Source organism: Callithrix jacchus, chromosome 2 (assembly GCF_049354715.1).
Source record: "Callithrix jacchus isolate 240 chromosome 2, calJac240_pri, whole genome shotgun sequence".
NCBI classification, from domain to species: domain Eukaryota; kingdom Metazoa; phylum Chordata; class Mammalia; order Primates; family Cebidae; genus Callithrix; species Callithrix jacchus.
Genome location: NC_133503.1, coordinates 204,963,212 through 205,103,722, shown reverse-complemented (window position 1 = coordinate 205,103,722; position 140,511 = coordinate 204,963,212). Strand labels below are relative to the sequence as shown.

General features: G+C 59.4%; 2 protein-coding genes and 1 long non-coding RNA gene across 9 annotated transcripts; 2 read left to right on the top strand and 1 right to left on the bottom strand.

Annotated features, from left to right (window-relative positions):
- The first annotated feature begins 35,032 nt into the window (after positions 1-35,032).
- On the top strand, positions 35,033-60,204 carry NKD2 (NKD inhibitor of Wnt signaling pathway 2). 4 transcript variants are annotated; one of them, XM_054252355.2, is made up of 11 exons: positions 35,033-35,294; positions 35,385-35,420; positions 35,681-35,760; positions 48,938-49,374; positions 51,315-51,375; positions 52,444-52,571; positions 53,320-53,415; positions 53,862-54,009; positions 54,955-55,039; positions 55,814-55,941; positions 59,325-60,204. In XM_054252355.2, the coding sequence occupies exons 6-11, from the start codon at positions 52,482-52,484 to the stop codon at positions 59,903-59,905; spliced, it is 1,128 nt and encodes a 375-aa protein (XP_054108330.1). In that variant the 5' UTR covers positions 35,033-35,294; positions 35,385-35,420; positions 35,681-35,760; positions 48,938-49,374; positions 51,315-51,375; positions 52,444-52,481; the 3' UTR covers positions 59,906-60,204. The 4 variants fall into 4 exon arrangements, with proteins under 4 accessions (XP_054108330.1, XP_035147715.1, XP_078222085.1 ...); XM_035291824.3 differs by lacking the exon at positions 48,938-49,374; XM_078365959.1 differs by lacking the exon at positions 48,938-49,374 and having other exon boundaries at positions 54,940-55,039.
- A 6,365-nt stretch (positions 60,205-66,569) lies between these two features.
- SLC12A7 (solute carrier family 12 member 7) lies at positions 66,570-126,907 on the bottom strand. Of its 4 annotated transcripts, none has more exons than XM_078365957.1 (25): positions 126,790-126,907; positions 106,253-106,347; positions 105,645-105,767; positions 101,450-101,596; positions 100,870-100,924; positions 99,636-99,766; positions 98,153-98,394; positions 96,029-96,240; positions 95,187-95,354; positions 93,281-93,379; positions 92,610-92,667; positions 91,696-91,870; positions 89,392-89,510; positions 88,914-89,012; positions 88,202-88,321; positions 87,435-87,539; positions 86,679-86,847; positions 81,916-82,111; positions 81,377-81,546; positions 81,147-81,278; positions 78,995-79,102; positions 76,160-76,338; positions 75,752-75,766; positions 69,429-69,562; positions 66,570-68,561 (listed from the first exon to the last, which is right to left on the bottom strand). In XM_078365957.1, exons 2-25 carry the CDS (start codon positions 106,265-106,267, stop codon positions 68,470-68,472), a joined length of 3,063 nt encoding a protein of 1,020 aa, XP_078222083.1. In that variant the 5' UTR covers positions 106,268-106,347; positions 126,790-126,907; the 3' UTR covers positions 66,570-68,469. The 4 variants fall into 4 exon arrangements, with proteins under 4 accessions (XP_078222083.1, XP_035147710.1, XP_035147713.1 ...); XM_035291819.3 differs by lacking the exon at positions 126,790-126,907 and adding an exon at positions 126,532-126,699; XM_035291822.3 differs by lacking the exon at positions 75,752-75,766.
- A 5,627-nt stretch (positions 126,908-132,534) lies between these two features.
- On the top strand, positions 132,535-136,936 carry LOC144581636 (uncharacterized). Its single transcript, XR_013532716.1, has 2 exons — positions 132,535-133,924; positions 134,807-136,936. It is a non-coding gene; the product is annotated as an uncharacterized LOC144581636 (long non-coding RNA).
- Positions 136,937-140,511: the final 3,575 nt, after the last annotated feature.

Genomic DNA, 140,511 nt, shown 5'->3' with positions numbered 1-140,511 from the left:
CCACTGTGCCAGGGCCTGGGTGAAGGTTGGGAGAGAGGCAGATTCAGGAATGAGAAGCTACATCCACCCTCGGGAGACATGTCTTCCATCATATGAAGTCACATTTGTGGGAGCTGTAGGGTCTGGCATGGCCGCCGGGTGGCAGGACGGTGGGGTCAGATGCTGGGCTAGGCACAGAGCAGAGACCCTTTCCCAGTGAAGGGACCCAGGTGCAGGCCACGGACAAGGCCAGTCATGGGGGCCACCTGGGTCTGCTGGGACCCACAGCGTCTTCACGTTCCACAGCTGGGCCACCTGGGTCTGCTGGAACCCACAGCGTCTTCACGTTCCACAGCTGGGCCACCTGGGTCTGCTGGGACCCACAGCATCTTCACGTTCCACAGCTGAGCCACCTGGGTCTGCTGGGACCCACAGCGTCTTCACGTTCCACAGCTGCTCCTGGAAACGCAATATCTTTTTGTGCGTTTGCTTTTGATTTTCTTGTTTTTTTGTGCATTTATGAAAGAACTGTCAAGGCATTCCTTCACTACGACAAGCACAACAAAACCGTTTCTCTCCCACCGTGCTCCCGTGAGTGGCGTCTGCTGAGAAAGCACGTGTTTCCACCGCCGTAGCGTCAGATCTTTGCTCTTCTCACGGCCCCGCGACGTCTCCCCTGCCTTTTAACACAGGAGTGCGTTTAAAATGCTCTAGTTTACTTGGTATGTTTTCTTTTCCTCTTGATTTTGGTGGAAATAGTGTCTTATTCCTGCAATTGATACTTCATAAACATTACGGTCACAGGGAAGTGCCAGCTCGTTGAGAGCTGAGAAGTCGTGAAGGAGACAGAGAGTGGGGAAGGAGGACAGTGCCAGGACATGATTTAAAAGATAGTAGGGCTGGAAATGTCTCAGCTAAAGGGTTCCATTGTGCCTTATTTATTTATCTTCCGCTGTCTTGGCTGGTGCATCTGCTAAATGCTTTCCTGGAGAACGATGCCCTCTTCTTCCAGAGCAGGCCATGGAAGCCTCGGCAGCCGTAACTGGTTTTCTGCAGCGCCTGTGGCCCCAGGTCTGCGGGTGGCAGGTGCGGATTTTTTCTCCGGGCCACATCAGAGTGCCAGGGAAGTGGAGGGACCAGCTACCCTGAGGAGGTCTCTTCTGCACTTCCCTGAAGAGGGTGGCTGGCGGGTTAATCTGCGGGTGGCCTGCAGGGGCCATGGACACCTCAGTGACCCCAGGAAGCTCTTCAGGGGCTCCGCCTTCCCTGCTCTGAGCTCAGTCCTGCCCTCCCTCATAGCCCTTCTCCCAGGAGTGGGCTCTGGGAGCTACCAAGAAGCCCCTTCCCCCAGCACTTCTCCAGTCATTCAGCTGGTGCCCGAGCCCCCTCCCACAGTGACCCTCTTTCGGGTGGCCGCCTCGTGACAGCCTCACTCCCACCCCCTTTCCATCCATCAAGCTGTGGAGCCTCTTCCTGTCCTCAGCCTGCCTTTTCAACACTGGTTCTGCTCAGCTCTGGGATTAGCTTTGTCCTCAGGCTGGCTTCCTAGAGAGAGCAAAGTGGCTGCCAGTGGCAGCCGCAGCAGCACACTCCCTCACTGCACACTCTGGGGACAGAGGAAGGGGATTACCCACCTGGTGTCCCTGAGGCAGTTTCCTGGAAGCCACAGAAGCTCCCTCCCTGAGTCTCATTGGCCAAAAGCAGATGTGGGTCTTACGGTGAATGGTGTTCCCACGATTGGCTAAAAGTGTAGAGAAAGAGAGATAAGGAGAGAGAGGGGCAGGGGGAGAGGGAGAGGCGGACTGGGGGAGAGGGAGAAGGAAGGAGGGAGAAGCAGAGAGAGGAAGAGGGGAAGAGAGAGACAGGGAGGGAGGGGGATGGGAGAGAGCGAGAGAGAGAGAGAGAGAGAGAGAGAGAGAGAGAGAGAGGAGGAGGGGGTAGAGGGGAAGAAGGAGGGGGAAGAGGAAAGGAGGAGGAAGAGAGGGAGAGAGGGACGGAGGGGGACAGAGAGAATGAACCTTGGCCAACACTTCACATGAAACAAGAATGAGTTTAAAATGGGTCTCAACCCTAAGTGGCAATGCTGAGAAAGTGAAGCCATGGGTGGGCAGGGCAGGCCCTCAGGGCCCCCAACAACGTCCAGACACAGCTACCCCACAGCCAGTGACACCCAACGTGAGTGACTCCACAGGCCACCAACAGCCCCGAGCACGACTGTCCTCCGTGCTGCCCGCAACAGCTCCAAGCGGGAAGCCGCCCACGCCATCCGCAGCAGAGAGAGAAAGAAACTGGAGCCACCACACCGGCTGCACCTGCGCCAGGACGGCCGTGTGGCCGGGGCGGGGCAGGCACAGCCCTGTCTTCTGGGTGAGGTCAGAGACAGCAGAAGCAGCTCCGCCATAGTGGAAGGAACCGAGGGGGTGTCTGGTGGGGCCCACAGTGCCTCCGGGGGTGTCTGCACCACCCTCTGTCTGGATCTGGGAGTGGGTGGGAGACAGATACACAAATGTCAAGGACTGTGTGTCTGTGACACACCCAAATTCACATGTGAAACCAGCATGGGACAACTCTGGAAGGCCCCAGAGAGCCCAGCTCAGATCGTTCCCTGGAGTCACAGCCACTGCGAAATAAAAACAACGCGGGAGCATCGTCAACTGCCAATTCTCAGATCTGATACTGGAGCCACAGTGAAGCGAGCCACACAGAAGCAAGTGAAAGGCTGTTCCACTCGGGTACCCCCGCCCTCCAACACCCCGAGACCTCCACCACACAGACCCAACCCAACACCCCGAGACCCTCACCACAGAGACCCAACCCCCAACACCCCGAGACCCTCACCACACAGACCCAACCCAACACCCCGAGACCCTCACCACACAGACCCAACCCAACACCCCGAGACCCTCACCACACAGACCCAACCCCCAACACCCCGAGACCCTCACCACACAGACCCAATCCCCAACACCCTGAGACCCTCACCACACAGACCCAACCCCCAACACCCCGAGACCCTCACCACACAGACCCAACCCAACACCCCGAAACCCTCACCACACAGACCCAACCCAACACCCCGAGACCCTCACCACACAGACCCAATCCAACACCCCGAGACCCTCACCACACAGACCCAACCCAACACCCCGAGACCCTCACCACACAGACCCAACCCCCAACACCCCGAGACCCTCACCACACAGACCCAGTCCCCCAGTACCCAGAGACCCTCACCACACAGACCCAACCCCCAACACCCCGAGACCCTCACCACACAGACCCAACCCCCAACACCCCGAGACCATCACCACACAGACCCAACCCCCAACACCCTCACCACACAGACCCAACCCCCAACACTTGGAAACCCTCATCACACAGAGCCAACCCTCCAACACCCAGTGACTCACTACCAGAGAGCCTCCTTGGGAGTGGGGAAGAACCTGGGGGGGAGGCTCCTGCAAAGCTGTGTGAGAAAACATGGCTCCTGGCCCTGGAGCTGTTTCTGTTGCTGTGTGTCTGTCTCCGTCTCTGTTTCTGTGTCTTTTTCTGTCTGTGTGTATCTCTTTCTCCTTTCTGTCTCTGTGTCTATGTGTCTCTCTCTCCAGCCCCCTCCAGATACCCCGCAGTCCCAGCATGTGGCTCGCACACACCCTTTCTTGAGGAGTGAAGATGGGGACTGCAATCCCAATAGCTGCAGAGCCAGGCGTAAGAGAAGGAGAGGGGAGAGCGGGCGTGAACTTGGTGGGAGGAGGGTCCAGGAGCTGCAGAGATGGACATAAGGGCAGCAGGGGTGGGGAGAGCGGGCGTGAACTTGGTGGGAGGAGGGTCCAGGAGCTGCAGAGATGGACATAAGGGCCGCAGGGGCGGGGAGAGCGGGCGTGAACTTGGTGGGAGGAGGGTCCAGGAGCTCCGTACTCCGAGGAGCTGGGAGCAGCACTGTGGCCGCTGAGTCCAGAGCCCTCTTGTGCACATCCTCATGCACATTTTCCAACATCACCTTTGTTCCCACCCAAAAACAATGTGATCAGCCTGGTGTGGTCAGCAGGGATGCCCACGTCCTGAGCGTGAGGCGTGAGGTTCTGTGGTGCCCTGGTTGCCACTCACCTGAGTGGATGTGGGGACAAGATCTTGGGGGCGCGGGCAGCCCAGGGTGACCACCAGGTCTTTCTACGTGAAGAGAGATGGGAGGGAAGGATGGGAGTAGTAGTCCAGGGCCACCACTGAGGCAAGGATGGAGGACAGGCCACAAGCCTGGCACCTAGGGAGCTAGAACAGACGAGGAGCAGACTCTGCCCCAGGGACTCCAGGAGCCAGCCCTGTCCAGATCCGGACCCTGGCCTCCAGGACTGTGAGAGAACATGGGTGTGCTGTCTTCAGCTGCTCAGTCTATGGCGACTGGTCACAGGGCCTGGCTGTGAGTCCTCAGTGCAGCCACCCCTCCGAGGAAGCTGCTGTGGGAGCAGGGCCTGCAGGGCATGGAGGGGCGTGGACCTGTCCTGTCCCTGCTGCAGCTGCACTGGCTCTGTTGCCAGCCCCTCGGCCTGAGCTGTGGGGGAGAATTCCCGTTCTCACAATTGCTGGGGGCTGGCTCTTGCTTTTGGAACTTAGGGTGAGGCTGTGTACTTTCGCTGCAGAGGTGAGAGTTCCTGGGGAGGGGTGCACGAAGGCTCTCCATTCTTATGGCCTGAAGGTGCCTTTTGCTTCCCTGTTGCCAGCAAGGAGCAATATGGTGACCTTGTTATGCACACAAATATGTGTGCAGGTATGTCCATCTGTGTAGGCATGTGTGTGCTTGAGTGCATGTGTGGTTGAGTGTGTGTGCATGCATGTGTGCGCATTTGGGCACATGCATGGGTGTGCACGTTTGCACGTGCATGTGCTGAGTGTGTGTGCATGTCAGTGGGTGTGCATGCATGTCCATGTGTGAAGGCATGTAGGTGCTTGTGCATGTGTACATGAGTGCATGCATGTGTCCGTGTATGAGCATGTGTGCATGTGTAAGCGTGCATTTGTATGCGTGTATGTTTGCACATGCATATGTGAACGGCCACAGCCCTACTGGGTCATGGGGTGTCCCCTATCGCCGTGCTAAAGCACAGGATCCGAGAAGTAAAGAGGACACAGAAGGACTGGAAAAGAGTAGCTGGGCTCAGGGGATCACACCACCTATCAGCAGAGACAGGTGAGACCCCCAGCGTCCAGTAGCATCTGTATTTATTGGGTACAAGACACGGGGAAGGGTAGGGAATGAGGTCATCTCAAGGACAGTGAAAGGGTCAAGACAATTACACGCACAATAAACGAAGAGTCCACCCCCATTAGGTCACCTAGGCCAGGAGGTGGGCTGCACGCAGTGAAGAGTGCAGTGTGCTATCTCGTCTAGGGGCAGGCTACTTCTAAGGAATTCTATAGGAAGATGCCCTTGAATCAGCAAACTAGCAGAGCTGACCAGGTCTACAGCCAGCTGCTGGCAGCCTCCAGTGATTTCTGTAAGAGGATGCTCTGAGCAGCAGAGCAGCTAAAGAGCTAACAAGTTATATAGTCGCCAAGGCGCAATTATACTGGAGGGATTTTAAGCCCTCGGAGGCTCTGGGATTGCCAGTCTGTACCGTTTCTGCTCTACACATTCCTCTATGAACTTTTATGTAATTACATATGTGTGTGTGTATATATATATATATACATACATGCATATATAACATTTCCAACGTATATGTAAAATATATGTGGAAATAACTATATACATATATGGAAATAACTGAGTAGGAAGATAACTCACGCACTAATTGTTCCAACTATAAACTAATACATAATTATATATAAAGAATTATATAAAGGAAGGAACTGAGCAGTAACACTATAAACTAGGATATTCTTCAGGTACTAATTGTGTGGGGGATCTGCTTAGCTCTCCTTCCTCGGTGCCCAGATGGCAGTTACTCACACGTGTGAGTGCATGGCTGCATATGTGTGAGTGCATGCATGTCTGTGTGTGCATGTGTGTGACTGCATGTAGGTCTGTGTGCACGTGTAAGAGCGTGAGTGCATTCGTGTAGGTGAGGATGTGTGTGTGCATGTATGAACATAGGTGTGTGCAGAGCCTGTGTGCATAGGTATATGTGCATGTGTCTGCACAGGAGTGTGTGCATGTGCGCATGTGCAACTGCATAGGTGTGCGTGTGTCCATGTGTAAACCTGTGTACATGTGTGATGTGTGAGCGTGTGCACATGTGCATGTGAACCTGTGTATAGGTGTAAGTGGGTCTGTGCACATGAGTGCATCAGCATGAGTGCACGTGTGTAGGTGTTAGTGTGCGTGTGTGCAGTGTGAGAATGTGTGAGTATATATATGCATGTGTGTGAGGGTGCACAGTCACCCCAACTTTCCCTCTGGGCCCTGTGGCTGCCCGAGCTGTCTGGTGGAATGAGCCGCAGAGGGACTTGTCTCCTGAGGAGTGGGGCTGGGGGCCCAAAAGTGGGAGGGGTGGGGAGACTCAACAGACAGAAGGCCTGACATGGGGTCTTGTCCATTAGGTTGGGGACCTCCTGCGGGCCCATGTGGCAGGAGATGGGTGTTGGGGACCCGAAGAAAAGCTGTGTGAGGCAGAGGCGTCCTGGGGCTGCCCCCGTGGCTGGGACCATGGGGTGGGCCATGGCAGTGAGGAGGGGTCCTGAGGAGGCTGCTGTGGCCAAGGGGCTGGTGTGGGGTTCCCACAGTGCTTGGGAGAAGGTTCTTGCTGCTGCCCCAAGTCCAGAACCCCCTGCTGTGCTTTCTGGAATCACAGTTGGTGCCGAGTCATGCCCGTCAAAAGCGGAGCTGGATTCAGCAGTCCTCGGCCTCATCTCACCTGTGCCTCCTTTTCCAAACAGTGCAAATAGGAGGCAACCACCTGAGCCCGGCAGCTGTGTTTACAAAACCTGCTGAGTGGTACCCACAGTCCAGCCACGCAGAGCTCACCCCCGGGATGTCGCCAGCACCAGGCAGCAGGAAGACACTCGGCAGGCTGCTCTCTCCTCTTCTGCTGCTCGCTGTGTCCAGAACAGACTAGGTCTCTGAGAGTCTTCCTGAGACATCCACTCCTTCTGTAAGAGGGTGGTCAGTGAGAGTCAGAAGTGTGGCCTCGGCAGGAGATCTGGAGTGTGCGTGGAATTCCTGCAGGATTAGATGCAGGTGCCATGTGTGTCCCATTTTCCCCTTGGGGGGCCTTGTCCCTTCTCACAAAGTCAGTGGAAGGACAGCTCCAAGGCAGGCGCCAAGCTTGCTCTCCATCCCACAAGGGGCCCCCAAATGCGGGCTGAGGCTTGCCTCTGCCAGCTGGTAGTTTCTCCCTTTCTGGCCCCGGGGCCACCTTGCTGTGGGTTCCTGAGATGAATGATCACCCCTCTTCTCGCTCCATCTTCCAAGGTTTTCAGATCGATGTCTAACGTTCACTGGGATGCATCCCAGCAAGTTTCCAAAAATGCCTGCCAACTGCCTTCCTTCTTCACCCAGCCAGGCGTGTGCTCAAAGCACTCTTTCTGCAGGAACCAAGGCTCTAGCTCCATTAACCACTGCCAGCAAGTCCCACCCCACTCTCCCCCCTTGCAGATATCCCTGTTCATTCTCAGGGGAGCACCCAGCCCCTCCAGGATGGGTATGTGTGAGTGTGCATGTCACTGTGTGTGCATGCCTGTGTGTGCATGTGAGGTGTGTGTGTTCATGTGTGTCTGCATGTATTTATGCATGATTGAGTATATATATTCGTTTGCATGTGTGCATGACTGCATGTGTGTACATCTGTGAGCATGCCTACACCTGTGTGCATGTGTTCATGTTTGTGTGCATGTAAGTGCATGCGTGTGCACGTGAGTGTGCACATGTTCGTGTATGAATGCACATCTGAGTGTGCATTATGTATGTGCATGTGTGTGGGGTGCCTGTGTATGATGTCCATGTGAACGTGTGCATCTGTGAGACACTGTGACTGTGCATGTGTGTCCCCACGGGTGAGCTGCCTGGCGCAGCTGTGTCCTGCAGGAGCCAGTGGTCAGCAGGGGCTCCATGTCTTCCTCCGACTTCTGCTGAAGGCATTTGGAGGAGATTGGAAGATAACTGTCTAGGCTCTAAGGAGAAGCCTCCCTTCACGGTGGCAAAATCAGGCTGTGTGTCTCCTCCTGTCTTGCCCCCACCGCGGATGCTGGATGTGAGAGCAGGGCGTTCAGGCCCGCAGTGGGCTCCATCCAGGGTTGAGCCATGTCCCCTGAAGCCAGGAGGAGCCATTCAAGTGCAGTTTCCTGAGGACAAAGACCACCCCAGAGAAGTTTCCTTCTTTTGTCCTGCCAATTTTCTAGAGAAAGCTGCCTTTCCTCTGGAGGCTAGCATGAGCCATCAGGGAGACTGAAATCCAGCCCCTTCCTTTCTGTCTTTAATTTCCCTTCAAAGCTGAGCAGCAGAAAAACACGACTTTTCATCTGGGGTCCTGTCGGCACCCTCCCCTCCCCTCCCCTCACTGTGCTCTGAGGGAGCCCCACACGCACTGGAGAAAAGGCAGGAGGAAAAGGTTCAGGAAGAAAAGAGAATGTTCTCTTCTTCACAGTGGTTGAGTCAGAGCCAGAGAGAAGCTCTGTTTTTCCTTTTCTTTGCTGAAAGGGGGAAAAAAAACTTTTCCAGCACGCCTTGCCTAGAAAAGAAAGATGTTTTGCACCAGCTGATTTTTAAACCACCTGGAAAAGCGAAGGACCTGCTCCGGGAATCTGTCTCCAGCAGCCCCACCCCGCCCCCCTTTCACTATCCTGGCAATGTGGGGGCCGCTTCTGACCGTAGCTCCCAGCCCCACTGCACCCTGCGCTTCCCACAGCAGCTCTCCAGTGTCTGATGGGCCCAGAAAAGAGAAACTGGCAGAGATGTTTAGATCCAGATGAGCGCCTGGAGTGCCCTGACGTCCCACGGTCAGGTTTCAGTATGGATGCTGGAAACCGAGTGTTTACTCTATTCATTCCTGTAAAGAAAACTGAATGATGGAACAGCACGTGCCGTCGAGCTTCGGTTTCCACGGCGCAATCTTTGAGGAAAATGAAACATCTCCAGAAACATCCTCACCAGGCTCTTTCCCTCATTTCCACTTTTCCTCAGTGAAAGGTGAACCGTCTTTCCCTTCCTGGGACAGGAGAAACCCAGCCAGTTACCTCGATCCACAGCAACCCTCCCGAGCACCAGTGGGGTAGGCCCGGCCGCCAGCCCAGTGGCAGAGGGATCCTTTCCCCAGATCAGCTCACGGGGGGTTTCTCAGAGTGAGCACAACGCGCACTGTGACATCCGCCTTCCCTTCAACTTTTAACTTTTCACGAGTTTGTCCCCAGCTGTTAAAAAGGTCTATTGTAAAAACTAAAAGTTCACAACTAAAGCAAAACTCTCATCCTAACGGAAGTAACTTGTTAACACGTTACTGTGCATCTTGAGGCATCTGTGGCGCAGGCAAAGTTAGAAACGTTCTTTTATATACGTGGAATCGTGCCAGAAATATGTCCTGAGATTGGTTGATTTCATTTAACAGCCTTGGACATCCTTCCACTGGAGTCTGCTCGGATCCTGGCCTTTTTGAAGACTGAATAGTATTCTACTGCTTAGATGAGATACATTATTCCCAACCTTCCCATCGACACGTGGGGTGTTTCTAGTGTTTTAATCTATCTGGAAGAAAGGCTGCAATGAAGGCATGCACACACACACACACACACACACACGAGAGTTCCACACATGCACACACACGAGCAGTGCAACAGTTCCACACGTGCACACACGAAAGCCGCACACACTCGCAGCAAACGTGAATCCCACGTGAGGATGGTGCACACACACGCACACGCACCAGCCTGGCGTCCCTAACAAGGATAACCCCGGGGAAGCTGTGCTCCTCAGCCTGACCCTGGTGGCCTGTTCCCGCCCCAGTGCTCCACTCCAGAACACGCGCACCCACTGAGAGACGCGCTCCCTCCCCCCACACACCCACCAAGACGCGCTCCCTCCGCCACTCAACCGCTGAGAGACGCGCTCCCTCCCGCCGGACACTCACCCGGAGAGACGCGCTCCCTCCCGCCGGACACTCACCCCGAGAGACGCGCTCCCTCCCGCCGGACACTCACCCCGAGAGACGCGCTCCCTCCCGCCGGACACTCACCCCGAGAGACGCGCTCCCTCCCGCCGGACACTCACCCGGAGAGACGCGCTCCCTCCCGCCGGACACTCACCCCGAGAGACGCGCTCCCTCCCGCCGGACACTCACCCCGAGAGACGCGCTCCCTCCCGCCGGACACTCACCCCGAGAGACGCGCTCCCTCCCGCCGGACACTCACCCGGAGAGACGCGCTCCCTCCCGCCGGACACTCACCCCGAGAGACGCGCTCCCTCCCGCCGGACACTCACCCCGAGAGACGCGCTCCCTCCCGCCGGACACTCACCCCGAGAGACGCGCTCCCTCCCGCCGGACACTCACCCGGAGAGACGCGCTCCCTCCCGCCGGACACTCACCCCGAGAGACGCGCTCCCTCCGGCCGGACACTCACCCCGAGAGACGCGCTCCCTCCCGCCGGACACTCACCCGGAGAGACGCGCTCCCTCCCGCCGGACACTCACCCCGAGAGACGCGCTCCCTCCGGCCGGACACTCACCCCGAGAGACGCGCTCCCTCCCGCCGGACACTCACCCGGAGAGACGCGCTCCCTCCCGCCGGACACTCACCCCGAGAGACGCGCTCCCTCCGGCCGGACACTCACCCCGAGAGACGCGCTCCCTCCCGCCGGACACTCACCCCGAGAGACGCGCTCCCTCCCGCCGGACACTCACCCCGAGAGACGCGCTCCCTCCCGCCGGACACTCACCCCGAGAGACGCGCTCCCTCCCGCCGGACACTCACCCCGAGAGACGCGCTCCCTCCCGCCGGACACTCACCCCGAGAGACGCGCTCCCTCCCGCCGGACACTCACCCCGAGAGACGCGCTCCCTCCCGCCGGACACTCACCCGGAGAGACGCGCTCCCTCCCGCCGGACACTCACCCCGAGAGACGCGCTCCCTCCGGCCGGACACTCACCCCGAGAGACGCGCTCCCTCCGGCCGGACACTCACCCCGAGAGACGCGCTCCCTCCGGCCGGACACTCACCCCGAGAGACGCGCTCCCTCCGGCCGGACACTCACCCCGAGAGACGCGCTCCCTCCGGCCGGACACTCACCCCGAGAGACGCGCTCCCTCCGGCCGGACACTCACCCCGAGAGACGCGCTCCCTCCCGCCGGACACTCACCCCGAGAGACGCGCTCCCTCCCGCCGGACACTCACCCGGAGAGACGCGCTCCCTCCCGCCGGACACTCACCCCGAGAGACGCGCTCCCTCCCGCCGGACACTCACCCCGAGAGACGCGCTCCCTCCCGCCGGACACTCACCCCGAGAGACGCGCTCCCTCCCGCCGGACACTCACCCGGAGAGACGCGCTCCCTCCCGCCGGACACTCACCCCGAGAGACGCGCTCCCTCCGGCCGGACACTCACCCCGAGAGACGCGCTCCCTCCGGCCAGCAGCCCCTTCCTTCTACTTCACAGGTTCGTCCAGCACCAGGCACAGTGGCGTCGTTTTTTGCAGAGAGTGAGGGGAAGCAGCAGGTTCCCGTGGGGCCGTCGCCGGGACCAGGGCTGCGCGGAGGACGCTGCTTCCCGGAAGGCAGAGGGAGCGCGCCCCCCACGTGGTGCCCGAGGCCCCGGGTGTGAACTGCGGGCTCCCTGTGCGAGGCGGGCTGGCGCTGGGAGCGAAGCTGCCCCGACCCCGGGACGGGTGCCCTTAACCGCCCTGAGACGGGCGCTCTGTGGTGTTTAACAGGCGGCCGGGCTGAGGAGCCCCAGCTCTCGGGAGAGGCGCCCGGAGGGACCCCGAGGACCCCGAGGGCCGCAGCGGCCACAGCAGCTCTGCGTTCACTGTGAGTGGCTGGCGGGACCGCGGCTTCCGTGAACTCCCCTGTGAGCGCCATTGTAACTCCCGACGCCTGCACAACGCGAGCTCCTTCTTCGGAAGGAGGGCGGCGAGGAGGCTGCGGTCAGGCTGTTTGGCCCCGGGGAAATCGCGGTGCAGCCCCTTCGCTGGCCCCGGACTGTGCCCGCAGCCTGCCCCGCAGCCCCCCGTTATCTCTGTCTGCCGTATTTGCAGATCCTTCCGGGGAGGCGTTGCCCGGCGGTTCCCGGAGCCTGTGCCTGGGGCGCGAGCTGCAGGAGACTCCCCCGCACGCAGTGGACGGGACAGAACCGCACCGGGGTTGGGGGGGGTCTTCCCGGGGCGAGGGGGTCACTGCCCGGAGCTGCCCTCCCGGTTCCGAGAACGAGGCCCCCACACGCCCTCCCGTGATGGCGAACCAGCCCCCGCACGCGTGAAAAGGGAGCGGCGTGCCGGCACCGCAGGACACGTGGGGACCTCGTTCTTAGCTGAGCTAAAAAGGAAACGCAGCTGATTCAGGCCACAAGAGATTCTCCCAAACCAAAATGACCCCAGAACAACAAAGACTCCGGGTCCAGGGAAGCCCGTGAGGCGCGTGTGAACAGGAAACGCTGGGAACTGATAGTGCTTTTGTGTAAAATGAGGTTAGTAGTGAGATGCGTTACATGAAAAAACAACGAACACTGTGTATTTATAAAAGACGGAACCCAACGTGGAACAAAAGAACCAACCTGCTCATACCACAAAACATAGCTTTGAAAATATATAAAACAAGTTAATCAACAAATCCACAGAGACTTCAGCTGCCTCTCCCCCAAACCAATAATCAATAAATAAAAAATAAATATTGACATAAATTATTTAAATGCATCATTACCAATATAAAAGTAATAGATACACAGAAAGCCACATACCCACTGGTACGGCTCAGCTGTGTGTCCCCACCCAAATCTCATCTCAAATTGTAACCCCACATGCCAAGGGAGGAACCTGGCAGGAAGTAACTGCATCCTGAGGCAGTTTCCCCCATGCCGTCCTCATGATAGCGAGTTCTTCTAAGCTCTGATGGTTTAAAGGTGTGACACATCCCTTTTCCCGCTTTCTCTCGTTTGCTGCCATGTAAGACGTGCCTTTCTTCCCCTTCACCTCATGATTGTGTTTCCTGAGGCCTCCCCAGCCATGCGGAACTGTGAGTCAATCAAACTTCTCAGTCTCCGGTAGTATCCATAGCAGTGTGAAAATGGACTAATGCTCCCGGCAGATTGAAAGTATGCAATCTTTTGAACATTCACATTATTTGAAGAGCACCAAAAATATAGACATTACATTCTCAGACCACTATTTCAAAATGTTTTAATTAACTAGAAAAACAAAAACTACCCACATGCATAATACCACTGTGTTGAATTAAAGAGGAAATACAAACTAATATGTAGATATAATTTAGAAATTAATGGCAGCGAAAGGACAATACATAGTAACCTGTGAATGAAGTCAAAACAGTACTGAAAGGACTACATATAGACATAATTGTATTCAGTAGACACAAAGAATGTTGAAAATATATGATCTAAGCATTGTACCTTAAAGGCTAGAAAAAGAATGACAAAGTTAACACAAAAAATTAAGAAGAAAACATTTCAAAAAGCAAAAATTAATTAACTGTGCCTGATCAATAAAACAGAAAACCAGTTTCTGGTGTATTAAAAATATGAATAAAATAGGCTGGGCACAGTGGCTCACGCCTGTAATCCCAGAAGGCCGAGGCAGATGGATCACCTGAGGTCTGAAGTTCGAAACCAGCCTGGCCACCAAGGTGAAACCCCATCTCTACTAAAAATACAAAAATTAGCTGGGTTGGTGTTGGGCATCTGTAATCCCAGCTACTCAGGAGGCTGAGGCAGGAGAATCACTTGAAACTGGGAGGCCAAGGTTGCACTTAGCTGAGATTGCACCACTGCACTCCAGCCTGGATGATAAGAGCAAAACTCCATCTCAAAAAAATTGTATCTAAATGAATAAAATGGGAAGGAGTTATCTGTTCAAATATAATTTTCAATTAAAATATTCTGTACATCTGTGCTTCCAGACAAAATGGAGTAAAGAGACCAGATTTACCCTCCCAACAGAAACAACTAAAATGCCAGACAAAAGAAATGAAACACTGGTTTTCAAGACAGTTTGCGGAAGGCACCAAAGGAGAGGGATAACTGAGAGACAGAAAAGGAACAAGACGAGCCTGTGTTCACCCTCAGCATTCTTTCTACAAGTTTCCAAGTGCCACAGTGAGGCATGGTTACCCAAGAGGATCCAGCAGGCTCCTGAGTGAAGGAGGCAAATGTGGGCGTCTGGGCGGGCTCAGGATGCCAATGGTTACAGAAGACCACGGGAGACAATAGGGCGTTACAGAGAGAAGGGTTGGGAGATAAGCACATAAAGAAAAAAGACTGAAAAAGTTAATCCAGCATAAAAGAAGTGTGGAAAAACTGGAAGCAGACTAGTATATGTGTGAAGTATAATCCCTAAGGGAGGGAAGGATATGTTTTAAATTTGAAAAAATAGTGGCTGAAATACTTCTAAATTTGATGAAAACTATAAACTCATAGATTTGTGATCATCAACTAATTCCAAGTGCAATAAACAGGAAGAAAGCTATACCAAGGTACATCATAATCAGACGCTTAAAACCAGTGCTAAAGAGAAAATCTTAATAGCAGTTGGAGGAACAAGTCACGTGATGTGCCTATGAGTTGGATGACAGCAATGCAGGCAGGAAGACAATGCAGCAACATTTTTGAAGTGCCAACATTGAAAAGCAATCAAGCTGACATTCTTTACTCCATGCAATTGTCTTTTGAAAACAAAAATAAAAAAGATTTATTCAGACAAAAGCTGAAATAATTCATCACAGCAGATGTGCACTACAAGGAATGTCCTTCAGATGGAAACCTGGATTTTCACAAAGGAATCAAATGCATCAGAAATGGTAAGTGTGTGGCTTTTTCTCATTGTATAAATAGAGACTTTTTCTCGTTATATAAATCTTTATAAAAAGATAATGAGCTGTTTCAAACAAAAATGGTAGCAGTGTACTTGAGATGTGTAACGTGTGTATACAGCACCGCCAAGGTCAGGAAAGGGGATATGGAAGTGTAACGTTGTAAGGCCCGTAGGCTACACACAAATTGATATGATATCACTTGAAGGTGGACCACGGTAAGTTAAAGATGTATGCTGCAACCTCTAAGGCAAACACAAAAATAACAAAATTATAGCTAATAAGCCAACAAAAGAGAAAAATAAATAATAAACAATATTCGATTAATAAAAGAAGTAGAAATATGAAAAAATGAATGAAAAACAGAACAAATAGAAAAAAAAAGAGTGAGATGGAAGATTTAAACCCACATATCAATAATTACATCAAATGTAAATAATGTAAACACCCTAATTAAGAGGTAGAGGCTGTCAAGTTGGATAAAAAAGCAGAGCCAAATGTATGCCGCCCACAAGAGACCTACTTTAATTAAAAGGGCACAGATAGATTAAAGGTCAAGGAATGGGGAAAAAAAAAGAAACCCTGCTAGTCCAATCATGATAGGGCTGGAGTAGCAATGTTAATTTCAGATAAAGTACATGTCGAAGTGAAGAGTATTACCAAGGGTAAAAAAGTGACATTTCACACAGATAAAGAGTCGATTTATGAAGATGAAACAGAAATCCTAATTATTTATGCACCTAATTACAAAGCTTCAGAATATATAAAACAAAACTGATAGAACTGCAAGGAGACATTTTAAAAATCACAATTACATGCAGCGTAAGTAAGTGAATAACCTTTTCTTTTCATCTGGAGTAAAACATGGGGAAAATAGAATCTAAAGGGTATAAATTGTTCGTACAGCTTTTGCAACATATGATTAAGTCACATGGTCATCAGATTAAACCTAAAACTATTGAGGAATCTGTGCAGATAGTGCGCGAGCTTTGTCCGTGGGTTCCAGAGGGTGGATTCTTGGATGAAGCTGCTTGGAAGGTTATAGGTGAAAAAATTGATCAGTTTTCTCCTCCAGACCCCGCTCTTTTCTTTCTCCTTTTTTTCCGCACGCGCTCTCTTCCAGGTTTGGGACCCTCTCGCTGGACGAGATTCCCGGGCTCGCATTCAGTTCACAACAATTACGGGAAGATATTTCAACACCACTCTCAATAATTGAAAAAACAGCAGGCAGACAAACCAGCAAGAAAGAACATTGGACAACATGGAGCAGCATGACCTGACTGATGCCCGCAGAACCCTCCACCCAACCACAGAAGAATCGTGTTCTTCTTACAAGGATAGACTGTATTCTGGCTAAAAAACAAGCCCAGATAAAAAGTCTGCAAGTCAGGCAGGTTTCTGTGCTGTGCCTTCTGCATGCCCACCGCCGCAGCCCTGCCCTGGAGAAGCAGCTGTCCTGACAGTCTAGGCCCTGGAAAGGCCCTTCAGGGGACCCCGTGTCTCCAGGGAGGAGGTGTGGTGCTTGGAGCCACCAGTCCTGAGGACCTCCCACTGCCACACTGAGGGCTGGAGACCCCATTCCAGCACCCCCAGGGGGACATGAACATAGGGGACGGCAGTGGTGTTTTACCATCATCTGCTGTCTTCACGAAGACAGCTCATGTCCTGACCACCTGTGTAAGCTCCCTCAGGGAGGACGTTTCAGGCAGAGGGACTGTCTGTCAGAAATGGTTCCCACCAAACTCCCTCCACTGCGAGGATGTTTTCCACTCACAAACTACCAGAGCACCCCCTACCTGTGCCAACTAAATCTCACGCATCCAGGTTCTTTCTCAGTGCAGAATCACATGGGGAGGCCCATTCATGACACAGGAAAACCTTGTCTTCTAAACGGAATTTAGGAAGAGGCTTCTCTTCACAGCATCCCTTTAGACCAAAGCATCCCCCAGGCATTCAGTGCACTCAACTGATAATAATTGTATTGACCCATGACCTTTTCAATATTCCATATGGATTCTGCAAGGGAAAATCATTCTTTGGATTTCATCTGTGAATCTAAGGGTGATTTATTTTGAACGGTCTCCTGACACTTTTCATTTACTCATTCACTCACTCACTTCATAATTGCCAGAGGACGCTACTGGACCTCCTCTAACACCAGCTATAGAACTCCAGGAAGGGACAGTGCCTTGGACTCCAGGGACTGAGGTGGGTGGGGGGACAAGGCCTGACCAACCTTATGTGGACCCTAGCAGGGGACCTATGAGACCCCCAGGTGTGAGTCTCACAACCTGTGGCCAAGCCCGGGGAGAAAGAGAGAGTGACTTGATCATTGAAAGCCTGGTAGCAGGCCCCTGTGGCCAGCTGGTAGCAGGAAGCCCTTCCACACCCCTGTGGCCAGCTGGTAGCAGGAAGCCCCTCCACACCCCTGGCCAGCTCTGCTCACAGGCACAGCCTGACCTGGGCAGCTGGGATGAGGACACCACCAAGACATTGGCTGGCCCCAGGACCCAGACCTGTGGGTACTGTGGGGTGGAGGGAGGGAGAAGGGCATCACCCCAAGCCCAAGACAGCAGACCCCACAGTGAGTCCCACCTGCCCAAGGACTGGGATCCAGGAGATCATTCCCATGGTTACAGAATATGGAGAGGCCCTGGACCTTCATTACTCCTCCAAGAACCATTCAGTAGAGCCCAGTCCTCAGGGACACGGTGCCCATTCTCAGGGTTCAGGATCTCTGTGGCTGCAGACCCCATAGACACCTCCTTTGTGTCTTTCCCTCGGCTTGCTGAGGATGGAAGGATTTCCACAGCACACAGGCAAGTGCCCCCACTTCCTCCCACAGCTGCCCATAGGGTTTGCGCTTAAATTTCACCTGATGCGATCTCTCTCCTCTGCCTGACCATTTTCAGGTTTACAAGGAGTGGCCATCCCTGGAGCTCAGCTATGCTGGGGAAGCTGGGCCTCCAGTCTCATGGAGCAGGTGCAGACAGGCTTGTACCCGAGGAGGTCGGCTGTGGCGTCCTGTTCTCACCACTGCCCACAAGCGGCAGGGCCAGGCCTGGGGTCCCAGCACACCTGTCCCACCAGCCATGGTGAGCTCAGGGAGGTGGGTGAGATGGATGGAGCTGGCCTGGGAGGCTTCTGCTTCCTCCCTGAATGCCACCCCCACCCCCAGAAGGGGTAGGGACCAGTGCGCGGATGTGGAGGTCCTGGGTGCTGGAGCAGAGGAGCCTGATGACGGGGACACGCACACCCATCAACCCCTCTGATGATCAGAAAGAAACCAGTGCAGTCCCTTCCCTGGCTCTCAGCCCCTCCATGACTTCTCACTGTGCAGAATTCTACCTATGCGTCCTCTCCATCCTGGCCCGGCATTAGCCCTGAAGATCAGGGTGCCCGGCCCGGACACTTCCTGCTCCCCACAATGATCTTATGGTACTGAGCCAAGAGGACACCCCGGCAGGGGGGGCTCTGGAACCAGGTGGCTTTCGCCCAGCCCATCTGCACCACCTGTCTCTGGCCCGAGGGGAGGGGGAGTGCCCAGGACCTCTGTACATGGGCAGGTGAGGGCTGAAATGTGTGGACTACAAGCCAAGCCCGTCTTTCCCAGGAGAGCAGAGAGAGTGGCACTGTGCCCACCTGGGTGGTGGCCCTTCTGCACAAGCCGTATCAGAAGAGGCATGGCTCCACCCCCAGCCTCTGCGATTAAGATCCCAGGTGTACTACGCTGTGCTGCATCAGGCTCCCCTCAGGGGCTCGGGACCCTCCGGTCTGTCCAGCAAGTGTTTTGTTCTTAATAAAATGCGGTGGTTTTTAACCCCTTACATCCAGAGCTCGTCTGCTCGGGTGAGGTCCCACAGAACATTCTCTGTCTCCCGACTCCTCCGTGAGACTGAAGGAACGGCTGCCATGGAGAGAAAGTAGCTCTGAGGCTGAGTCCTGTGAGCAACTGAGGCCATGAGGCCTGTTGTTGGGAAACAAGAAGGAATAACTGGCAAGTAGAATCCCAGGGAGGGACTTGTCTTCAGTGAAGTTCCTCGAAGTTCTAAGCATTACAATGAAAGAGGCAATTTCTGCTGGACAAAAACTGTTCAGCGCCAAGTGTCCATGGGCTTGCAGGGGAGAAGTCCAGGATGGAAGCCCTGGAGGCAGCAAAGTGCAGCTCTTTCGTCCATCACTGCTGCAGCCAGGAGCCACCTGCAGTTACGGGGACGAGCAGGTGGCCAGGCCACCAGGCAAGGGAGAAAGGGCTTGTGTAGAAGAGGAGCTGATTTTTTTCAGGACGTTCCCACTTGGGCCCCACCTACGGACACTTGAAAACCCAGGAGAGAGAACAGGATGGTTCCATCCCACAGAGCAGCACAGTTAATTCAGCACGTGCTGCGTGTCCTGAGGAAGACGGGGTCCCTGTTCTCTGGAACGGTGTGACCTGCCTAGCAACTCTGCGTGACCAGGGGTGGGAGGGAGTGGGGAGGGTTTCTGCCGTTCCCAGGCTCTGAGGACCGACTGTTGATGGCAGGGCCTGGACCCCATCAGGTTTTTGCCCTGAGGACCCCTGGATCCTCTATCCCAGGATCTCATGGAGGAGAATCCTGGGTTTGGCATCTGTTCAGATGAAGAAAATGACCCCAGATCACGAGGCCCAGCTGAGCATCCGTGAGCGGCTGGGTGGGCACAGAGCCACCGCCTGGTCCTCGCCCAGGTTGTCCTGAGGAGACCATTTCCAGGGTGAGTGCAGAGTGCATAGCCCACCCTCTGCTCTTAGAGAAACAACGGGAGGAGAAGGCCACAGTCCAACCTCCACCCCTACTTCCTGAGTGTCAGCCAGCACGATGGACTCTGCGGTCATTTCCAGAAGAGCTTGTGCAAGCAGGAAGCAGCTGGACAGCGGTGGCCTCAGAAAACCAATCTCCACTCTTTGGACTTGGTGGATAGAGAGTGTCGGAGTTGAGCCAACCCGGCCTCTCGCCTGCCTCTCTCAAGTTGCCCAGTGTGGGGGAGATTGGGGGTCTTGAAGGACGGGTGACACTGGTTCAGCAGGGCCAGCGGGTCGTCCCCTCATGGGGCTTGGTCCCAAAGGCTGAACTGTGTCTGCGAATTGCACAGAGATCCTTACACAGCAAGAACCTTTTATAAATGGGAGGTGCCTGCAGATCCCAGGGGAGGAGGGGAGAGGAGAGGAAAGGAGGGAAGAGAGAGAGACGGGAGAGAGATCAGGGGAGAGAGGAGGAGGGGAGGGGAGGGGAGCGCTGAGGGGAGAGAGGAGGGGAGAGGAGCAGGGAGCGCATGCCAGGGCTGACGCCCATTCTCACCCAGGAGCAAGGAAGGACCAGCTCCCAGGGTGGCCTTCTGTTAGGGTTTATCCTGCTCCGTAAAAGGCCACGGAAGTAGGACCTGTTCAAAAGCTAAGAATTTGAAGACAGCAACAGCAGAGCATGAAACCAAGCCAGGGCCCAGGAAGTGGGTGTTACATGCAGAGGGCAATGGAGCCCTTGAAAATGCAGCAGGCATCTACCCTGTGACAGGCCTGGCGTGTGCTGTATGCATGTGTGTGAATACGGGTGTGTGTGTTTGGAGGGAGGTGTGTGGAGGATTGTCATCAGGTACAAGCCTCTTCTACCTCAGTGGACCCTGGGCTCACCCAGACCCTTGGGGAAACATGGTGAGGGCCCCCCACATAGGGCTCTTCAGGCCCCATCCACCTCCCAGCGGCCGGAGGCCCACACTGTCCATGGCCACATCCCATGCAGTGCTCAGAATCCATGCAGGGTCCTGCCCATCGGGTTGGCCTGAGGCTCCAGGAAACAGACACGACTGCCTATGGGCAGGTGGCCTTCAGGTCAACAGCCATGAGGAGGCCTCAAGAGAAGGCTGCCCAGCACCCCTCTCATCTGGGACAACTGGTCTGGCCCAACCGGGAAACAGCCTGAACTTGAGGCTGCCTCTGGCCAGTGGCTCTGTGGGTACCAGAGGCCAGGGGGCCCCACCATCCCCTCTCCTGGGAGGGACGAGTTGGGCCAGCCAGCCTCACTGTGGCCGCCTGGCAGGGCTGCAGGCCTGCCCCTTCCACTTCCCCGAAGCCTTCTGGAGGGAAACCCCAGAAAAAAAGAAAGGTGGGGGGAGGGAAGGGAAGGGAAGGGAAGGGAAGGGGAGGGGAGGGGAGGGGAGGGGAGGGGACGGGAGGGGAGGGGAGGGTAGGGGAGGGGAGGGGGGAGGGGAGGGGAGAGGGGGAGGGGAGGGGAGGGGAGGGGGGGAGGGGAGGGGAGGGGGGGAGGGGAGGGGAGGGGGGAGGGGAGGGGGGAGGGAAGGGGAGGGAAGGGGAGGGGGGAGGGGAGGGGAGGGGAGGGGAGGGAAGGGAGAAAGGAAAGGAAGAAAAAGAAAGCCTACACCATGCCCACCGGCCCGGGGGAAGCCTACACCACACCCACTGGCCCGGGGGACTTCAAAGCTTGAAGCTAGTATAGCCATGATCCCCTTTCGCAGCCCAAGAGTTGGAGGCTGGTTTCTAAGGAGACAGTCGGCGCCTGGGTGGGTGGCAGGTGGGCTACCTGCAGGAGGAAAGCTCAGTGGGCTTGGACCTGCCTGCAGGGCATTGCTGGGAAGGCCACACAGACTCTCAGGGCCTGCATCTCCATTCAGGGGCAACTGCATCCACCCTCATTGCCCCCCACTCCAACTGGCCGTCCTTACCTCCCTGCAGCCCGCAGGCCTGCTCTAAGCCAGCTCTGCTGCGGGTGCGAAGGGCCACCTGTCCTGGCCCGGCTTCCACGTGTGAACACCTTGTGCTCTGGACAGCCAGGACCTGCTGCCACCTGCTTGCTGGGGCAGTGAGCACCCTCAGGCATACCTGCTCATCACCCACAGGTGCCCAGCCCTAGACTTACCCCACACCACGAGCACACAGTGCCTTCTGGAGGCCACAGATCATTTCTATCAGCAAGGGAGCCAGAGGGAATGCACCAAACCTAGACCCCACCCCACCCCATCCTGCTGAGGTCGGAAGCTCCAGGGGAGCAGAGGCAGCTGAGGACACAAGCCATGGCTGGTCCCTGGCAACCCTGTAGCACTGTCTGGGGGCCCAGCAGTGGGTGGGGTGCTTGGGACACCACTGGGCAGGCATCATCCACACCTACATGGTGGTGTAGCCCATTCCAGTGGCAAAGATCCCCTGATTACACTGTTAAATAAGAATGTACTTTTTATTTATTTTTTATTATGTAGAGATTTTTATTATTATGTTAAGCTTCTGTAAATCAAAAAACAGAGCCAGGCAGGGTGGTTCACACCTGTGATCCCAGCACATTGGGAAGCCAAGGTGGGCAGATCATCTGAGGTCAGGAGACCAGCCTGGCCAACATGGCGAAACCCTGTCTCTACTCAACACACAAAAATTAGCTGAGCATGGTGGCATGAGCCTGTAGTCCCAGCTGCTCAGGAGGCTGAGAGAGAATTGCTTGAATTCAGGAGGCAGAGGTTGCAGCGAACCAAGACTGCACCACCGCACTCCAGCCTGTGCGACAGGGTGAGACTCTCTCTCAAAAAAAAAATCAAAAAACAAATAAATGTAATGGCAAACTGGGTGAATGCTTGCAGCAAAATGACAGAGAAAACATATCCCTCACAGAGGAAAAGCTCTTACCGACCGAGAAAAACGCCACCATCATAAAGAGAAATCATAGACACCAACCTTGCCCGCGGCCGAAGAAAAACGCTGAAATCATCACGAGACTTCATTTTTCAGTCTCCTGCAGTCTGGAAAGGCAACGAGCTTCTCCCTGTGTGGCTGCTGGTGGGCACATGAGCTGGCAGCAGCTTTCTGAGCGGCTGCCCCTCTAAGGACAAAAGCAGCTCCATCCCTCTGCCAGGGAAGCTCAGGGATCAGTTAGAAACGTGAACAGGAAGTTACCTGCAATGTCAGACTACAAACAATGCGGCTGTTTGGTGGGAGGAAGTGGTGAAACCCACGCCCTGCATTTGTACCCCGGAGTACCCGGCAAAAGTGTAAATGGCACTTTTAAAGAATATTTAAACATTGAGAAATAAAAATACAGTCCCAAGACCTCCAACTGACTAAACAAACCCCTCCTTGGCCAAGGGGACTCCAGAGAAACCTTAAACACGGGGTTCCCAGCCATGATGGGGAGGGATGGCAGACAGGCCTCATGATGCCCCTCCCTCCCCAAACGCTGCCATTTTCTCTCCTCAGCGTAAACAGAAAACAGCCCTTCTGAGAGATTTGCCAGATGCCCACCCCTCATGCAGTTTTGACAAAACAACCAGCCAGCATTCCTCCCTGATGAGAGACCCCAGCCGCGGGCTGGCTCTGGCTGGTTTAGAGGCTGCATGCGGGGGTCTCTGCACCCTTCATTCCACCTTTTGCCATACCAACGCGCTGAAAAGTTAAGTCACCACCCCAAAGTGAACCCGGGACACATGCGGCACACGTGAGCTCACCATGCATGCGTGCCCCTCCCTCACCCTCGCTGAGTTCTCACAGCGCCTCCTGCCGCTGTGGGCCACCCTTCCCACCCTCAAAGTGCCTGCTCCTGGCTTAGGGCAGAGGCCACGCCTCCCAGCCCGTGGATGGCTGCTTGCAGCCTGCAACCCTGTGAAGGAACAAACCTCTCCCTGCCATGTGTATGAATCCCACGAATCTCCAGTTGACAACATGTAAGGAAATGAGCAAGTCATGACTTTCAGTAAAATAGGAAACAAAACTGCAGATAATTAGGTGATTATCTTGGGAGAGGGGAATCTGCAGCTGGGGGGAGGGAATTTTTATTTTCCTCTTCATATTTTTCCACATTTTCTAATTGTTCTTACAGTGATCATACAGTACTTTCATAACAAGGAAAAATAATAAACATTTTATTTTACAAAACTACAGTCTGGAAAGAGTAATTTAATAAATGTGTTTCAGTGAATTTTCCATAGCAGTGAGCATGGACGAGGCGTCCACACAGCAGGTCTTTAGAACACCAGGCACTGCTGCTGGTATCAGGCGTGGCTTTGGCTCCTCTCCCAGTGGAGGTCTGAGGTGGCCCTGGGCCATCTGCCTTCACCTGGTCTGGGGCAACAGGGGCAGCGGTGGGAAAGGCATCAGACCCGGGAAGGGGCACAGTCCATGGGCCCCACTGAATCAAGGCAGTGCCCTCCACTGCATCGGGCCTGGTGGAGATGGTCACACTGGGCCAGCTCTGCCCGAGCAAACGCACCCTAGTGTTGCTTCCAAGGCATCCTCCAGGTCCTCACCTCACCCCCTGCCCCAGTGACTTATGTTCTTCTTATCAGAGAAACATTCAACATGGCCATATTTTCTTTTCTTTTTCTTTTTTTTTGAGACGGAGTTTCGCTCTTGTTACCCAGGCTGGAGTGCAATGGCGCGATCTCGGCTCACTGCAACCTCCGCCTCCTGGGTTCAGGCCATTCTCCTGCCTCAGGCTCCTGAGTAGCTGGGATTACAGGCACGCACCACCGTGCCCAGCTAATTTTTTGTGTTTTGAGTAGAGAAGGGGTTTCACCATGTTGACCAGGATGGTCTCGATCTCTTGACCTCGTGATCCACCCGCCTCGGCCTCCCACAGTGCTGGGATTACAGGCGTGAGCCACTGCGCCCGGCCCATATTTTCAATAATAGCTTGAGTCAGTCTCACTTGATTGTGATAGCTCAGAAGATGGGTGATCAGAGAGAGAGAAGAGGAAGTGGGGAGGGGGGAGGGAGAGAGGCGAGGGGGGAGGGAGCGAGGGGAGGGGGCTGTGGGAGGGTGTTTCCTGGCACGATTCCTGCTGGTTCAGACCCAGTCCAAGTTCCCTGAACCCATGTTCTGGAATGTCTGGTGCTGCCACACGATGAGGAGGCAGCTCCCAGCCACACGGGCCAGGACACGAGTGCACTCTCCTCATGGCCGAGCCGAGTTCCCAGCAGACACAGGACTTGTTCACAGAAGCAGCTTCTCAGGCAAACCACATGGCACCCCAACCCTGCGAAAGGGCCTCCTTCCAGCTCGCCCACGGAGCCCCAGCTGTGGCCGCACTGGTGTGGGGTGGCTTCACCCCGTGAGGGTGCCGCTCCGGGGGCCACTGGGAGGTCTACAATGCAGAGATCCAAACCTTCACCCAATACCGTTTCATTTTAGCAGCCCCCGCAGTGGGGGCCTGGCCCTCGCCTCCTCACGGCATCCGTGGGAAGTGTCTTCAGTTGCTCCAGCCCTTCACCCACCCCTGTACCTGCCCTACGTCTGTGGCTTGGCAGGGAGTTTGCTGCTTACATTTTGTGACCCTTGGAAGCCAACCGTGCCTTCTAAACACACAGCGGAATCTGACACAATGATGCGGTGGGAATGCTTTTTCCCCTGGTGACAAACTTTCCAAGTACCTTCTAGCAGCTGTCCCAACTCAGAGACAGACCTGCAGGCCCAGGGGCCAGGACAGAGCCCTTCCCCAGCAGCCTTAAACTCGGATGCACCATCCCTGAGTTTGCTGTGTGTGTAGGATGATGACCGGTGTGTGGGCAGAGCCAGGACCATACTGCCCAGGGAGGCATCAACGCTTTATGGCATCCAGAGTTGGCAAGGCCCAACAGGCTGCTCCCTTGGTGGGACAACCACCTCGTGCTACAAATCCTCTGACCAATCACTAAGCCTTGAAGCGAGGAGGCTCTCTGGAGCATAAGCCCATTCTCCCAGATGCTGACTTGGCTGGCCGAGGACCCAGTCCTGCCTCAGCCTAGGCAGCCTCTTCCTTGGAATCCAAGCACATTGCTGCCACCTGTGCAGATGGTGGCAGAGACCTCAGACTTCCACCTGAGGGAGAGAGTTGCAGGAATGCCTGGCCCCACTGCCCAGGGTGGGGAGCTGGATGTCCAGGGCGGGGAGGTCTGGCTCTCATATCCTGCAGAAAAGACTGTGTCCACCTGGGGCCCTGTGTGGGCAGTGGGGTCAGGGACACCTCACTGCAATTCATTGTTCTGGCAGTGGGGTGGGAAGAGCCTCTTTTTGTAACTCCCAAAACTGCCAGTGGAGAGGGGATCCTGGACATAGCCAGCCAGGCCCTCTGAGGTGAGACAAGAAACTATAATACACCAGGCTTGGCCCAGCAGGCCCTGCACGGACACCCAAGCAGGCCCCATTACCAAGAGAAGCCCAGAGAGAGGGGGACCCTCCAGCACCCAGCTATACCAGCTCCACTCCACAGCTCACCCAGGACGGACATGGGGACTTCACATCATGGCGTCCAGTTTTAACTGAACTAAATCCCCAGAACCTGGACCCATGACTTTATAAGGCTTTTGCTGAGGAGCCCTGGGCTGCAAGGAACATTAACGGGGTAGGTGGGCCCAGGCAAGGAGGCGGATGGACCCTCCAGCCTCTTGCGGTCTGGGTCTGCGCTGGGAAATGGCCAGCAGGATTCTTCTCAGAGGCAAGGTAGAGGTTTTTTAGGTCGTGGCTTGGAGGGAGGACTATGCAATCGCCCTCAGAGACCTGGGGATGGAGGGACTGGACCCTTCCAGCCACCTGTGCTGAGCCCATCTGCTGCCTTGCAAGGGGCTCCTAAGGGGCAAGGGGTGGAAGTCTCCTGGGCCACGCCCTGAACAGACACCACCCTTTCTGCTTCTTTGCAAACATGACTCTCAGGATCAAAGAGCTGGTGGCCTGGTCCCTGCAGGAGGGAAGGGAGGGCCAGCTTCCTTCCCTGAGAGCTGTGGGAAGATGTCCCCCAGCCCGGGCCTTGGGAGGAATTCCCTGGTCCTCATGGTGAGTGCCGTGCCTGGCCCCCTCATCTCTGGGGAAGAGGTGATAAACGCTGCTGAATTTCCCTGACTCAGGCACAGTCACTTACACATCCTTGTCACAACCTGGGCGCAAACGCTGCACCATGAGTCCTCAGCACGAGTGGGTGCTGTCTGTCTGTAGGAGATGGAGGCACAGCCGCCGCCGGGGGCCTGCAGCCTGTGGACCATCAAGATAGAACTCCCAATCTGCCCTCCACTGCCTACCATGTGGTCCCTCAATGTCCCCAGGCCTCCTCCCGCCAAGTACCCTCAGGCTTCTGTGCCCACCGCAACCTCATCATAGTAACATTCATGATGTGGTGAAGACTTAAGAAAGATGTTAAACGAGGGGATCCTTCCTCAAAGGAGAAAGCCCCTTTTGTGGGCTGAGAACTGAAGACTGAGGACTGGCTTGTTCCCTGAGTCCACGCCCACTGCTGCAAGGGAGATCTGCAGCGCTCCCAACCCCACCTGCCTGGGATCTGCGCCTGGGCACCGGGCAGGGGAAGAAGTGGGTCCTTGTTGCTGGGACCCCAGGGAGTCGGGCCACAGAAAGGGACTCCCCCACCACAAGAGCTGCACAACCTGTGAAAAGGGCCAAGGCCCCGACTTGGAGGTAATGACAAAAGAAAAGAAAAAAAAAAAACATTAAAAAAAAGTGGAGGCCGAGGTCTCCATCTTAAAGATAAGTGGCTTTAGGCCAGGCGCAGTAGCTCACGCCTGTAATCCCAGCACTTTGGGAGGCTGAGGTGGGCGGATCACTTGAGGTCAGGAGTTCAAGACCAGCCTGGCCAACATGGTGAAATCCCGTCTCTACTAAAAAAAAAAAAGTTGCCGGGTGTGGTGTTGCACACCTGTAATCCAAGCTATTCTAGTGGCTGAGGCAGGATAATTGCTTAAATCCAGGAGGCAGAGGTTGCAGTGAGCAAAGATCGCACCACTGCACTCCAGCTTGGGTGACAGAGCTCTCCAGCCTGGGCAACAGAGGGAGACTCCATCTCAAAAAAAAAAAAAAAAGTGAGATGAGCGTCTTTGTGAGCCCAAGGCTGGGGACTGTCTTGGGTGGCTATGAGGCAACAGGACCAGCTTACCTGCTGTCCCTGGAAACTTGGGACTCAGACAGGTAACCGTAGTCTCAGCACTGCCCCAGGAACTGGGGACCCTAGGTGGGGAGTGGACAGGGGCACTTTCCTTCCTTCTCGGGTCTGATGGGCACACATGAACTGCCTTCTGCATGCACGCAGGGTGGGAGGCAGGGCACTCAGGGGTGGCGGCAGGTGTCCCAGCAGGAGGGAGGACACACCCTGGTGAGAACCATCAGGAGAAAGTCTGGCATTTCATGACCAGGCTGGAGAAGGGGAGGCCCTGGGGCCAGGCCCAGCAGCTGGTGGGGACATCCCTCAGGGAGCATTCACGGCACACACACTGACAACAGCCACAAAGGCATCCTTCTAGAAGCAGCTCAGAACCGCTCAGGGAAGATGGCAGTGCGGCGGAGAAGCAGGACCCAAGGCTGACCACGCCGAGCTGAGGGGAGGACGAGGCGGAGCCCCTTCACCTGGAAGTGAGAGCAGCAACTCACTGCTGATTCACTCTCATTTCCAACCAGGAGAGGCTTTCCTCCAAGCCAGAGCTGATAAGATACAAAGACTAAGACAAAAACTCCCCAGGTTGGCCTAAGATAAATATCACTAAATTACAGCGAGTGTTTAGGTGGAGAGGACATCAGTGATCATAATTGACTCCCACACACGTTTCTCCAAAGTTGGGCTTCCTTCACTACTCATTCAGATTCCAGGGTGATTTTAAAAATCACAGCCAGGCGCAGTGGCTCATGCCTGTAATCCCAGCACTTTGGGAGGCGGAGACAAGAGGATCACTTTAGGTCAGGAGTTCGAGACCGGCCTAGCCAACACGGTGAAACCCGTCTCTACTGGAAATACAAAAATTAGCCTGGCGTGGTGGTGCACACCTGTAATTCCAGCTACTTGGGAGGCTGAGGCAGGAGAATCACTTGAACTCGGGAAGCAGAGGCTGCAGTGAGTCAAGATCACATCCCTGCACTCCGGCCTGGGTGACAGTAAGACTTCGTCTCAAAACAACAAACATCGCACACATGGGACTCCAGGAAGGCGGCCTCTCACATCACTGCCATCTGCCCGGCTACATGTGACGGCTGTGTTTCACATTTGCAAGGGTGTGTATGCCCAGGTGAGCTTCGACCTTGGGAGCCAGGAGCTCAGGAACTGCGCCTTCCACCTGCCCCCTCGGCCCAGCTGGCAAGGCTCTTTTACAGACCTTACTTTACTTTGTGATAAAAACCAGAAAAACCCAAAAAACAAATGCATACAAAACAGGGTGGGTGTTTTTCATTCTGGGTCTCCAATCACAAATCTGCATGAAAGATTTGCACAGATATTTACCTGAAACTGAAAGAGGTGTTTCCTCAGCCATAAATCGTGGCCAGTGTGGGTCTCTCTGAAGCAACTTCCCGTGAGAAGCGCATGGTTATAAAATTTAAAAGTCGATGCAGATGATTCATCTTTTGGACCCAGTCAGAATGATGGCTGAGGATAAATCTTCTAAGTATCCAGTGGTCTGGCAACCTTCCAGGTGTGCCAGCAAACAGGTGTGCCTGCTTCACATCCACCTCCCTTTTAATAGTTTTAACGGCCGATGTACCAGAGGTGATATCACAATGAACCTGTGATTCAGAATTAGTGTCGTGGCAACTCGGTGGGGAGTGCGGGGAGCAGTGAAATGCCAGGCACTTGTGTGTGGCCGCCACACGAACTTCTTGTTCATGCCTTAGAAGGAAGTCCGTAAGTGCTAAAGCCTTTGAGTCTGCAGGGAAACCCGGTGCCCATGGGAGGCGCAGCCAACGCTTCAGGGGTCAGCACTGCCGGGCGGAGGCAGCACAGCCAAGGAGAGGTGGACACGAACCAGGCAGTCAGTGTACAGGTGACACCAAATGGACCCTGTGCACTTAAAAACGCAGTGATCCATCCGCAAAGTTAAGAGCAGGCACAGACGCACGCGAAGGGGAGCACACATCCAGACGTGGGCGCCATCCTCCTTCGTGGGGCCGATCCTTTGGGGCCAACGCAGCATGGGCAGGGATGGGAAATGGCCCCATCAAGTGCCGTGAGACTGCGCCACGGTAGCATTCTGTCCCACGTCAGGCACGCAGAGACCAGCTGAGTGAATGTCAGTCTTGCCGGCCACCTCGGGTCCTGAGGCTCACAGCTTTTCTTGCAAGATGCGGACAAAGCCAGGCAGCAAAGATGTGTGCGGGCTCCACACATGTGCCCATTTTAACTCCAGCTGCAGCCTCCGGCAAGACGGTGTCTTCCAAAGAGCCTCCCATGCCAGGGCACAAGGGGGCCATGTGGGTAACCCCTCATATAGGCACCGAGGAATGAGAGCTAAGCAGAACCCTGGCACAGTTAGGGCTTGAGGAATATCTCACTTTATAGTGTTACTACTTAGCAATTTCCTTTTATATAATCCTTTATACAATCATATATTAGTTTATAGAAACAGGGCTTGAAGAATCCCTTTATATAATCCTCCATATATAATCATGTAATAGTTGATAGTATAAGTGCCAAAAGAATATTCCCTACATATATACCTGTAATTATATCTTGGTTCATAATCGGAGGAATGTCTAGCGCGGACACAGTACAGAGCATGAATTAAGGAATAAGCAGCTTATCAGAGGAATGCCTAGAGCAGACGCAGTGCAGAGCATGAATTAAGGGAAAACAGTTATATCAGGACAAGAACCCATGGCCCAGGCGGCAGCCTTCAGTATTGTAAAGATACCCACTGTATGGCAGGCTTGGGGCGAGAGCCACTCCTCCTGATAAGGAGTTGTAGGACCTTGCTCGGTTCTTGCGGAAGACCTCCCTCAGACCGGCAGTCCACCTTGGTGACTGTGAACTCTATCAGCTCTTGCTACTGTGCTGCTTGAAAAGCATCTTCCCATAGAACCCACTGGAAGCTGCCAGCAGGTGGCGGTAACCCTGACAGCTCTGTCACTGCCGTTTGACTTAAAGCATCTTCCCATAAATCTTCTTAGAAGTAGTTTGCCCATAGATAGAAGTATTGCAAACTGCACCCTCCTCACTGCGCACGACCTCCCTTCAAACCTCGGTGACCTAATGGGGGTGGACCCCTTATTGCACACGGCCCTTGCCTTCGTGGGACTGGGCCCCTTGCTGCGCACCGTCCGCCTCCTGGCCTAGGTGACCTAACGGGGGTGGACCCCATGTTTTATTGCTCACGACCCTATCACTATCCTTAAAGATGATTTCACTCCCTGCCCTGCCCCCTAACCTATATACAATAAAGACTCAGGCTTCTGGACATTCGGGCCTCGCCTGACTCCGCTCAAAGGTGGTGTGGCCCCCCGAGCCCAGCTGCATTTTCCTTTTACTTCTCTGTCCTGTCTCTTTATTTCTCGGATCCTGCGCCTCCCCACGGCCTAAGGCTCACCCCACGACCCTGTGGGACCTTCAGCCCTACAGGCCGCGCCAGGCCTTCCAGACATGCTGCACCTGACATCACGCTAAGACACCCAGCAACAGAGGACGCCCCTCACTCCATGGACACCCCTCACTCTACAGACACCCCTCACACAGGGACGCCCCTCACACAGAGGGGCAGCCATAGCCACAGTGATGCCCACAAAACGGACGAGCCTGGCTCTCAGGACGGTGGCATCGCGGTGGGAGCAGGTGAGGCCGGTGAGACTCCAGAGTCCGTCCCACCGCGAGCGCGCGCGCCTGTTCCGAGCCCGGGGTCCCGGGATGCTCCCGGTGGGAACCCGGCGGCGCCCACGGAGGACGAGGAGGAAGGGCCGCAGAGCCCGCGCTGGACACCCCTCTCCTGAGCTGCGGGCCGGGGCAGGGCGGACTCTGGGCGGTTCCCGCAGGTCCTGCGGCTCCGCCTCCGCCCTTTGAACGTGCTGGGAGCCGATTGTATCAGCGGCGAAACTGTCCTCAGGGCTCCGCGGCCCAGAAAGGCGGGGCGGGGACGGCAGTGGCCCCGGGCGGCCACCTGCACGCTCTGATCCGAGCCCCCAGACTGGGGTCAGGCTGCTCCGAGAGCAGTCCCGGGGTCCTCTGTCCCTTGCCCACGCAGCCGTGGGCTGTCCCCGCGTACACCGGCCTGCCCTGGGCAGCCGCGGCTCACGCCAGAGGGTCCCAGCCGTCTCGGGCGGACGCAGAAAGAGGCGAGGCGGGACGGCCGTGGAACCTGGGGGCCGGGTGAGGTCCCTGCAGGGCTCCTCGGCAGAGCCCCCACGCCCTGGAGGACGCAGGCAGGTGTCTGCCCCACAGACGCCCCAGGAGAGGACACGCAAGCTGGCGTCCTGGGAGGACGGCATCCAGCTTGGGGAAAGTAGATGGGTGCTCACGGCAGCCATCACGAGGCAGCACCGGGAAGGCGTGGTGGGTCCCCAGCGGGCAAAGGCGTGGGCACGCCAGAAAGGAAGGCCACGGGGAGCAGAGGGAAGCCCTTCTTCGTGGAATGGCGGAGGCGACCAGGCTGCCCTGTGATGCAGACATCTTAAGGGGCTCGGGGATTGTGAACTGGCCTGGGGGTGGGGTCTCAGGGCCTGGAGCTGGTGACCCCGGCTTTGGAGCGACCCCAGGTGGGCTGTGCCCCCCACCCCCAGGACAGATGGTACGGGGGGAGGGTGGGAAGAGTACACTGGGCATTAGGGGCATAGGGGCCACTTAGGGTTGTCGTTTAGCTAACAGTGGGGTCCAGATTCAGCTCTGCAGTGCCCCCCCAGCCCCCACTGTGGGGTCCACCAAGGCGGGAACACCCTGAGGACACTCGGGAGGTGAGGGTCAGGTGTGTCCTGCTGGGTGGGAGCTCCGGACCATCTGGGAGGGAATGGGTGAGTCGACTGCTCTTAATCCCCAGCTCCTGCCCAGAAGAGCCCTGGGGATCCCGTCCCTCCACCTCAGAGGACTCAGAGGACTCTCAAGACACTGAGCCCATGTAGAAGGAGGGCACACAGCCCTGATCTGCCAGCAAGGGGGTTGAGGGTCAAGCCATGGGCCTCGTGTGCTGGCAGCGTCCTGGTCGGACGCATGGAGACACTGTACTTTAATGGGTGAATTGTATCTCAATAAAGGTGTTAAAGAATAAATGTAAAATCTTTGCCTGGTAACCCAAGTTCACTGGAATGCACAGGAGTTTCTGCTGTTTGGACTCTGCCTGTGCCTGGCTCCAGCTGACAAGGCGGGTGCGAGGGCACAGCGGTCAGTGCAGGCCCAGCCTCACGGGCTCCTCCAGCCTGGGTGCTCTGTGGCGTGTGGTGCTGGTGCCATGGGTGCCCCCACTCCATCTGCCCTCTCAGGACACTTTTGCCCCAGTCCCCTTGACAGCTGCATTTAACAAGGACTGGAGCTCAGCCAGCAGAGGAGTGAGACACAGTGGCCCTTCCCCACCTGGCTGGGGCACCTCAGCCAACCTCCCACAGTGGGACCTCCCCAGGGTCTTGGGAGGAGGGCCCATGTGTGTGTGAGGCAAGGCTCCCAGCCACACAGGGGTCACGAGCCCACCAGCAGATCTTCACCCAGGGAGGCTCACCAGTCCTCAAGTCGGGGCGGAACCTAGAGGGGTGGAAACAGCTGCAATCCTCAGGACTGGCCTAACATGTAATAACAACACGATTATTCTCACACACTCAACAGGACCCTGAGACGGCAGGAGATGATGATGTTACTTCATAAGTTGGGAGTTAAAGACCACATGGGGTAGTGCGAGGGAGAGAGGGGAGAGAGGAGGGGCTGGAAGAGTCTAGGAGGGAGGTCCTGAAGCTGGACGCCCAGATGCCACACCCAAGGGCACTCCCAGCCCATCCCAGGCAGCGCCTGGCCAGATACAGCCTTCTTCCAAGAGCCAGAGCTGTATGCCTGCAGGAAGCGGCCCCTCCACTGGGGCTCTCAGCGGATGTTGGGAATGGGTCTCAGACAGGACCACTCCCAGCAGGGTCTGTGCACCCTTGTTCACGGGCTCACCTGCAGCTCAGGTCCCACGGACAGCTGACACGGGGCTCTGCCAGGGTTGGGGCAGGCTTCTGGTTCAGCCACCTGAGCAGCCTAGGCCTCTGTAAAATGGAGTGATGGTGGCATCTGCCCCAACGATGGTCTGAGAATGGGAGGCAGTGATTGGGGTGAAAGGGCTTGGCCAGACGTCAGCTCCAGCCGTGCAGGTCAGCACCCGCCGGCTGCGGGGCTGCACCGCTCAGTTGAGAGACAGGGTTCCAGCCAGGGGAGTGAGAACAGAGATACCGGGTGGGACCTGGGCCCACTCAGCGTACACCTGGCAGGGCGGGATCTGGGCAGGTGAGAGGTCCCCCACCACCAGCCTCGGAGCTCCACCTCCAGGTTCAGGACCTGCTCTGGCATTAGGTGGGGTCACTCACTGAGGTTGGAGACTTGTTGCGGGGGGCGCGGGGGCGGGGGGGAGGGCGGGCAGGGATGCTGAGCTTGCTCTTGAAAGGCTGGGGAGAGACAATGTATCAATGCAACAGGGCTTGGCAGTGAGGAGGTTCAGGGGTAGGGAGGACAGAAAAGTCGCAGAAACAGGAGAAAGCTGGGGTTCCAGGAGGAGGGGAGGGAAGACGGTTCCTCTGAAGGTCAATAGGGAAGAGAGCCCTGGGCGCCTAGCCAGGGTAGGAGGCAGGGAGGGGGGCCAGGGCAGGGCCCTGGCGGAGGGGTCTCCAGAGCCACCTGGAGGAGCTTGAGATGAGGCCAGGGCAGGAGCTCAGGCCACTGAGTTGGACACGTGGAGAAGGCAGTGCAGGTGGCCTGGCCAGAGGCTCCTGGGAGGCTCCCACACCCGCGAGGCACAGGTTGGCGGAGACCCCGCCCAAACCAAGGGCGAAGCAACGGGGTGCAGGGCCGCTCCAGCTGCCGAGGATCAATGATCGTCCTTCATCCACGTGGGGCGCCACGAGAGGGCGGGGATCCGGTCCTGCAAGTGGACCCCGCCCTGGGCTGCCCACACCCCCACCCCTCCCCCGCAGCCGAGGGAGGCGGTCCTCCCCTTTAAAGGGAGGGGCCCTCAGGCTCCTCTGGAACTGGGGATCCCTGACCCAGGACGGCCTGGGGAGGGTCGGAGCTGACTCCCGCCAGGCTCCGCTGCAGCCCCTGACGGCCTCACGGGTGACTGGGCCGGGTCCTCGCCGCTCTGGGGACTCTGGGCCGGGGGCCGGGGGCGGGGCCGCTGCGCTGCGGGAAGCGGCCGCCGGGGGCGCTGCGGGAGCCGCGGTTAAAGCCCCGGAGCCGGCGCGCGCGCTCAGAGAGAGCCGAGCCGCCGCCGCCGTCCCCGCGCCCCGCGCCCCGCGCCCCGCGCCCCGCGCCCCCAGACTCCGCCCCGCGGCTGCACCTGGCGCGCCCCGGCCCCCCAGGGCGCAGAGCCATATTCGCCCACCTCCTCCCGAACCCCAGCTTGCTCGCGGTGCATGCGGCCCCCTTGGGCGCCCGGCCCCGGCTCCGGAACTCAGCGCTGCACCTGAGCGCGGGCCCGGCGGGGCGATGGGGAAGCTGCAGTCCAAGCACGGTGAGCCGCGGGCCGGGGCCGGGGGTCGGGGCGGGGGGCGGACGGGCGCGGGGCCGCCTCTCACTGTCGCTTCCTCTCCTCGCGCCGCAGCCGCCGCCGCCCGCAAGCGGAGGGAGAGCCCGGAAGGTGAGCGGGCGGACGGGGGGCGGGGGCCGCGACCCGGGCCGGGACCCTCGGAGCCCGGAGTCCGCGCGCGTCCTGCCCTGGAGCCCGCGGTGGGGGCACGGGGCCGCGGGTCTCCAGGAGCTCGCGGGACCCCCACGCCTACCCCTGCGCGCTCCCCGGGCGATGGGGACCCTGCGAAGGCGCAGCGCCCGCGGGGCTCACGGCGCGTCTCCTTCCCTCCTGCGTGCGGGTTTCCCGTGCGTCCGCCCCCCGGCCCGCAGGGGACAGCTTCGTGGCGTCCGCGTGTGCGAGCGACCGCAAAGGCGCGGAGGAAGCGGAGCGACGCGTGCGGGACAAGCAGGTAGGCGGCGGGGCGGCGGCTGGGGTCGCGCTGCGCACCTGCCCGGGGCAGGGAGTGCTGTCGGAGCTGTTCCTCGAGTCACACGGGGACAGACGGGGCGTGGGCCGCCATGGCTGCCCAAGTGACTTAGGGGCCAGGAGAGTTTGTCCCTCCCCGGCCTCCCGGACGTCTGGGAGTCCCATGGGGCGAGGCCTTCCGGGTGTCCCGTGCTGAGTGGTGGGTGGGGGAATAGGAATTCCTGGTCCTAGGCTGGGGCAGGGTGGAGACTCCATGTTTCGGGCTGGAGGAGCTGGGGAAGGGGAAGGGGCTGGACCTAGACATACGGAGGTCCTGGGGAGCGCGACGGCAGCATCCCAGCAGGAGGAGCTGGGGGAGGGGTGGGAGCTGCAGGCCTGGGGCATCACTGGCCATCGCCTCCGTGCTCGCTCAGCAAACATGGGAGTCACAGGCGGGGTGCCTCCCATCTCTGGGAGGGGTGACCACAAGCCTGCCAGAGGCTCACGAGACAGGGACATCTGCACAGCTAGCGCCCCCTAGACTGCAAGGCTGGCTTAGGACCCAGGTGGCCCTGAGGGTGGGTGAGGAAAGCTCTGTGTCTAAGAGCCAAGAACTGTCCAGGCCTGGGGCCCTGGAGGGACCTGGGGTAAGTGTTTGCTGAGGTGAGAAAGCTGACCTGAGATGTCATCGATGTCATTGTGAATTGGATCTGTGTCGACAGCCCCACCAGGTGGCCAGGCCCCCACCTGCCCCCTGCTTCCTCTCCACTGTCCCCAGAGGTCCCCAGACACAGAGCATGCTGGGTACGCAGTCAGCTTCCTTTCTGGAAGGTCATTGTTCTATCAGTTGTTCAAAAAAAGCTCTCCGTGTTCAGAGATATTTTTCTCCAGCTCTGTCTTGAGAAGGGGCTTAGGTTTGCCTGGAAATTAACATGCGATAGAGTTAGGATTGGTGCTTCCTGAGAGTGACCGTCTAACACCGGTGACAGTGCGATGCACACTCTCAGGTACAGAGACTTGGCTGGTCCTGTGAGCCTTTGTCTGGGATTGGGAGACCAGGGTGAGGCCAACCAGGGAGCTGCCCTGCCCATGGGTGATGAGGTCTGTGAAGCTCTCTAGAGCAGTCTGTGGGGAATCCGGAGTCCCTGGGGTTGCGCGTGGTGAGGACGAGTGTGAAGCTCTCGAGAGCAGCCTGTGGGGGATCCAGAGTCCCTGGGGTCGCTCATGGTGAGGAGGAGTCGTGCCATGGCCGCTGCACACTTGTGTGGCTGTTTTAAAAAGTGTTAGTGACTGTGGGGAGGATGGCTCCAGTCCTGAGCACAGGCTGCCCGCGCACCCTCACCCTCACCCTCACCGCCTGGTCTGCGGGACCAGCTTTAATTTTCTCCGTGCTCCCTGAGGCTGGCAGAAAACGATTCTGAAGACGAGAGTCACTGTTAATTGGAATGTTGCTGTGGACGGAGCGCGGACTTCCGCTAAGCAGCCCCGAGGAGGGTGCACCGAGGCTAACTCCAGAGGCAGCCTTGAAGCGAACACTCCGCCCAGACCCGCCTGGGCATCAAGGAGGCTATGGCCCTGGAGGGCTCTTGCCCACGTCTGCAGAAGGCAGCGGGTACAGCTCTGATTGGCCCATCTATGGCGGGTCCAAGCTTCCAGGATGCACTCGCAGGTCCCACCCCCATGCCACAACTGATCTGAGTGTGCCAACATGGTGCCTGTCTCCCAGAAGGAGGCAGCCTCACAGGGAGTTGGGATGGCTGCAGCCGTAAGACCTGATGGCTCGGGCCAGGGTCCAGGCCTTCACCTGCCCTGGCTTCCGGCAAACTCCCTGCTCAGCCCCATCATGTGGCTTGGTGTCTTCTGACTAGAGCCAGCCACAGTGCCTCAGACGTTCAGAGCCTGCAGCTGGCCTTCCCGCAGAGGCAGGGGTGGGGCTGCCCTCTCCCAGTCGCTGGGCACCCAGGAGCCACCGCTCACCTGTCCTCTGTGGGGCCAGAGGGCTGGATGTGCCAGTGGGATGCCCAGGTATCAGTCAATGGGAGCTGCTTCTTGTAGAAGATCCTGGGAAATTATGGCTTCATGGGCAGTGCACACCGTCGCATCAACACAGAAGCGGGGTGGGGGCAAGATACACATTTGCAGGAGGGACTCGGGCTGGTGCACGTGCACGTGCGACGAGAGACAGGGCAGCGTGGACCACACTCTGCTCAGTGCTCCACCACGTGCCACGCAGAAAGAGAGGTTGTCGGTGCCCCAGTCCAGCCAGCTCTACATTTGGGGGTACAAGCCACCCCAAGATGTCCAGGAGAACTGCAGCCTCCACAGGGAGCAGGGGCGCCTGGGGACGCCTCGGACACAGACCCCAAGTGCAGAAGGAAGGACATTGCCAGAAGAAAGACGACACATGGCTGCGCCTTGCCCTCCTCACCGGCTGGGCCACCTGGGGCCGCCTGTGCTGCCCTGTCCTCCTTCCTTCCGACTTGTGGCCGAGGTCCTTGGAGGATTTCATCTTGTTTTGGCTGAAGAGCTTACGTCTTTCCATTTCTTGAAAAACCCAGGCTGATTTGCAATCCTCAGAAACCAGTCATCAGCCCTGCAGCTTCGGGCCCCCCTGCGCCTGCTTTAGGCAGGTGGGGGTCCATCAGACGCATGTGGGACTCCGGAGAGAGGCGCGGGAACTGCAGCTGGTGAGCGCTGAGGCGGTTGTGCCGGAAGGGGCAGGGCTGTCTCGAGTGCTGTCCGCAAGTGCGTGTCTGTGCACTGGGCCCTGCCTCGCGCCTCCTGTGTAAGCAGCCAGGTGCTAGTGACACCAGAAGCGAAGCTTCGTCTGCCTCATATGAGCGCCGGGCTCTTCTTTCCCCCGGGGCGGCCACCGCCTGCTCAGAACCGGCTGGAGCAGGCAGCAAGTCCATGGCCACCTCAGGTCCAGGCCCCGACAAGGTGGGGGGAACATGCATCTTGCCACTGTCCTCCTGCCTAGGCTGGGGTTGGGGATTTGGCTGTTTCTGTTAGTCAGCCAGCCAGGAGTCTGGGCCACGGGCTCCTGCCCTCTACCCCTGCTTCGAGGCCAAGGGACACCCACCTGGTTGGCCCTGACCGAGGCAGTGAAGGAAGTCCTGGTCAAAGACCACAGTTGGGAGCCACGACGTGGCCATTTTACATGTGGCCCCCTTGCCAGCACCAGGTTTCTGTCATCCCATCGTAAGCAGAGGCAGCTTGTGGGGTGGCTCGACAGCCTCTGGACCCAGTGCTGCCACTCACAGCATGGCCATGGGCCTCGTGCCTGGGCTTCTCCTTCTCCCGGAGGCACGTGGGCCGCCTGCTTCCCCTTGTCCTTCGAGGAAAGACAAAAGGGACAGAAGGACCTGGGATGGTAGCTGCCACAGGACTGCTCCATTCTCCACAAGCCGGGCAGCAAGGGCCATCTGGAGAGCAGCCCCCATGCGGCCGGGCCCTTACTGTGCCTTCCTGGGCTTTTGCTGCATGTGCCGGGGTGCTCCAAGCCAGAGGGGTGTGTCAGACAGTGAGTTCGTGCCAAGATGCCGCGGGCCCACCCCGTCCTGGGTCAGAGCTGTTAGCGAGTTCTCACGGCATGAGCAGGCAGGGTTGGCAGGGCCTGCATCCTCCCGGTGTGGCTTGGTGTGCTGGGAGCAGAGGTCACTGGGTGGAAGTGGGGTCACGCTCTCCTTGTAGAGAAGAAGCCTCTGGCCTCCCAGCTGCTGTTCTTCAGTTGGCAAAGGCACACTTTATGGAAGCAGCCATGCTCGGGGCCAGGCACACCTGGATTTGGAGGTGCCCAGCCTACCCCAGGATCCAGAAAGCTACCCACCGAGTCACTGCATCCCTGGAGTTCTAAAGGCTGAGCCCCGTAGCCTTCCTGCTGGGCTCTCAGACAGATGCCTGCATCAGAAAGTCCCTGGGTTATGATGAGAGGCCTGTGACACCCCAGGGCATTGTTGGGGAAGCCTCAGGAGGCCCACAGCAGCCCCTGCTCAGGTGAGGTCAGCTTTTTGGGGCGGCCCTGCCCGCTCATGCCGCTACAGGCACTTCAGGGTGGGCTGCTCCCAGCAGGACTGCGGTTCAGCCTGTCCATGTGTGGAACCCAAGGGGCCTGTGTTTCGTCCTGGGGCACGCGTGCCCGGAGGGTTCCTGTGGCTCTGTCCTCTCATGGGTCTTACCAGCCGTGGCCCCTCTCCTGTTAGGCTTGCCTTCCTGAACATGGGAAGGGGTCCCAAGCCCAGGATCCCTAATCGGTTCTGAGGGCTGGAAAGCTTTCAGTCCCTGCCACCCTCTGAGCCCTTGTCTGTCACGGATCATGACTGTCAGTTGTCCCTGCAGGTATGGGAGGAGCCCTTCCCACGCAGCTGTTGGGTTAACGCTGGAACCATGGGAGCAGATGCGTGGTGTGTGGGAGGGGTCGCCCAGGTAGCAGGATCCCCCACACGCTGGACACTCCCCAGTGTGCAGTAGCCTGCTGGGGCAGAGCTGGTGGAGCTGGTGGTGCTGGCCTGGGTCAGCACCACGGCTCTGGCCACCGCCTCGAGGCCGAGAAGCCTGGATCTGCTGGGACCCTGGTCCACTCTCACGGTGAGCTGCACCCTTGGAGCTTTTTCATGTTGGCAAATACTTGGCAGGGCACCATCTGGCAGCCTTTCACACCAGAGTTAAACAAATTGGGTCTATTCGACCCTGTCCTTTGCAGAGCTGGGTTCACTGGAGGTGATGGCCAGCCCTCAGCAGCCGGAGGGGGAGGGTTTGTTTTCCTTTTGTTCTGCAGAATCTGCCAAGGAAATTGTAAATAGTTTTGCGCTCTGAAATCAGAGAAGCTAAAAAGCACGAAGTACTGTAACTGAAAAATTCAAAGTGGAGATTATTGTGATGCTAAGTGTCTTGGTGGATTTGGACGAGAGCCTGGCCAGGGGCTGATGGGAATGGGGCACCCGCCTTCTGTCTTCGGTGAGGTTCCAGAGCACTCATGTTGGTGGCTGGCAGGAACCTCCAGGGCTCCCACCTGCCCTTAAGACCATGGTTCTGCGTGGACGTACCCAGGATGAGGCCTCGAGTCTGCTAAGGGGGAGGTGACAAGAGCTACAGCTGCTTTTGGATAATAGAGTCCACCCCATCCTCATTCCCTCAGAGGATAACGGAACCCACCCCATCCTCATTCCCACACAGGATAACAGAGCCCACCTCATCCTCATTCCCTCAGAGGATAACGGAGCCCACCCCATCCTCATTCCCACAAAGGATAACGGAGTCGACCCCTTCCTGTTTCCCACACAGGATAAGGGAGCTGATCCCATCCTAGTTCTCACAACGACCTACCGGGACGTGGTGCAAAACTGCCGCCCTTGGTGGCCTCCCTGCTATCCCGGGGACCCGGGTGGCCTGGCACTCTGGTGGGCGTCTGGGCCTCAGCATTGCTCACGTCTCTCTGCCCGTCATCGCCGCCTACTCTCTGGGCTATTGGGTGAGCCCAGCTCAGCTGTCCCGAGGCCCCGCCAGGCTGATGGCCAGGTCCATGTGTTCCACACCCTTCAGGGCAGCCACTCATGCCTGAGACCAGCCAATCCCAGGCCGGGCTGGAGGGGCCGTTTCAATGGCTCCGATTTCACTCCTGAGGGCTATGGTGTGGAAAGGACACTGCCCGTTCGGCTTCCGGCCGTGGAAGTCCGGGCTGCCTTGGCCTTGTGCTGGTGGACGGAGCAGGATGTACCCTCCCTTGTCACAGACTTGTCCTGGGCACTGCCTCAAGAGGAGGAAACAAACACAGCAGGGCTGAGTCCTGGAGCCAGGACCCAACCCAGAAGCCCCTCAGAGCCTGCACCCGTCCCAGGGCCTGAGCTGCTCTCAGGCTGCTGGGAGAGCTAGACAGGGGACATTGGAAGGAAGGCCTGCAGGGCCCGGGGTGCTGGGGTGCGGGAGAGGCCAGGTCGGGATACAGGGCCCGGGGCGCTGGGGTGCGGGAGGGGCTGGGCAGGGGTTGGGGCTGCTGCTCAGCGTGGGTGTCAGGGCAGTGTGTGGTGAGGACACATGGAGGAAGCGTGGCCGTCCAGAGGCTTCCAGGTGTTGAGGTCAGTGCAAAGTCCCTGAGGCAGGAGTAGGCTGGAGGACGGGATGGTATCAGGCAGGGCCTTCAGGAGATGTGAGGGAGGAGGAAGAATGGCAGCCCCTACCCATCTCCCTCTGCCCAAAAGAAACCATGGTCACAGCCCGCAGGTGTGTGCCAGCCTCTGTATTGTGGGAGGCCAGACCTGGTGTCTGTGGAGCCCTACACCTGCAGACCTGCCAGACGGCCTTCGGGTGATGCTTTGGGGTGGAGGACCCCCGCCCACCCTGGAGACCCGTGGTCCTCAGGCTCGGAGCCCTATCCTCCCGGCTGTGGAGCAGCGTGGCCCTTCCTGTCCTCCCACTCATTTGCTGAAAGCGATTTTGTTTTCTGTGAAACAAAGCTGACATGAGCCTGTGAATGCGCTATCGGGCATTTCCTGAGCTTTCCCAGGCCCGAGACGTGTTTTAGGCAGCAGCTGGCTCACATGTGTTGGGAGAGACTGGTCACAGTCTCGGCGACTCTGGGGCTTGTGCTCAGATGGTGATGCCTGGCCCCCTGGTCCCAGGGTGGCAGGGGGAGGCGGCAAATTGGCAGCTGCCCCACAGGCTGAGCAGCGCCCAGAAGAAAGGCCCAAGGCTGGAGCACAGAGGCAGCCCGGATGCCTCTGGTTGGTAGTCAGGGCCCTGCCGGGCTTTGCTTGGAGGCATCATGTCAGTTTCACCACCTCCTGGGAGGGGAGCCCCGTCCATGCCAACCACCTGGCTGTGCCCAGGGGAAGCCGTCCGGGAGGCCCGTTCTTGGGGTCTGTGTGCCTGTCGTGGGGAGAGCGTGGTGCAGGCTGGGCCCACGGGAGGAATGCCCTTGGCCTTTGAAGGGGCATGGGGCACCATCCCTGCTTTGGGCCGTCTGGGGTAGCAGCAGGTGGCAACGTCTCACCTCTGTTCACAGCGCAGTCTGGGAGCCTCAGAGCACTGTGGGTGAGTCCTGGGTCAAAGGGCACAGTGACCAGGCCAGAGCCCACCTTCCCGCTGTCCCCATGGCAGGCAGTGATTGCCTCCAGCTCTAGTGACCGGGGAGGTGTCCCTGGCTGCCTTCACCTCCCCTGCCAATCATGCCTCCCATCCCCGCTCCCTGTGCTGGCTCCTCTTCTTTCGAGTTTGGAGTGACCCCAAGATACTGCAAGTGTGGCTTTTCGTGCAGCTCACAGCTCGTCCTGTGCACCCTGCAGCCTGCAGGCCTTGGGCCCAGCGCCCTTCCTGAAACAAGATCGTGTGTCTTGTAACAAAGGCGTCTGTGGTCTCCTCTGAACGCTTATCTCTCATGCATGGGGTCTCACCGCACTCCTCCGAGAGTGGGCTGCGGCTCGTGGCTGTGGCTCCCTCTGCAGCCTCATTCCATAGCAAAGCCACAGGTGGGCAGTGGGCCCTCCTTCCCTCTCACAGCCACAGGTGGGCAGTGGGCCCTCCTTCCCTCTCACAGCCACAGGTGGGCGGTGAGCCCTCTTTCCCTCTCACAGCCACAGGTGGGCAGTGGGCCCTCCTTCCCTCTCACAGCCACAGGTGGGCAGTGGGCCCTCCTTCCCTCTCACAGCCACAGGTGGGCGGTGAGCCCTCTTTCCCTCTCACAGAGCCCCTCGCCAGCCATGGCACGGCCCTCATGGAGGTGATGATGAGATTGTCGTGTGTGGGACATGCGGCTTAGGTGCTTAAGAGGAAGAAAGGGCCTTTATTACCTTTTTGAGTAGCTCAGTCCTCGGAGTCTGGGGCTGGGATCAAATATGAGCCCCTCAGCGAGCATTTCCCACTCTTCTGTCTCTCTCTGGCATTTCCCACTCTTCTGTCTCTCTCCTCTGGCATTTCCCACTCTTCTGTCTCTCTCTGGCATTTCCCACTCTTCTGTCTCTCTCTGGCATTTCCCACTCTTCTGTCTCGTCTCTCTCTGGCATTTCCCACTCTTCTGTCTCTCTCTGGCATTTCCCACTCTTCTGTCTCGTCTCTCTCTGGCATTTCCCACTCTTCTGTCTCTCTCTGGCATTTCCCACTCTTCTGTCTCTGGGAAGGACATCGACGCTGCACATTCACATACGGTGTCTTCCAAATTAGAAAAAAGGAAACCCTAAAACAGCAGGGTTCTTTCCAGCTTTGGAACTAATTCCTTTGAAATAGGAAACATGAGGCTTTCATGTGAAAGGAAACAAAAATGTCTGCTGGGTTTTTCCTGGGGAAGAATTGGGATGGAAGGGAAGCGGATCTGGCCCTGCCCTCAAGGCCCGGTGGAATTCAGCCTCCGCGTGGGGCAGTCGGGGGTGCAGCAGTTCGGGAGTTCAGGCCTGAGTCGCAGCTTGGTTCTGTGTGCTCTGTGGCCCGGTAGTGGCCCGAGGGTGGAAGGTCTGTCACCCTGGGCTTTCCATTTTCTGTGACATGAGGGACCGTTGGCTCTGAAGACACAAACAGTGGCAGGTGGGATTAGGAGAGCTGAGTCCAGCGTTTAGTGTCAGAATTTCAGGATGCTGAGAACCGAAACCAGGGAATAAAGCTTCGGCAGAGTTTATAATCACGCCTCTCTTCTGGGCAAAAGCACACGCATGTATGTGTGCACATGTATGGTATGTTCATGTGTGTATGTGTACGTGTGGTGTGTTCACATATGTGCATACACAGGTGTATTCACACGTGCACACAGGTTACACACACGCACATAGGTCTATATTTAATACCTGAGCTGAAAACATTTCAAGGCATCCACTCTCCACCCCCAGCCCCGGTCACCCTGCTCAGCCTCAGCCACACCTGGCTGAGGGGGAGACTCTGGGACGGCTGTGGCTTCCTATTCTTGAGCTAGGTGTGGGCTCAGTGGCACTCACGGCTTCTGCCTCCTGTCCCCGTCGGTGAATGTGGGTAAAGTGTCCCCGAGTCTCTCTCTCCACACGTGGCTGGGAGAGGGAAGCCCGGCCGTCTGGTCTGAAAGCTAGGTCTTGTCACGTTCTTTTCTGCGTGGTTTTACATTGGGGTTAATTTCATGGACAGGGCAGCCCTGGGCCTGTTCATATCACTCATTTGTTCACTTTCACTTGTAAGGATGCCCCACGGGCTGATGCTGGGCCTGGTGCCCCTTGACCCCTCGGCGTGGTCCACTGTCCCCTCAGGCTGAGCATCCACCCTACTGGCAGTGCTGGGCCCTGCAGGGACCCTTCCTTAGCTCACGGCATTTATTGGGTAAGGGGACAGATGCCAACACAGAAGCCTGGTGGGCCAGGGGCGGGGGGAGTGAGGCGTCTCCACGTATTTTCTATCTAAATGATGGAGACGATGAAAAGCTGCTGTGAGAGGCCGATGAGGAGGGAGATGGAAACATTTCTATTTTCTGGTCCCACAGGAAGTTAAGTCACAGCAGGACTCTGGCTTATGACGACATCTGAGTATTTTAGGAAACCTTTTGACCCCAAAGGTACTGCTTTTCTAGATATAAATTTCATACGTGGTTATCAAAAGCTTTCTCAAAACAGTCCTAACCCGGAAGAACCGATGGGCAAAATCTGCAGACGCCGCCCAGATCTCGAGGCTGCGTCTGAATGTCCCTGGGGCTGCAGTGGGAAGCCCGGCCCCACCGCCCTCCCCGCAGGGCCTTGGCCTCCTGGTCCTTAAATCTTTCACAGAACAGCGAGTACAGCCTGCAGGAACCGGCCTGCGGTGCTGCCGTAACCTCTGTGGGTCCCAGCTGCACATGCGTCGGAATTATTAAGCCCGTAAAACCACATTGTCACATCTGAAACTGTTTAGCCGTTGAAACCAAGACTTCCACTTCAAAGCCGGGGGCGTTTCCAGACAGGCGGCTGGTGGGTCACCTTGAAGTCCAATTCCATCCTGTGGCGGCCGCAGAAGTGGGCCCCCAGCACCTCCTTGTAAAAAAACACAGTCCCCACCGGCGGTAGGCTCCTGTCCCACAGTGACATTCTGGAGAGGCCTCTTTGCATTTGAGCTCCCAGCAGGGAGGAAGTGAGTGGAGCGGTGGGGGGTGTTCTTTGCGTTTAATTAAAGAGCATTGGAAAGGACGGCCCACCCCTCTCAGGCCCTAGGCCCTCTCCCTGCTGCTCCGGCCCCTCCCCCAGGGCTGCCTGCAGCCTGCTGTGACCCAGCCGGCCTCCTCCATTTCCTGCCAGCCTCAGCTTCCACCTGGTCTCATAAGGTGCCCCCACTACCACCAGCCTAAACAGCAAGGCCCTGTCCCTCAGCCCCGGAGCCTGCACCCTTGACCTTGCTGGCCCCTCTCCACCTATCACCAGTGACACTCCCCCTGCTCTTCTACCCCCTGTGGGGTGTCCCAGCCCTTGGGGTTCCTTGGGATCCTGGCATCACCGTCTGCCTTTTCCCCAGAGGCCCCGTTCTGACCTGTGTGCCATGTCCCGAGGCTCCCCTCCGTGAGCCCCCCGCTGGGCACCCACTTCAGCCTACCACGCCCCATGTCCTCGCAGCCCCCGAGGCAGGAGGTCACTGCTGGTCTGCATGTGGCCTTGGTCCTGACACTCCAGGTGCCTCCCGACTCCCCTGAGGCGGCCATGGGTGCCTCAAGAGCCTGACAAGCACCCACCTTGCTCCTCACAACAGCCCTGTAATTCTGGCAGGATTAGCCCCGAGGAGCAGCGTGGCCAGGGGGTGGCAGCAATGACCCGGACATGGGCCAGGTTGTCACCCCACCCTTCCTCTCAGCTCCTGGAGGCCCCGGGTACAGCTCCAGAGCCACTGCTTGACCCACCAAGGGCGGGGAGATGCACTGAGGCCATTTTCCCGATGGCCAGAACTTCCAGCCAGGGGCTATGCCTGACAGGGGGTCCTGACCGCAGTGGGGGGCGGCTGGGGTGTGGGGTGCAGCCGGGGAGGGGCTGTGGACCCCAGGGCGTCAGGTGCTGCTGGTGGCAATGGAGGCTGTAGGAGAGAGGCCTGTCCTGTGTTGGGCGGCACAGGAGCTGCGCCTTCTGGACAACGCCCCAGACGTGGGGCTCCACACCCACTGCAGAGGGACCTGGGCGCCCCAAGTTTGGGAAAATGCTGCCCAACATACCCATGCGGTTCTCCAAAGCCCTTTCTAGGGCTCCCCAAAAGGAGCCTGCTCCCTGCCCCATCCCATCTCTGTCCCTCACATCTCTCTTCCCCTCTGTCTCTCTCCTCCTCACTCCCTCTCCTCTGCCTGGGCTCCTGCCACCTGCACCCTCCCGACTCCTGCGGAGATGTTGGGCTCTGGCGGAGGCTCCCAGCCCGGCCTCCTGGACCTGCCATGCTGTTGCCTGTTTATCAGGGCTGGTATTTCCAGAACCCTACATCAGGGCTTAGGTCGTGACCCGGCGGCCATGTCTTCTCTGTGGGTCACCAAGTGCTTCCCACTGGGGGCTCCACTAGGGTGGGGGCCAACAGCTGCCCTCTCGAGGCCCAGGAGGGGACAGTGCCTCCCTGCGTTTGCGAGACATTGGGAAAGGTGCCTGGAAACGTGTGCTCACCTTCCCACCGGGAACAGGACATCAGCTGCTCCAGGAGGCTCCCAGAGGCGCCTGCACTGGCCCTTCTGGGTTGAGGGCCAGCAGATGACACCTGTGATTGGGCTGCTTGGTGCCCTGCAGGAGTTCCAGCAGACGGGGTGGCTCTGGGGGGCAGTGGTGCTCCAGCTGCTGGGCACTGCCAAGTGCTGGCACAAGTGGGAACACGCTCCTTTTGACTTTCCCGACGAAGTCAGGAGTTGAGGTTTTGCAAGAGTGTCTCTGTGCCTGGCCGCCTGTGGAGGCCGTTGTTTACATCTCACTCTCTGGGCTGGGGCTGGGAGGGGAGCTGGGGGCTGGAGGACAAGAGCTCAGCCCTGTGCCTGTGGCAGGAGGCAGGTGTCCTCACCATCCTGGTGAGACATGGACAGTGGCCTTGGCTCATGGATCGGGTGGCCTCCCCAAGCACCCCTGCACGTGTGAGGTACTGCCACGGGGCTGTGGGACCTGAAGCAGAGGTGGCGTGTTGATGCCGTGTGACAGACGCCTGCTGCTGGCTCTGGTCCTGGAGGCCTCTGTGGGGCTGGGGTCAGACCCTCCTCCAGAATCTGAGGTGAGGCTGAGGGAGGGAGGGGGGCGGAGCTGCTCAGGCAGATGCAGCTGCTTCCCTTATGGATGAGGCCCCTTGGGGCAGGCCCGTGTTGCAGCTGTGTCTTCCCAGGGCCCGGGAGAGTGCCCAGCATTGCAGAAGGATGCTGTGGGCAGCAGGGCACAGCCGTGGCAGGAGGGGACAGTGGGCACAGGGAAGCCTGGAGGCCAGCTGTGGGGTCCCTGTGACATGGAGGGGTCTGGGGGGTGCAGGGCAGTGGGATAAGCTAGAGGAGGTGCCTAGGCACCCCAGGCCGGAAGCACAGCCAGAACAGGAAGGGAGGATGGGGGCACAGGCTGGGGGGGATCACAGGAGGGGCTCACTGGGGGCAGGGCCAGAGGGACTGATGGGGAGGGTGGGTCCACGGGAGGGCGAGGCCAGGTGGGGACTGCATGTCAGGGAGGGGAAGCTGAGGCTGGTGGGTGCCGGGGCGCATCAGGCCAGGCCTGTGGGGCCCTGTGTGCGGCCTGGGCCTCTCAGGAAGTCTTCCCAGTGGGGAGGGGCTGCACATCTGGCCAGCAGCCCGGGGGCAGGTTTTATAAGTTGCAATTAAAGCTCTTGGCCTTCTAGTTAACCCAGCAGCGTAGATTAAAGGGCAGTTTGACGTGACCAGGATGGCTCTGGCTGGAATCACCGCCCACAGAGGCCAGGGTGGCTCTGGCTACAGATGCTCGATTTTTTCCCGTTTGAGCTTCTCTGCGTCTCAGAGGTAGTTGTGACTTGGCCCTTAGAAAAATCGATGTACGTTGTAGGGCTGAGGTGCACGTGGATATGTCTTTTGTTAATGGGCTTTTCCCCTGCGTTGGGAACTCAGGCATGAGCAGGTTGGCGCAGCCCCGGCTGGTTGGCACACGTGGCTAAGTGCTGTGCTTTTGCTTGGTTAGTCCAGTTTAGGTTGTTCATTGTAGCTTGGTGGGTTGGAGTGCGGGAAGCATTTCCAGAAAGCAGCCGTGGGTCTGTGCAGGTTCCGTCTTGAACAGCCGCGCCCCTTCTCCTGCCACCCGTGTGTTTAGACTCCTGTCTGTGACCGGTGACATCCCCACAAGCGCGCTCAGAAGCTTTTACAAACACGCCGGGACCGCGCTTGCGTTTCCACTGTGGTGACTTCCCGCCTGGACTGCATGACGAGCTTGGTTTCGCACTTCACATTTTCAGCAAGTCATGGGGAGCACTTAAAAATCCCTTAAAAGACACCCCACCCCCCCACCGCGCTGCCGGCTGCCTGTCCTCGGGGGCCGCCACACCTTCGGCTCCTCTGGGTTCTGGCCCGTTCCGGGAAGCTGCTGCTGCTGCCTGCCATCTGGGTAGCGACGTGGCCTCCATGAGACTTCGGTGAGAGCTCTTTAGCAAGGGGTGCTGTGCGTGCCGGGCCCCAGGCCCCCCGGAACATCACTGCAGCTTGTGAGGAAGCTCGGGGCACCCCGCACGGTGCAGGAAGCCCTGACGGGAGGTGAACTGGGTGCCCCGGTCGATGGGGGGAATGCGGTGGGGGGGACCAAGAACCCTGGGGGGCCTTCACCACGCAGGTTCCCTGCACCCTCCCCAGATCCCAGAGGTCTGGGCTGGGGCTTCAAGGGTGGACGCGGAGGCCTTGGGCCACCTGCCTTGGCATTTAGAGTCACTTTCCCTCCCTCCCAGCCCCCTCAGCCTGGGCGTCCGTGGCCTCGGCTGCCCTTATGACACCATTTTAGTCAGCAGCCAGCTCCTTGCACCTGGACAAGCCCCCCTGAGGGCCTTGAGCTTCCAGCACCCGGTCCGTCCCTTGAGGACGCTGTGTCCATGGGCGCGCACCTCTGGGGCTCTGGGCAGGGCTCACTGCTCCACAGAAGCCTGGGACTGCAGCCTCAGCAATTATTCTGATTTTGAAAATAATAATACTAATAACCCCAAGCCCGGTTTTCAGAGAGGATTTGGTCTCCTCCACCTGGACAGAGCGGGCCCCTCCCAGTGGTGCCTCCCGGCTGCGTGGACTCTCAAGGGCCTCGAAAGGCCGTAGCGGTCAGTCCCGGAATGTCAGGACCGCAGCCTCCAGGAGAGAGGCCTACTTTCTATCATCAGCTGTTTTGTTTCTTATTAAAATGAGGGCAAGTCCTCCTGCCTCCCACTGGGTGCCGCCCACCCTGCCTTGGTGCCTCCTCGGCGGCCGGCAGGAGACCTCAGCTCCAGGGGGGCCCTCGGCTCAGCCACCAGGAGGGCGGGGTCCTGGGTCTGACTCAACGATACTCAGACTTGGCGACAGCACCTCAGAACCCACGTGTGGATGGAGTCTGGCCCGGTCCCTCTCCCTGCCTGAGGCCTGGGGTGGCAGCTCGCCAGCCTGGAACCTTCCACCATACCCTGCTCTGACCGTGGCCAATGATCACGGTCAGGAGGTGCTTGGGGGGGTCCAGGTGCCCTCGAGGGAGACCCTGCTCAGCCTCCTGCCCAGGCCAGGCTCCAGGGACCCCAGGGGTCTGGCAGCCCCGTGGGAGGTCAGAAGAGATGAAGGGCACATGACTCCCCCGTCAGGAGCAAAGGATGAAGCCATGGGGACCGTGAGGGCAGTCCCAGCTGGGCAGCCCTGAGGTCCTGCGTCCACTCACAGAGACCAACTCAGCCCCAAAGTCATCTCCAGGTTCAGGCCCCAGGACTCAGCTCTGCGCTGTGTCTCCTCGAGGGCTCTCCACAGCTTTGCAGGTACCAGGAGTCAGAAACAGAGACACAGTTGCCCATCCCTCCGGCCCGCCCGCCTGAGAGCTGTCTGCTCTCAGGAGATGCCCCGGGGCCGGGGGTGCTGGGGTGAGGGCTCCGCATCTCCCCCACTGCAAAGGGCCTCTGCCGTGACCACGGCCTGTCTCCTTTCTCCGTGTCATATGGCTATAGATTATTCGTGAGGACCCACGTGAGCACCCCCTCAGCTAACGCCACTGGAATGTTTGAAGGTTTTCCCCATCTTCGTAACTGGCAGCCCTAGGAGGGGCCCTGGGGTCCTGGGCAGCCACGGGGCAGTGGCTGGAGTCTTCTCATCAGGCTCCGGTGGACAGTGCTGGGAGCAGGCGCTGGAGCAAAGGGGCAAGCATGTCTCCTCTTGCATTTAGCGTGATCCAGCGTGGGGCCCCGGCCAGGGCGATCCCCGGGACTGACTTTGAACAGATAGTTCAGGCAGCTTCGTCTTCCACCTGAAAAGGCTTTCGGGACCCGACAACATGGGAATGTCTGTGTGTTTTGCTTCCTAAAAATCTGAGGCTGAGTGGGGCATGAAGGGTTGGTGTTTCTGGACCCAGAGATTGAGATGCCCCAGGAGGCCTAAGGCTAGTGTCCAGCTCTAATCTAGCCGCCCAGAGCTCCTGCCCATCTCCCCAACCTGCCTACTGAGTTGTGCAGCCACTGACTGCCCTGTTCTTCCTGCAGGAGCTGCCCAACAGGGACCCTAAGGAGGGGCCTTTCCGGGAGGAGCAGTGTCCGCTAGAGGGTAAGTGCAGCCTCCGCAGCCCTCCCTCCCCAAACCTTGAAGATTTCGCTGCGTACCAAGGCAATGCCAGCAAACCGCCCTTCAAACACCCTTGGGTGCAGAGTCAGAGACACTTCCCAGGCTTAGTTCTTAACAAGCACCTAGCAGCTCGGCTCAGGGGTCCTCGCTGGACTGGCAGCTGGGATCTGGCAGTGGAGATGCAAAAGGCCCCGCCTGTGGCCAGAGCCCTAAGGGTGAGCTCTGTGGGCCTGTTTGTGGATGGGACGGCTCTGTATAAAGGTGACCTGTGCATTCTCAAGTCAGCCCTGGGTCAGAGGGTATGTGAGACGCTGGCCTGGCCTGAGTCGCTGCCATGCCTGTGTGCCTCGGTAGTGGCAGTCCTGCCAGTGGCGTGTGGCCGGTTGGCACTTAGCTTACCCGTGGGTCTGTGGGAGGCTGCTGGGAGGCCGGGCAGCAGAGCCGCCTTCAGACAGCTCCTGAGACCGAGAGAGGCACCCACACCCCCTTGGTGGGAAGGCAGGCCCAGAGTATCATCCCAGCTCAGGCTCAGAGGTGCACCTGTCTGCGGGTGCTGAGCTGGGACAGGCCCATGCTCCTATCCTGGGGACATGGGTGGCAAGCACCAGAGAACGATGGAGTCACTGCTCCCCAGAAATGAGAGTGCTGTTCATCCGTCCTGCCCAGAAGCTGGGGGGAGGGGCTCCCTGTTGACACACTCAGTGCAAGGTGGCCTGCACGGCCTGGGGGCTCGGTGCCGGGGTTCTGGAGTGGAGGTCGTGGGGACTGTGTCTATGGGGAGGAAGGGAGGCCCCAGCCAACTTCCCCCATCCCTGAGGTAGTCATCAGGGTCTGGAGCCACTGCAGCCTGGGGAGAAGAGAGCACACCTGGCTGTGACTGGCTGGGGTGGGACCTCCCTCCCCTCTGCAGGGGTCCCAAGATCGGGCTCTCAGCTCAGGCGTGTCTGGATGGGATCACAGTGCAGTGAGGCGAGGGCAGCAACAGCCCCCAGCAGGCAACATCCTTCATGTCCCCTCTACCAGCCCCATCACCATCTCTTGTCCCCCTAGTGACACTGCCCTCTGAGAAAGCTGAGGGCCGAGAGCTCATGGGACAACTCCTCAGCACGGATGACGGGGAGAGGGCAGCAAACCGAGAGGGCCCTGGAGGACCAGGCGGGCAGCGCCTCAACATTGACGTAGGTCTCTCTCCCACCTTACCTGTGGGGACACATCCCTGGGGTTGGGGGCACAGGGACAGATGTGTGCTGCCCTAAAATGGGCATCTGTGGACACTGCGTGGTTCACTCAGTTTTTCCCACGGTTTACCCAGTTTAAGGCAAAACTCCAAGATGCAGCCAAGTCAGCAGGAGCCAGCGGGTGCAGGAGTGGGCGGGCGTGGGAGCCGGAGGGGGCAGGATGTTGCTGTGAATTTGTCCAAAACCCACTGATCTAGCATTCGATAACGAGCAGCATTCCCAGTCTTGGTGCCCTTAGCACCACAGGAGTATTACGGACAGCCCGACTTCCCGCCTGCTGGAGGCAGAGCACAGGGGCTTCCGTGTCCCTGGGAGGGCTCAGGGAGGAATGGGGTCTCTGTGTTCAGTCAAGATTTCTGGAATTGACAACACTTGACAGTCAGTGTGTCCTCTCCTCCCTCTGGGTAATGTGGGGCGCTTGCATGAGCTGAGACAGGTGTCACTGTGGGGAAACCGAGTCACGGGGCATGAAGCTGGGTCCCCCTGAGGAAGGCTGGAGCTGGGCAAGAAAGGCTCTGCTGGTTCCAAGGCTTTGGCTCCAGCCACGCTGCGCTCTACTCCTCCTTTCCGGCTGGCACGAGGGACCCCTGGGAAAGGCCCCAGAAGACGCTGCCCCCTATGGAGTCGGGGGTCACTGGTGTGTTGGCCTGGCTAGGAGGTGAGGTCCCAGCCCCCTGTGCCCCTGCAGGCACTCCAGTGCGACGTCTCGATGGAGGAGGACGACCGCCAGGAGTGGACGTTCACACTGTACGACTTTGACAACAGTGGAAAGGTCACCAGGGAGGTAGTGAGCTTGTGTTTGCTTCAGGTCTGCCGGCAGAGCCATTCGGGCCGACTAGTAGACAGCCGGTGGCGGGGGGACGGACGGACCGTGCTGGCCTCGAGGCATCTTGGGACAGGAGGGGACCGCTGGGTGAGAGGTCCTCAGGCCAGCTGGGCTGGCATCTCCCCAGGGCCTGGGGCTCATGCATTGCCGGGCTGAGCCTGCACCATTACAGGGGAGCTGTAGCTCCCCTGCTGCAGGGCTGCCCTCAGGGCACTGGAGGCACTCGCAGGGCACCCGGCCACGACCAAGGCTGCTCAGAGAAGATGCCTGTGTCGGTCCCTGAGGTGTGTTGGCAGCTGCGAGGATGGTGCAGGAAGGGGCAGGGCTGGGTGTGTCTTCTGGCAGGGAGGCGGGTGGCATCCCCTGCAGTCTGCTCTGTCACTGACATCAATGCCCGGCCCCAGGACATGTCCAGCCTCATGCACACCATCTATGAGGTCGTGGGTGCCTCGGTCAACCACTCCTCGGGCAGCAGCAAGACCCTCCGTGTGAAGCTGACTGTCAGCCCAGAGCCCACCAGCAAGAAGAAGGAGGGTCCTCCCGCTGGCCAGGGTGAGCAAGGCCTGGGGACACACAGAAGGACCTTCTCCACACTGGCAGGGGCCTAAACTGTGTGCTGGGGACAGGGAGGAACAAGTGAGTGGATGGAGGAGTGAGCAGGGGAATGAATGAGTGGACAAATGAGTGGGTGCGTGAATTGAGTGGGTGACTGAGTGACGAGTGAATGGATGGGAGAGTGAATGGGTGAGTGAAGAATGAATGAGTGAATGGGTGGGAGAGTGGGTGGGTGGGTGAGTGAGGAGTGAGTGAATGTGTGAGTGAAGAATGAATGAGTGAATGGGTGGGAGAGTGGGTGGGTGGGTGAGTGACAAGTAAGTGAATGTGTGAGTGAAGAATGAATGAGTGAATGGATGGGAGAGTGGGTGGGTGGGTGAGTGACGACTGAGTGAATGTGTGAGTGAAGAATGAATGAGTGAATGGGTGGGAGAGTGGGTGGGTGGGTGAGTGAGGAGTGAGTGAATGTGAGTGAAGAATGAATGAGTGAATGGATGGGAGAGTGGGTGGGTGAGTGAAGAATGAATGAGTGAATGGATGGGAGAGTGGGTGGGTGGGTGAGTGAAGAATGAATGAGTGAATGGATGGGATAGTGAGTGGGTGGGTGGGTGAGTGAGGAGTGAGTGAATGTGTGAGTGAAGAATGAATGAGTGAATGGATGGGAGAGTGGGTGGGTGGGTGAGTGAGGAGTGAGTGAATGTGTGAGTGAAGAATGAATGAGTGAATGGATGGGAGAGTGAGTGGGTGGGTGAGTGAGGAGTGAGTGAATGTGTGAGTGAAGAATGAATGAGTGAATGGATGGGAGAGTGGGTGGGTGGGTGAGTGAGGAGTGAGTGGGTGAGTGAATAAGCAGATGAGTGTGTTAATGTATGAATGAATGAGAGAATGAGTGAGTGCACGAATGAAGGAGGGACTGAGTGACAGCAGGACCCCCTCTTTCAGACCGGATGCCCACCCACAGCAGGACAGAGGGCGAGCTGGTAGAGGAGCCAAGGGCGGCCGACAGGAGGTTGTCTGCACACGTCAGGTGAGGCTGGGGCACCAGGGTGGGGCTGTGCCTTAGGCGGGAGCACCTTGGCCACACCGCTGCTTCCCACACACCACAGGCCAGGCACCGTCCTCTAGGTCACACCTGCTGGGGGCACCTGGGCTGGTAGCTCTGTGGGGCATGGTCCCTTCCAGCATCATCCAGCACCCTGGCTGAGCTGGGCCTCCGAGTCTGTCGAAGTAGATGGCTTTGAGGGGCAGCAGCCATGGCAGCCTCGACACCCTCAGTCTGGACTTGCCATGGCTCCCTGTGGTGCCACTCAACAGCTTTGGGTGCAACAGGGCTAGGGGTGGCTTGGGCGGTGGCTGAAGGTAGTTGAGGCAGTGGCTGAGGGGGGCTGGGGTGGTGCCTGAGGGGGGCTGGGGTGGTGGCTGATGGTGGCTGGGGCAGTGGCTGATGGTGGCTGGGGCAGTGGCTGAGTGTGGCTGGGGCAGTGGCTGCCACAGTGGCTACAATGGTCCCAGTGTGGTCAACAGGGGCCACTACAGCATGAGCGGCTCCCTAGAGTGCCTGCGGCTCTGGGGCGTGGGACCTGGAACAGAGATTGCAGGGTTCTGGGGGGCGGTGTGACCTTCTCTGGATGGCACGTGGCTGTGTCTGTGCTGAGTCATCCACTCTTCTCCCTGCTTCTCGAGGAGGCGGGTGCTGGTCAGGTGCACCCCAAACCCCTGCCGCCTGCTGCAGGCACCCCGTCATCAGGGGTGCACCGCCCAGCCTGTGCAGGAATCAAGCCCTGCTCTGTTCTCGACACAGGAGGCCCAGCACTGACCCCCAGCCCTGCTCAGAGCAGGGGCCCTACTGCGTGGACGAGAACACAGAGCGCAGGAACCACTACCTGGACCTCGCTGGGATCGAGAACTACACTTCCAGATTCAGTCCTGGTAGGTCCCGGAGGCCACCCTGGATGCGAAGCCCTGGATGTGGGTGCCCTTGAAGGTCCTGGATTCCTGCAGCCCTGAGTTGGGGGGCCACCCCACCTGGCACCTAGGTCCTTCCACAGCTACCTGCTGGTACTGCCCAAAAGCCAGGCGGGTGCCCCTTCTAGGTGTGTGTGTGGCAGGGGGTACTTGGTTCAAAGTGAGATGGAAAACATCGCGTTTGCATTCAGGAAAATCCTGCCTTGGGGTGAGAAGTCGGTATTTTAGGGTAGAGTCACCGGCTCACTCAATAGAGGAGGTTGTCTAGTAGTGTGGATGGCAGGCAGTGTGGACAGCAGGCAGGCAGTGTGGACAACAGGCAGTGTAGACAGCAGGCAGGCAGTGTGGACAGCAGGCAGTGTAGACAGCAGGCAGGCAGTGTGGACAGCAGGCAGTATAGACAGCAGGCAGGCAGTGTAGACAGCAGGCAGGCAGTGTGGACAACAGGCAGTGAAGACAGCAGGCAGGCAGTGTGGACAGCAGGCAGTGTAGACAGCAGGCAGGCAGTGTAGACAGCAGGCAGGCAGTGTGGACAACAGGCAGTGTAGACAGCAGGCAGGCAGTGTAGACAACAGGCAGTATAGACAGCAGGCAGGCAGTGTGGACAGCAGGCAGTGTAGACAGCAGGCAGGCAGTGTAGACAGCAGGCAGGCAGTGTGGACAACAGGCAGTGTAGACAGCAGGCAGGCAGTGTAGACAACAGGCAGTATAGACAGCAGGCAGGCAGTGTAGACAGCAGGCAGGCAGTGTGGACAGCAGGCAGTGTAGACAGCAGGCAGGCAGTATAGACAGCAGGCAGGCAGTGTGGACAACAGGCAGTATAGACAGCAGGCAGTGTAGACAGCAGGCAGGCAGTGTGGACAGCAGGCAGTGTAGACAGCAGGCAGGCAGTATAGACAGCAGGCAGGCAGTGTGGACAACAGGCAGTATAGACAGCAGGCAGGCAGTGTAGATAGGAGGCAGGCAGTGTGGACAACAGGCAGTGTAGACAGCAGGCAGTGTAGACAGCAGGCAGGCAGTGTGGACAGCAGGCAGTGTAGACAGCAGGCAGGCAGTGTAGACAGCAGGCAGGCAGTGTGGACAACAGGCAGTGTAGACAGCAGGCAGGCAGTGTGGACAGCAGGCAGTGTAGACAGCAGGCAGGCAGTGTGGACAGCAGGCAGGCAGTGTGGACAGCAGGCAGGCAGTGTGGACAACAGGCAGTATAGACAGCAGGCAGGCAGTGTAGACAGCAGGCAGGCAGTATAGACAGCAGGCAGGCAGTGTAGACAGCAGGCAGGCAGTATAGACAGCAGGCAGGCAGTGTGGACAGCAGGCAGGCAGTGTGGACAACAGGCAGGCAGTGTAGACAGCAGGCAGGCAGTGTGGACAGCAGGCAGGCAGTGTGGACAGCAGGCAGGCAGTGTGGACAACAGGCAGTATAGACCGCAGGCAGGCAGTGTAGATAGGAGGCAGGCAGTGTGGACAACAGGCAGTGTAGAGAGCAGGCAGGCAGTGTAGACAGCAGGTAGGCAGTGTGGACAACAGGCAGTGTAGATAGGAGGCAGGCAGTGTGGACAGCAGGCAGTGTGGACAGCAGGCAGGCAGTGTGGACAACAGGCAGTGTAGATAGGAGGCAGGCAGTGTGGACAGCAGGCAGTGTGGACAGCAGGCAGTGTAGACAGCAGGCAGGCAGTGTAGACAGCAGGCAGGCAGTATAGACAGCAGGCAGGCAGTGTGGACAACAGGCAGTATAGACAGCAGGCAGGCAGTGTAGACAACAGGCAGGCAGTGTAGACAGCAGGCAGGCAGTGTGGACAACAGGCAGTGTAGACAGCAGGCAGGCAGTGTGGACAGCAGGCAGGCAGTGTGGACAACAGGCAGTGTAGACAGCAGGCAGGCAGTGTAGACAACAGGCAGTATAGACAGCAGGCAGGCAGTGTAGACAGCAGGCAGGCAGTGTGGACAGCAGGCAGTGTAGACAGCAGGCAGGCAGTGTAGACGGCAGGCAGGCAGTGTGGATGGCAGGCAGGCAGTGTAGACAGCAGGCAAGCAGTGTGGATGGCAGGCAGGCAGTATGGACAACAGGTGGTGTGGACAGCAGGCAGTGTAGACAACAGGCGGTATGGACAGCAGGCAGGCAGTGTGGACAGCAGGCAGTGTGGACAGTGTGGATGACGGGCGGTGTGGACGGCAGGCAGGCAGTGTGGACAGCAGAAGGTGTGGACAGTGTGGATGGCAGGCAGGCAGTGTGGACACAGGCAGTGTAGACAACAGGCGGTGTAGATGGCAGGCAGGCAGTGTGGACAGTGTGGATGACAGGCAGTGTGGACGGCAGGCAGTGTGGAGGAAAGCAGACTGTGGACGGCAGGCAGTGTGGAGGAAAGCAGACTGTGGACGGCAGGCAGTGTAGACAGTAGCAGCCTGCCCAGCATGTGCTCATTCGCAACCAGCAGCACCCCTGTGTGGCCTGCAGGAAGATTCCTGGATCAAAGCCCAGGCCACTCCCTAAGGGTTGGGGCCAAGTCCTTCTCATAACACCCATTCTAGGTGTCCACAGGGGCAGGAGGGGTGGCGCTGGATCTTGGGGTACCCAGGCCACTCCCTAAGGGTTGGGGCCAAGTCCCTCTCATAACAGCCATTCTAGGTGTCCACAGGGGCAGGAGGGGTGGCGCTGGATCTTGGGGTACCCAGGCCACTCCCCAAGGGCTGGGGCCAAGTTCCTCTCATAATCCACACTTTAGGGATCCACATGGCAGGAGGGGTGTGTCCCTCTCGTAACTCCTGCCTTAGGAGTCCACGGGGCAGGAGGGGTGGCGCTGGATTGGGGTCAGGTCCCTCTCATAACCCCTGCTCTAGGAGTCCATATGGCAGGAGGGGTGGGGCTGGATCGGGGTCACAGGGGCTCAGTGTGCCGTGTGCAGACCCCGGCCTCCTTGGCCACGCTCTGCACAGGAGCTGCACACAGGGCTTACACGGCGCTTATGAAGGTGTCAGCCCCGGGTCCTTGTGGAATCTGTTTTGTGATGAGGGGATGTGAATCCTGAGGTGCCCTCCCTGATGGGGTCTCAGCTGTGTGAGGAGAGAAGCTTTGCTCCCAGGACATGCAGTGGGGGCAGGGTGGAGGAGTTGGCCTTCACAGGGAGCTGCGGAGCCAGACAGCAGGTCACCCCCAGGGGCCGGCCCTTCCTCTCAGGACCTGTGACCATCTGACTACAAACTGGCTCACAGGCTGGCCTCAGATGGGACTCGCTGGCGCAGCTCTTCCAGCGGGCCCTGGGCAGTCGGCCATTTCGGAGGAGATGGGAACCCAGCTGCGTGCCCTGGCCTATACTCCCAGTGCCTCACCCTCTGACCTGTGTCCACAGGGTCCCCTCCTGTGCAGGCCAAGCAGGAGCCCCAGGCCAGGGCCTCACACCTCCAGGGCCGGTGCCGCTCCCAGGAGCCGGACACACACACCGTGTACCATCGCAGGTCACAGGTGCTGGTGGAACACACTGTGCCAGCCTCGGAGCCTGCTGCCAGGGCCCTGGACGTGCAGCCCCGCCTGAAGGGGCCAGAGAAGCAGTTCCTCAAGTCCCCCAAGGGCTCCGGGAAGCCAGCCGGGATGCCAGGCAGCAGCAAGTCTGGGAAAGCCTTCAGCTACTACCTGCCGGCTGTCCTGCCCCCACAGGCCCCTCAGGACGGCCACCACCTCCCACAGCCTCCCCCGCAGCCCCCACCACAGGTCTATGGCCACAAGCGGTCCCGGCAAAAGGGCAGGGAGAGCCACTCGCCACTCAAGGCCCCACACGCCCAGCCCGCCGCGGTGGAGCACGAGGTGGTGCGGGACCTGCCGCCCACGCCAGCGGGAGAGGGCTTCGTGGTGCCAGTGATCCAGCGGCACGAGCACCACCACCACCACGAGCACCACCACCACCACCACCACCACCACTTCCACCCGTCGTAGCACCGCCGCTGGCACACCTCCCAGCGCAGCATGGCCCACACGCCCGCAGGCGGGAAGCAGAGCAGGTGCCCGCTGTGTGCCCGTGGGGAGCCTGGTACCCCCCCACCTCCAACAGCGAACAGCAGCCGACTGCAGGTGCCTGCGTGGTGGAGGTGGCACAGCTTGGTCACGCGGCCCAGGTGCCCTCTGCTCTCTTGCCCTCAGTGCCACGTGGCGGCGCACATGTCTGAGGCTGCTGTTTCCCAGCTTTAAAGCTTGTCTGTGTAACCCATAAAACCTGTACGTGAGCGTGGAAGACACACTTGTATCCGCTTTCCTTTATGATTCCAAAGTGAGGCCCTGGAGGGCACGGGGCGTGCCCAGATGCGGGGGTGGGTGTTCCTCCCAGGGCTTGGTGCTGTGGGCGCTGTAGGTGCTGTAGGCCGTCCCAGTGCGAGGCCGGGAGCCATTGGGAAAGCCAAGGCTTTGCGTGGCTCATGTGTCATGAAGTCAGAGGGGCCAGGGTCAGGGGAAGCAGCTCGTGCTTAGTAGGCAGGGTCCACAGCTCCCGTGGGAGGCCAAGCAGGCGCAGCAAAGGCAAGAAGAAGAGTCGGGGCTGGGGCGGGGGAGCCCAGAGCAGGGAGGAGGGGCGCCTAGGGTGGCACACGGGGGCAGAGGCAGCCCTGGTCCCAGAGCCACGGCAGCTCAGGTGGACACTGGTGGCAGGACGCAGGGCAGGGAGGGGCGGACGCTCAGCGGAACATTCACGGTCCCGACACTCATGGGGCAGCTTCCGTGACACGTCAGCTTTGGAGAAAGGTGTGTCCCCCCTGCACGGGTCAGGAGAGGGCCGCAGGCCAGCAGGACGTGCCAGCGACGTTCCTGAGTCTCGAAGCCTGTGGGGACCCACATAGTCACCCCAACGGGAACCGTGCGGTGCATTCTGGGACCCGGGGGCCTGCCCGGCAGTTCTGCGTTTGCCTCCCTTGTGTTGTTTTTAAGGATAAAGCAAACTGATGTCCAATGGTGACAGGTGTTTTTCAGGTCTAATAGGAACATCTGCGTTTTGTGCCATGCCACACCCTGTATTAAAGTAAGCTTTTCAAAGAGACGTGGTCAGTGCTCGTCGGTCAGTCCCCTCTGCCAGCCTGTGGCCAAGGGCGCGGACAGCAGGCTGCCTGCCTGGGGCTGCAGGAAGAAGCGCGCCCGTCCGGCTTAGAGGGTGGTAAAGGTACATGGGCACACGCACACGCTCTGTAACGGCCGGTAGTCTTTTTTGTTTTTTCCATGTTACCGCTCTAAGAAAAATCCCAAAATAAACCAAACCCAAAATGTGGTTCACGATAACAGGAACACAAGGCCCCTCTGCCTTGGCTGCGTGACCCCAGCTTTATGGAGAGAAGGTGGGCTCTTTGTGAAGAGGAATCTGTGGAGAAGCCACGTGGCGTTTGCTTGTTTTCTGCTTCTCTGCTCCTGGGTGTTTAGAAACCCCTCGGGCCTTCCCAGTGGCGTCTCTCCTGTGACCACTGGAGAACGCTGTGTTCCCAGGGCTCCTGAGGCCGGGGCGCTCACAGCACTCCAGGCTCCTCCTGGAGGCACCGCCTCACGTTGAGGTGACTGCATTTGACTCCCACGACACCTGCTCTGGAGGCGACACACTAGGAAGGTTCATCTGGGGATTCAGTGATGTCACTCCCCGCCTCACGTTGAGGGGACTTCGTTTGTTTAGTCCCAGAGGACCTGTCAGACCCCAAGTGACGTTGCCAACAGGAGACCCCTGCACACCCTCTGGGCCAGGCTCAGCCAACCGCCTGGGGAGGAGGGAGCACTGTGGGCTTGGGCCTCCACCCGCTTTGCCTCCAGGCCTTGGCGTTAAAAACTAAAACTGTAAGTGCAGGTGAGAGTCCAGCAAACACGAGGCAGGGATGGAGTTCCAGTGCTGAATGAGCCCCGGAAACAGGCGCTGCCACCGCTGCCCACCCCCAGCCAGGGCCTGCCTCGCACAGAGGGGCCCTTGGTGCCCCGGGGTGACACACAAGCCTGAACGAGGACCCCTGCAAGCCTCATGTGGAGATGTGAGCCGCAGTGCTGGGTGGGGCCCATGGGAGGGGCTTAAGCCATGGGGGGTGGACCCCTGGAGAATGGCTTCGAGCCCTCACTGTGGTGACGGGCGAGCTCTCATTCTCAGTTTGCGGGAGATCTGGTTATTTAAAGCAAGGGCCTCTAACCCCCAGGCTGTGGCTGGTCCCAGTCTGTGGCCTGTTGGGAACCCGGCCCACAGCACAAGGTGAGCAGCAGGTGAGGGAGCGTGACCGCCTGAGCCCTGCTGTTATGTCCTTACAGGGGCTGGTACCCTGCTGTTCACTGCACGTGTGAGGGTCTAGGCTGCACAGTCATGAGAATCTAATGCCTGATGATCTGAGGTGGACCCACTTCATCCTGAAACCACCCCCCACCCACTGTCCATGGAAAACTTGTCTTCCAGGAAACCAGTACCTGGTGCCAAAAAGGTTGTGGGGCTGCTGCTTTAAAGCAGCTGGCACCGTCCCGTCTCCCCCTGCTCTGACCATGTGACATGCCTGCCTCTCCTTCACCTTCTGCCTTGAGTGGAAGCTTCCTGAGGCCTCACCAGAAGCTGAGCAGATGCAGGCACTGTGCTTGTACAGCCTGCAGAAGGGAGAGCCCAATAACCCTCTTTTCTTTACAAACACCCCAGTGCCAGGTATTCCTTTACAGCAACACAAAACAGACTAACGCAAGAGTCTCCCCCTGCCAAAAAAAACCCCCACAAAAACCCCATGCATGAAACACCCACAAAACAGACTAACGCAAGAGTCTCCCCCTGCCAAAAAACCCCCCACAAAAACCCCATGCATGAAACACCCACAGGTAAAGGCTGCTGTCTCATCAGTTACGCTGCAGCAGCCTGGCCTGGGGCCAGGGAGAACTGTGTGTGTGAAGCTGTTGGGCACCATCTCCAGAGGCCCTGGCACCTGGCGGATGGGAAGGGACACAGCACAGGTTGGTGTCAGGTGCTGCTCTGGCGCTCAGGCCACACCTGTCAGGGGGATGTGGGTACCAACAGAAGCAAGGCCATGCAGCGCTGCAGGTGAGACGGAGGCAGAAGCTCCTCGGAGGACCCCGGCAGAGGCACAAGCCTACTCCTGGGGCAGCTCTGCCTGCCGTTTGGTCCGGTCTTCCTGCCATGCTGGTGCCAGGAAGCTTCGCCGCACGAGACTGGGTGGTGAGGGGCATGCAAGGACAGAGGCCTGTGTCACAGAAACCAAAGGCCTTGTGCTTCCTGAGTGTGGACTGACTGCCAGATGACTTGGAGCTTGACCAGCCTGTATCTGAATGAATGGGTGAGTGATTTGGTGTAAATTAGTGAGTGAATGGGTGGGTTAGTGTGTGAACAAACAGGTGAATGAGTGAGTGAACGGCTGAATAAATGAATGGATCAGTGAATGAGTGACAGCAATGAGTGAGGGGCTGAGTGGGTGAGTAGGTGAATGAATGAATGAATGGGTGACTGAGTGGGTGGGTTGTGAATGAATGGGTGCTTAGGAGCGAATGGACAAGCGGGTGAATGAACGGGCGAGTCCAGGAACAGTAGTCAGGGGAGTGGTGTGCAAATGAGTGTGCAAACGAGTGCATGAGTGGGTTGGTGAATGGGTGAATTAGTAAGTTAGTGTGCAAGAGTGAACGAGCGCATCAGTGGGTGTATGAGGCGAGTGTGCAAACGAGTGCATGAGTGGGTTGGTGAATGGGTGAATGAGTTAGTGTGCAAGAGTGAACGAGCGCATCAGTGGGTGTATGAGGCGAGTGTGCAAACGAGTGCATGAGTGGGTTGGTGAATGGGTGAATAAGTTAGTGTGCAAGAGTGAACGAGCGCATCAGTGGGTGTATGAGGCGAGTGTGCAAACGAGTGCATGAGTGGGTTGAATGGGTGAATGAGTAAATTAGTGTGCAAGAGTGAACGAGTGCATCAGTGGGTGTATGAGGTGAGTGTGCAAAGTGCATGAGTGGGTTGGTGAATGGGTGAATGAGTAAATTAGTGTGCAAGAGTGAACGAGCGCATCAGTGGGTGTGAGGCGACTGTGCAAACGAGTGCATGAGTGGGTTGAATGGGTGAATGAGTAAATTAGTGTGCAAGAGTGAACGAGTGCATCAGTGGGTGTATGAGGCGAGTGTGCAAAGTGCATGAGTGGGTTGGTGAATGGGTGAATGAGTAAATTAGTGTGCAAGAGTGAACGAGCGCATCAGTGGGTGTACGAGGCGAGTGTGCAAACGAGTGCATGAGTGGGTTGAATGGGTGAATGAGTAAATTAGTGTGCAAGAGTGAACGAGCGCATGTGGGTGTATGAGGCAAGTGTGCAAACGAGTGCATGAGTGGGTTGGTGAATGGGTGAATGAGTTAGTGTGCAAGAGTGAACGAGCACACCAGTGGGTGTGAGGCGAGTGTGCAAACAAGTGCATGAGTGGGTTGAATGGGTGAATGAGATTAGTGTGCAAATGAGTGTGAACGAGTGCATGTGTGTGAATGAGGTGTGCAAATGAGAACGAGTGCGTGAACGGGTGTGTGAATGCATGAATGGGTGAATCGAGATGAGAGTGAATCAGCATGGGAATTCATGGGTGAACGAGTGGGTTAGTGTGAATGAATGGGCGAGTCCGAGAACAGGAGGATGAAAAGGGTAGGGAATTAGTGTGCAAATGAGGTGAATGAGTGTGGGTAAGCGAATGAGGTAAGAGTGCAACACGTGAGTTAGTGTGTGAATGAAGGAATGTTAGTGTGTGAATGAAGGAATGTTAGTGTGTGAAGGAATGTTAGTGTGTGAATGAATGTTAGTGTGAATGAATGTTAGTGTGTGAATGTTAGTGTGTGAATGAAGGAATGTTAGTGTGTGAATGAATGAATGTTAGTGTGTGAATGAATGTTAGTGTGTGAATGAATGTTAGTGTGCGAAGGAATGTTAGTGTGTGAATGAATGTTAGTGTGTGAAAGAAGGAATGTTAGTGTGTGAATGAAGGAATGTTAGTGTGTGAATGAGTTAGTGTGTGAATGAATTTTCATGTGTGAATGAAGGAATGTTAGTGTGTGAATAAATGTTAGTGTGTGAATGAATGAATGTTCATGTGTGAATGAATGTTAGTGTGTGAATGAAGGAATGAGTGGGTGACGGCTCCATCCAAGTTCTTGCTCCTTGGGAAGCACCCACTGAGGCTAGGAGGAAGCCGGTTTTTTGAGGTCCGAGGGAAGGGGACACCCAGGGGTCTCTGGCTGGGCCCTGGTCCCAGATGTGTGGGTGTCAGCGGGTCCCCAAACCTCCCTGCTGGAACTGGTGAGCACGTGGCCCTCCCACAGGACACCAGCCCCCCCCCGCCACACAGCTGGCCACGGATGCCTGCCTGCAGCCAGTACTCACCCATCAGGTCCGAGGATCACTCTCCTGTGGCCCGAGAGCCAGTGCAGGCCCCGACGCCCTCCTGTGCGGTGTCCCTTCCCTACTGCCATGCGCCAGGCTCACTGCAGACGACGCCCAGCAGCGTCACATACAACTTCATCGTGCACATGCCGTGTTGCATGTAAGCTTTGCTACAGCCATTTCAGAATGTTTTCACCCCGGAAAGAAACTCGTGCCCCTCAGGCCATCTCCCTCCACTCCGCCTGGCAAACCCTGGCACCCACCAGTGTACTCCCAGCCTCTGGGCCTGGCCTGTTCTGGCATTTCGCCTAAGTGGCATCCCACAGCGTGAGACCCCTTGTGTCCGGATTCCTCCCTTGAGTGTGAGGCTTCCAAGCCTGGCTTCTGGCTCTACCCACACCCCACAGCAGGCATGGCCACGTGGACTCGTCAGATTCTCAGACTGCGCCCACTCTGGCGACCGTGAACCTTGTGCACCCGTTCCCGAGGCCATGCCACACACTGGGAGCGGACCTGCTGGGGAAGGGGCGGCTCTGTGTCTCGCACTTTCGGGAACCACAGGCTCTTCCCACGCAGCTGCAACCCCACAGGAGGGCTCTGATTTCACATCGTCACCGCGATCCCCCACTGTTCGGGCTGTGGCCATCACAGGTGTGAGGTGGCATCTCATCGCGTGTCAGAGCATGTCAGCTCCGCTCATGGCGGACTCTGGTGCATCCACCGTGATTATAGATAGAATGGTCCCGCACGGTGGCTCACGCCCGTAATCACAGCACTTTGGAAGGCTGAGGTGGGCAAATGACTTGAGGCCACAGGTTCAAGACCAGCCTGGCCAACACGGTGAAACCCCACCTCTACTAAACTACAAAAATAAGCCAGGCGTGGTGGTGCATACCTGCGATCCCAGCTACTCAGGAGGCTGAGGCAGGAGAATTGCTTGAACCTGGAAGGCAGAAGCTGCAGCGAGCTGAGGTGGCACCACTGCACTCCAGCCTGGGCAACAGTGAGACTGTCGCAAACACAAATTACAGATTGGGGCGCTTCAACACACAACACTAGGAAGTTTGAGGGAAGGTCAGTTCCGTGCTGGTGACGTGATTTGGAAGCCCTCTTGTCCAATTCACAGGGTCACTCTTCAGCCACCTGAGCTGGCTATGGCGGGTCAGCCCTGACGCTCCTGCTAGAGAAGGGACAGCCAGTACATTTTCTCCAGTCGTCTAATTTTTATGCTGAACGAGACTCAAGATTCTTCAACAGACTCAGATTTCATAGGATTTTACTTTTCTACTAACAAAATCGTACAAAGGAACCTACAAAAGGAACATGGAATCAACTTTCAACGGCCGCAGTTACCAGTTACACGAGCTGACAAGGGAAAGGATGCCTGGCATTGCTGCGCACAGGGCAGAGCAGAGTGGAGCCCTCATGAGGCGTTTTGTGTGGAGGACTGAGTGGCCCTCAGAAGCGTCCCGCACGCACGGTTTTCCAGCCACCAACCAACGTTCAGAGGGCTGCTGCACCTCCAGCCTGCTCTCCGTCAGGTGCACGGACGCAGGACCTGCCGGCCCCACCCAGATGCAGAGGGCAGTTCTGCTGCTTAACTCAGGGCTGAGCCAAGACAGGCAGAGGCTGTGGGAATGCTGGGCCCTGCAGTGATGTCTCTACGGCAACGCCAGCCCCAGAGCAGAGCCTCAGAAACGCCTGGAAGCACACGTGCAGCCTCTGCCCTGCTCTGAACTTTGGCGATGGGGCCGATTCCCTCGGGAGACCGTGCAAGCCAGACACAGCCCAGGGCCTGGCCACCTGGGGCCTCTAGTACAGAAGCAGCCTCTTGATGGAAGGCCTCGTTACCATGGACTCCCTGGGTGTTTAAATAAATAAATAAGCCACACGGAAGGGGAGGCCCCAGTCAGTGCCACTGCCACAGCCTGCAGATGCAACCACAGCCTATAAAGCAGAAACTCAGCAGAAGTGAAGAGTGTGCTGGGACCTGGAAGGAATCTCTTTTCAGTGCCTCTGCTGCCTCCACGAAAGGCACAAGCCACAGCAGGGGATGCCTTGGAGTCAGCCGGACAGACCTGACGCCAGGCACCCCTGCTGCCCAAGGACCTCCCACGCAGAGGCCGTGTCCCCCTCTCTGGAGCGCCGGGATGGGGATGCCACGTGTGAGCCAGCTCAGAGGCTGAACCGTGCACTGTGCTCGTGGGGTGGAGTCCTGGCTGTCGTGGGCTGGGCGGGGAACTTGGCGTTCACTCCGCGTACACACCTGCGGCCCTGGGTTTCAGTGCATTCGCCTGCAGGAGGCGCTGACGGCAGCAGTGCCGTGAGCTGGGCCCTATCAGTGCTCATGAATGAAGTGGCTGGTTTTCTGAAGGCGGATGGAGACTCGGATGGCAGCAGACACAGCCTGGCGTGGCAGACACGGCTGGGGGCTCCTTCCTGGAGCGTAAGCCCCGAGGGACACACCGTATTCACCACACCCCCAACAGGTGGTCCAGCGCATTCCAGAAAAACCGAGTTCCCTTTGCAGACGGCCCCGGCCACGCCAGCTGGTCAAGTGTGGACCTGCCAAGCCCAGAGGCTCCCACACGAGGGTGATGCAGGCGTGGACAGCGTCCTCCAGCTTTGCTGTCTTGAGGTGCAGAAATACAAAAACAGCCAAGGAACAGAGGGACTCAGGCGACCAAGGCCCTGCAGGGAGCTGTGGCCAGGGCTGACGGTTTACCTTTATCACCAGGGACAGCTTCAGCTCCGGTGCTCTTCCAAGAATGCTCTGGATAGGGGAGAAATGCAACCTAACCACTGGGTAAGTCCAGCCAAGGAAAAGGACTTCCAGAAACCAAGAGCGGGCTCGCTGGCCTCTCATGACCTGCAAGAAGATCCAGCCACGTCCAGGTCACTCCTGCAGTGGCGTCCGCACTCGGACTCAAGGAAACCCTCCAGTAATGCCCTCGCTGGCCCAGCCTGGGGTTTAAGGCTGCTGAACAGGAGAGCCCTAGGTGGCGGGCCTAGAAACCTCAGAAGGAAGCCCCACGGCAGGCCAGGCGGCATCACTGGGGACAGGTGTGTCTGCCGTCTGTTTCCCTGGGCCGAGCCTGGGCGCAGGCTGCCCACGCCATCCTCCGTGCCCGCCCCAGCGTGCCGCGATGCTGCTGAGCCTTAGGAGTAGATGGTGATCACCTCCCGGCCGCCGCCCCTGACCAAGAGGACTCTGTTCAGCCCTTCGGTCAAGACCTCAAGAAACTCCATGTCTGCGGTCAGCAGAGTCAAGGCCACAGCTGATCTCACCTGGGCGTGTAGAGGTGGAACTGTGATGGGAGTGAGGTTTTACCCTCTTCTGGGTTAGCTGAGATTTGATTTGAGAATGCCAGAGCCAAGGTGAGAAATGGGTGGGGAGAAGAGAGGAAGGGGCAGGGCAGGGGAGAGAGGGGCCTGTGCTCGGGAAAGAGAGGGAGCTCCGTGGCCACAGGGAGGACCAGCAGAGACAGCGATGGAGCCACAGTGCAGACCCCTCCTGACAGGGATCCCCAGCCAGGTGACTGGGTCCTAGCTGGCCTACAGGTGACCTGGGCCACGGCTTCTGACCAGGATACATGGAGGACACGCCCTCACTGGCCCTGCACTCTGGGTGCCGCCCTAGCCGGGATGTGCCACATGTCGCCCTGTCTGTGCCAATACACCCAGATACACCATGGAGTCCGTCTTCCCAATAAAGCCCAAATTCCCAAAGCTTTGGCCAACCGAGGCCTTAAAGCCGAGAGCTGGGCTCCCTGCCTCCCATCGCCTTCGGGGCAGGGTGGGGCTGAGCCCAGGGAAGGTCCCAGGATGCACAGTCGCTGTGGGGGTGCATGACAGGGTGGGGGCCTCCCAGCCCCAGGGCAGCCCTGAACATCCGGTGACGGTGGGGTGGGGGCTGGCACTGCAGGCAGGCCCTCCCTCCCCACACCAATGCCACCACTGGCCCCAGAGCCCCTCTGCATCCCGGTCGCAGCTCCCAGGGCCTGGGGCTGAAGGAAAGGCATGAAGCCAGCCTCACTCACAGCACCAAAATCCCAGGCCTTGTCCAGAAGCTGCCGGGGACACCCGCATGCCCACATGCACACCATAGGAAAGGATACAGTTCTCATCCCCCTGCCGGTTTTTTGGGGGGCCCGGCATGTTGAGAAGGACCAGCTGCGCGTCCTGGGACTTGCTGAGGACAACGCCGTTGAGCTTCACGGCCGTGTGCATCCGCCTGACGTTGGACTGGTCCCTGGGGCGAGGGGGGTGGCACAGTCAGCAGGAGGTGGGCACGCCCCACGCTCCGGACACGAGTCTGGGCCGAGCCCTGATGAGCCTGCATTCACATGCCTTGGAAAGGGCCATGTGAGTCAGGGTCAGGCGGACTCTCCAACCCTGAAGGACAGAGGCAGCGGCTCTGCGAGAGGCGCTGACAGCAGCCGGGTGGGTGCTCAGCAGTGGGAAGCTTTGGCCTCCGGGCCCCTAGAGCTCAGCACACGAGGGCTGCCAAGCTTCAAAGGGCCACAGTCACACGACACAAACTGCAAGCGCTTCCTCAACTAGATCTACGTCTGCGAAGCTGGCGGAATGGAGGGGAAGCTACCTGGGTGTCCCGAGCGCCTGGTGCCTTTCAAAGGGACACACTTCTCTTGACATCCATGGCGTTCCCCCTGAGCCCCACGTTAGACACTGCCAAGCACAAACCCGTCAGGCTGAGCACATATGGTCTCCTCTCGGAGGGTCACACAGCTGGGTCCAAAGGGCCGGAAGCTCAGGGAGGAAAGGCCCACAGCTGCCCCCAGCCTGTGCAGCCATTGCTGCTGAAGCTCCCAGGCCTGTGACAGGCAAGGGCTGCTGAGAACTCAGCTGGAGGCACAGGTGCTCACAACGACCACTATTGTGGGCCTCTCCCGCAGCCCACCTTGCCCCTGCCTGGCCGAGGGCCAAAGGAAAAGCACTTCCACCGCGTGGCCGTCCAGACCCCGCCTTCCGTCCTCACTTCTACCTCATGGCCGTCCAGACCCTGCCTTCCAGCCTCACTGACAATGGGGCCCTGCTCGGGAACTGCCATGGCAGTCCACATCTCAAAGCGTCCCTGGTGGCCTGGGCCCGGCCACAGCCCCCCAGGAGGGTCCCCAGCCAAGGAGGTTTGGGGACACTGCAGACTCCCGCTGTGTAGGTATCAGGCCCTGTGGGACAGGGCTCATCTCCCTCCTCTACCCCACGGTCCCTCTGAGGCAGGCCCCTAAATGGCAGAAGTGGCATTCCAGGAAGCTGCCTTGGGAAATCTGGCAGAGACCAGCCCTGGGAGCACTTGTGTTTCTGGTGGAAAAACCCGGACCCCGCCACGGTCTTAACTGTGGCCCCCCGGGGAGGTCAGCAGTGCCCCGGACACAGAGGGTGGGGCACACAGACAGAGGCCACCCATGCAAGGTCAGAGAGGCCCCGAGACGCCATCCGTCCAGGCTCACACCCTTTGATCCACATGACTCTTAAGCCAAATAAATCTGATCATAACCACCAATTTTCAGAAGGAACACAGGGAGGCCTTTCATCTTCTCTCCAGCTTGATTTAATTACAGATGGGGTCTCTGTCCACCGCACAGTCAAGGGGCTCTTGATACAGGGACTTGAAACGTTGGACTCAACTTCTGGGTAGACCACAATTACCAGTGTGTTTGTGGACAAAGAGCAACTCCAGGAAGTGAGGCCAGGCCAGGAGCAGGCGGTGGGTGGGGGCTGGGGGGTGGGTGGAGTGAGCGGCATGACCATGGCAGGGAGTGCTGGGGGGACAAGGGGGCCTTGTCCCCACTGCTGGGAGTGGTGTGCCAGGCACCATAGCAAGGACGACCAGTGGAGACACAGGCACAGATATGCCTGTATATGCCGATGTGTATATGCACACATGCAGACACACCGACACGTACACACACAGGCACGCAGTCACACTAATACACAAACGTGTGCAGACATGTGCACAGATGTGCCTGTACATGCTGATGTGTATACGCACACATGCAGACACACCGACACGTACACACAGGCACACGGTCACACTAATACACAAACGTGTGCAGACATGTGCACAGATATGCCTGTACATGCTGATGTGTATATGCACACATGCAGACACACCGACACGTACACACAGGCACACGGTCACACTAATACACAAACGTGTGCAGACATGTGCACAGATATGCCTGTATATGCCGATGTGTATACGCACACATGCAGACATGTGCACAGATATGCCTGTATATGCCGATGTGTATACGCACACATGCAGACATGTGCACAGATATGCCTGTATATGCCGATGTGTATACGCACACATGCAGACATGTGCACAGATATGCCTGTATATGCCGATGTGTATATGCACACATGCAGACACACCGACACGTACACACACAGGCACGCGGTCACACTAATACACAAACGTGTGCAGACATGTGCACAGATATGCCTGTATATGCCGATGTGTATACGCACACATGCAGACATGTGCACAGATATGCCTGTATATGCCGATGTGTATACGCACACATGCAGACATGTGCACAGATATGCCTGTATATGCCGATGTGTATACGCACACATGCAGACATGTGCACAGATATGCCTGTATATGCCGATGTGTATATGCACACATGCAGACACACCGACACGTACACACACAGGCACGCAGTCACACTAATACACAAACGTGTGCAGACATGTGCACAGATGTGCCTGTATATGCCGATGTGTATACGCACACATGCAGACACACCGACACGTACACACACAGGCACACAGTCACACTAATACACAAACGTGTGCAGACATGTGCACAGATATGCCTGTATATGCCGATGTGTATACGCACACATGCAGACACACCGACACATACACACAGGCACACGGTCACACTAATACACAAACGTGTGCAGACATGTGCACAGATGTGCCTGTATATGCCGATGTGTATACGCACACATGCAGACACACCAACACATACACACAGGCACGCGGTCACACTAATACACAAACGTGTGCAGACATGTGCACAGATGTGCCTGTACATGCTGATGTGTATACACACATGCAGACACACCGACACGTACACACACAGGCACACGGTCACACTAATACACAAACGTGTGCAGACATGTGCACAGATGTGCCTGTACATGCTGATGTGTATACACACATGCAGACACACCGACACGTACACACACAGGCACACGGTCACACTAATACACAAACGTGTGCAGACGTGCACAGATGTGCCTGTACATGCTGATGTGTATACGCACACATGCAGACACACCGACACGTACACACACAGGCACACAGTCACACTAATACACAAACGTGTGCAGACATGTGCACAGATGTGCCTGTACATGCTGATGTGTATACGCACACATGCAGACACACCAACACGTACACACACAGGCACGCGGTCACACTAATACACAAACGTGCAGACATGTGCACAGATGTGCCTGTACATGCTGATGTGTATACGCACACATGCAGACACACCGACACGTACACACAGGCACACGGTCACACTAATACACAAACGTGTGCAGACATGTGCACAGATGTGCCTGTACATGCTGATGTGTATACGCACACATGCAGACATGTGCACAGATATGCCTGTATATGCTGATGTGTATACGCACACATGCAGACACACTGACACGTACACACAGGCACACGGTCACACTAATACACAAACGTGTGCAGACATGTGCACAGATGTGCCTGTATATGCCGATGTGTATATGCACACATGCAGACACACCGACACGTACACACAGGCACACGGTCACACTAATACACAAACGTGTGCAGACATGTGCACAGATGTGCCTGTACATGCTGTGTATACGCACACATGCAGACACACCGACACGTACACACAGGCACACGGTCACACTAATACACAAACGTGTGCAGACATGTGCACAGATGTGCCTGTACATGCTGTGTATACGCACACATGCAGACACACCGACACGTACACACACAGGCACACGGTCACACTAATACACAAACGTGTGCAGACATGTGCACAGATATGCCTGTACATGCTGATGTGTATACGCACACATGCAGACACACCAACACGTACACACACAGGCACGCGGTCACACTAATACACAAACGTGTGCAGACATGTGCACAGATGTGCCTGTACATGCTGATGTGTATACGCACACATGCAGACACACCGACACGTACACACAGGCACACGGTCACACTAATACACAAACGTGTGCAGACATGTGCACAGATATGCCTGTATATGCCGATGTGTATACGCACACATGCAGACACACTGACACGTACACACACAGGCACACGGTCACACTAATACACAAACGTGTGCAGACATGTGCACAGATGTGCCTGTACATGCTGATGTGTATACACACACATGCAGACACACCGACACGTACACACACAGGCACACGGTCACACTAATACACAAACGTGTGCAGACGTGTGCACAGATGTGCCTGTATATGCCGATGTGTATACACACACATGCAGACACACCGACACGTACACACAGGCACACGGTCACACTAATACACAAACGTGTGCAGACATGTGCACAGATATGCCTGTATATGCCGATGTGTATACGCACACATGCAGACACACCGACACGTACACACACAGGCACACAGTCACACTAATACACAAACGTGTGCAGACATGTGCACAGATGTGCCTGTACATGCTGATGTGTATACGCACACATGCAGACACACCGACACGTACACACAGGCACGCGGTCACACTAATACACAAATGTGTGCAGACGTACAGTCACACTAATGTGCACACAAGTGTGTACAGACACTGTCAGACATGAATACGTGCACATGTGCAGACATGTACGCCCACGTACAGACAGGTATGCTGACATACGCCCACGTGCACAGACAGGTCTGTGTCCACCAGCAGGTGCGCTGACAGGTACATATGAGTGAACACACAGACATCCCTAAGTGTGCGCACAGGGACGCCACGGTAAGCCCTGCACGCCTCACGCCCGCACTGCCCAGGATAAGGTCAGGGCCTGACCTCCAAACATTCTGGGGCTTCTCCCAGCCAGGAGAGTCGGTCCTGTCCCAAACACAAAACCCACGTTGACACAAAGCCCACGCGTCATCCGTTCTGGCCCACCTTCTCCTGACCCTACAGGCTGGTGGGGACGGGGACTTGCCCCTGCCCCAGGCCTAGGTGGACACACAGGGCCATTGCAGCTGCTCTAGTGTGCTCACATGTGTGGGAGTGGGGTCAAACCCTGCTCCTGGGTCTAGGTCGACCTGAAGCTTTAATGAACATGCTATTCTGAAGGCACGTTTAGATTTACAGAACAGAGCAGCAAGCACAGGGGCTCCCTGCCTGCCTCCCACACAGGTGCACGGTTTCTGGTGTCTGATTAATTCAGGTTTCAGGGTTAAAGAGAAAAAGGAGGTGTGGCCACTCAGCTGGTGCGTTCCTCACTCAGGCCCCAGGCCCCTGCCCATGATGAAAACATGACCCAGGCAGCTACCGTGGGGGCAGGTAGGGGACAGAGCTGAGGACTCCTAGAGACCAAGCCTGGGGTCCGTCCAGGGTACTCCCTCCCACCTGCCCCAGAGCTCAGACACAGGTAGCTCCCACCCCAGGGCCTGACCACACAGAGAACTGCTCCACACCCTTCACCTGGAGACAGAAGGGTGACTCCCCAGGGTGGACGGCGTTAACGGGAAGCCATTCTGGGTGGGGACGCAACTCAGCCAGTACCCGACCCAGAAGGACGTGGACGCACTTGCTGACGGGTCCTGCCAGCACACGCCTCCCCTCCACGCAGGAGCGGCTTGGCCACCTCCCAGGTCTCAGTTCCTGGGCCTTACTGAGGAAGAGGCTTTAGGTGTGTGTCAGAGCCACTGTGAACAGAGGCAAGCAAAGGCAACAGGAAACAGACGTGGGAGCCGAGGCAGCACTGGGTAAGCTCTAGCTGCACACGGATGCATGTCAGTGAATGACGCCATGCAGGCATGCAGGGAAACTGAGGCCTGGAACACCCACACAGAGGCACCTGGGTCACGCACTCACGGACACATGCACGCCGCACCACACGGGCATGCAGGGAAACCGGGAGGCCTGGAACACCCACACAGACACACCTGGGCCACGCACACATGGACACACACGGGCCACACCACACGGGCATGCAGGGAAACTGGGAGGCCTGGCGCGCGCGTGTGCACACACACACACACACACACACACACAATGGGCCACACACACACTGGCATGCAGAGCCACTGGGAGGCCTGGAACACACACACGGGCCACACCACGAAGGCCATGCCACGCAGGCCACGCCACACAGGCATGCAGGGCCACCGGGAGGCGACCTGGTTGCAGTGAGTGGACTTACAGGTTTCCCCATTCTCTATGCAGGAGAGAAAAACAAAAGTGTGTTACTGACCTCAGGAGCGAGCACGGGGCCGTTCCAGGCATCACAGCTGCCCAAGAGAATGCCGCCTCGGCCCACCCCACAGGGCCCAGGAACCCCAGGCCTTCCTGAGAAGCAGGCTTTAGGCTCTGCCTTTGAGCCCAGGTGAGAGGTGTGTCTGGTGTTCTCACCCTGGGACTCTGCTGCCTCTGCAGAACCAGACCCACGCCCCTGAGGACCTCAGCCAGCCCTGGCAGGCAGCTCTGTTCTCTAACAGGCCCGCTGGCCTTTGGGGTTTCGGTGAAGCTCTTCAGTGGTCAGGGAAGAGACTCCATCCTCACTACCAGATCTGCCACCCCACCCTGCCCAGCCACAGGCACGGACACTCACGGCTTCATGCTGAAGAGGTCTTTGAACCCGGACAGGCTGGCATCTTTGTTCCTGTGCTTCTCGGCGATCAGCTTCTCCCTGGTCCAGGTCATCTGCACCTTGTCTGGAGTGGGCGGCGCCTGGGTCCTGGCCGCCGCTGTGGTGTGGGACGCGGTGTTCCTGTCATGGATCAGCTGGGCCTGGCAGACCCGGGACTCGGTGAGACCAGCTGGTCTCAAAACTCCCCTGGGCGAGAACGACCCGGGACGCCAGGCCAGAGGCAAGGCCGGCTCATACCACAGAACCAAAAGGGCCATGCGCGCCTGACCCTGGATGAGTCTGTCCTCCCACAAGGTCCCGAGCCCCACCCCCAAGGCTGCCTCCCTCCTCCAGGCCTCCAGACCAAACGTTCACTTCCTCTCCCCATCTCCGCCCATCACCTTCCCACTCTGGCCCTGAACTGGAGAAAGAGGCCCCACGGCCTGCGCTGACGTGAGGGGACACGTGCCGGGAGAGTCTCCTTGCTTGACGGGGCCCTGTGCATGCTGTGTTCGCCAGAGACCACCCACTCACCCACATGGCCAGCACACAGGTGTCCCTGCCTCACGGAGGCTCAGGGCAGGAGGGGGCCGTGCTGGGATCCCCTGGGAAGCAGGCTGTGTCTGATCAGCCAGGGGACACTCGGCTGACAGGGGGTCTGTGGGGTACTGCAGGGGCACCATTGGGGCCAATGACAGGGCTCGTCCCCTGTGGGTCACTTCTGACAACCTGAGGAAAATGTTACCACTGCTGGTTCAAGACCCTCCCTCCCCGTCACCGCCAGGTCAAACGAACAGCGCACCCCGGCTGGTCAGACCCTCCCGCAGCTTCCTCCCTCCCCGCAGCCTCCTCCCTCCCCGCAGCCTTCACGCCCTCTGTGCTGCTGTGCCCAGCCTGAAGGGTAGGGCCATTGGGAGCTCTGATTGTGGCTGGAGCCCTACCTGAGCTGGACACAGCCCAGGGAGCCGCTCGTCCCAGGGGCATCAGGAGTCTGGGAGCCCCGGGATGATTTTAAAAAGCCAAAGGCCCACGGTGATTTCACCAGACCAGGTTCATCCTCCCCCAGATGAAAATGTTTAAAGTGGGCGTCGGCCCTTCCCAAAAGGGAGGAGACTAACAGGGATGGGGGAGGGCCTGGGGCTGCCTCCCTCTCGGGACACGGACAGCGGCCCCCAGGCCGATACTCACTGTGGCTGGCCCTGCAGCCACCTCACAGCCTGGCCTGGCCTAAATTTCCTGTGGCCGTGAATGAAAAACCAGAGCCAAGGGGCCATCTGCTCTCCGAAGAGCCAGCGCTGCCCACTGCCCTGAGGGCCACGGTGTGAGGCACTGAGGGTTCCCGCCCGGCACCTGCACAGCAGGCCTCTGCAGAGCGGTGACACCTCCAGCCCCGCCCTGGCCCTGGCTGAACCCTTGCTAATTCAGGGCGACCCTGCTGACCCTCAGGGACTCGGCCTGGACAGAAACAGAGGACATGGGTCCTCCCAGACACTCCTGTGGAAGGAATCTGTCTGCAGACAAGCTGGGCATCGCCCTGGGTGCTGCGTCTGTGTCTGCCATAACCGGCCCGGGGTCTGAGAACAGGCAGGGCTGGGGCTCCATGAGCCTCTCTCTGTTGGGGGCGGGCAGTGGTCGCCACTTAGTGACTTTGAGTGATTCCAGCTGTCAGTGCACCAGCCCCACACACAGACCTGTGTACCGCGGGTTCTGGGTGAGGCTGAGGCCCCAGGGCAGGTGAATGCTCTGTCCCTGCTGCCGCCACTGTCACTGTAGTCTCAGAAAACCGTCACCTGCACCTGGTCTGCAGTCACAGACCTGTGTGTGCCGCCAGCCTGGTGGGACCCACGAGAGCCCATGAGGTCGTGATCTCACAGAGCTGAGAGTCCTGCCACAGGCCCCCGTACCTTCCTCAGCCACGAGGTGACCACAAAAAGGCCTGCCCTCACGTCTCACGGTGGCTGAGGGGCCCAGGCCCATGTGACTCAGGTGGATACACCTGCACGTCGTCAGCAACGGACAGTTACCACGGGGCCAAAGCTGCTGCAGCTGGGCGATGGCTATGTGGGTCTGCGTGGGGGGCCGGAGTCACCTCCCCCCAGCTCACTTCCCTCCCTCCCTGCGTTCATTCTCCGCTCCCACTGGGTTCTGGGCGGCACAGAATTTGCTGCGGGGCTCAGGGGTTTCAGGCGGAGGCAAAGCAGCCGTGGTAAGAAACCTTGGCTCAGGAGCTGCCGACCCCGTCAAGGGGCACAGCCTCGGGGAGAAGCCTGGGGACTGCCCGGCCCCCTCCCGTCTCCCGCCTGCATTGCTGCAGGCTTGGAAAAGCTACGTTTTTATTTTTTATTTTTTTTTAACTATAAGGTGTGTGGGGGTGTATTTTTTAGACAAGGGTGGCAGAACATAAAACAAGTGATATAATTTGTTGGAAGGCGTCAACGCGGCCCTGCTCTGCCCTGCCCTGCCTGGTATTGGAGATGGACAGGTGCCTGCAGTCCCTGGTAGAAGAGCTTCCTGGTACCTGCAAAGACTGTCACCTCTGTGTTCAATCCCTTCCTGCACGTGAGCGTGCGTCTGCCAGGCCGCCATTCCTCTAACCGGGCACCCGCGCGACCAGGCTCCCACGAGCTCTGCCTCTGATGCCACTGCTGTCTTCCTGCACAGCCTGTGCCACCCGCACTCGGGCTGGGGCTGAGACCATGACGCAGCGTGCTCTCCGGAGGACCCTCCCGACTGCAGCCTGGGAAGGCCTCGCCTTGGCCACGGCGGCCACGGTGCCCACGCCTCGCCTCGGCCACGGCGGCCACGGCGCCCACGCACCTCTCGCTCCTGCTCGTTCTTGGACAGCTGCATCTGCTTCAGCATCTGCGACCTCTGCTCCATCATCAGCGTCCTCTCGTAGGTGAAGGCAGAAATGTCATTTTCAACCTACAAAGTTCCCGAATAGGCAGTAAGCCTGGCGTGCACAGAATCACGGGTCGCCTCCACCACCACCCGGCTTCCAGAGGCTGAGCCGCGCTGAGCAGCGGGAGAGGCCAGGCGTCCAGGGCCCTGCAGGCCCCCGCCCCGTGGCTGGGAAGGTGTGAGCTCACGATGGGCGGTGACACTGCACAGATGCTCCGCTCACATCCCCCCCAGGACCCTCCAGCCGGGCACAGGGCAGGCTCGAGGACAAGACCACAGCCACAAACCAACCCGGCACGTGACTCTGGGTAAAGGACTGCCCTGTGGACCGCAGCGTCCACACTCACAGATGTTACTATCTGTGCTCAGGAGGGCTCGTCAGCACAGGAAACCCGCCCAGGACACACGGAAAAGCCACGGCACAACCTCAGCGCCTGCCATGCGGGACCCCTGGGTCTCACCCACTGCACCCAGCTCATGGAAATTTGGAGCCACTGTGCCCGTTAAGCACAAGCGTTTAAAACGGCACAGCAGATCCAGTGCAGCGGCTCATGCCTGTCATCTCAACACTTTGGGAGGCCAAGGAGGGCGGACCACTTGAGGTCAGAAGTTCGAGACCAGCCTGGCCATCATGGCGAAACCCCGTCTCTACTAAAAATACAAAAAGAACAAAGAAAAAAAAATTAGCCCATGTGGTGATGTACACCTGTAGTCTCTCAGCTACTCGGGAGGCTGAGGCAGGAGAATTGCCTGAACCCAGTAGGTGGTGGTTGCAGTGAGCTGAGATGACACCACTGCACTTCAGCCTGCGGGACAGAGTGAGACTCGGTCTCAAAAATTTAAAAATACCAGAATGACAGACTGAACGGCAGCGGCCCATGGGCCCCTCTCCAGCCAGGTGACACTTGTCCCTGGTGGCAGGGCCATGGAGAGGGGGAGCCCCAGCCCTGCCAGGAGACATGGCCAGGAGCGTGGGGGCACTGGGAGCTCCAGGTACCCTGGCACCACGGGGGAGCTGGGGGTGCTGGAGCCACAGGCTCACTTTGCCCGCTTCCTCTGGCCCCTGTGGCCGCCCGCCTGTCCTCCGGGCAGGGCTGTTCTCCCAGGCAGCATTTTGTTACTATTTCACTAGCAGTGTTGTGACTCGGAGATAACGTTAATCATACAACTATTAGAACCACTAATAACTCTACAGACTTGAAACCATAAAGCCTCGTGCAAACAAGAGAAGCTCCAGCCATCGTCCCCGAAGACATGGCCATGTGGAAACGAAGCCCAGTGTAGAAAACTGGGCAGAAAAAGACCCAGAGCAATGCATGCCCGCGCCCCTCGGCCTAGGAAAAGTCCCACAGGGCAAGAGGAAGAGCAGCCGCACAGGAAGACCGCGCTCCACGGGAGCTGACGCAGAAACACAGAAGCAGCTGCACCGGCCTCACTCACAGCCAGACAGAACCAGGTTCCAGAGCCCCAGGCTTGGGGGCTGGGAGCAAGCGCTCCGACCGTCAACCCGTCCTCCCCAGGTGTGAAGGATGGACAAGTCTCTGTCCAGGCCCTGCCTGCAGCTGACCGAAGGCCTGTCTGTCCTACGCGATGGCCGCACCCTGGCCTCACTCTGCCCTTTACCCCCAGTCCCAACTGCCGACGTGTGCTTTCCAGCTGTGGGACCATGAGCCTATCTGGGGAGAGCACCCAAGACGGGAGGTGCTCAGAGGTGCACTGCACCATGGTGAACGCCACCGAGACATGAGGTCGGGAATAGAACCCGGTCCTGGATGGACCCAGGCCAAGGAGGACACGGGACCACGGGGACATGGAGAGGTGGACGCCAGTTCCAGGGCAGCACCCACACCCAGGCCACTCGAGATGTCAACAAGGGACGTGCAGGGCTCTGTGCTTCCTGCAACGTCCTCGCGTTCCCAGGACCAAGCCTCCTCCACCACCCCACAAGGCCTGGCAGCCCCCGCCACAGTCGCCACCACTCTCTCCCCACCTCCTCCTCCACCTCCCAAGACCTACAGCCCTCCCCACCTCCCCCTCCATCTCCTGCCCTCAAGCCCTCAGGCCTCACCATCTCCACCACCTCCACCTCAGCGCTGATGCGCAGGTGGTACAGGAACATCTGCAGGTCCTTCTTCATCTGGATGCTGTTATCGTCCACCTGGGCCACCGTGAAGATACGCATCCGGCACTTCCTCCACACCTGGAGACGGAGTGGGCATGGCTACGGGGCCTGGGAGGAGCCCCTGCCTGCCCTGGCCCACGGCGCATCCCCATCCCTGTGCCCGCAGCATGCCCCACCTTATGCTGGCACAGCAGGAAGGGGAGCAGCATGAGCATGCCGCCGTCATGCACAATCCACCACACATCGATGTGGCCGCCGCTGAAGCGCTCCTGGTTTTGCGGGAATGCATCGATGTTCTTGGCCACCAGCAAAGCCTGGTGCGCGGCGGTGGTGTCTCGGACGGTGTCTGCAGAGAGAGGCACCCACCAGCAGGTCATCGGAGGCTGGGAGGAGGGAGAGGCCTGGGGGAACCATACGGCCTTCCCCTTGACTTTCCCAGCTGGTTCAGACATGAGACTTCTCAAGGTGAGGTGGGCGGGGTCCCCGCAGGGCTCCACCCTCCCTCCATCAGCTCCTCTGAAGTCCAGGCATAGACCCACAGCGGAGCTCGGCTGCTGGTCACCGCCCAGGACACCCCCGCCCCAGCGGGGCTCCAGGAGAATGGGAGGGAGGGCCTGGACGCTTTCAGATGGCCGCTGCCAGGGCTAAGAGCACACACACTCAGGCCCATCAGGACCTGACAGCACACAGGCCTGGGGCTGCTAGCCACACCTACCCACGAAGTTCTTCCAGGAGAAGGGGTTGTCCTCCTGCTTCCAGGACGCAGGCCAGGCCATGAGCACCGTGTTGTGCTTGAGGCCGCCCAGGCCGGCCGATTGGATGAGGTGGGACATGCCATCCCGCAGGCTGAACGAGACCACCAGCTGGCAGAAGCCCTTGGTCTTCTCCGCACTCATCAGGGACCGGATGTTCTGTGGGACACAGGACAGGTCAGTACCACAGCCTCCAAGCAGCAGCAACAGGGTGCGCAGACCCACACCCACCATGCACGGTGGGGAGGGCACCCCCACCATGGGCCCAGCAGGAGGGAAGGCTCCATGCTGTGCCACAGTGCTCCGGACTGCTGCACCCATGTGCGTGTATCCACACACCAGAGAGAAAGAGCAGGTGTGCCTGATGCCACGTGCAGGTGATGTGGAGACTGCTCTGGGCACATAGCACCAGGCAGTTCTTTGGGGGATCCACAGCGTCCCAGCCACACCTGCCACTTTATTTGGATGCTCTGGGCCAGGTTTATATACCTGGTGAGTCAGAAACACCCAAGAATGGATCAAATTAGCAACTCTTCAAAGGGAGACCGTGGGGTTCAGGATGAAGCGTCGTACGAGCAACATGGGGCCGGGGTCACTGGCGTGTACAGTGTCCTCCCAGGGGCATCTGACGAGGCCACAGCATGGAGCGGCTGGACTCCATGGGGCCTGCGAGGACTAAAGCCAAGCGCATGTGGACACGGGCCTCCCACCCCCGACCTTCGGGTGACCTCAGGCCCTGGAACCACAGCCCACCTGGTGGGTCTCAGCCTTGCGGGGTAGTGGAGGCCCCTTCCCGCCTGATTCTCCCTCTCGGAGCAAACGTGCCTCTCCGCGGAGGTCCTCTGCTGCGTTTTGGGGTAAGTGGTTCCTCACTTGCACACATCTACAGACAGGGCACTTCTGTCCATGACGGACCAGACCCCCACATTGCACTGCCTTCTGGTTTGGAGGCTTAGAGGATGATTTGAGATTTACGTGAGACTTGGGACTCACTCGGAGTGGGTCTGTGCCGGGTTGAGACTTCAGGGGACGCTGGGCTGGGGGGAACATGCTGTACCCAAGCAGCAGGTAGGAATTTCTCAGCCCAGAGCACAATCGCAGTGGGGCGCATGGTGGCCCCTGAAAAAAGGACACCCACATTCCGGCCCTGGGAACCTCAGAATGCGACCTTATTTGGGAAAACTCTTTGTGGATTTATTTTAGAGACCTGCAATGAAGCCATGACCTTGAGAGAGCATCCTGGGTCAGAGTGGGCCTGACGCCAACCACAGGCGGCCTTACAGGACAAAGCAGGAAGAGCCTCAGACGGAGGACAGGAGGCTGCATGGAGGCAGGCAGGGGCAGAGTGACTGACGTCCAGGGCCACCTGGGGCCCCAGGAGCTGGAGAGCGGACGCTCTTTGCTGTGAGCTATGTGGTCTGCATCCCGTCACAGCAGCCCCAGACCACTCAGGGAACGGAGCCACCACCCTGCCTCTTTTGCCAAGATTCTAGCAGCCCCTATGTCAGCCTGGCTGGTGTCCTCACCCTATACCCCAGCTCACCCTGGGGCTCCACCAGCCCTTCACACAAAAGAAAACAACACCCAATGTTCTCCCACAGCCCTGCTCCTCCTCGGGCACCCCGCCCTCACCCCGCTCTCTGGACACCTCCGCCTTCTGCCCAGCCACCCAGGGCCAGATTGGACAGGTGCAGAACTGGCAGATATGCTACTTTTGAGACTTTTGCTCAGGTCAGAAAAGGCGTGAACATGCTACCCCAAAGGGGCACCAGCCAGCGAGCAGAGGCAGGGGCAGAGACCCCAGAGAGGTGGGGGCCCCAGAGAGGCAGAGACCCCAGACAGGTGGGGAGCCCCAGAGAGGTGGGGGGCCCCAGAGAGGCAGAGACCCCAGAGAGGTGGGGGGCCCCAGAGAGGCAGAGACCCCAGAGAGGCAGAGACCCCAGAGAGGCGGGGGCCCCAGAGAGGCAGAGACCCCAGAGAGGCGGGGGCCACAGAGAGGCAGAGACCCCAGAGAGGCGGGGGCCACAGAGGCAGACCTCAGAGAGGCAGAGACTCCAGAGAAGCGGGGGCCCCAGAGAGGCAGAGATCAGCTGGAAGCAGAGGCTTTGGGGTGGACACAGTGAGCCTGGGCAGGAAGGTGCAGGGAAGCGCCCGTGTCAGGGGTCACATGGGAAGAAGGCAGGAAGCACAGCTGTCTCAGCAAAGGCCACACAGCGGCCCCTTTATGCGGCCGCTTCTCATCACTGTGAGACCCTCTGCAGGGTGATCCCAGCTCTGTTTCTATGCCCTCAACTGGCCGGAGACCAGGGCCCAGGGAAATGTCTACTTAGGATCAGCCGAGTTTGGACGCACCCACTCGAGGGGTCCTGAGGGTCTCAAGGTGCCGGTGCCACGTCATGGGGGCCACTTCCCACATGGCCTGTTGCTGTGCTCCCCCCACATGCTGACTCCCAGGAGTCAGAGCTGGGGATCTCTCTTATCCTCGGGCCTCTCCGCTGGGAAAACCACCTTGTAGGATTGCACGGCTTCAGGAGGACACGGCACTGCCCTGGCAGGAACTCAGTGCTGTGCTGGGGGACCCTGTGACCACTAGTCCCCACATAAGCCAGGCACACTAGCCAGAGGGCCTCCATGCAGACAGATCTCAGCCTGGAGAACAATGGGCCCTTTATGAGGCGGGGAGGCAAGGATATCAGCGGCTTCAGACCCCTTTCCACACCCCTCAGTGCCACACAGAACAGAGCAGGGAGGACGCATGAGCCTCCCCGGCAACTGGATGAGTCACGAAGCTGTGTGCTTTTAGAGAAATTTCTATGCTTTAAAAAGCCTTGCCCGGGCTGTGCACACTGAGTCACTGACCAGTAATCCCAGCACTTTGGGAGACCGAAACAGAGGGATCACTTGAGCTCAGGAGTTCAAAACCAGCCTGACCAACGTGGCAAAACCCTGTCTCTACTAAAAGTACAAAAATTACCCGGATATGGTGGCGGGCACCTGTAGTCCCAGCTACTCAGGAGGCTGAGGCAGGAGAATCGCTTGAACCCAGTAAGCCGAGGTTGCGGTGAGCCGAGATCGTGCCACTGCACACCAGCCTGAGCGACACAGCAAGACTCGGTTTCAAAAAATAAACAAAAAATTTAAAAATTAAAAATAAATTAATAAAAACTAGCCCAGATTTCTCTAATTTTACACTAACTTAGCTAGGATGGATGTGAGCATAGCTCCCTAGGGCAGCGCAGCCCCAGACAAAGCCCAGGGAAGGCAGGGCCTGCGGCTGCCTCCGGCCCTCAACAATGCAGCTGAGTCACAGCCAAAGACTCCCTGAGAGCAGCGGGGGCAGCGGGGGCAGCAAGGGCTCAGTCTCCCATCCTAGAGAGCGGGCTCCTGACTGAGGTTGCCTTCAGCCCCAGCTGAAGGGCTCTTGGATGGAGATGACCTGGCTGTGAGCTGCGTTAGATGTGAGTGGAGAGTGAGGCTGGCTTTTTCCGTGGCAGTGATGACTGTGGCAGAGCGCGGCAGAGGGTCCTGCCGTCCCCCCAGCTACCACAATCAATGCCTGCCCTGTCCCTCATATGCATAAACACGCCCTTACATGCCGCCAAGGAGAACAGATGGTGCCCGGACTCTTAGAACCCACACCAACTCCAGGATACCTCCTGAGAGGACCCCAACATGGGATAAGATACACGGAAAGGGACATATGGGTGCCAGGACTGTGAACATCCTCCTGAAAACCAAGATGCCTAAATGCACAGGTTCATAGTCAGTAGCAGCCAATGCCCGAACCCGTGGTGAGGCATGACACCGCCATCAGGGAAAGAAAAGGCCCAGTGGATCTCCGGTCTTCCCTGGAGAAGCTAACCTGTGGAGCAGCCCAGAGAGAGCTTGGCCATCCACGTGGCCTAGGTTGCGGGAGGAGAGGGGCAGGCTGCCATTTCCCACCTCTGTGGGATCCTGGCCCCAGGCCACTGCCATCTGACACTGCTACCGTCCCCTCAAGTGGCACTTCCACCCCCAACCTGAGCGGCCTGGATCTAAAGGACCTGAGTGTGGCTGTGGCTGTGTAAACAGAGAGCAGGACCGGCCAAAGATGCCTGGGTGCACCTACAGGACCCAGGAGGAGCCTGCAGCAGGGAGCCGGCTCCCAACCCACGCGGAGGGCGGAGGGCACCCGCATGGGAGGGACCTTGACTCCCACACAGGAGGAGGAAGGCTGGCCGATGATGGCACCCAGCACTCCCCCATCCCTCCCCACAGAGTTCTGAGAAATTTGGCGGCACATGGGCATCACGGTCACGCGGGCATCACGGTCACGCGGGCATCACGGTCACGCGGGCATCACGGTCACGCGGCCCCGAGTGAGCTTTAACAGTGGAGCCATCACTGCGGCTCTGGACGGGGATCGGCTCGCCAGTGTGGGGAGCAGGCAGTTCCAGGGTTTACCCCGGAAAGCTACGACACTCACTGCCCCCTCCCAAGCTTTCCGCAATGCTGCTGGCACCCCTAGGCTTCAGTGCGCTGCCCGCCCTCCCGCCCTCCTTCCTCAGTTCTGCACGCCTGCTTACTGTGAGCTCAAGGCCACCACCGTGGCTGAGACACAACAGCGACACGCCCAGGTGGGAAAAGGGCTCAGCCCCCAGCCCCGCCCCGCCCACCCACTCAGCCCGCCCCGCCGAGGCCCCGCCCACCCCCTCAGCCAGCCCCGCCACACCGCGGTCTCTCTCACCTCCTCCGCCTGCTCAGCCTCCAAGTGCTTGTCCAGGTATGTCCCCTCCAGTACCGAGCCCACAATGGTCAGGCCCTTGCCAGCCTTCAGCTGTGACGTGAAGGACAGCAGGCGAGGGTGCTTCACAGCCTGCTCCGTGTCCAGGTTCAGCATCACCAGCACCTGGGGCCTGCAGCGGGGGTGGGGCAGCTGTTACCACAGAGATGCTCACTGGTACATGGCCCATCGAAAGGCAGGACAAGACAGGTAACACAGGCAGGGCGGGTGACACAGGACAGGTGGCAGGCAGGATGGAGGAAACAGGTGAGACAGGTGACAGAACAGGAAGGATGGGGGAAACGGCAGGTGAGACAGGTGGGATGGGTGACACATGACAGGTGAGACAGGCAGGATGGGTGATAGGACAGGCGAGGGTGACACAACAGGTGACAGAAGGGACAGGTGAGACTGGCGGGATGGGGGAGAGATGTGACACAGGATAAGCTGAACAGGTGACAGGTGAGACAGGCAGGGCAGATGGGGCTGGCTCCCCATGCCCCCACCCACAGCAGGAACACCCCCACCCTACAGCAGGTCACCCCCGATGCTCCAAGGCCCCCAACTGTGCAATTTGCTCTGCACTGGGCAGTGTTCACACTCCAGACCTTGACCGAGCGTCTGAAGTCAAGAGGCTGGAGGCTCAAAGATCCCCAAAGGCCGACCTCAGAAACGGCTCTCCTGTGCCTGTGCAGGACACGGGCCAAGGGTGGTGCTCACCTCCAGTTCTTGGTGTGGGGGGGACCATGCTCCACGCGCAGTAGCGCATAGCGGGCAGCATTCAGAGACAGGCCACGGATGCCATCACCCCACTCCTTCTCAGCCCTGTGGGAAAGAAGTAGGGGCTTGTCCAGCCACATGCCTAGGAAAGAGGGGACTTCTGAGGGCAGGGGAGTCAGGGGCAAACAGCACCCCCAGAAAAAGCCCCTGGATGAGGAGGGAGGCCTCCGTGCCCACCCCTGCCCTCGAGCAAGCCCGTCCCAGGAGCCACCAGGACAAAGAGGGCACCATGGCTTTGGAGGGAAGGAGGTCTACTGCAGACCAGCCTGTGTGAGGTGTCTTCCTTGCAGGGTGGGGGGCAGGAGGCCCATGACAGGGAAGTGGCTGGACCCCGGGAATGAGGCGGGCACAGGTGGAGGGAGGGAAGGCACCAGGGCACAAGGGTGCCCGTGGCTGCCGAGTGGGTATAGACACAACCTGGGGACACTATGAGAGACCCGTGGCGGGAATAGTCAGCCATGGGCTCACCGCCTGCTGAGGATGGCACAAGGCAGAGCTCCAGGACAGAGACCCCGTCCACAAGTGCAGGCACCTTGGCCTGGCTGGAGGCAGGAGGGAGAGGCCTGGGCTTTCACAGCACAGCCCACCTGGATATGTCCCCGGCTGCCTCCAGGAGGGCACAGGATGCTCGGACCCCAGGGAGTGCTCTCCATGGAACTGCCCTGGGCGTAGTGTGAGAGGGTCGGTGAGGGGCTGGCGGCACTTACCCACGGTACTCGATGTACTTGTAGATGCAGCTGGCGATGAGCATGGCAGAGAGCGCATAGTACCAGGAACAGATGAACATCAGCGCCAGGCACAGGCTCATGCCCAGGAAGGACAGGGTCCTGGGGGGCAGGCGGTTCAGGGGAGCCCGACGCCACTCAGCGCCCACACCCCAGCCACTGCCACACAGACTTCCCCTCCCTCAGTGAAACGCTCTTTCCGTCAGCGCAAGGAAAATAGTCGCTGACGCCTGACGACCAGGCCTGCACCCAACCACCTCAGAGGGGTGAGTCGGCTCTCCCCTACAGGAGCTGCCGCTGCAGGACGTGGTGGACGCTGCTCCCGCTCCCAGTGTGCACGCAGCACCTGGGCTGTGCAGGCAATGCCATGGCTCCAGTCACCCAGCTCCTGGTTCCTGGGGAGGGGATTAAGGAGCCCACAGCCCTGACAGGCTACACCCTGCGCCTAGGAGGACCAGGCTGACCATGGCTGGGACAAGGAGCACACGGACACCTGGGCATCCACGTAACCAAAGGCCTTTGTCAGGTGCAGAGGCAGACAGACCGCAGTCCCATTGGCTGCATAGGGGTTCGCCCTGCAAAGGAATGGTCAAGGACCCGCCTGGGGTCTTCAGGCCCAGGGCAGCTGGCATTGCAGGGGCACCAAATGTCCCAGCCTGTGGGGTCCCTGATACCCGTGGCTGAGCAGCCTCACCAGTGGTAGTACTTGAAGCGGGGCCGCCAGTTGGGGGTGCGCAGCAGCGTCTGCACAGCGCAGGCCAGGTTCACGAACAGGTAGCACATGAGGAAGAACCTGCAGGGGCAGCCAGCTGCTGACACAGGCTGCTGGGCCCCACCTGAGCCTCCCGTCACGGCCACCTGGGAGTCCACCCTTGTCACTGTCCCTCCCACCTGCACCCAACCTGGCCCCCATGGCTGTCTCTGCACATGAGAGGATTCAGGCACCCACATAGCTCTGTCCAGTGACACCGTCCCCAGCTAACCCAGCAGGTGTCCCCCGGAGGCATGTACCTGCCTTCCCTGGCCTTGAACTCCCTTCCCGGCTGGATCCGGACTGCCCGCAGCCAGCCCTGCCTGTTCACTGCTTGTCCTGAGCAGGGCCTCCTGGCCACACTGCACCACACTCCAGGCCTGTATACCCATCCCCAGGTCCCTCTACTGCGGGGACTCACATGGAGAGGATCGGGGCCACGCTGTCCAGGGAGGCAATGAGGATGCCAGTCTCGCAGATGAGGACCGTCAGCAGCAGCGCCCATGTGGGCTCCCCGTTGGCCTTCCCATGGCCAAACACCTGCCGGGAGAAGGGCAGGAAGATGGGGTGGATGGGGCAGGAAACGCCACCCTTTTAGGAGAAAAGCTGCAGGCTGGTCGGGTCCAGCCCACAGGAGTCTTACAGACATACACCAGCAGAAACGTCTTTCACAAGAGGTCCTGGGACATCACCCAGCTGACCCGAGAAGCAGCCCTAACAAAGGCTGTGTCTACACCTGGCTGTGCTTGCAACCTGTGTTGCCCAGGCCGCCCCCACCCGCCTCAGTTTCCGCAACTGCTAAGCCCTAGGCCGTCTGGGACTGACAAGATGCAACCACACAGAAATGTTCTAGCACTTTCCAAACAGCTGACATCCTGCGGGCTGGCACCCTGCAGAGGTCACAGGCCAGCAACAAGTGAGGACAGCTCTGCAGCCCATAACTTTTCCTACGATGGGGACGTCTCTGCCATCCACCAGCTTCCGTCTCTGCCATCCACCGGCTTCCGTCTCCTCTGCCATCCACCGGCTTCCGTCTCCTCTGCCATCCACCGGCTTCCGTCTCCTCTGCCATCCACCGGCTTCCGTCTCCTCTGCCATCCACCGGCTTCCGTCTCCTCTGCCATCCACCGGCTTCCGTCTCCTCTGCCATCCACCGGCTTCCGTCTCCTCTGCCATCCACCGGCTTCCGTCTCTCTCTGCCATCCACCGGCTTCCGTCTCTCTCTGCCATCCACCGGCTTCCGTCTCTCTCTGCCATCCACCGGCTTCCGTCTCTCTCTGCCATCCACCGGCTTCCGTCTCCTCTGCCATCCACCGGCTTCCGTCTCCTCTGCCATCCACCGGCTTCCGTCTCCTCTGCCATCCACCGGCTTCCGTCTCTGCCATCCACCGGCTTCCGTCTCTCTCTGCCATCCACCGGCTTCCGTCTCTCTCTGCCATCCACCAACTTCCGTCTCTCTGCCATCCACCAGCTTCCGTCTCTCTCTGCCATCCACCAGCTTCCGTCTCCGCCATCCACCAGCTTCCGTCTCCGCCATCCACCAGCTTCCATCTCCGCCATCCACCAGCTTCCGTCTCTGCCATCCACCAGCTTCTGTCTGCCATCCACCAGCTTCCGTCTCCTCTGCCATCCACCAGCTTCCCCGAGGTCACAGGCCAGCGATGGGCGGGGACGTCTCTGCCATCCACCAGCTTCCGTCTCTGCCATCCACCAGCTTCCGTCTCTGCCATCCACCAGCTTCCGTCTCTGCCATCCACCAGCTTCCCCGAGGTCACAGGCCAGCGATGGGCGGGGACGTCTCTGCCATCCACCAGCTTCCGTCTCTGCCATCCACCAGCTTCCGTCTCTGCCATCCACCAGCTTCCCCGAGGTCACAGGCCAGCGATGGGCGGGGACGTCTCTGCCATCCACCAGCTTCCCCGAGAAGGTCACAGGCCAGCGATGGGCGGGGACGGCTCTGCCATCCACAACCTTCCCCGAGGGGGTCACAGGCCAGTGATGGATGGGGACAATGGCTTGCCATCCACAACCTTCCCAGTTATCCTGGGCCCGAGTGGCAGGAGAAGCCACAGTCAGCAGCTCTGGACACACGGACGGGACCCATGCAGGCGTCTCTCCAATCCTCAGAACAGCCACACACATGGGGCCGAAGGCTGGTGACCCCGCCTCCCAGGAGCTGAAGAGCTCAGCCACACAGAGAAAGGGGGAGGCAGGCAGGGGCCTCTGGCCAGACAGCAGACTAGGCACCTCCAGATTCCAGGCTGTGGCGCCTCACAGCCGCTCCCGACACCCCTGAGGCTGCACTCCGAGGGAGCTGCAGGTGGGAGGGCTGGAGCTACCTCTGCCCACTGCCCACCGCCCATCGCCCACTGCAAGCCACCTGCCACCCGCCCCTCACTGCCCACCGCCTGCTGCTCACTGCTTACCACTCACCACCCATCACCCACTGCCCACCATCCACCACCCGCCGCCTGCCCCTCACCACCTAAGCCTGCCACCCACTGCTCACTGCTCGTCGCTTACCACCTGCCACCCACCACCTGCTGCCCACCCCTCAGTGCCCGCCACCCACCACCCACATGCTCAGCACAGCAGGCAAGGGAAAAACGACCACCATGAGCTCCAAGCTGCAGGTATGCGTCCCACACACGGTACTGTGAGGGTCCCCCAGGGGAGCAGAGCCCCTGGTCTTCCGGGCTTGCGTCCCCCAGGGCGCCGGGCTCACCTGCAGGAAGGGGATGATGCCGTCTCGGGCAATGGCTTGCAGCAGGCGCGGTGCCCCCGTGAGGCTCTGCAAGCCGGCCCCGCAGGTGGAGAAGAAGGAGCCAATGACGATGACCCAGGGCGAGGGCCAGGCCAGCATGCCAATGACCAGGTTCCCCTGCAGGGCCTCCCCGAACCTGCGGGCGGGCGGGTGGCTTTCAGAAATGAGCCCAAGTCAGACAAAATGTTTTCCCCACCCAGAGCACGAGGCCCAGCACGGGGCGGGGGTGACTCCTTGGAAAGCTGAGGCCCGGCCTCCAGCCCCTGTTGGCCGACGCCCCCACCAGGCTCTGCCTGGCATGGCCAGAATGCCCTGGAGTGTCTCCAGCAGGGGAGGGTCCAGCTCCCCTCGGGGTCGATCTCGGGAGCAGGGAAGACCCAGCCTGGCATCAGCTTCAGTCAGGGACCATCAGGGACCATCAGGGACCATCAGGGACCATCAGGGACCATCTGGGACCATCTGGGACCATCTGGGTCCTTGGGGTTGCCAGACAGCACACCCCACAAGGATGCAGGCTCAGCGAGGGCCTACCTGGGGACCCCACTACTTCTCCACTTGGCAGCCGGGCTAGGGGGTTCTCCCAGGGCCAAGCCTCAGCCGTCCACACCCCTCTGGCCTCCCCAGGAAGGGCCTGTGCCCCCAGCTGCATCAGGCGTAGAGTTTGCTCTAAGGGTTCCCCAGTCCGTGGCTCCAGTGGAAGAGACGACGGTAGCGCCTCAGACAGACGGAGGGGAGCCTGACCCTCGGACCAGGATGGCTTCAGGTCTGCACATGGGCATGAAGTCCCAGGGCAATGTGATTTCAAAGCCAAAATTGTCCTCGGGAAAACGCATGAGGACATAGACTCTGCTGGGACACTGCAGAGGGAAACGTACTTATCTCGTAGGACCACGCCTTCGATGCAGGCCCCAAAAAGCACGATGCAGGAGAGATCTAATGGCTCTTGTCAAGGAAGGAAGGGTCCGCGGGTGAGGGGTCCGTGGGTGCGGGGTCCGCAGGTGCAGGAAGCACAGCCAGCCAGGGGCCTCAGCGGGGCATGGAGGTGGGGAGACATGCTGGCCAGCAGGCCCCAGGCTCCAGGTGGGGTGGACCACCCTGCACCCCGTCCCGTCCCATCCTGGGCACAGCCTGTCCCCACATCCTCAGCGCACCCTCCCCGGGCTCTGTCTAGTGTCACAGAATGGGACCCTGGGGTGGAGGAGACACACCTGGCCCGTACTTGACCGAAAGGGATGGGCAGGGGACCTTGCTGAGGGAACAAAGCTCAACTGGAAAGAGGCGGCATCGGGATTGAGAAGCCAGAGGCCCCTCCGGCCCAGCCTGCTGGCAGCACACACCATACCACAACTGGGCATCACTGTGGCACACACAGCAGGGTGACTGCTTCTGTTTTACCTACGATCATATCCCACAGTGGCGAAGAAGCTGGGCTGCTGATGGTAGCTGGTGGCTAAGGGCGCAGCGCTAAGCCGGGAGGGCATGGGGGCCTCTCCCCAGGCAGAGGCCAGAACCCGTGCCTCCCTCACCTGCACCCCTCCAAGGATACAGATGAAAGACGTGGTCACTATGGCCAGGATGGTCCCCGTGGGGATGGACTTCTGTGCATCCCTGAGGTCCCCGGACCGGTTGGAACCCGCCATGATACCTGCAGACATGGAAAACACTGCCAGGACCCATCTGAGGAGTCAGCAGCACGTGACGGTGGCCCCGGCCCAGAGAGCCAGACAGGCAGTCTCTGGGGAGACCCTGAGGGTGAGCTGCACCAAGGACTGCAGTCCAAGCCCTACCAGCCCCTGCTGAAGGACTGCAGCTGGGGGGACGCAGGCCAAGGCACGCGGACGAGCCCCACGTGTACCGCTGCCCCTGCACGGTCACGGGTAAACCAGATGATTCCTCGATCCCAAGACAAGGCCCAGCCCTGACACTGACCCCCACGGACCCCAAACCCAGGGGTCCTCTGGGGCCTGCGTCAATCCCACGGCCAAGGGTCAGCCTGGGACGGTGCTGAGCAATGACTCTCAGGCTCTCGGGGACCCAAGACTTTCTGAAAGCAACCCTAGGATGGCTCAGAGCCAGGACAGCCGGGCCGACAGACGTCTCAGAGCCGGGCCAGCCGGGCCAGCCGGGCTGACGGACATCTCAGAGCCAGGCCAGCCGGGCCAGCCGGGCCGATGGACGTCGTGGCCCCTCCTGCTGCAGCTCCGCGTGGACATCACCTCGCTCTAGGGAGCCCCGGCTGGGTGAGGTTCCGTACAGTCGGCTCCCATAGAGCTCAGGGAAGCCGGATCAGAGGGGGCCGTTGACGCCTGGCTCAGTCCCATCTAAGGTGCAACCTGAAGCACCCATGCTTGGGGTGGCCCTGGAGGTGCAGAGCACACAGCCCCAGTGCCCCAGTGCCCCAGACCACAGAATCGAAGCCACACAGAGGCCCTGCCCCCATTCCCTCCACCCATGGTGCTGAGCACAAGCAGACAGGGGAGGCAGGAGGGGAGGAACAAGGAAAGGACCCCGGGCTGATCACCGCCTCCCTAGCAAGATGGGCCCACCTTTGGGGCAGGTGAGGGAAAGGAGACGCCAGCCATGGCGAGGCCCTGCGGCTGACCCTGGGCTCCAGGGCTTTGGAATGCGCTGAGATAAAGTCCAGGAGCAGACATGGGAGGGAGGGACCGGAAGGGCAGCTGCAGGCCACACAGGCAGGGTCAGAGGGGTCCTGATAGGACGGCCAAGTGCAGGCAGCTGGGGGCGTGTGTGTGTGCACCTGGGAGCGCAAGGGCCCCACCCTCCTCGGGAACAAGGCCACTGTTTGATGAGGACACGAGGGGCTGAGGTACCCGGCCTCTGACCTCACTGATGCCACTCCCGGGCATCTCCTAACAGTGCGCCAGGCATCCTCACCAACCCTAGAACAGCTTCTCCCAACACAGGCCTGCCCGGGACAGAGCGGACAGATTCTCACAAATCAACCAGAACACAGGGCAGAGACCTCAGCTGCTCCCCTGAGCCAGACAAACAAGAAAAGCAAAGGCAGGAAGGAGCGTGAGAGAGGAGAGAAGAGAGAAATGGGGTGGGGGGAGAGAGAGAGAGTGCAGGGGGAGAGAATGACAGAGACAGAGAGAGGGACAGAGAGAGTCAGAGAAAGAGAAAGATGGAGAGAGGCCGGGCGAGGTGGCTCCAGACACCTGTAATCCCAGGACTTTGGGAGGCTAAGGATTGCTTGAGCTCAGGACTGAGACCAGCCAGAGCACGCAGGGAGACCCCCCCCCAACCAAAAATACAGACATTAGCTGAGCATGGTGTCATGCGCCTGGGGCCCCAGCTGCTTGGGAGACTCAGGTGGGAGGGCTGTGTGTGTCCAGGAGGTCAAGGCTGCACTGAGCCGTGATCCAGCCTGGGTGACAGAACAAGATCTCGTCTCAAAAACAGAGAGGAGACGGTGGGTGCGGCGGGCTCACCAGTCACGGAAGGGAAGTAGATGCCGACCAGCAGGGTGAAGGAGGCTGCGATGTCCGTGAGCACGTAGGGCAGGGCGCCAGCGCGGCTCTCCTCTGCCACGGGCACCGAGGGCACGCCTTCCTTCTCCACAAACGCCCCCGCCTGTGCATACGCGCTCCACAGGTTCTCTGCCGAGCAAGGAAGATCCATGGGTTTCTGGCACCTTCCACCCACTCCCTGGCAGGTGCCACGGGTGCCTGGAGGGAAGGCTCACAGCTTGCACCCTCCAGGCAGGCTGCCAGTCAAACAAGGACCCCAGTGGTTGAGACGGTGCCTCTGGGAAAGCTACCTGAGTCTATGGAGGGGACGTCAGCACTCAAGAGAAGCCTCACGTGCAGAACACCGTATTCCCAGAAAGCCCAGGCTTCCTGCCTCGGGTTCCGAAGCAGGTCCCATGGACCCTCCCATAACCCCCGGGGCAGGCCCAAGGCAGCTCCTCATCAGGGAAGACGCAGAGGGGGACGTTACCGCCCATCGCCACTCCGTTACTAACAAGGCAAACTCCCCACAGGCTGCCAGGAGGCCAGGAAAATAATCCACAGCTTTAAGAGCCGCTTGCTGGCCATGACAGAGCCACCTCCCCGCCACACCACGTTTGCCTTCTATGGCCTGCAAGGGGTGTACACGGGAAATCCAGGGCATGACCCCCAGGCTCATCAGTAGCAGCTGAGGAGAAGCTTGGCTAGGAGGAACTGGGGCCCTGGGAGTGACCCTAAGGCAATAGCGCCCACCACAGCCAGTGCCCACTGCCCCCGCCGCCCCCCAGTCCCCCCAGCCCCCACTGTCGCCCTGTGGGCCTCACCCAGAAAGACGCCGCTGGCCGCACCGGGGATGCCCTGGATTTCGGTGACGTTGTTCTGGGTGAAGTACTCGTCACAGGTGGCGCTAGGCAGGGAGCCGTTGCAGAAGAGGCCCCAGAGTGCAGAGGTGGCCGAGCCGTTCTGGACGACCCGGGCCTTGATACAGACATCGAAGCTGCGCCGTGACAGTGTGCGGTTCCCCAGGAGGCAGACCCTGGGGCAGACAGTGAGGCATGCACGGTGCTGCTGCCGAGGTGGCTTGTACTGCCTCACCCAGTTCCCTCAACGGGCGTCCCCAGCATTGCCCGCGAGCGGCTCCTGGCACCCTGCACCTCCCAAGACAGGAACGGCCGCAGGTCACGCCAGGGACCGGGGCCAGGCTGCAGCGGGAATGCCGCATGGTGCAGCCGTCGCCTGCATCCAGGGTTCGGCCAACCACAGGGTCCAAACGTGCTGAATTAAACGTTCCAGACACAATCAATTCACACGGTTTCCATCACGCGGGTCTGAGTAGTCAGGTGGTACCGGGAGAAACCACCCTCGCCCCACAGCCACGCTGCCATCGCTCCCGTCTGATGCTCTCGGCAGCGTCCTGGCCCACTGTCCAACCTCACTGCTTGTGTTCAAGCCACCTTGTACCACTTCCCCATGGCCCGGAGCTCAGGAGCATTGCACCCGAAGTGTAAAACAGGCCTGCACGTGGGAAACAGCCTGCACGTGGGAAACGGCCTGCACGGGGCCGGGCCTGCACGTGGAAAACAGCCTACACGGGGCTGACCCTGCATGTGGAAAACAGCCTGCACGGGGCTGGGCCTGCACGTGGAAAACAGTCTACACGGGGCCGACCCTGCATGTGGAAAACAGCCTGCACGGGGCCAGGCCTGCACGTGGAAAACAGCCTACACGGGGCCGACCCTGCATGTGGAAAACAGCCTGCACGGGGCCGGGACTGCACGTGGAAAACAGTCTGCACGGGGCCGGGCCTGCATGTGGAAAACAGTCTGCACGGGGCCGGGCCTGCACGTGGAAAACAGTCTACACGGGGCCGGGCCTGCACGTGGAAAACAGTCTACACGGGGCTGGGCCTGCACGTGGAAAACAGTCTACACAGGGCCGGGCCTGCACGTGGAAAACAGCCTGCACGGGGCCGGGCCTGCAAGTGGGAAACAGCCTGCATGGGGCCGGCCCTGCAAGTGGAAAACAGTCTACATGGGGCCAGTGTGGAGAACAGCCTGCACGGGGCTGGCCCTGCACGTGGGAAACAGCCTGCACGTGGGAAACAGCCTGCATGGGGCCGACCCTGCACGTGGAAAACAGTCTACACGGGGCCGGGCCTGCACGTGGGAAACAGTCTACACGGGGCCAGGCCTGCACGTGGAAAACAGTCTACATGGGGCCAGTGTGGAGAACAGCCTGCACGGGGTTGGTGCAGCCGTGGTTTCAGGAAGGGGGTCAGTCAGGAGAGGCTCAGAACGGGTCCTCGAGAAGAAGGGCAGCTTGACGTCGCTGAACAGGCTCGTGGGGTTGAGACCGTTCAGCCTCCCTCTGTTTTGAGGTCTCTATGAGGCTGTTCCCTCAGGGGCTCCCTCCACGCAGAGACAGCAAAACCCAGGATCCTCGAGGGGTTTGGCTGCCCAGACCCTTCTGGACCTGCTCCCTGGGGACTCTGATGGTCAATCCCATGTTCCAGGACCCTGGGCCACCTCCCAGCCCCCCAGCTCCTCCTCCAAGAGGACAAAAGAACCCCTCCAGCGCCTCTGGGAGGGAGAAGGGAGCTGGGCCCAGGTAGTGGCTGGGGTCACCGCCATGACACTCAGGGCCGCCTGACCGTGCTGAGGGCTGCCGGCCACCCCTGAAACCTGCCAGGCCCCTCACCCACCCTCCTACCACTCAGGAGGAGCATCTTCAAGCTCAGACCCAGCCACAAGGGTGCCTCAGCTCGACACATGGTTGAGTTTCCCATAATCCCCAGAATGAGCCCACGAGGGTTCCTGCTGCGGTCACACCCAGCCCCACCCCTCTCGGGGAGCTCGGCGTCAGGGAAGACAGACGAAGGGCGGGCAGAGCCCATGGGACCTGGCCCCAGCCCCACACATCACCCACGGCTCAGAGGGCCCCAGACTCACGGGATGTCCGGGGGGTCGAAGGCGGACTTGATGACACCAGCGTAGATGGCCAGGATGGACAGCACCACGCAGGCCAGGAAGACCAGCGCCAGCTTGTTCACATACTTGACGCCCACGAAGACCACCAGGGCCATGAGCACCAGCGTGCACGTGCCATACACCCGCATGTTGTGGAGCATGGCGGCCGCCTCGCCACCCACGGCCTCCGCCTGGAAGATGGTCGCGCCCGGAGAGATGTATGTCTGCGGGAACAAGGCGGGTTGGGAGGCCGTCCCCGGCCATAGCACCCCAACGCAGCTTCCTCCTCCCAACAGGCGCTGGGGCCATCGGGACACATCCCTGCCAGATGGAGCCCGCGGGGGGTCAGCGCACAGGCAATGGTGCACCTATATGATTCCCGGGAGCCACGCAGGCGCCTTCCAGTACAGCAGCTTCAGGACCTGGGGTGTCTAAACGTCCACACTCCAAAGAAACACCTTCTGCTGAGAGGAACGTGACTGTCGCCCAGGGAACGTGGCCAGCCCGGCTGGACGTCCTAGACAAACACGGGGTCTGACCACGCCGGCTGTGGGCGGCCTGTGTCCTGTCTGGACTCAAGGCACGGAGATGTGGGGCAGTGCTGCTCAGCTCCCTCCAGACCAGGACAGGACTGGGGTGCAGCAGGCATGGGGGGCATGGCACCCACCTGCACCAGAGGGGATCCTGTGTGTGTGGCAGCTATGGCGCCCAGGGCAGGTGGAAAGACCAAGAGACGGGGCCAGGGGACTCGGGTGGGACGGGTGTAGATGCCACTGAAAGGTTTCAGAACCTTCTCAGGCCATGTGGCTGCCTCCGTGAGCCCAGGAGGCTGGGAACCGGGTGTGGCAGGGAGAGGGTAGGTAGAAAGACTGGGGACGGGGGCTCAGGTGGGTGCCCTGAGGCCCTGCAGGCATGGCAGGTTTCAGAACCTCAGCAGGAAGGACAGCGCCTGTCGTGTCGGGTGAGAAGGGCGGGTCCCTGTCCCCACGAGGACCAAGGAACTCGTGCCACAGCCTGTGCTGTGCTCAGGCGCTTTGAGCCTGTTGTGGAAGGCGATGACCTCCCCTGGTGGCACGTTGCTGGACTCTGTAACCCTCGGCCAAGTGCCCAAATCAATCGGGCAGGGAAGAGGCTGGGATCCTGGTGAGGGGTTCTTCTAAGCTGTGTTCTAGCCCTGCCCCTAAAATGGCTCAGACTCACACCCACGCTGGGCTCAGACCTACAGTCCAGACGTCTGCCCAGCTCATGCCAGGTACCCATCATGGAGGGCAGCAATGGTGGCCAAGGGGAACGCGCCCGACGGCTTCCACCGTGGCCAGGGCCCAGGAGAGTCCGCAGGGCGGCCAGGGCAGCGGGGTCAGGATGGCTCAGGGTGCTGTGTACCCCACACCGCAAGACGAGTTGGGAAGCTCTTGGCATCCTGCCACAGACTATCGGGGGACCCTTTCCAAAGCAGCACACTTACCAGAAAAATCTCGATGGTCCCCAAAATATACATGGCCCCTGCGAACGTGGTGCCCAGGTAGAAGCAGAGGCCGACGGCGCCTCCGAACTCCGGTCCCAGCGAGCGCGATATCATGTAGTAGGAGCCACCAGCTGCAGAGACAAGGCGGCGACCGTGGGTCGGGGCGCGCTCCTTGCTGCCTGCCGTTCATGGGTGAAGGAGAGCCTGTCTCTGAAAGGCAACGTGTAGGCCCTCGCCCACCCACAGAGCAGCACACAAAGACATGTGGCCTCCATGGTAAAGTCTCCCCACATGAGGCTCAGCACATGCTCTGCGCCCACCACGCTCTTGTGGACATGAGGACCACGCTGAGGACCACGCGAGGTCAGGGCTAAGGCTCCCTGGGGAGAAGGCGGCCCCAGCAGCTCCTGGGAAAAGGCCTGCGTACGTCAGTGTCAGCCCAGCCCCCACTTCCACTAAGTGCTGTTTATAGAAAAGGCAGAAGGGAGACCAGGACATTCAGGAGTTTTCTGGTGTACCGTGACTCATGCGCACCATCACTGATGGAAAAGCTGGGAATGACCCCAGGGCTACCTGGTGAACTCGGCTCTCCCTGCTCTGAGCAGTGGGTGCGGACATGTGGAAGGGGCGCTAATGGATGCAGTCATCGTGAGGCAGAGACTGGCACCCTGGCCGCCGAGGGAGACCCCCGTGATGGCCCTCGTGCTCTCCTGGGGCCGGCGAAGGCCACAATGTGCTGTAGGGATGGGGCCGCTGTGTGAGGACCTGGTGCTGAGCAAGCCTGGTCCTTAACATGCACGGGACACGTGGACTCGGGAGCAGATGCGGCATCATCTCAGTTCGCTAATGATTCCGTGTTGTAATCAATCTATCATTAATTAACAAGGTCAGGGAGAGTGCTTGTCTTCACCTTCCCTTGTGAGACAAAGGTTCCAGGAACTCAGCCTGTGGCACGCACCAGGATCCCAGCACTGCTAGACTTGCCCATGCCTCCCCTCCCCAGCCTACTGCCCCATGGGCACTGCTTACGTTGTCAAGAGATGGTCACCACGAAGCAAAATGGGTAAGAAAACCAAACAGCCGTGAACTCATGGCTCAAACGGCAGAGGAGCCGGTGGAGAACACGCAGAAGGCCCGGCAGAGACCCCCAGGCAGCCCCAGCCAGGCCTTGGCGAGCGGCCTCCTCCTACGTACCGCGGTAGAACACAGACTCCTCTAACAGGACAGCCCTTACCTGGGACCACACCGTTGGTGGCGATCGCACTCATGGAAATGGCTGTCAGCATTGTCTGCAAAATGACAGGCAGCCATCTGAGGAGGTTTCCCAAGAGCCCGCTGGCACTGAGACACTCCCAAGGGAGGGTCCATGCCCTGGCTCCCGGCAGAAGCCAGCCCCCCACCCCAGGGCTCTCATCTCAAGAGAATGGCTGGGAAATCCGAGGCTCCCGGGCGCCAGCGTGCTGTGTCCTGGTTCCCACCCCTTTCCCTGGACCTCTGAAAGTGCCCAAAGTCCTTCCAAACTGGAAGTGACCTTATCAAAACACAGGACATCCTTCCCCTGGAAGCCTCAGCCCCCCAATGCTGCCATGGGCCACCCACCACCGGCCGAGAGGCCTTTCTACAGACTCGGAAATGAGGTGCCAGCGTGCTGCTCAACATGGCAGTGCCACCCTGGCCAGTGCAGCATCTCGTCCCCGCAGCTGCCCCTGCTCTTATAGAAGAGACGGGAAATCTACCCAGGCGGCTAGGGAGGACTCTACTGTCCAGCTGCCACTACCCGAAGGAATAGCCACCCCCGGCTGGGGGACACTCACGCAGGTGCAGCACATGGCCACGATGAGGAAGGACTCCAGGACGCCGGCCACCCCCACGATCCACGTCAGGCGCAGGAAGAGGATGACGCCCAGGATGTTCTGCAGGCATGGTAGGTAGACGCCGATGAAGGTGCCCATGCGTGGAGCCTGCAGCAGAGCACGGCGTGTCCCAGGGGTCCACCCCCACCGAAGGGAGCCCCCTCCCCGGCTGCACTCAGGCCCTGGGCAGGCAAAGCAACGTAGGGGCAGGAGGAAGGGGCCGTGGAGGACAGGAGGGGTCAGGAGCCTGTCCCAGAACAGATGGAGGCTCAGGGAGAGGCCCTGGGCGGGATCCCCAACCATCCCGGGACAGGGGCTCAGAGGAGGGGAGCAGAACCACACGGTTGGCAGAGAACCCAGATGCAGCTGCTCCGCTGTGCCTCCCACGGAGAGAGCCTGCTATGCTGGAAAAGTTATGGGAAAAACAAGGAGAGCAAGAGGGCCCTGGCTCCATTCCCTGGATGGCTCAGGGCCTCAGACTTGACACGGAAGAGCCTGAGGCTTCAGGCACAGAAGCAGAGCCGGAGAGGGATGAAGCGGCTGCTGCCCACAGAGCTAACACGAAGCCACAGCTCAGCATCCACCCTGGGCGGAAACTGACAACCTAGTATGGAGGTCACCGTGAGATGACAGCAGAGGTTCAGATACCTGCCCAGCCGGCCACCGCAGCATGGAGCAGGCAGCCCACCTGACTTCAGACACCTGTGCCAGAGACAGAGACACCTCGTGGCCCTGAAGAAACCCGCGAGGACGGCAGGTCAGCAGCACGGCCAGGAGCAGGCCAGCGCCTGCCAGGTGGTCCCCCATCCCTGCTCGGGACGGACCAGGCTGGGGCAGAGGTTTCGGCTCCACTCAGCCCCACTCCAGCCATGAGCAGAGGCATGCGGTGTGGACCTGGAGGGCAACTGGCACCAGCACAAGGTGATGTTTTAACAGGAAAACGTCTCAAGGTTAGGTCAATACGGAAAAGGGGGAAGGTTCTTCGACATCTCTTGTGAACAACAGCGCAGGTCAGAACAGGCCCCGTGCAGAGGCTGAGGAGAGGGTTCGATCCTGGGGTTTGCACGGCCCAGCCCTGGGGAGGGGGCCAGCTACTGGAGGGAGACTGGATGGGGGCAGGCAACTGGGTGAAGGGCAGCTCCCAGGGAGAACACACTCAGCACCACACTACAAAAGCAAACAGGGTGGCTTCCGGGGTCACTGCAGGAATGCCTCCCAGACAGGCCGCAGCCAGAGCCAGGCAGGAATCGGGGGCTCCACTGTCTCTAGGACCTGGGGGAAAATCATGTCTGAGAGAGCAGCCAGGAAACAGCGTGAGAAGCTGTGCATCTGAGAGGCTGGCAGATTCACTGGGTTCCCTGAGCCCTGGGTGGGGAGCAACAGGGCAGCGACGGGGCCTGGGGAGGGGTCGCTGGTGGGCCCTCCCCACCCACCAAATCTGCGCCTTGTTCTTGGTGCAAACAAGAGAGAAGTGGCAGGAGCGGGGCAGGAAAGTGGTGGAGGAGCGGCTTTGGGACATTTTCGTTGGATACAACTGAGCTGAGGGCAGGGGAGACGCGCACTGGTGTGACTTCATGACCAGGCTTCAGCCAACACAGGAGACGACGGGCAGAGGTCCAGGCAGAGCTGGGCACACACAGTGGCCTTGCCCACAGAGCTCAGCCTCAGATCCCACAGCCCCGTGACTGGCAAGTCAGAAGCTGGTTCTCTGCCAAAGGCTGGGTCCTGAGTCCCCAGGAAAGGGCGTGGCCCGCCTTGGCCTCTCAGTTTGCGTCTACAAGGCAACTTTTAGGGCTCAACCCGACCCAATTTCAGGTGCAGGAGGCTGGAGATGGCTGGGGCCTTGAAAAGGCTACATCATGAGAGCAGGTCTGCTGGGGACGAGCCTCTGAGCCTGGCCAAAGAGGACAGCGAGGGGCAGCCCTGCCCTCCCGCCTCCGGCCCAACAACAGCCCCTCAGGGAGGCATTGCGTTCAATGCAACCAAAACCTGCCACGGCCACACCGCAGGCCTGCGGGGGTCACAGACCCTGCTCCCGCCACAACTGAAACGCTGGCTGCATCAGCCTGGGGCGCCCGAGGGACAGAGGCCTGAGAGCCACTGGCCTGGGGTGGGGTTGCTGGGGAGGGCCAGGAAAACCTTCCAGGTGGGAGACTCCTGGGCCCTGGTCCACGGCGTGCCGGGAACAAACGCACCTGCCTGGACGTTTTGCACATGCCTCAGTGGCAAGTAGGGTGAGAGAAGCTGTGTGTGCTCTCTCTGGGCGTCTCCAAGACGGGCATGGCAGGCTGGGCTGTGCCAGGCTGAGGGGTCGGGGCTGGGTGGCCAGGCCACTGGTGCCGGGGAGCTGCCGAGCCAGGGCGGAAACTGGTTCCCGGAGCCCTCGGACCAGGCCTGCGGGAAGGCCCCCGCTACCTGGAGAATGCTGACATCTCCCTGGGACAAAAACTCCAGCACAGAAATGGAAGGCCTGGGCTCTGAGCTTCCGTGCCAGGGCATGAGCTGGAGCCCGTGAGGCCTCGAGGCTGCACCCAGCACACATGACACCCCAGACAGGTGCCGGGCGCTGAGCCTGGTGCAGCAGCAGCCGATTCTGCAGTGTCCACGTGTGGCAATGACGACCCCACCCACGGGGTGGCCGTGCTATGGACAGGCGCGTGGGCCACAGGCTCCCCCAGCCAGGAAGGGCCCCTCGGGGACTCAAAGAGGTCCAGAGACACAGCTTCTGAAGAGGCCGCTGCCCTGTCCCGGGATGACAGCCAGGACGGAGGGACCTCGTCAGGCCGGGCCCCACCCTGAGGTGGCTACGTGGACACATCCCTCACTTGTCTCTGGTTACTTCAACCACAAGTGATGCGTCTCAAAACCAAAACCAAGAGTCCTCAAGTATCCTGGAAACGCAGAATTAATTCCACCGTGTTCACGGGAAGTGGAAGGAGAGACCTGGTCGGAAGCCTGACTTCCCGAGCGCTGTGTGGGACTCGGGTCAGCCAGACACTGGACGCTGGCATGAGGCACTTGGGGTGGCCCCGACACAAAGCACTGGGCCCCAGGATGGGTGGATGCGGGGTGGGGGCGGGCAGGAGGCTAGCTGAGAGAACCCCCTGCTTGGTGGCAGTCACACACAGCAGGACCACCCCAATGACAGTCCAGCATCAGCGGCAGGACCTGGGGGGAGGCCACCCTGAGAACTATCCTGGCTTCAGCGGCAGGACCTGGGGGGAGGCCACTCTGAGAACTATCCCGGCTTCAGCGGCAGGACTGGCGGGGAGGCCACACTGAGAACTATCCTGGCTTCAGCGGCAGGAGAACTATCCTGGCTTCAGCGGCAGGACTTGGGGGGAGGCCACCCTGACAACCTCCCGGCTTCAGCGGCGGGGCCTACACAGCATGGTTTCAGTGGATATTTTGGTTTGTTCTAAAGCACTGCACGTGTATTTGGAAGACTTAGAAAGCAGAGAAATTTGAGAACAAACGAAGCCACCTGCGTGCCCCACCGTGAGGACAGCACTTGCTTGACCTGCACAGGGACTCTCTCCCCACACAGGCTGGGGTCCTTCTGGCCTGTCAGCGTCATTTCGGGGCGTCAGGCCTCAGGGTGGCTCCCAGGCAAGTGGTCTGCACACGACGGCAGAACGCTCCCGGGGATGCTCGGCAGGGGGGTCTCCAGACCTCGCTGCCCACAGAAACTGCCCAAGGGAAATCTTTCCATGGAATCCCCACTGTACAACCCCCTTATTTCCTAGGATGGATTCCTGGCAACAAACCCTCAAGGAATAGACCTGCAGGGAAAATGCCACCAGGCTAAGTGTCCTGCATAGAAAGGAAAAGGAGGGTGGCCTGAGGGAGTGCCAAGGCCACAGCACTCCGGAGGGGCCCCGTCCCGGCCTCTGGGCATTGCCCAGAGGGTGAACAAAACACCCTGAGTTCATGTCTCGACAGGAAATCCAGCTGCCCCGATGTGTGGGGGAGTCACGCTTCCCAGGACAGTGGAGAGGAAAGAGCTGTGGGGCAGGTGCCACCAAGACCTCCCAGGAAGAAAGGGCTACACGTGGCCCCAACACCCGAGCTCAGGGCAGCTCTTCTGACGAGCAGCTGCTTTGCCGGCACGGCTCTGACCCTGCCAGGACACCCGGGACGGGCAGGGGGTTGGTACCTTGGCCTCGCGCCGCCGGCTCTCCTCATCCTCCTCGTGCTCCACCACGCCCTGGCTCAGGTTGGTGTAGTTGGCCAGCTTGTTAAGCAGTGAGGACACCATGGGGTTGCTGTCCATCTCCTCCTGCGCAGCGCGGGGACAGTCACAGGCAGCCCTCCCCTTGCTGTGGCCCCCAGGGCTCCCCCTCCATGTTCAGGGCATGGCACTCAGGCTCTCATCCTGTCCTGAGCCCCCAGGTCTGAAGAGAGCCAGGCCCTGATGCCAGTGAGGCAGGTCTGAGTCCGAGGTTGGGGCTCCAGGCCTCACTAGCGGGACCACTCACCCAGGGTGGGGACCCCGAGACGGCCAGCACTCGGCAGCTCCAAGGGGCTCCTGGGGGCCGCAGCACCCTCGATCCAGGGAGACCCCAGAAGGTGCCGGCTGAGGACCACATCCCAGCTCAGGTGCAGGACAAGGCCCCCTCTGTGGCCTTCGGGACAGGGAGGCCCCACATTCCCCGCCATGGTGTGCGGTCCCGTGGGAGGCCCTGGCCTGGGGGTCCCCGGGGGATCCTCTACTTTCCACAACGAAGCAACGGCCCTGGTATCTTCTCAAAAAAGTCAACTTACCTCGAAAAGCGCCATGTTCTTTCCTTCCAAGAAGCTTTCCTGCTCCACCTCCACATTGTTGAGGAATGGACTGTTTTCTCTCGGATTTCCATCTCCTGCAAAGAGAAAAACAATTCAGGGTCAGCTTAGAAGAACTGAAAGAAAGCACTTTCAGTTCACACTATCCCCAGGGCACACGGCACACACTATCCCCAGGGCACACACTATCCCCAGGGCACACACTATTACCCAGGGCACACACTATCCCCAGGGCACACACTATCCCCAGGACACACACTATTACCCAGGGCACACACTATCCCCAGGGCACACACTATTACCCAGGGCACACACTATCCCTAGGGCACACACTATCCCCAGGGCACACACTATCCCCAGGGCACACACTATCCCCAGGGCACACACTATTACCCAGGGCACACACTATCCCCAGGGCACACACTATCCCCAGGGCACACACTATCCCCAGGGCACACACTATTACCCAGGGCACACACTATCCCCAGGGCACACACTATTACCCAGGGCACACACTATCCCCAGGGCACACACAATCCCCAGGGCACACACTATCCCCAGGGCACACACTATCCCCAGGGCACACACTATTACCCAGGGCACACACTATCCCCAGGGCACACACTATTACCCAGGGCACACACTATCCCCAGGGCACACACAATCCCCAGGGCACACACTATCCCCAGGGCACACACTATCCCCAGGGCACACACTATTACCCAGGGCACACACTATTACCCAGGGCACACACTATTACCCAGGGCACACACTATCCCCAGGGCACACACTATTACCCAGGGCACACACTATTACCCAGGGCACACGCTAGCCCCAGGGCACACGCTATCCCCAGGGCACACGCTATCCCCAGGGCACACACTATCACCCAGGGCACACACTATCACCCAGGGCATACGCTAGCCCCAGGGCACACACTATCCCCAGGGCACACACTATCCCCAGGGCACACACTATCCCCAGGGCACACACTATTACCCAGGGCACACACTATCCCCAGGGCACACACTATCCCCAGGGCACACACTATCCCCAGGGCACACACTATTACCCAGGACACACACTATTACCCAGGGCACACACTATCCCCAGGGCACACACTATTACCCAGGGCACACACTATTACCCAGGGCACACACTATCCCCAGGGCACACACTATCCCCAGGGCACACACTATCCCCAGGGCACACACTATTACCCAGGACACACACTATTACCCAGGGCACACACTATCCCCAGGGCACACACTATTACCCAGGGCACACACTATTACCCAGGGCACACACTATTACCCAGGGCACACACTATCCCCAGGGCACACACTATTACCCAGGGCACACACTATCCCCAGGGCACACACTATTACCCAGGGCACACACTATTACCCAGGTCATACGCGAGACCCAGGGCACACACTATCCCCAGGGCACACACTATCCCCAGGGCACACACTATCCCCAGGGCACACACTATTACCCAGGGCACACACTATCCCCAGGGCACACACTATTACCCAGGGCACACACTATTACCCAGGGCACACACTATCCCCAGGACACACACTATCCCCAGGACACACACTATTACCCAGGGCACACACTATCCCCAGGGCACACACTATCCCCAGGGCACACACTATCCCCAGGACACACGCTACCCCAGGGCACACACTATCCCCAGGGCACACACTATCCCCAGGGCACACACTATCCCCAGGACACACGCTACCCCAGGGCACACACTATCCCCAGGGCACACACTATCCCCAGGACACACGCTACCCCAGGGCACACGCTATCCCCAGGACACACGCTACCCCAGGGCACACACTATCCCCAGGGCACACACTATCCCCAGGGCACACACTATCCCCAGGACACACACTATCCCCAGGACACACGCTACCCCAGGGCACACACTATCCCCAGGGCACACACTATCCCCAGGGCACACGCTAGCCCCAGGACACACACTACCCCAGGACACACACTATCGCCAGGGCACACGCTAACCCCAGGACACACGCTATACCCAGGGCGCACACTACCCCAGGGCACACACTATCCCCAGGACATACACTAACCCCAGGACACACGCTAACCCCAGGATACACGCTAACCCCAGGACACACGCTATCCCCAGGGCACACACACTAACCCCAGGACACACGCTATCCCCAGGACACACGCTATCCCCAGGACACATACTATCCCCAAGGCACACACTAACCCCAGGACACACGCTAGCCCCAATGTACACAAGAACCACAGGACACACCCTAGTCACAGGACAGACACTATCCCCAGGGCACACGCTAGCCCCAGGGCACATGCCATTTCCCAGTATACAGGTTATCTCCAGGACACACACTAGCCCCAAGGCACAGGACATTTCCCAGGATGCAGGCTAGCCATTCTCCCCAACACAGTATCATTTAAAACAAGGCCTTAGGAAGCCTCAGCAAGTGCGCTGTTCAGCCCAGGGCAAGGGCGTCTCCCTCTGGCATTGAAAATCTCTCACGCAGCCAAACACGGGCAAAACTGTCGCTTTCAAAAGTCAGGCCTGCACCTCCTAACCCTGCTACTGAAGCCACCACTTTTGAGGGAAACAGGATTTCCCAGTGGTCCATGTTGAGGACGCTGCCCGCAGGCGCCCAGGTCAGTAAGCCCCCCTGCATCTTTCAAGAGGGCTGGGCCGGTGACCCCTCTGTGGGGCTGAGCCCAGCGGGTTCGGTGGGGGGTGGATCCTCGAAGCTGCATGAGTGAGATGAGTGAGGGGGTTGTGGGGGTGGGGGGACTTGAGGCTCCCTGGTGGGTTGAGACATGCTGGTCCAGTGATGGAGTTAGGAACCCGCAGGGAGACCCTAGCAGCTGCCTGAGGGCATGAATGAGGGGGTCAGGGGGAATTTGAGGCAGGTGGGGAGATGCTAGCAGCTGCTCGAGGCCATGAGTGAGGGGGCCATGGGGGGGGACTTGAGGCAGGTGGGGAGATCCTAGCAGCTGCTCGAGGCCATGAGTGAGGGGGCCACGGGGCGGGGGGGACTTGAGGCTCCCTGTCGGGTCTCAACACGATGGCCCAAGTGATGGTGTTAGGGGTTGGGGGCCGTGGGAGGTGGTGAGGCGTGAAGGGGATGGAAGTCCTCACACCCAGGCCTCAGCAGCGGAGCTGTCTCACCCTCCCACCCTCCAAGTGAGCAGATGGCAGGGAGCCTTTGGCCCTCACCAGACCCCAAACCTGTCTCGGCTTTGGTCTGAGACTTTCAGCCCTGAGGACTCTGAGAAGTTTCTGTCTTCATGAAACACCCGGCCTCGGCGACTGTCACAGCAGCACAAGGAACTAGGCACAGGCCACTGCTCCCGAGCCAGCAGCCCATGGCCACTGCAAACACCACAGCCTCACCTGCAGGGGCAACAGCCTGCCTGGGATCCCCGAGCCAACCGCCCATGACCAGAAGAACAGGGTCTGCAAACACACACGCCCCAGCCAGGCACGGTGAGGAGCTGAAGGGCATCTGGGCAGCTCAAGCCCATACCCAACCACACCTCCAGGCCCTCTGTACCTTGTGCTGGATACCAGACCCCCAGACCAGGAACAACCAGGCCGGGACCCTTCCTAGGGGTGCATGGCCCTGCACAGAACTATGAGGGACCCTAAAGGTCCAGATGAAATGGCCAAGCAGGACACGGGGTGGCTGGAGGGCATGCCAGGACCTCATCATTGCACCAAACAACCTGGGGTGGAAGGACGGGCATTTTCTACGGGACACGTTTCAGATGTGCCAGAGCCCACCGGCACACAGGCACCAGCTGCAGGAGCAGTGCGTTCCAGCCGTGCCAGCAAAGATGGCATCGCCATCCCGGAGCAGGTGGGCAGCACGTGCCCTCAGTACGGTGTCCAGAGTGGAAAGCACAGTCCTAAGGGTGTGCAGGTCCCCGAGAGTGACCATCAGCAACTGCAGACATGCAGACCCAGACCTGGGGTGCACCAGAGAGCGACCAGTGCCTCGGAGCAGCGGCCCCACCCCCCAAAATGTCCGGGAGACACACACAGAGGAAGCTCTGGAAGAGAGATGGTGAAGTGCATGCACAACCTCGACTTCCTTCTTCTCACCAGCTGGTGAGATCTGAACAAGGTCTCCGTGTGGGATCGTCAACCTCCTGATGCCGGCAACTACACTGCAGAGATTCTGGAAGAAATGTGCTCGCTTTCAGGAAATATTCCTGTAAGGGGCACCACATCAGCTGCTTATTCCCAGCAGGGCAGAAACAAATGTAGAAGTGAAAGATGGAGACCCAGGACGAGGTGGGGGGTTGGGGGCAGGAGGGACACAGCCATAGCACGGGTGACAGATGGAGACCTGGGGTGGGGTGGGGTGGGGGAGCGAGGGGCAGGAGGGACACAGCCACAGCAGGGGTGAAAGACGCAGACCCGGGGTGGGTGGGTGGTGGGTGCAGGAGGGACATGGCCATACTGGGGGTAAAAAGACGGAGACCCGGGGTTGGAGGGGGGCAGGAGGGACACAGCCATAGCAGGGGTGAAAGATGGGGAGCCGGGGTAGGGGTTCAGGGGGCAGGAGGGACATGGCCAACGTGGCAGAAGACTGGCATTTGGGCAGCAGAGGCCAAGGGCAGACGGCCTTCTCCACACTGGCCTTGCAACCTTTCTGAAATCTCAAGTTACATCAAAATCAGGTTAAAAGAAAAATTACAAATACATTAAACGAAGAAAAAACGTCTGAGAGTCTTTGTAGGTTCTCTCCAAGGTGAGTCCGCCCAGGGCCCTACCCGCTTCAATGTTTTCAGGGGATTCCTGCTCAGGCCCTTTTCCCAGACGTGATGGTCAACTGTTTACAGACCAGATCAGCAGTGACTGGAGGGTCTTTCTGGAGTCAACAGAAGATGAAGGACCAGGATTCTGATGCAGATACTCTTGGAGGGAGGGAGGGAGGAAGGAAGAAAGGGAGGGCAGGAGGGAAGGAGGGAGGGAAGGAGAGAGAGAGGGAGAGAGGGAGGGAGGGAGGGCGGGAGGGAGGGAGGGAGGGAAGAAGAGAAGGGATGAAGAAAGGGAGGGAAGAAGGGAGGGCGGGAAGGAGGGAGGGAGGGAGGGACCCGAGGGTTTCAGGTTCTCCTCCCAGGCAGCCAAGCCCTGCTGACAACCTTGGATGAAGTCAGGGCTGCTTGGGCTCAGGTTTCTCTTCCCGGCAGGAAGGAAGGGCGCAAAGTGGCTCCCAAGGCTCAGCCCTGCTCGCCCTTCCTCACCAGGAGTGCAGCTTGGGGCTCCGCCACCCGGCCCAAGTCCCTTCCGGAAACCACAGGTTTGCTGGTGGTCGGGGTCTCAGCATGTGACTCACTTTACACTCAGCAAGCAACCACAGTTTATCAGCTTCCACGAACCACGCAAGTAGGAAAAAGGAACACAGCAAACGTCTGCTCGAACCAGAGGCCCACGTCCTCCCATCGCCGGCAACGCTCCTGGCAGCAACAACCCCGCTGGAGGCGGTGTCTCCTCTCCATGGCCCACTTGGGAAGACGGCACCCATCAGGCCTCAAGGACACCCCAAAAAGCAAAAAGCACACAAACAAGCTCCCCACAGGCAACCTATGCAGCTGGAAAAGGGCACTAGAAACCTGTTCCAGTGGAATGAATATTTACAAACCCATTAAACTGAGAAAAATGACGATGTAAATGGCATGACGTAACGCCCAGGATCAGCGAGTCCCACTGCGCGCAGGGCTGCGTGCCAGCGGCCTCACCAGAAAGCCCTCTGCGTGGGGCCAGCGAGGCATGAGTCTGTCCTTTTGCTGCTTATTAAGGTAACACAGATGGTGAGTCCAGAGAACCAGTACACACAAAGAAAAGGGGACGGAACACACCAGCAGGGCCGGGCTGGTCCTCCCAGCAGGGGGACCGCACTGAACACATGTGCATTTACAACCAGCCACCAGCATCTTCCTGTTACCAAGAAGCCTGAGACCAGGACAAGCTTCAAGCCTTTAGAGAGAAGGCAACTCCCTCACTTTGACAAGAGTGTCACCTGGTCTCTGTGGAGGCAACAGCAGGCCTGCTCAGGAGGATGGCAGTGCCCGCCTGGGAGATGCCACTGTTCCATCTGGTTAAAACAGCAGGTCAGACCTGAACCAGCAGTGCGTTCTGGGGATGCCACCGCCTCCATGCCACCCCAGTCAAGAGACTCTTCCTTAAAAATCCAATGTCCCTCTAACCCTCCACACACCCAGCCCCCCTCCAACCCTCCACACACCCAGCCCCCCTCTAACCCTCCACACACCCAGCCCCCCTCTAGCCCTCCACACACCCAGCCCCCCTCTAGCCCTCCACACACCCAGCCCCCCTCCAACCCTCCACACACCCAGCCCCCTCTAGCCCTCCACACACCCAGCCCCCCTCTAACCCTCCACACACCCAGCCCCCTCTAACCCTCCACACACCCAGCCCCCTCTAACCCTCCACACACCCAGCCCCCCTCCAACCCTCCACACACCCAGCCCCCTCTAGCCCTCCACACACCCAGCCCCCCTCTAACCCTCCACACACCCAGCCCCCTCTAACCCTCCACACACCCAGCCCCCCTCTAACCCTCCACACACCCAGCCCCCTCTAACCCTCCACACACCCAGCCCCCTCTAGCCCTCCACACACCCAGCCCCCCTCCAACCCTCCACACACCCAGCCCCCTCTAACCCTCCACACACCCAGCCCCCTCTAGCCCTCCACACACCCAGCCCCCCTCCAACCCTCCACACACCCAGCCCCCTCTAGCCCTCCACACACCCAGCCCCCCTCTAACCCTCCACACACCCGACACCCCTCTAACCCTCCACACACCCAGCCCCCTCTAACCCTCCACACACCCAGCCCCCCTCCAACCCTCCACACACCCAGCCCCCCTCCAACCCTCTACACACTCAGTCCCCCTCTAACCCTCTACACACCCGACACCCCTCCAACCCTCTACACACCCAGCCCCCCTCCAACCCTCTACACACTCAGCCCCCCTCTGACCCTCTATACACCTAGCCCCCCTCTGACCCTCTAAACACCCAGCACCCCCTCTGACCCTCTATACACCCAGTCCCCCCCTCTGACCCTCTATACACCCAGCCCCCCCCCCCCCGACCCTCTATATACCCAACCGTGTTCCCTCAAACTCTCCTGGCTGGACTTGGATGTCACCTGGTTGCTGTGAAGGGCACTGAGATCTCCCCTGGCCAAGCCCCGCCTGTGTTTTGGGAATGGCACCTCCTCCCTTGCCATTCTGCAGGTTCAGGATAACTGGAAGGATCAGAGAACAAATGGACACGGGGAAACCTGGGCGTGCAGGGCAGGAAGGGTAGATGTGCTGGGTCCTTACCAGGCGGCCCACCGTGTCTAGCCCTCAGGGAAGGCCCCAGCAGTGCCTCTGCCCTGGTGCCATGCACAGGTGGCCTCTGCCAGGCTGGGATGAAGTGTCCCCAGCCAAACTCCACCCTGTGGGCCAGAGAGCAGCGCCCAGACACTGCGTGCCCCCAGGTAGGAGTGGGGCACAGACAGCAACCCAGCCTCAACTTAGTCCATCTACTCTGGGGAAGGGCAGGACCCCACCTGGTCCATCCACTCCGGGGACAGAAGAGTCCCAACCTGGCCCATCTCCTCTGTGGGACGGCAGGGGCCAACCTGATCCATCCACTCCGGGGGGACATCCTCGGCAGACGATCCCGGTTCCAGCCAGGGCACAGAATGAGCCACTGTACTGACTCCCACAAAACGCGCCTCCCCTTCCCTGCTCCCATTTCTGAGCTGCCTCCACATTTAAGGAGTGAAAATGCTCAGCACACCTCACCTACAGAACCCTTGTGAAGGCTGTTCCTTCTACGTTTTACCCACAGGCAGCGCCTGTCCACAGACAGCTCACAATGCCGACTCAGGAACCTCGGTGCGTGCTAAGCTTGTGGTCCCCCTAAAACCAAGTGCAGCAAAACGCAGGACACCCTAAAACCATGCCACCAAACAGCCGGGAGCAATGGGAACGGCCCCTTAACAAGCACCACGGTCCCCTCCGGTGGGCATGTGGGGTCCCCGAGGCGTGGGCCGCTCCACTTCACATCGTGACGACGCGCGACGGTTCCTATGGCCACTGAAAACGTGACTAATAAGGCCTTAAAAGAATCCTCCAGCCAGTCACATCCAGGAGGTGACGGAGAAGGCATGGAATTTCAACCCTCTCCTCCCACCCAGAGGAGGTTGCCGGCTCCCATGCACCTCAGAAGAATAAGAGCCCAGCGGCAGCTCAGGAATTTCCCCTGAAAGGAGACTCGGGCGGGCGTCTGCAAATAGCTCTCGAAGCCATGAATCATCCACGAATGTCCCTCACCCTCGGCAGCGTGGAGTGTCCGCACTGCCTGATGAGGCTCCCACGGGTGCTTCATTCTGCAGACATGGCCGTCGGAATTAAAAACCCACAGGACCCGGCCAGAGTCACTGGGAAACAAGCCCCTGTAAAGGCTGCCTGGACCCTGGGCCGCTCGCAGCCGCCTCCTGTCATCTCTCCACAGCCTTTCAAAGACTGTGGTCTCACAGCAGCTCTCAAACCCCCTGGGCTACCCCGAGGCACAGCAGGTCCCACAGACAAGCCCATCAGCAATCCAACAGTGGGAACCGGACTGGACCCCAAATCCCGAACACGGAGGGCCCAGAAGCCTGGCTGGGGTGGAAGGAAGGTCAGCTGTGCTCGTGGGTAACAGAAGAGATGGTTCCCGGGGGAGACCTTGCCAAGTCCTGCCGGTCCTCTGGGGTCTCCCTCCCCGAAATACCCAGCCCCAGACCAACCTTTAGAGAAAACACCAGACACTTCCCAACTGAGGAGCGTTCTCTAAAACTGACTAGGACTCCTCAAAACTGCCATGGTCATCAAAGAGTCCGAGAAACCAGCACAGCCAGCAGGAGCCCAACGAGGCGTGAGCACTCAGTCTGTCGGGCGGGATGCTAGACAGACTGAGTGTCCTGGGACAGGAAAGGACACGGAGACCTGAGCCACGTGGCCGGTGGCAGCTCCTCACAGCTGCGTGCTGCCCTCCCGCTCCATTCATCCCAGCGTCCTCCCAGCTCTGGGAGCAGCCCTGGCCTCAACCCACCTCATGCCTGGGAACAGCCTGTTTCAATGCCCTCTCCCCGGAGGCCCCGATCGGCCCTAGGCAGCTGGCACTGGGTGGACTGCCTTGCCCACCTGCCCTGGGACAGGGCCTCAGCCACTGCCACCAGCTCATGACTCCCATCCCTCCAGGTTTAAGGCAGTTCCAGCAGCAGCCCTGCTCACAGCTTGTCTGGTGCCTGCATGAACCCCACGCACCAGACTGACCTATCCCCAGAGGCCAGGGTCTCAATGGGACGTGCCCCCAGCAGACGTGCCTGGGACTGACAGCAGTCTGGCCAGCAAGCCTGGATTGAGTCCAGACCCCAGAATTACAGTCTCTCGTGGGCCCGAGACCTCGGAGGGGCCCTCCCTATAGCCAGTGAAGGCCGAGAGCTGCTAGTGGAGAGCCGGAGGCACCAGGCTGACCGATGCTGCGCTCCTCCTCAGCCATGAAGGCAGCGAGGTCAAGCCCGGCCTGGAGAACGGGCACAGGCGGGCAGCCTCGTCTTCTCTGTCCTGCCTCTTCATTCTGAAAGTGACCCCAGGTGAGCCAGTGGGAAACATCCTGTGCACCTCCAGGGGTGCTGGCTGTGCACACACAGATCAGTCCCCCGAATCCCAGGTCTGACGTCAAGGCGCACAGCAACTCCCCCGCCCCCACCCACTACCCAACACTGAGCAGCCTGGTGCCCCTCCAGAGCCGCTATGCTGCGTTTTCTCTGGCTGCAGCTGCCTGGGCGAGGCCTGGCCCTGCTCACCCAACAAGAGCCTCCCACCGCTTCCCGGGCTCCCTCCCTACCAAGGCCCCAGCCAGAGGCAACCTCTGGTCTTTCACCCCAGTTTTTCTGGCCCCTTCTCATGCCCGTGAATGCAGACCCTTGGTCAGACCCTGACGGGCGGGCTTCAGGAGCAGCCTCCTGGGCTCATCCAACCTGGGAGGGGAGCTGGACGCAGGTGACGGACCAAGACCAGACCCAGCAAGCGACCTGGCCGGAGCCGGGGCGGCCCCTCCAGCCAGAGAGGCAGCGAGAGCCTGCGTGTCAGACCCGACTCATCCCTATCCAAGCTGGGCAGTGCCCTGGTGGGTAGTTTCCGCAGGGAACAGCTGGCTCACCTCCCTAAGCGGCCCTAGTCCCCTCTCAGATGGCAATGCCACCATCAGCCTCCCTATCTCCTGGCACAACCTCCTCCCTTCTTTCTGAGGGGCTCATCCCCGCCCCGTCTCCCGTCTGGAGGCCTGCCTTTGGGATTTTACAGCCATTCTTCTCAAAGGGAGCTTCCTAGACTCCGAGCCGGAAGCAGCTGACAGGCGGGCGGGGCCGTGAGGCCGGAGCCAGGTCCGGCAGCCTCCACCCCTTCCTGCCCTCCAGTGTGGGTGGTCCAGCCAGCTCCCCAGCCCTGCAGACCAGCAGCGGGCGGCATGGGGCCTGTGCACAGAGCGAGGCGCCAGGCCTGGGGCAGGGGACAAGCAGAAGTCCAGGCCCCACAGCTCCCTGCATCGGGCAGATACCCAGGCCTGGTTCTGTGTGTCCCGAGTCCAGGAGTCTGCCCTCCCCCTGGAGCCACAAGGGCACCTGCAGCAGAATGAGTCCCACCTGGTGACCCTGTGGCGTCAGCCCATGTGGCCTCTGGCAACAGCTCGAGACTCAATGGACCTAGGAGCACCCCCCGATACCACCAGGCTCCCCATGAAGGGGTGGACCTGGAGCACTCCCCACCCAGGGAGGCCAGGCTCCCTGTGAAGACGGGGACCCAGGAGCAGCCCCCAGACACCGCTGTCTGGAGGCCGGGCTCCCTATGAAGACGGGGACCCAGGAGCAGCCCCCCGACAATGCTGTCTGGAGGCCGGGCTCCCTGTGAAGACGGGGACCCAGGAGCAGCCCCCCGACAATGCTGTCTGGAGGCCGGGCTCCCTGTGAAGACGGGGACCCAGGAGCAGCCCCCCGACAATGCTGTCTGGAGGCCGGGCTCCCTGTGAAGACGGGGACCCAGGAGCAGCCCCCCGACAATGCTGTCTGGAGGCCGGGCTCCCTGTGAAGACGGGGACCCAGGAGCAGCCCCCCGACACCGCTGTCTGGAGGCCGGGCTCCCTGTGAAGACGGGGACCCAGGAGCAGCCCCCAGACACCGCTGTCTGGAGGCCGGGCTCCCTGTGAAGACGGGGACCCAGGAGCAGCCCCCCGACAATGCTGTCTGGAGGCCGGGCTCCCTGTGAAGACGGGGACCCAGGAGCAGCCCCCAGACACCGCTGTCTGGAGGCCGGGCTCCCTGTGAAGACGGGGACCCAGGAGCAGCCCCTGACAATGCTGTCTGGAAGGCCGGGCTCCCTGTGAAGACGGGGACCCAGGAGCAGCCCCCAGATACCGCTGTCTGGAGGCCGGGCTCCCTGTGAAGACGGGGACCCAGGAGCAGCCCCCCGACACCGCTGTCTGGAGGCCGGGCTCCCTGTGAAGACAGGGACCCAGGAGCAGCCCCTGACAATGCTGTCTGGAGGCTGGGCTCCCCATGAAGCCGCCGAGCAATCTGCCCCTCACAGTTTGTGCTTCGTGGGCCCTAAAATCCAGTGACTGAAGCTCTGGGGACACAGAGTGAGGACAGAAGCCCAGTGCTCAGGCTGGAACACTGGGGCCTCCAGGCAAGTGCTCAGGCTTCCACGGCGTTTCCAGCTAAGCCAGCCCCGCCTTCAGAGGCAAAAGCAGGCCCTTCATCACCCATTCCCGAAGGGTCCTCATCCCAATAATCTGTGCAGACACCACCGCCAGGATCCTGTGAACCAGGAAAGTGCCGGGAGATCCCGGCTCAACTTCAGAGGCACAGGGAGCAAGGAAGCATGGCTGGAAGGTCCTGGCAAGCTTCAGCCAGACACGTGTGAACACACCCCCACACAAAACGACACTCGTAGAGACATGCGTGCGTACACACATGCAGATATGCACTCCACATGCACACAAGCCAACATGCTCTCACACGGGACACTCTCCCTACAGACACACATGCACACACGCCAACATGCTCACACACTGGACACTCTCCATACAGACACACGTGCACACACGCCAACATGCTCACGCACTGGACACTCTCCATAGACATACGTGCACACAAGCCAACATGCTCTCACACGGGACACTCTCCCTACAGACACACGTGCACACACGCCAACAAGCTCACACACGGGACACTCTCCATAGACATACATGCACACACACCAACAAGCTCACACACGGTACACTCTCCATAGACATACATGCACACACGCCAACAAGCTCACACACGGTACACTCTCCATAGACATACGTGCACACACGCCAACAAGCTCACACACGGGACACTCCATAGACATACGTGCACACAAGCCAACATGCTCTCACACGGGACACTCTCCATGCATAGACACACATGCACACACGCCAACATGCTCACACACGAGACACTCTCCATACACAGGCACACGTGATTCCCCACTATCCATGCACACTCATCTTGTACACCTGCACACCCATACCCACTCCCAGTGTCACATACACACACACTCAGACACACCAACACCCGCACACACACTTCACACACATGTGCAGAAAGTCCCAGGGGCTACAGACCGCATGACCCTGCAAATCAGGGTGCCAGGACACAGACACGCGCTGCACCACAGCCCTTTGCGTTTCATGGGCACAGTGTGGTTCTGGGACTTTCCATGTAAAGGACACGCCTGCTCAAGGGAAGGCGGCCTCGGGTGAACTCACTTCCTGCACCCTGTCACGTGGCTGTTTGCTGGTCCTGGTCCAGCCTCCTCCCTCAGCAGCCAGAGTGGCGCTTGAGCCATGGAGGGGCCATGGGGTCCCCAAGTGCCCGAGGCTTGGGGCCCAGGCAGCCTGCAGGGGCACAGATGAAGGAAGGCGGGGCAGGCAGCGCCCCCAGTGCACCTGCCAGGCCCTCCCAGGGCGGCTCCTGTTACAGGCTCTGTCTGGGCTGCGGTCAGGACCCTTGATGGCATGGAGGGGACCTAGGAGGGGCTGGCCTGGCTCGCTTCCCTCCTCTGATTTCCACTCCACTCAATCTCTCCCCAGTGACTGCCCAGGGCGTCTCTGAACCTCCCTGAAAGCCCAGGCCCGACCCGCTGGCGCCAGAGGTCTGCAGACAGAGCCAAGGAGATGAGAGGTCACGGCCACCCTCGTGACAGGCTGGCTCCTGGCAAGGGAAACTGAGGTACAGGGCAGATGTTCTGGGGTCACTCTAACACCCTCCTGGCTGCACGTCTGCAAGGCAGATGACCCCTGAGTGTGGGGCTTACACAGAAACACTGGTACAGCCACCAGTGTCCCACAGGGCTCTCCCGCTACAAGGACAGCTCCAGGCCATGGCAGGCACATCCACCAGACACGCCAACCAAGCCCACGGCTGTGCTGCGTGCAGCTGTCTGTGGCCAGCCTTGGGCTCAGGCCCCAGCCCCCTAACTTCCCAGAGCCGCCGTAACCAGCACGGTCCGTGGTCATCCTGACGCCGGGGTCAACACAGGCCTGGGCAGGGCCACTCTCATCCCAGACCCCGAGAACCACACCCTGCAGTGCTAAGGTCCACCAGTGGGTGTATGTGGGGTGCTGCCCAAGAACACCCCGGAACGCAAGAAACAAACCACGCCAGGACCACACGTGATTCAAACAACTCTCCTCCCACGACTGTTGCCTCCCACAACTGTTTGATTCACAACCAATACTGTCCTCCCACAACTGCTTCCTCAAAAAGCCGCCGCCCAAGGAAAGAGCGGAAACAGGCAGAGGATGGCAGGATGAGGGGCCCGCTTCAAGGCCGGGGGCCACAAGCGCCACTCGGACCCCAGACTCCAAAGCAGCTGCACACGCCCCTCCCCGCAGGGATGAGTCCCAGGGTCACCCACCAGCCAAAGCGGGCCCCGCACGGCCCTGCTCCCCAGCACTCCCGGCCAGAGGCTCCAGGACCCTTAGGGAATCGGCAGCCACGGACAGGGGCAGAGGCAGGGCCCAGACAGCACAGCCAGCCTCATCGTTCAGGCTGCTGTGCTGAAGCCAGAGGTTTATCTGCACAGAGCAGGCCTCTACCCCCAAAAGGGAGTTTCCCTCTTCTTCATAAAGGAAAGGTATTAACCCTTTGTGCTCTGCCCGTCCCTGGGCAGCACTTTTGCAGCATCTGAGAAGGAAGACCACAGGAGGCCAGGCCCCCATGTCAGTTACCAGGAGGGCCCCCAGCCAGCTGTTCACCAGAGCCCAGATGCCCCCAGCCCAGCCCCCTGCCCCCCAGCACTCAGCTGGTCCACTCCTGAGTGCCGTCCACACCCAGCCCCGCTGTCTTCCACTGGATTCCCACACCCCACAGGGGGAGGTCTGCCCCTCAAAGCCCCTGGTGGGCCTCATGCTCCCTAGCACCCAGGGACTCCTGCCCCACCCACCACGCAGCTGTCACAAAATGACTCTGGGAGCCACCCCCAGAAACACTCAGCAGATGGAGCCAGTTGAAATCAAAAGCACCCAGCCAGGAACTGTGGTTAATACTTATCACCAAACAGCAAACTTTGCCCTCCAGTCCTGGGTCTAAGGCACAGCTTAGAAAATTCATATCCTGGCCAAGTGGCCCATTCCTGTAATCCCAGCACTTTGGGAGGCTGAAGTGGGCAGACCATGAGAGGCCAGGAGTTCAAAGGCTGGGTGTGGTGGCTCACGCCTGTAATCCAAGCACTTTGGAGGCCAGGGCGGGTGGATCACCTAAGGTCAGGAGTTCAAGACCAGCCTGGCCAACATGGCAAAACCCATCTCTACTAAAAATACAAAAATTAGCCAGATGTGGTGGCAGGTGCCTGTGGTCCCAGCTACTTGGGAGGCTGGGACAGAAGAATCACTGGAACCTGGGAGGCGGAGGTTGTAGTGAGGTGGACTTATAACCACTGCACTCCAGCCTGGCTACAGAGCAAGATTATCTCAAAAAATAAACAAAAAAGAAAAAAGGAACCTCACATTCTAACAGGATAGTAACAGGAGACCCCTCCGGGCAGCTGGCCAGCCAGCCCACAGAAGGCAATCGATCGCAGGCTGTCGGCTGCCCTGGTGCCCTTCATGGCTGGGGTGTCACCCTGGGCTGACCTCCACTCCCAGTGCTGCGCCAGCGGCACCAGTCGGGATCTGTCTGCAGTGCCCGAGGCAGCAGCCCAGGGAAGGCTCCCAGGTCCAAGGTATGAAAGGAAAACAGGACCTCAGGACCCAACCTCAGTAAGCCACAGGCAGGACTCGGGCTGGAACCGGGCCACACGTCCTGCCCTCCATTCTCTCCCTGTGTAGAAAGCTGCACGCTTCCGGGAGTCGCCGCTCTGCTCACCGCCGGCAAAGGCACGCCTGATGGCTTCTGCACCCTGCGCTGTGTCCTATGTGAGGCCTGAGGCCTGAGGGATTCTTCCTCTCCCACCACGTGTAACGCACGGGTTCCCTGAACGCTGAGCTAACACCGCCTGCCTGTTATCTGCCCCCCCCCCCGGCTTCTTTCTTCCCCGAATACGCTCCATTTATCCTTTAAATTTAAGTTTTCAGCCTTCTTTCGGAAGAAAAGCCGGGACCACAGAGGTTTCCCGTAACCTCGGCAAACCGCTCAAGTGACTGAGACCTGAGTCGCTGTCTATGTCCCCCACGCAGGAGCCTGGGCTGTCCAAGAATCCCTGGGTCAGGTCGAGGGAGCTGCGCAAGATGTGGTCTCAACAGGCAGAGGACAGAGGTGGCCCACTCAGCGCCACGCATGAGGGGAGGACCCTCCACAGTGCACTCAGCACCACGCATGAGGGGAGGACCCTCCACAGTGCACTCAGCACCACGCATGAGGGGAGGACCCTCCACAGTACACTCAGCGCCACGCATGAGGGGAGGACCCTCCACAGTGCACTCAGCACCAGGCATGAGGGGAGGACCCTCCACAGTGCACTCAGCACCACGCATGAGGGGAGGACCCTCCACAGTGCACTCAGCACCAGGCATGAGGGGAGGACCCTCCACAGTGCACTCAGCACCAGGCATGAGGGGAGGACCGTCCCCACTCACCCTCAGGGTCCCTCAGGTGCCTCTGCCCGACTCCAGCCAACACCTGGTGAGGCCTCCGACATTCACAGATCCCCAGCAAACCTGTGTGGATTCAGCCACAACCAGCCCCGCACCCAGGCCTGAGCACGTGGCCCTCCCCTTGGCACTGCCCTCCTGATGCGTGTTCAGACCACAGGAGAGGCATGAGAAAGCCTCGCCTGAGGGGTATCCAGCCTCGCCCACCGACAGAGGCCTGGGAGCTTTGCAGGAGAGGCAACCATGAACCCAAGGTCCACGAGGCAAAGGCCTCCTCACACCGGAGGCCCATGAGCCAGGAGCAGGTTCAGACCCGAACACGAGGCCACGCCAGGAGGAGGAGCCTCTGGCCACCCACTGGACAGGCCTAGCCCAGGGGGAAGGAACGGACGTCTCACACCCAATGCTGCCCCACCCTTTGCTGCAGAGGAAGCCCCAGCCCCTCTCTAACTGCCACAGCATGCAAACACTCACATGTGCACACACACACGAGCATGCCTACAGATGTGCAGGAGCAGTGTACACGTGTGTGTATGCACACACGTGTACACAGTACAACACCCATGTGCCGACACGGTGCCGGCACGCACACGCAGCTCACGCACAGACACGGTATACACCTGCACACTCCCCAGGCACACACATGCCTGCACACCTGCGCCCAGCCAGCTGACTTAAAGCTCCAGGCTTTATCACGAGGCTGCTAAGGACAGCCTCGGCCTGGAGACAGCCTGGGAACCCGTCCGGCATGGGAGGAAGCGCCGGCCGGGCCTGGACGCCCAGTAGCCACCGCATATCCTGTATCTTTCCTTTCCTTTGGTTTTAAAAAGGGAACTTCACAAAAAGCTCGCCTTGCAGCCTCCCTGCCCGCCCACCACCTATCCTTGACCGTTCACACCCGCAGGGCAGGGCCCAGTCGTAGGGTCAACGCCCCCACAGCCCCTCCTGCTCCGACTGCCTCTGTGCAGTGTTGGGGCACCCTCCCGAAATCCGGGGACAGTGAGAGCTGCCACTTCCCGTCCCTACTCCGCAGGGCAGAGCCTGAACGCCCTCTCTGATGCACGATCCCTCGAGTCCCCACAACCCAAAGAGGGCCCCAGATCAGTGTGGTTGCCGTGCCCTGCCTCCCTGTTCCTGAGGGCAGCAGAGTGGGGCACCCAGCACCCAACAGGCAAGGGTGGTCCAGCACGGCTTCCAACACAGGCAAGGGAGGCAGCTGGAGCAAGAGGAACGGGCAGCCGCTGACCCCACTGCCAGGCCTCCGTCAGCAGCCACCGGCAGGAGGAGGCAAAACCACTCCTGGACAACCGCCCGAGCCAGGAAGAAGCTCCCAGCAAACCTGGGAGAGCCCCAGCTGAGGGGAGGAATCTGGGAGCCCTGGATGAGTGGAAGTCCCTCCTAGAGAGTGGGTGGCCACAACCTGTGGGGTCTTGCCAGAGGCTCTGCACACCCCACCTTCCAGAGAGGCCAGGGCACCAGCCAGCCCACCCTCCCTGGCCCTTCCCACTCCTCCTGGGGTCTCCACTGTCCCAAGGCCCCTGGACACCCCCCGGAAGCCCTGGGAAGGAGTGAGTCTACCCTGACATGGTCACGGAGGAAGGGTGGGCTCCCCCAAGTCAGTTACACAACCCACCCTACCCTTAAGTCAGACAGGATACAGCCTGGCCCCAGCAATGTCCTCCCACCTCCTATGCACAAAAAAACCACCCCACTGAGAAAGTCACATGTCCTCCTCACTTCAAGACCAGGTATTTCACATAAAAGTAAAATCAGGAATAAAAGCTCCATCCGAAGAAGTCCTGAGGGACAGTGCCCATCCTGGGGACAGGAGGCCTCCCGCAGAGGCTCTGCCAGAGGCAGGGGGAAGCTGCAGGGGTATGGGACAGGGAGTCCATAGGGCCAGGCTGGGCACACACAGCCTTGCCAGACTCTGGGTCGAGCCAGAGCCCCTCCTCCCCCAGGACTCCCCAACCCGGACTCGGGACATGGAGTTCCCTGCTTCTCAAGCTAGGTGGCTCAGGAAACCCTCTCCACACCCACCTGGCACTGCCAGGAGCAGCCCACCAGGCCCCTAAACTCGCTTTGCTGTCATCCAGGTGCCAGCCAGAAACCCCAGTGCCTCCACCGACTGTTCAGGGGAACTGTAATGGAATCAGGAAGAGCTTTGGTGATGGTGACTCCCGTGCCGACAGGTTTGGACCCGGCCTGCGACCTTGTGGCGTGGACCCCGGGCAGCAAGCCTGCAGAGGGGCTCTGGCTTCTGCAGGACCCAACCCCACAACCAGCAAAAAGTTAAGCCTGCACCTTTTTCTCCAGGCCCGGCCCAGCCTGAGGCTGGAGCCCAGTGCCCGTCACGGGACTCCTCGGCCCACCTGTGGGCTGAAGATCAGGACTCGATCGTGTGGATTCCAAAGGGCAGCTGCACGCCCCTCACAGCCGGACAGTGGCTGAGCACCCGGCCCCCTCTGCGGGAGCAGCAAGTGTGTCCAGCACAAAAACCCCAGGTGCCAAGTTCTCTGCCAGGTCAGCTCATGCCATGGAGCGCCTTAGAGTGTGCAGAAGCCACATCCGGCCCATGCCCTCTAGGTCCCGATTTCACAAAGGCCGGCGAGCCTCCTGACGCCCGCAGCGGGACCTGATTGCTCAGGCAGCAAGATGGGCAGCTCGGCAGGGCCACCGCCTGCCCAGGGCACCGCTGCACAGCCCTTGACAGCAGGACAAGAAAACCCACAAGCACAAAGTTACCTGTGGCGTAAAAGCAATTGGCACTTAAAGTCTAGAGAGGAAAGCAAACGTGGCCAGCCTGGAAGAGGGGCCACCCTGTCGGGAAGACGCTCCTTCTGGGTGAGTTCTCAGCGCTGCTACTCTGCTCACCTCGAAAGACCCCGCCAGGGCCCACCCTCTGTCTGCTTCCTGCCTCAGGTGGTCACCGGAGAGAAGGGGCCTGGACTCACCGACCCTGCTCAGCACTCCACCTGGTGTTGAGCCTGGCCTCTGTGCAGAGGAAGCTGAGACCACCGTCACTCACTGTGGGAACTCTGATGACGCACCCCAGGCCAGTGCCTTCACAGTGGGACCAGACCCGTGTCCCTGGGCTTCAAAACTGCCTGGAGGGGACTTTCCAGCTGGGGATGGTGGGTTACCAAGGATCTGGGGTCTGGCACAGAACCTGTCCCTGGACTGACCTCACCTTCTTCCTTCCACGGCCAGGGAGAAGGGAAGCTGCCATCCACAGCCCCAGACCGGGGCACACCCGGGCACAGCCAGCACGGGGGTGGGGTCTAGACTGAGTCCCGCCACCTTCGAAGAGACTCCAGTTTCTGGAGTGGGCTGAGACCCCGGGAATAACTGGGATTGGAACCAGGATGGAGGGGACAGGACTGGGGGGATTCCCTCCTCAGCCCCGTCCCCACCCCCCAGAGAAAGTGAAAGTGATAGAAACCTCCAGATTCCGGGGGGAGGGGACACAGAGGACGCGGCCTGAGTGAGGCCCCCGCGGCCGCCCCCTCCCCAGCCGCCAGGCCCAGTCCTTCCTGTTCTGGCCCTGGGGGGCGGGTGGCTCCTCCAGGGTCAGGCGGGGGCAGGACAGGCCGGCCCGGGCTAGTCTGACCGTATGCAGGGGAAAGGCAAGCGCGGGGGGCGCAGGACGCCCCGGCTCCCGGCCCGCCCGGGTCTCCACCGCCGCCCGGGCTCCACCGGGGACCACCCAGGGGCCCCGGCTCCCCAGGGAGGCGCGCTCCGGCTCCTCCACGTCTCCTTGGCTACCGGCAGCGGCGTCCACCCTCCGCCCCCCGTCCCACCCGAGCTGCGGGTGGGTACCGCCCGGGGATACCGGGAGCCCGGGTAGGGCCCCTCGCCCCCAGCCCTGCCACGAACCGGGGTGGGGGGCCGAGAAGAACCTGCGTTGGGGCGCGAGGAGGGGCGCGTCCTGTACCCGCGGCGCCCGCCTCCCTCCCCTCCCCCCCGGACGCCCCTCTCCCGCCGCAGGGCCCGGACCCGCGCTCGGGGCGCTCGGCCTTTGTCCGGGCAGGTGGGGCCGCGCTCACCCGGGCTGGGGCGCTCGAGCTCCGGACCCTCGGGGGTGCCCGGCGCCTCCGTCCGCTCGGCCGCCTCGTCCCCGCCGCCGTCGGAGCGCGCCTCAACGGGCACCACGGTGAAGTTGGTGGGCATGGCCGCCGCAGAACGCACTCCCCGCCCGGCCCGGGCCGCGCTGCGCCGCTCCCGCCGACGCCGCGGGACTTGGGCGCAGGGGCGGGGTCCGACCGCCCAGCCCAGCCCCGCCCCGCCCAGCCACGTGACCTCACCTGCTCGCCTCGGACCCCACGGAAAGCTGGCCCGCGGCGGGGCTGGGCCAGGCAGTTCCTGCAGCGACCCCCCAACCCAGCTTGCGCCCGCCCGACTGCCCCCGCCCGGAACCTCCGCAGAGCCCGCGAATCCCCGCCCCGTCTCCTGCAGCCCTTCCTGCTCCGGCCCCCGGCCCCTCCTGCTGGTGCCCCCACCCCTCCTGCACCCCCTCCTGTTGTCCCCCTCCCGCCACCCCGACACCCGCTCCTACTCCAACCCCCTGCTTCTCCACCCCTCCAGTTGGGTTCCTGCCCCTCCTGCACCCCTCCTCCTGGTCCACCCCACCCCCGCCCCTTCTGACCCTCTTTCTCTCCTGTCCCTCCTCCTGCTGGGCCCCCACCTCCAGCACCCCCTCCTGCTTGGCCCCCTGCTCCCCTTAGTGCTCCAGCCTCCGGCCCTTCCCTCTCCTGCCCCCGCCATCCTCCAGCACCCACCTCCCACACAGTCCACCCACCCACTCTGGGCTGTCAACACCCGCTCAGACCCTGAGCTCCGGGCCTGGCTGCTAAGGCATCTCAGGTGGAAGAAGACTTGGATAGCCTGGGGGTGGGGTCCTCTAGAGCTTGATCCAGCTCCAGGTTAGGGACCTAACCCAGTCGAGGGAGCCCCCACCCAAGACAGATGCTACCCACAAAGACCCCAGTCTCCTCCACACCTGCCCCGGAGTGCCCCTCGGCCCCTACCCTGGAACCCTCCCTTCCCTCTTTGGGAAATGTTCCAGCAGCGCACAGGGTGGAGCAGGGAACCCCGAGGGCATGCACCAAGATACCACCGGCCTGGTGCCTGCCAGCACCTGGCACATTTCTCAACAAATGACTCGTGAAAAATGGAGCAATCAGAAGTCCATCAGTGGGGAATTGGGCTAAAATGCTGTAGCACACAGGTGCAGTGAGTCAGCCTGTATTCATAATCATCACAAACTGCTTTACAACAAAGCAGAAACACAGGTGTGTGTGCAAAGATGGCCACAGCCTCCCGTCATGTGGAAAATGAGCATGGCCTGGCCATGTTTTAGCAGTGTGCTGGTCTAATCCTACAAGGCAGCTCGAGGGGATGAGGCCTCTGGGCTGTGGGATCACGGGGTTCTGTGGGGTCAAAGAAGGCAAGCCCAACCTCACCAGCCATTTCCAGTCAAGGCAGGCATGCCCTGGGTGGCCCAGGGTTTTACCCCTGCCCCGTGGGCTCTTCCAGGCAGAAGCTGGAGGCCTGGGCCCCTCTCGGAATGCCCCCCTTCCAGCACCAGCCCTATGTAGAGGTGGGGGCACCTCTGGCCTGAGGGCCACCAAAGGGAGCTCAGGGCTGTGGATGGTGCTAGGTCAGCTGCCTCCCTGGGTCAGTTGGACAGAAACTGGGAAACCGCCACCTCCCCAGAAGGTAAAATGGTTCCCGGGCATCCTTATGAGGAGGGCTGGCTTTGCTGAAAAGACTTGGGGGGGTGGGAACAGAAGTGCCCAAGGGGATCCACTATAGGGTTCACACTTAGGGTGCTGAGTGAACCCTCTCCTCAGTCACCCCGACAGGGGCTTCTGCACATTCAGCCCTGGTCGCCACCCAGCGCAATTGCCAGGGTTGGACAGAGCTCAGGGTGGGCACGGGGCCTCCCGAGGTGATGCCAAGCTGGCTGCGGACCCTCAGAGGGGCTGGTTTGGAGGGTCTGTGGGCAGGGCCGGCTCCCAGACTCAGGGCTCATCAGCTTCGTTTTACAGAGGAGGAAATCGAGCGGGGAGTTTAGAGTCCTGTGGCAGCTCCGAGGGTTGTCTTCTCAGCGATTAGAAAATCTTGGCTAGGACCTAGGGTGGTGGCTGAAGCTCCCTCTGGTTTAAATCTTAGATCCTGCTTAAGGGAGGCCTGGGGTGGGGTCGAGGTCTGCCTTGCGCATTTTAATTAGGTGAGTCATGACAGGAGCAGCACCCTGTAAGCACCTGCAGGTCAAGAGAGTTGCCAGAGCCCAGATGCTGCTGCAGGCCCCGCCCATCCATCAGGAACCCATCCCTGGGGGCCAGGCCCCTCCCATCCATCAGGAACCCGTCCCTGGGGGCCAGGCCCCTCCCATCCATCAGGAACCCGTCCCTGGGGGCCAGGCCCCTCCCATCCATCAGGAACCCGTCCCTGGGGGCCAGGCCCCTCCTACCCATCAGGAACCCGTCCCTGGGGGCCAGGCCCCTCCCAACCATCAGGAACCCGTCCCTGGGGGCCAGGCCCCTCCTACCCATCAGGAACCCATCCCTGGGGGCCAGGCCCCTCCCATCCATCAGGAACCCGTCCCTGGGGGTCAGGCCCCTCCCATCCATCAGGAACCCGTCCCTGGGGGCCAGGCCCCTCCCATCCATCAGGAACCCGTCCCTGGGGGCCAGGCCCCTCCCAACCATCAGGAACCCGTCCCTGGGGGCCAGGCCCCTCCTACCCATCAGGAACCCATCCCTGGGGGCCAGGCCCCTCCCATCCATCAGGAACCCGTCCCTGGGGGCCAGGCCCCTCCCATCCATCAGGAACCCAGCCCTGGGGGCCAGGCCCCTCCTACCCATCAGGAACCCAGCCCTGGGGGCCTGGTCGCTTCCTTCCTTTGCTCCGTGGGTGTCCCTGCCTGGGTACATCCTCCCACACGGCAGCCTGGGGTTAAATGTGCCTGCCTGATTCAATGCTATCTTCCTGCCCACCTCCAGCCCTCGGTCCTTTCTGCACATGGCACCTGTGGTAGGAACCCACCCTTGGACACGTGGAGGTGCCTGAGGCCTGGGTCAGGGTTGCATCTTTCTGTTCAGGCCGTCCAGCTCTCAGGCTCCTGGAAGTGGCCACTGGGGGCCAGGTGCCTCCTGGAATCCAGGTCCAGTCCCCTGGCAAGGCTGGGACTTGCTCTCAGAAGGAGCCTCTCGCTGCCTGGCGGGATCCGCCTGTCAGCAGTCATCGGTGCCTGATGTCTGAATTCTCAGCCCTGGCGGGAATCATGGGCAGGGAGCGTGCAGGGTGCCACAGGCAGTCGGAGCCTCTGCTTGAGGCAGACAGATGCATGGAGCTTGCAAAATAGTGATTTTCTAGTGCATCGTGGGTTGTCATGAATTCACTGGGGGCAGAGGCTCATCCTGTCCATCTGGCCGTCCGGTAATGGCGCCCACAGGAAAGGCAGGGCAAGGGCACCTCTCCCTCACTCGTCCGTTTTCACGATGGTGAATTGGTTCCGGACGATCTCCAGTGTATTTACACATCGCTGATGAAACAGGTTGGTGGGTCTCCATCAATCGCTAGTGTCCTTTCCAAACACCGGTGTCCAGCCTTGCCCAGCACAGCATCTTCAAATGCAGCCTCCCAGCCGTAGATGTGAGCCTGGTCAGCTGCCATGTGCAGGGCGCAGCTGAGGAACCCAGGAAGTTAGTGCACAACTGTGGCCGATGGTGGTTAGATTCCGTGTGTAGATTCTCAGAACAGTTCCTGCTGCCTGCCACCCTGCGGTGGAGTTTCTAATTGATTAGATCGGACACTCGTGCCCACGGCTTGGAATAGAATAGGGGTTGTGGCCTGGGAAGGCTCTCACCACCACCAGGCGCAGGCCGCCTCCCAGAGTCTGTGTGCCTCTGCACACGCAGCCTCTCCGCAGGTCCGCGGGTCCCCAGCCCTCTGTGTGCCTCTGCACACGCAGCTTCTCCCAAGGTCCGCCGGTCCCCAGCCCTCTGTGTGCCTCTGCACACGCAGCCTCTCCGCTGGTCCGCGGGTCCCCCCAGCCCTCTGTGTGCCTCTGACACGTGGCTTCTCCGCAGGTCCACGGGTCCCCCAGCCCTCTGTGTGCCTCTGCACACGCAGCTTCTCCCAAGGTCCGCGCGTCTCCCCAGCCCTCTGGGTGCCTCTAACACGCAGCTTCTCCGCAGGTCCGCGGCCCCCCCCAGCCCTCTGGGTGCCTCTAACACACAACTTCTCCGCAGGTCCGCGGGTCCCCCCAGCCCTCTGTGTGCCTCTGACACGCAGCTTCTCCTGAGTCCGCAGGTCCCCCCAGCCTTCTGTGTTCCTCTGATACGCAGCTTCTCCCCAGATCCGCGGGTCCCCCCAGCCTTCTGTGTTCCTCTGATACGCAGCTTCTCCCCAGATCCGCGGGTCCCCCAGCCCTCTGGGTGCCTCTGACAGGCAGCTTCTCCACAGGTTTGCGGGTCCCCCAGCCCTCTGTGTGCCTCTGACACGCAGCTTCTCCCGAGGTCCGCGCATCCCCCCAGCCCTCTGTGTTCCTCTGACACGCAGCTTCTTCCCAGATGTGGGGTCCCCCAGCCCTCTGGGTGCCTCTGACACGCAGCTTCTCCCCAGGTCTGCGGGTCCACCCAGTCCACTCTGCTTTCCTGTCAGGGCGGGGGCTCGTCTCCTACTGCCCTGTCAGGCTGGGAATCTGCTGTCGGGCACCAGGCCAGGTGCACCTCCAGGGCTGAAAGAGCATGGGGGGCCGGCCGGCTGAGAGTCGGTGGAGAGCTCTGTGTCCAGGGAAGGGGACAGCTGGAGGAGGCTGGCCCAGGAGGCCCAACACTTCTTCTCACCAGAAAGCCACCCACCTTCTGCCTGGGAGGGCTGGGCACCCACCCAGGTGCTTGCCTGTTGGCCTGGCACCTGTGGTAGGTGGGGGTTGAGAGGGACTAGGGCAGAGGATAAAGAGGGGAGGAAGGAGATGCAGGGGAATGAGGGAGGCAAAGAAAATAGGTCGGTAGAAAGGGAGGGGGAGAAGCGGGCAGGGGAGGGGGAAGGAGGGGGAAGGGAGGCCCCCGTTATCCAAGGCTGGAGTTATTTTTAAAAAACACCTTTTTTTTCTTAAGTGTGGTGAGGCAGCAGGGTGGGGTATGTGGACACTAGCGGGAAAAGCAGAGGCTCCAAGTGCCTGTGGCACCTGCATGCTCCCTGCCCATGATTCCCGCCAGGGCCGAGAAGTCTGCCCATGGCCAGGGTGACCCTAAAGCCCCACATCTGCTACCACCTGTGGGCGTCTGAAGGGAGCTGCAGCAGGCAGGGACAACAGCAGACCACAGCCCCTGCCCCCGGCACACCACATCTCCCCAGAAGGTTTCTACACACAATGCCTGGCCCTTCCCAGGCAGGTTTGGCTAGGTGCCCCCGCCCTCTGCACCCCGACTCGTTCAGGGGGTCTGTCTGCACAGTGACCCCGTACACCGGCCCTGCGTGGGTTCCGGGCCTCCTGGGTCCTGCGGCTGCTGGTTAGGGACATGTCCCGTGGAGTTGAATCTGGGAACAGAAAGGGCCTCCCTTCCCACAGAGTTCCTCTGAGACCTGCCGAGGGCGAGCAGCAAAGCTCTCAGTCCGGAATTCACAGACACCGAGTCTGTGTTCAGGCCTCTTCTGGGAGATTCTGTGGTCGAGGCCGACAAGCTCTGCCCCCTCACCAGGAGGGGGGCTCCAGGGTTTTTAGACCACATGTGCGATTTCCCTTCTCTCAAAGTGCTACTCACAGGTTATTCACATAGCATTAATTTCACGAGGACGCCTGAGAACTGTGGACACAGGGAAGGCTCCATCTCCTCCCAAGGCTGCGCCGCCCAGAAGCCCACCCACCCAGCTCCCGTTCCCGCTCCACGGGTGACTCCTCTCCATGAACCTTAGGAAAATGTTTGCTGTCGGCCTAGGGGGAAGGGCCATGCCAGGGTCCTGATGGGCTTGGAACCTCCAGCCTGGCAGACACACGGCCTTTCAGAAACGGAAACAGGGCCCCACACTCGGCATGGCCTATCCCTTCTCAGACACCATAAAGAGCTGGGGTCAGAGAGCCAGGCCAACCCTGTGGATGCCGCCCCCAACCCAGCAACACCGTGAGATCAGGGGAGCACTGGCTCGGTCCCAGGGCCACGGAGGGACCTGCTCAAACCCCAGAGCCACAGGGATGGGCCAGGGGGCCATGGGGGGGCGTGCTTCGAAGAGCCTCTGGGCAGGCTGGGGTGAGCTGGGCCGGGTCTGCGGGGGTGGGGCCGCAGCCTTCCTGGGGAGGCAGCCAGGGCAGGGGTTCCTGCTAGCCCGAGGTGGAGCAATGAGTGAAACTGAGTTTGCAGAGTTATCCCGGACAGTGGAAGGATCTGACCTATCTGAGTCCATCTTGGTTCTAACCTCCAGGATGTCCTTGTTCCTTCCTGGCCTCGGCTGAACTAACCTTGGGAGGAACTTAGTTTATCATTAAAACAAACCTCCTTCTTGCCTGGGGACTAGACGGCCCTTTGGAACTAACATTAGTCACAGGTTTAGAAATGATGGTTTAGGAGTCACGCAGCTGGAGGCTACAGGATTCTGACCCTCCCTAAACTGCTCCTAAGATCAGGGCTTGAGATATTGCAGACCCTGCACTGGATGCGTCAGATCGATGGACTGGCTCGTCTGATCTCGACCCCGCCAGGAACTGACTCAGCGCAAGAGGGAGCCTCAATTCTCTGCAATTTCACCCCTGACCTGTCGGCACTCCGGGCTCACTGGTTTCCCCCACGCACTAAGCTGTCCTTACCAGCTGATTCCGAATGCTTGGGGAGACTGACTTGAGTGATAAAACTCCATAGTAAGTCACTTTCTCTATTGCAATTCCCCTGTCTAGGCAGTGGGCAAGTGACCCCAGGGGGCCGTTACAGGGGAGTCCGTGGCCTCGGCCCCTCGAACAGAGGGATAAGAAAACCCCGACCAGGCACCGTGGCTCACGCCAGTAATCCCAGCACTTTGGGAGGCCGAGGCCAGTGGATCACCTGAGGTCAGGAGTTGGAGACCAGCCTGGCTAACATGGCGAAATCCCATCTCTACTAAAAATACAAAAATTAGCTGGGCATGGTGGTATGTGCCTATAATCCTAGCTACTCGGGAGGCTGGGGCAACAGAATTGCTTGAACCTGGAGGGTGGAGGTTGCAGTGAGCCCAGATAGCGCCATTGCACTCCAGCCTGGGCAAAAGAGCAACTTTGTCTCAAAAAAAAAAAAAAAAAAAGAGAAGACGGCACGGCTCTCTGCGGTGCAATGTGAGGACGTAGTGCACAGGCCTCGCAGCCGTGCCAGATCCAGGAATTCACCGAAACCGCTGTGACCCAGACCCAGAGGAGCGTTGGCCAGATGCGGAGGCAGACGCAGCGGTCCTTGGGCATGAAAGGTATGGGGAAGTTTCCTCTCTCTAGACCGGGGGAAGCCTCCTGCCAGAGAATCTGAATGACTTGAGGAGGAAGGTGAGGACCTGGACCTGACAGCCCTCAGAGGGCCTGGTCTCGCCCATTCCTAATGGACGCTGTTAAAATCAGGGAGTGTGGGGGACCTGGACAACAGGAAACAACTGTGCCCATATCACCGGCACCGCAGCCTTGCAGGTACCAAGGCCATTGCTGGTGGCTTCTTCCGGGGCTGTGGGAGGGGTGGGGGTGGCCCGCTGAGCGTCTGAGCCGGCTGGCAGGAGAGGCAGAGCTGGTGCTGACATCAGCCTCCCAGAGGGACAGGCTCACAACCACATCAAGCACCTGGAGCCGGGCGCTGCCCATGGCCCCACATGCCCAGGGCCTCAGGGAAATCACAGGCCCCGAGTGTTTGGATTTTTAGAAAGGATAAGTAGCCTTCACAAGTGTCCAAGATAAGCACGCCAGACCTCCCCAGAGGAATGTTCTGGGGGAGAAGGAGGGGCACAGACACTGCTCCCGGGAGGAGGGCCCCACTTTTGTGGCCTGAAATCCCATGTGCGCACCCCAGCCTGTGGCAGCTCGAAGCTGTCCTGATGAGCCAACAAAGCAGGTGCCAGAGGCAGAGCGGGAAGGTGAGTTCTGCCATCACTTCCTGATCAGAGAAGCACACGTGCAGCCTCCCGCGTTTTTCAAACGTGCAACTACGAGCCTGGAATTCAAAGCCCGGCCTCAGTTGCCGCCTCTTTTTCCCAGGTCCCTTCTGGGGTGAGTTTTCTGTACTTGGTCAGTGGGGCCAGCACTCAGTGAAGGTGGGGACCCCATGGCCTCCCCCGCACAACAGCACACAGGTTCCCCTTTGATCCCAGCTCCCAGGGGACGCCGCAGGAACGCGTACATCCCTGCCTGGGTGACGCCGATGTGACACATGCCCTTCGGAAAAGCTCCGATGCTGTCTTGGCTGCACCATGACCCCTCCATCCGTGTACGGCCAGCTTGCACCCATCGTGCCTTGGTCCTGCATGGGCAGTCAGCCTCAGCCCTAACCATCGGGCAGCAAATGTTTCAGGAAGCTCGAGAGCAGGTGGGCTTTGGGCCCCTTTCCTCTCCCCAGCGCCCTTCCACCCAACTCCCATGCTGGGATCCCTACCCACACAGCCCCATCCCTGGCAGAATACACCCTATTTCCTCCCGGCAGTGGACAAATGGGGCCGGCCCAGAGCTGTCCTGTGATGGGCAGACTGGGAACAGTGGGGAGTGTCCAGCCTTGGACTCTTTGGCCCCGGGCCTCCCCTCATGCCACCTGCTCCCCATGGCTGCTTCCATCTCCCCCCAGAATCTAGTCCATGCAGACTGAAGGCGCACAGGTGTCACCATGGGCCAGGCAGTTGGGACCCCCACAGGTCTCCTGCCTGTCATGGGGGTCACTTGAGGGCCTTTCTGCCCAGTTGGCAGGGACTGTCCAGGTTCCTTGAACTTCATCCCCATAGTGTAGTGCATCCCCCTGGGACTGAGGGGATCTCTTGGGGTGGCCCACACTTAGAGGAGCACAGCCTGCAGCCCCTCCATGGCCCCAAAGCCACAGAGCACAGATTTGCACTCAGAATGACGGCTGCAGACCCGCCAGAGCCCCAAACACAGCTTTCATAAGAGAAAGGCTGACAAGATGGGCTTCATGAAAATGACACACTTGTCTTCCTGAAACATGCTCTCAAGGACAGGGGAGCAAGCCTGGTGCCTCTGGGTACCTGCTGTCGCCCACAGCCCCTCCCCATGCCCCCAGCAGTGTCCTGATCACATGAAGAGCCTACAGACAAGCAAGGAAACGCCGAACCCAGAGGACTGGAGGGCAAAGACTTGAACTGACACAGAGGAGCACGTGCGGATGCCACCGCACCCAGGCACTTATGCAGTTGACAATGTGCGGGGGACACCACGGTGTGCGGCCAGATGCTCACAGCCACAAGCCCGGCCCCGTGAGGACAGGACAGTGGAAGCCGCTGCACCTCCCCACACACTGGAGACCCGTGGAACACACGGCCACTGTGGACAACTGGCAGTAACCTCGAAAACTACTGTGCCGACCCTGGTGCTGCTGAGTCATGGGCAGGACCATCAGCCTCACATTCCTCTCCTGGGAAACGCTGCTGAGAGGCGCCGTAAGGCGCACGGCCTCAAGTAATCATGGGAAAAGGAGGCAGCAGCCATCGGTGGGCACAGGAAGGATCAATGCCGCTTTGTGGGACCCATCAGCTGGGAAGCACCCATGGGTCAGCCTCAGAGCTGCACGGGCCCTCCCAGGAAGTGGTAGCTGTGCCTCAGCCTCAGAGGGGCCATCCCTGAGTCCTGCAGGTCCTGGCGGCCAGGGTCCCTGTTGGGGCTGTGTCCATGAGAGGGGGCTCCTTCATCAGTGCAGCCGTCCACCCAGGCCTGCTCCACGCCAGGCACACACTGCGCTGCACGCCCGCAAGAAGCAGGGAAGGGACCCCCGGGGAGGGCTCCACCTAGTCCTGGGCCCTGGTGGAGTCCCCACCTCACACCTCACAGCCTCTCTGCCTTGTGCCCAGGCCGTGGCGATGCAGCCCCCATTCCAGAGAGCAGGACCCTCCAGTGCTCAGGGGACAGCAGGGAAGGCAGGGACAGTGTGGGGGGACCCTGTCCTGGGATGTTTCCCTGCCCCGCTGCCCGCCCTGCGCACGGCCTGTCCTAGAAACATGAGTCACCCAACTCTTGAGAAACCAGAACCCCAGGAAGGGCTGTGTGAGGTGGGCGGGATTTGGGGGTGTCAGACTGTCACAGCGTCCAGGTAGTGGGGAGAAGAGGATTCTGGCTGCCAGCCATGGCCCCGCCACTGCCCTTGGCACCTCGAGGGGCTTGGGTTCTCAGCAGCAGCTCAGGTAACTGGTAAAATTGTTTCTGAGTTTTAACTTTGGTTTTTCCTGTTTCTAAAAAAAATCCATTTTATTTTAATTGTAGTAAAACGATACATGAAGTTACCATTTAACTTCCTTAAGTGTCAGATGATGAATCGAAACCCCATCTCGGTGTGTCTGCCCTCACCTTCCGTCTCCAGAGTCTTTCCATCCTCCCACGCGGAAGGAAGGGCTCTGCCCAGCCTGGCACCTGCTGTTCAGCGTTTGGGCTCTGCGGATATGAGGGCTCCAGGGACCTCCCAGGAGGGGACCCAACAGGGCCCGAGGCACAACGTCCGCATGGCTCCCGCGTGGCGTAGCCCGTGCCAGCATCTCCTTCCTTTACGCAGCTGTCGATTGTCCACTGCACAAACGGGCCACATTTTCTTCGCCCACTTGCACTGATGGGCATGAGGGCAGCTATTCCCCATGTGCAGGGCGATAGGTAACAGCTTCAAAGGTATGTGTCTAAGTAGAAATGAAAATGTGTACAATGCACAAAGCACCCCACATGCACACAGACAGGCCCTCTGCAAGGAGCTGGGGGTCGGCGCCGTGGGTTCCCCGGGGGCTCGGGGCTGACCTGCTGGCGACGCTCCTCTGTCCTGGTGCCTGGGGTGGCTGTACCAGCATCATCTGGTCCAAAATACCCCCTAATCGTTCCGGCTGAGCTGCTGCTGCTGCCCGAGATAAGCAGGGCACGCTCTGGCTCCCGGCAGTGATTTCTGTCCTATTTTTACACTCGTTCGGATAAGGTGTCTGGTGGCCTGTGCCCAAGGTCACTCTGTGGGGCCCAGGGAGGCAGTGCCTTGCCCTGGGTTCACATTCCCTCTGGGGAAGTGGGTTCTGGGAGCCGAACAGAGGGGCATGCTGGGTGCACAGAGCAGGACTGGTCGCAGGGACCCTGGCTCTAAGGCGGAAGGGGCCACTCCTGAGCCCTCCAAGCCTTGGGTCCCAGCACCTGCCAGCACGGCCCTGCTGGTAACTCCACCAGCTCCTGCAGGCACACGGGAGCCACATCTGGGGGTCCTGGAAAAAGATCCCCCAGATAAATGCGTTAAGCTGTCCAGCCTGTCCCCTGCCAAAGACCCCCAGAAAATGAAGAAAGCTGTCCAGCCTGGCCCCCGGCCCTCTGAGGGGTAGCCGCTCAGCAAGGCAACGAGGCCGGCCAGAGGCTGCCGCACAGGAGCGGATGTTCCCCGCCAAGGGGCTGGGTGCTGCATCGGCTCCTCCTCTGATTGTCCTGGACTTGGGGACACACGTCCCGCGTTTAGGCCGAGGAGCAAGACTCAGGCATCCATCAAACAGGGTCGCACACTGGCAGAGCATCTCCTCAAGTTTTAAGCTTCAAATTTTGCTTGGTAAACTGAACCCAAATCCACCTGTTTCTTCACTTTCTTCTTTTGTTTCATTAAGAGGAGAGAGAAGGGGAAACATCTGATTGACAGTTTCTGAGATAACTCCCTTGGTCTAATCGCCTCATTGAAACCTTAAATATTTGGCTTGATCATAAGAACAGTCGGGCTAGTGCGCTGCTAAATCCACCGCTCTCAACGGAGAATGACTTCTCTGTGAAATACGAGTCATTCATTTCTGTTTTCTCAGGGCGGTAAGTTAAAAGTACGTTTAAAAAATAAGCTTCGATTGCTATTGCAGGAGTGACCTCCATGGACCTCGCAAGGCACCAGGTCAACCTGCCCCAACAACTAGCAATGGCTGGGTCCGTCCTAAGGGGCACACGTCACAGGCCAGAGTTCCTCGGCCTGGCGCTCAGCGCCCGCAAGGCAGGAGGAAAGTCTTCGAAAGACCACCTAACTGCTCACTCTGTTTTCAGAAAACATAAAGACGTGTAGCTCCAGCTCCTGGCCGTGAGGGAAGAGCTGCCCGCAGTGGCCAGAGAAACACAGAGGGCAGAAGGACGTGGGAGGTGCCTGCAAGGACAAACGGGCAGCTGCAGCCTCCGCCTCTGCACCCCAAACACTGCCTCCAAGACGTTGCCAGACAAACAAAACCTGTGGGGATCGATCCCAAGCGGAAGGAAAATGGTTCCCAGTGGAAACACCGGAATGCAGAGCCCAGAGGACACGGTCCGACGGGGCAGGCGGCAGAGGCTCGTGCAGGGCAGGCGCTGGGGTGACGGCCGTGAGAACAGCAGGACACACAGCTAGCAAGCAAACACAGGAAGAAAACGGAGTGATAATAATAAAAAAAATTAATCCAAAAGAAGGTAAAAAGAAAAAGACACGCGTGCTTGCACTAACCAGAGGACCATGGTGGCAGACTGGGCCTCGAAACCCACGCCCTGATGATGGCCCCACTTCACCAACAACCCCAGAACTGGGGAGAAGCAGACGACTCCAGGGAACAGCTGGAGAGTTCAAGATGCCTCATGCATGTAGTACATGTTATGTCCTTGTACTTTAACCAAGATGTCTGTGAATCAACCCACTAGACATAAAGAAGATTTGAACAACACGTGAGCAAGACTGAGCTAACGGTCAGCTACGTGGAAACACACCGAGCCACTGCCCAGCCCGACTCCGCACCACAAGGCCAAGAGAGGAGCTCTGACAGCTGGAAACAAAGCGGAGAGCAGCCACGGAGAGCAGCCACAGAGAGATGGCAGAGAATCCCTGGGCCGGGGACACCGCACAACACATTAGGAAACCCACGTGAAGAATGAGCCATGATCGGAGTGAGATAATGTTTTGAACTAGTTGAGTGTGAGTGTGTGTGTGTGTGTGTGTCTGTGTGTGAATTCTTTTTAATTCTATGACCTTTATATAGAAAAATCACTTCATGGGTTGTGGGAAGTAAAAAAGTTCCTCCTTAAAGTTTCCTTTCTTGTTAAAGAATAAATCATAAGTGTGCTAACAACTTTTTGCTAAGCCCTATGTTATGTAGCTGTTAGGCACGCCATGCTTACAGGCATGTCCCAGCTCTCCATTGCCTTTACCTGTTTAGAAAAATTTTAAGTTATTAGCCAATCGTTTAGTTTTAAATTTGTGAGGTCTGGCTCCAGCCAGCGGAGATCAGACTCAGCAGTAAGGACGACCCCAAATGCATGAGGGATAAATAGGTCTGCTTTCCTTCGTTCATTGTACTCTCGTGGCACGATGGCTAGCGAGGGTCCCCTTCCTGCAGTCCAGGAAGTAAACAGTGTGACACTAAAAGATCCTTTGTCTCAGTGCTGCTTTTTCTTTATGGCACCGAGCATGTTTCCAACATGGGTATAAGCAAGTAAAGTCAAATGGCACATTTTTCAAGTTTGTTTTAATATTTTCGTGCTAAATAATACGTAATAATAGTATCCCGGTATTTTCATGGAAGCTGCAGTCATGCCAGCATGTTAGAAATCGCCCTGCAGGAAATGCCCCTGCTCTCAGTGGTTTTGGAAAGGTTAGCTAGAGTAGGAGGCTCTTCTGATTTATTTATCACTTTGGCTAATTGGATCCCAATTACTTTGGATAAATGGTAAAATATAAAATGTGTCAAACATGGTTAAAATGTCTACATGGGCTGGGCATGGTGGTGCACACCTGTAATCCCAGCATTTGGGGAGGCCGAGGCGGGTGGATCACTTGAGGCCAGAAGTTGGAGGTCAGCCTGGCCAACATGGAGAAACCCCGTCTCTACTAAAAATACAAAAATTAGGTGGGCAT

Excerpts from the sequence above, each read along its gene's own strand:
- NKD2 (XM_078365959.1), top strand. The coding sequence starts at position 35,270 with ATGGGGAAGCTGCAGTCCAAGCACG. Across the intron at positions 35,421-35,680 it reads GCGGAGGGAGAGCCCGGAAG|GGGACAGCTTCGTGGCGTCC; the intron begins GTGAGCGGGCGG and ends CCCGGCCCGCAG. Across the intron at positions 55,040-55,813 it reads AGGTTGTCTGCACACGTCAG|GAGGCCCAGCACTGACCCCC; the intron begins GTGAGGCTGGGG and ends TTCTCGACACAG.
- SLC12A7 (XM_035291819.3), bottom strand. The coding sequence starts at position 126,655 with ATGCCCACCAACTTCACCGTGGTGCCCGTTGAGGCGCGCTCCGACGGC. Across the intron at positions 89,013-89,391 it reads GTGGCCCCGATCCTCTCCAT|GTTCTTCCTCATGTGCTACC; the intron begins GTGAGTCCCCGC and ends CTGCCCCTGCAG. Across the intron at positions 76,339-78,994 it reads AGAACGAGCAGGAGCGAGAG|GCCCAGCTGATCCATGACAG; the intron begins GTGCGTGGGCGC and ends CGGGTCTGCCAG.